The sequence below is a fragment of the Hemiscyllium ocellatum genome, assembly GCF_020745735.1.
Source record: "Hemiscyllium ocellatum isolate sHemOce1 chromosome 27 unlocalized genomic scaffold, sHemOce1.pat.X.cur. SUPER_27_unloc_9, whole genome shotgun sequence".
NCBI classification, from domain to species: domain Eukaryota; kingdom Metazoa; phylum Chordata; class Chondrichthyes; order Orectolobiformes; family Hemiscylliidae; genus Hemiscyllium; species Hemiscyllium ocellatum.
The window spans coordinates 536509-680687 of record NW_026867518.1 but is presented as its reverse complement, the minus strand read 5'-3'; the positions used below and the strand labels follow the sequence as shown (position 1 = coordinate 680687).

The window sequence follows — 144179 nt, the reverse complement described above, 5'->3', positions numbered from 1 at the left end:
TTCATGCATTGTCTGAGCTGAAACAGAGTCGTAGAGATGTACAGCACAGAAACAGACCCTGCGATCCAACTTGTCCATGCTGACTAGATATCCCAACCTATCTCGTCCAACCTTCCCACACCCAGCCCATATCCCTCCAAACCTTTGCTATTCATATATTCCATCCAGATCCCTTTCAAAGGTTGCAATTGTACTAGCCTCCACCTCTTCCTCTTGCAGAACATTCCATACACGTACCACCCTCTTTGTGAAAAGGTTGCCCCTTAGGTCTCTTTTATATCTTTCCCCTCTCACCCTAAACCTATGCCTTCTAGTTCTGCCCTCCGGTTCGGGTGGATTAGTCAGAGGGTGAATGTAGAGGAATGGGCGTGGACTCGTTGGGCCGAAATGCTTGCTTCCACCCTATGGGGATTTGTTGAAGGGAAGAGATTTTCCCAACTGTGCAGGGCAGCGCAGGTCCTGCGGCGGCCGTCTGGAGCGGGCGTAATGCGGGTCAGTCTGACACCGACCGCAGCAGGCGCAGTGAGGGCCAGCCGGATGCCGTCCGACCGCAGCAGGCGCAGTGAGGGCAGCCGGACGCCGGCCGTCTGGAGTAGGTGCAGTGAGGGTCAGCCGGATGCTGCCGTCTGGAGTAGGCACAGTGAGGGTCAGCCGGATGCTGCCGTCCCTCCGGAGCAGGTCCGTCGGATGCCGGCCATCTGGAGCAGGCGTAATGCGGGTCAGTCGCACGCCGGCGTCCGGAGCCGGTGCAGTGCGGGGCTGTGTGTTGGCCTAGGTCTGATCTTGTGAATCATTATTAATGTCACAACGTGGAAGTGGCCCTGTAAGTTTCAGAGTGAAATTCTTTCCGTCTGGGTAACTCTTTATCCTGGGGGCGAGAGAGAGAAGGGAGGGACCTTTGTTCACTTGAGCAACTGGAATGAATCCAGGGAGGGAGCAAACTCAGGTATGAATCTTAATTATCCGGGTGAGTGAAGATGGAAGTATAGGATGGGGTTGTTTTCCCTAGTGCGGCAGAGTCTGAGGGGTGACTCACTGAGTAGAATTGCTTGTTCGGAGTTTCTACTCCGACTGACAGTGATGACATTTATAATCTCTTTTTACAGAGTATTTGAAGATAGAAGTTTCAAATCAACAGATGAAGGACTTATGCCCAAAACATCAACTCTCCTGCTCCTCAGATGCTGCCTGACCTGATGTGCTTTTCCAGCACACTTCTCGACTCACTGTACAGCATCTGCAATCCTTGCTTTGACATCAATATCTGACAGTCACTCAATCCATCAGGACCTCAGCTATTTTCAACTTAAATTCTGTGAGAAGGAGCAAAGCTTTTTGGTTCCTGTTTCAGTACATTTTCAGCATCAGTGGGACTGGATGAGAGACCCGACTGTTGAACCGCACTGAGTGTGGAGCCTGGAAGAGTGATACGGCCAGGAACGAGGAATTCACGGCGGGGAGGAGCTATACACGTGTTTGTGTGCAGCTGAAGCTTTGGCCGTGGAGAATCCCGAGGAATCTCGCCCTGTGGAGAAACCGTGGAAGTGTGGCGACTGTGGAAAAGGCTTCCGTGTCCCGTCTGCCCTGGAGATTCATCAGCGCAGTCACACCAGGGAGAGGCCATTCTCCTGCACGGCCGCCACCCTGCTGAGGCACCAGCAGGTCCACACGGGGAGAGGCCATTCTCCCGCCCCGAGTGCGGGAAGGGCTTTACCCAGGCCTCCTCCATGCTGACCCACCAGCGGGTCCACACAGGAGAGAGGCCCTTCAACTGTCCCGAGTGTGGGAAGGGATTCAGTCAAGTGGGCACCATGCGGGAGCACCATCTGCTCCACACCGGGGAGAGGCCCTTCAGCTGCCCCGAGTGCTGGAAAGCTTTCAGTGATTCCTCTGCCCTGCTGAGGCATCAGCTAGTCCACACGGGGTAATGGCCTTTCAGTTGTCCCGAGTGTGGGAAGGCCTTCAGCGATTCCTCTAATCTTCAGACCCACCGGCGGGTTCACACGGCATCTGCAATTCTTTCAGATTTTTATTGAGAGAGAGTTGGAAATTGTTTCGAGAGACCTAAAGAGAGGGGGGAGAAACAGAACAGACATGAACTGTTGATCTCCGTTGTTACTCATAACGTAAAATCATTGTAGTGCGATCACTTCCCTCAAGCATGAAGAGAGGCCATTGGTGATACGTGAGTTTGTAGCGCAACGGTAGTACGTCTGACTCCAGATCAGAAGGTTGCATGTTCAAATCGTGTCAGGCTCACAAACAATCAGCTTCTTACCTTTCAAATCAAGGAAGGATTACATTCACTCCGCATATCTGTTGAGTCAAGTCTTCTTTGTGGAAACTTTCGATCACACGTGAAGCTTTGCTGTCAGTTTGATTTGTGAACACTGTGTCAGGGAGGTGGTGTGCCCAGTGTTTGGGTAAATGCTCAGCTCTCCCCAATGTGAGAATGAAAACACAAGCTGTTCATCACTCGATTTAAACACAAAGCCGCTTCCCTCTGCTGGTGACTGCGTGGTGTGAATAACATTATACCGATATTTTTACAACATAATCAAGAGATTACCAGTTTTGTGTTTCAATCTATCAGGGGGTTCCAGCTCCTCCTGTCATAGCAGAGTGACAGCGAGTTAATATATGTTATTTGTTAACTTCCATGGAGCAGTTTCTCATCGGCCCTTTCGTTTCTTGGTCCAGAAAGAGTTATTGCTGACTCATGAAGTTATCAAAGTTCTGGAGTTTACAGGACCACACCACATTCCTCTCTGCCTCCGCCAGGAATAACGATTGCTCCTGAGATACTCGCAGTTCCTGACATTCCTTGGTATCCCCAAATACAATCCATATGTCAGGAAATCACTGGTGCTGCCCTGACATCAGATAGTCACTGTTGGAACAGAGGAATTATGGGGAGAAAATGAAGAAATCCGAAGTGCAAAGAGACTTGGGAGTTCAAGTCCAGTGTTTTCTCAATGTAAACTTGCAGGTTGAGATGCACTTCCGCCTGCAACTGCCGAATGTGTGACACCAGCCCATTTACCTATTCCCTCCTCGCTATCTAAGGGGCCAAACTTACCTTCCAGGTGAAGTGGCACTTTACCTGCACTACCCACAACTCAGTGTACTGCATTTACTGCTCACAATATAGGCTCATCTCCATTGGGGAAAACGAAGCATAAACTGGGTGACTGCTTCGCAGAACATCTACGTTCTGCCTGCCAAAAAGACCCTGAGCTTCCAGTTGCCTGCCAATACCACACCCCATCCTATTCCCTGGCCAACATCTCTGTCTCAGGTTTGCTGTATTGTCCCAGCGAAGCTCAGCACCAGCAGAACGAAGAGCACCGAATATTCCACTTGGGGACCATACATCCCTCCTGTCCCAATATCGAATTCAATAATTCTAGGGCCTGAACGAGACTCTTTTCACTGTCCCGCGTCAGTAAAAGTCCCTGAGAACATCAGAGACACGTCGCAGCGCTGTCAGAGGAGGGGAAGCTGAAATGGAACCACATGGGCACATTTCACTTTCCCCAACTCACCGCCGCAACTCTTGGGAGAGGAAAGGGAACAAACACCAAAACGCAGTCTCCGTTTTGTGAATCTTCAGAAAATAAGAAACTTATTCATCCCTTCGGATTTTCTATCCTTGGCTGACAGGAATAGGTTTGTCACTCTTTTAGGAGAACATTGCAAGTGGATGCTTTGCAGAAAAGCACCACAATACAATCTGACAGTGACACCTGATTAATCAGACCTGGATGTTTTCGATCTTTGAATATGATGTGCTCCAGAACATTGTTGTTCACAGTTTATATTACTTTTCTTCCCAGTCCCCTGTATCACTTGCTGAAAATGTTTAATCTGCGTCTTGTAATCCTTTCACTGTCTGCTAATGAGAACAGCATTTCTTTGCTTTACCTAAATTACTTTGATCTTGCATACGTCAAGCCTCAAGCTAATTTTACGGGAAACCTCCTCCAGTTCAAAAGCCACCTGTTAATGATAGCTCTGTTTTCTGTCACGTAACCAATTTCAGATCGATGTTGTTATTGTCGCTTTTACTACTTCAGGTCCCGATTTCGCTCACAGGGCTAGAACAGAACAGTTATAAAATACATTTACCAATCTACGTTCATCCTATCGATTGTATTCACATCATCAACACTTCTCATCAAAATAACTCCAGAGACTTTCATCACAATTTTCTGTGAACATTTCTACTTTAGCTTTCCTGAAAGAACCCCAAATTTCTTTATGTGTTTTCTTATTTTCGGCCCTAATTATTAATCTCTCTTTACATGGAAATGGATCTTTCCCACCCGCTCTACCTCTCATCAATGTGTGCAGTTCAGTTCAGTTTTCCATTAGCCTCCGCTGTTCTGATCAAATCCAGCAGAACAGGAAGCATTGGGGTTATGGCGCAGACATGACAAGCCCAATACTCACCTTTCCTGTTGGACCCATTCCATGAGAAATATTAGACCACAACTTGGGGTCTCTGGTTGTGGCTGAAAAACGTTGCTGCCTTAGACATCCTTTGAGATTCCCCCGACCAGATTGGAATCCTGCTGAATTTGCTTACTTCGCTGGCGATTTTCAATGACTTCCTGTTGGCTGCATCATCGTTCAAACTTCACAAAACTCTTCTCAACAAAGCCATGTTTTCTCACATCAGGGAATTTATTGCCATGCAGGAAACTCGAGTTCTGAACAAAAAAACATAGCACACACAAAACGTCAGCTCCGTTTACCTTTCCACAGATGCTGGTCGACCCGTTTGCTTTCTGTAGTATTCGCTGTGTTTGTTCTACACAAATGCTGAATTCCATTAAAGAACTTCAAACCCTGTACTCTGGTAACTGACCCTGGTCAGTGGCAATAGGTTCTTCTGTCCATTCCCACCACTTCTTCTCCCATCATTGTCAACAGCCCCTGGATATCTCCAGTTAAACTTCTTCGCTGCAAAGAGAACATTCCCAAACTTGGGAATGTCTCCACAAAGTGGAAATGCCTCATCCATGAACACGATGCAAGTGTTACATGAGGGAAGAGATGTTGGCAAAAAGTTGTCAGTTAGCAGATGTTAAAATGTTCAGGAAATAAAACAGAAATCCCAGTCTCCAGCTTTGTGAATCTTGAGAAACTCTTTGCGAAGTGGAATTAGAGGAGAATGAAGGATGAACTGTCCGACTGAGCAGAGACAGTCCAGACATCGTCCCCTTGTTTAAGACACCGGGAGATTGACTCTATTATTCTCGGGACATGAACTGAACAGAAACATTGAAAAAATTCTCGTTCATGCACATCAGGAAAACAAACCCCTTCTTGGCTCCAGATCAATGCGAAAAGTCAGGAACAGGCAAAACACTGAAAGGCACAATGGGCGATGGCCCCGGTGTTGGAGGGCTAATTCCTCGTGACATGGATGTGCCTGCCGATGGTGGGATCAGATTGTCCACCCAACCCACCCCCCGCTCAACCCCCCCCCCCCCCCGTCTTCACAATGAAGGGCGTAGGATTTATTATACAAAAGTAGAGGGCAATGATAATTCTGGGCACGGGAGGCTGAATTATGAATGAAAACAGCCTCCTCTAAGAGATTGTGCAAGCGGCAGTAAGAAGACTTTCACCAGTACATAAATCAATGTAATGTTTTGAAACCAAATGCTCGCGATGCGATCTCTGTAACATTGGGGAGACTGGAGAGTCAAGTCACATCTCCGGGACTCACCTGCGCGCCTTTATTGGAAAAAAGCGCGGACCGGACCCGGAAGCTGGTGTAGCGCAAGCTAACCTGGGTAGGTTTTTTTTCCGATAAAGGCGCGCAGGAGAGTCCCAGAGATGTGACTTGACTCTCCAGTCTTCCCAATGTGATAGAGATCGCTTCGGGAGCAATGGATACAAAAATATTAAATTTAAACTGTTAAACAAACATAACCGCGTCTACAAACAGACACTGCCAAAAAGCCCTGACCTGCTCCGCTGAGTGAGTGAGGATTGTTCACTCTTTTGTAGCTGCAGAAGAAATCATCCCAACACATGCAAACAAATCTGCATCAGGATGCTATTTCAACGAGCTACTTCACATTGCAGTACCCAGGAGCAACAAAGATCAAGAAACAACTGTACAGCGCATTAAGACCCGTTGAAAAATGTTCCCCTGACCGGGAATCGAACCCAGGCCGCGGTGGTGAAAGCGCCAAATCCTAACCACTAGACCACCAGGGAGACGTAAATCCTCTCTTGTAGCTGTGCTGAAAATTGCCTCGCTGCCCGGGAATCGAACCCGGGCTGCGGCAGTAAGAAGACTTTATCCGATCTCGAGAACATTGGGGAGACTGGAGAGTCAAGTCACATCTCCGGGACTCACCTGCGCGCCTTTATTGGAAAAAAGCGCGAAGCGGACCCGGAAGCTGGTGTAGCGCAAGCTTACCTGGGTAGGTTTTTTTTCCGATAAAGGCGCGCAGGAGAGGATCCCGAGGGACTACAGTGATAGTGCCTCCCACCCGCCCTCCTCGTCTAACCTTATAATAAGACCCATTGTGGTAAGCAGGTCAGTGCTGCATTTTGCTTGTTCTATTCTTCAGACCTAGTTTTTCTTAAAGGTTACTTTTAGAGGGATGGCAGTGAAGACAGTGCAATGTTCCTCTTGCAACATGTTTGAGGGGAGGGATGCCATGGTCGTCCCTGATGATTACACTTGCCGTAAGTGCACCCATCTCCAGCTCCTCCAAGACCATGTTCGGGAACTGGAGCTGGAGTTGGATGAACTTCGAATCATTCGGGAGGCAGAGTGGTCATAGATCGGAGCTTTAGGGAAGTAGTAACTCCAAAGATTGCAGACAGATGGGTGACAGTGAGGGTCTTGGAGAAAGCAGCCAATGCAGAGACCTCCTGCGGTCGTTCCCCTCAAGAACAAGTATACCATTTTGGATACTTGTTGGTACGACGACTTACCGGGGTAAGCAGTGGGGTTCAGGGCTCTGGCACGGAGCCTGTTCCTGTTGCTCAGAAGGGAAGGTTGGAGAAGAGCAGAGCAAGAGTTATTGGGGACTCGATAGTTTGGGGCACAGATAGCCGGTTTCGTGGGGGCGAGAGAGACTCACTTTTGGTATGTTGCCTCCCAGGTGCAAGAGTAAGTGACGTTTCTGATCGTGTTTTCCGGTTCCTTAAGGGGGTGGGGGAGCAGCCCGAAGTCGTGGTCCACATTGGCAGCAACGACATAGGTAGGAAGAAGCATGAGAATGTTAGGCAGGCTTTCAGGGAGCTAGGTTGGAAGCGCAGTGTTCGAACAAACAGAGTTGTTGTCTCTGGTTTGTTACCCGTGCCACGTGATAGAGAGTCGAGGAATAGTGAGAGAGAACAGTTAAATGCGTGGCTACAGGGATGGTGCAGGAGGGAGGGATTCCAGTATCTGGATAACTGGGGTTCTTTCTGGGGAAGGTGGTATCTGTATAAACAGGATGGTCTCCACCTGAGCCTGAGGTGCACCACCATCCTTTGGGGGAGGTTTGCTAGTGCTCTTTGGGAGGGTTTAAACTAACTTTGCAGGGACATGTAGACTGCAGCTTTAGGGTGCAGGACCTTGAGTGTAGGGAGGTTAGGAACATGGCATCAATCTCGAAGGAGGTTGCCTCTAAACAGGCAGGTGGCTTGAAGTGTATATACGTCAATGTGAGAAGTATACGAAATAAGGAAGGTGAACTTGCAGTGTGGGTTGGTACCTAGGATTTCGATGTTGTGGCTATCACGGAGACATGGGTAGAACAGGGACAGGATTGGCTGTTGCAGGTTCCAGTGTTTAAATGTTTTAGTAGGGTCAGAGGTGGGGGTAAAAGAGGGTGTGTGTGGCATTGCTTGTAAAGGATAGTATTTCAGCGGTGGAAAGGACGATGAATGAAGACTCGCCATCTGAGGTAGTTTGGGCTGAGGTTAGAAATAGGAAAGGTGAGGAGTTTTCTACAGGCCGAATAGTCCTAGAGACGTAGAAGAAAGGATTGCCGGGGTGATTCAGGAGAAGAGTGTAAGTAATAGGGTGGTTGTTATGGGGGTCTTTAACTTTCCAGATATTGACTGGGAAAGCTATAGCTCTAGTACGTTAGATGACACAATATGTTGACAGGCCAACAAGAGGTGAGGCCGTACTAGATTTGGTTCTGGGTAACGAACCAGGCCAGGTGTTAGAGTTGGAGGTAGGTGAGCACTTTGGGGACAGTGACCACAATTGGGTGACTTTTACTCTGGTGATGAAGAGGGATAAGTGTGCACTGTCGGGCAAGATTTATAGCTGGGGGCTGGGAAATTATGATGCGGTGAGGCATGACTTAGGATGCGTGGCTTGGAAAACTAGGCTTCAAGGGAAGGGGACAATTGATATGTGGAGCTTGTTCAAGGAGCAACTATTGAGTGTCCTTGATAAGTATGTACCAGTGAGGCAGGGAGGAAAGGGTCATGTGAAGGAGCCATGGTTTAATAATGAATTGGAATCCCTTGTTAAAGTGAAGACGGCGGCCTATGTAAAGATGAGGCGTGAAATTCAATTGGGGCGATTGAGAGTTATAAGTTAGCCAGGGAGGATCTAAAGAGAGAGTTAAGAGCATCAAGGAGGGGACACGAAAAGTACTTGGTTGGTAGGATTAGGGAAAACCCAAAGGCTTTCTATAGGTATGTCAGGAATAAAAGAATGACTCGGGTAGGAATAGGTCCACTCAAGGATAGTAGTGGGAAGTTGCGCATGGAGGCCGAAGAGATTGGGGAGACACTGAATGAATACTTTTCATCAGTATTCACTCAGGAACAGGACATTGTTGCCGATATGAATATTGAAAATTGATGGCTTTGAAGTATGTAGGGAAGAGGTATTGGAATTTCTGGAAAGGGTGAAAATAGATAAGTCCCCTGGGCCTGATGGCATTAATCCTAGGATTCTCTGGGAAGCAAGGGAGGAGATTGCAGAGCCATTGGCCTTGATTTTTATGACCTCGTTGTCTACAGGAATAGTGCCAGAAGACTGGAGGATAGCAAATGTGGTTTCCTTGTTCAAGGAGCAGAGTAGGGATAACCCTAATAAGTATAGGCCGGTGAGTCTCACTTCTGTTGTGGGCAAAGTCTTAGAGAAAATTGTAAGGGATAGGATTTATGAACATCTGGATAGGAATAATGTGATCAAGGATACTCAGCATGGTTTTGTGAACTACGAAGAGCAGAAGAGAAAGATGTATATAGTGTATTTAAGGAGAACAGGTACCTAATAAACCCAGTCCGCTGATTTCTCAATGATGCTTCCAAGTTGACTTCAAAAATTCGGTTTGTCCTTCCCTTTTTTTCCTATTTTATTTTGTGAGTTTTAAAAACTTTCACAATCCTCTAACTTGAGTATAGGAGTTGGGAAGTTTCGTTGTGGCTGGACAGGACACTGGAATATTGTGGAATACATTTGGAATATTGTGTGCAATTCTGGTCTCACTCCTATCAGAAGGATATTGTGAAATTTGAAACGGTTCTGAAGCACCAATGAGTCCACAGTGAGGAGAGGCCCTTCTGCTGCCCTGAGTGCGGGAAGGCCTTTAGTGATTCCTCTGCCATGCGGACGCACTGGTTGATCCACACCTGGGACAACTGTTCTCAAGCCCTGAGTGCGAGATGGCCTTTAGCAGTTCTTCCCACCTGCTGAGACACCAGTGGGTCCACACCGAGGAGAGGCCGTTCTTCTGACCCGAGTGCATGAAGGGCTTTGCTCTTTCTTCTGACCTGCTGGCCCACTCGTGGGTCCACATGGGGGAGAGGTTGTTCAGTTGCTCTAAGTGCAGGAAGGCTTTCATCAAACCTCAGACCTGCATGTCTTTGGACAGGACCACCCAGAGAAAACCCACGCAGACACTGGCAGAATGTGCAAACTCCTCACAGACAGTCACTCAAGGCTGGAATCAAACCTGGATCTGTGGCACAGTGAGGCTGCGGTGTTAACCACTGAGCCACTACCTATTGCAACCCGAAGTAGGCAAGCAGGAGGTGGGGAGAATAAAGCAAGCCAGGCAGCACCAGGATGTGGAGTAGTCAGCATTTTGGGTATTAACGCTTCTTCAGGGCTGAAACGTTGACTTCTCTATGAGAAACGATTTACGAAATGTTGCTGGGGGTTGGAGAGTTTGAGCTACAGGGAGAGTCTGAATAGGCTGGGGCTGTTTTCAGTGAAGCATCGGAAGTATAGAAGTGACCTAATAGAGGTTACAAATTCATGAGAGGGATGGACAGGGTAAAAGACAAGGTATTTTCCCTGGGATGGAGGAGTCCAGAACTAGAGGGCATAGGTTTAGGGTGAGAGGCAAAATATATTAAAGGGTCAACTTCTTCATGCAGAGGGTGGTACATACATGAAATGAGCTGCCAGAGTATATGGGTCAGGTGCTGTCAAATGGGACTAGATTAATTTAGGATATCAGGTCAGCATGGAAAAGTTGGACTGAAGGCTTTGTTTCCATGTTGTATGTGTCTCTGACTCCTGGTCCCGATGTAAGTTTAAAAGAGAGTCCAAGTAACTTTGAATACTTCAATCTTGTTGAACTCACCTCCTCAAATATTTCAAATGACTCCCTGCGAGCGATACTGTTTAAACATGCTGAGTTGGACAAAATATCCTATCAAGTTCAACACAAACCCAGAGTTGAAGATGTCAGAAATCACACGATACCAAGGAGACCAAAACTGATCACAATATTCCAGGTGCAGCCTCATCAACGTTCTGTATAACTACACTATATCTTGCCAACATCTATACTCAATTCCCTAACTGATGAAGGTTAGTGTGATTAAACCTTTCTTCACTGCCTTGTGCAGCGATGTTATCAGAGATATAGGATCGACTTTAAACTGATCCACAATCCTGCGACTGGGAGCACTGAAGCAGAGTAGTGCAGTATGAGTGTGCTGGGCGCATAACCGAGGGGTCAAGACCATGTGATGCTATTGCTCAATGTCTCCATAAGCTGCTTTCCTTGGCAAAGGTGCTCTGTTCTGTATCTTGCCTTTGCATCTGCTTCCCAAAGCTTCTTCAGTAGAGCAGTGGCAGCTAGAGCCCAGGAGCTCAACAACCCCCCGGAGCTGGAGAAAACTCCGAGTTCCAAAAGGGGGGCTGGATTTGCTCAAGGCTTGTATCTATTAACTTATTTAAATGGTACCTACTGTATGGGGCTTTGGTTCACATTAAAACCGGAGGGTCATGTCAGAGTGTTTGTTTATATTTAGCAGTTGTAGTTCGTAAAATACATTCCCTGGAGGAGCACCTTCTTTGATGCTGCATTTCTTGCCTTCTGCCCTTCCCCCATTTATTATCTCCCATCTTGATTGTGTATTTTTTTGGTCAAATTTGATTTCATATTTAACAGGCTTGGTATTCACTGTGTGCTACTAATTTGTTTGTTCGAATATTGTCAGTCAAAATTAATGGTGTAATTTCATTTCTGATGTCAGAGTTTGACATTGAATGTGCAGGTGTGAATACCAGTAAGTTGTGAAAATAAATCAATAACTTGTGGTTTTACAGCTAAAAGAGCAGTTCACCGCTATCAATAGCATTGTCTCATTTCAAGGGGATGAGTTGAGCCTGACCAACAAACCATTTCAAACAGTCACCCAATTTTATTAATATTTTCGTTATCTTCATTAAAGATAATAACTCCAGCATGCTAAAATTTATACAATTTGTTTATAAAATTTATTTATATGTCCATTGCTCTGCCACATTGGGGAGACTGGATGCCAACTTGCAGAACATTTCAGGAAACTGCTCTCGGACTCCAAACCTAAACGACCCCACCGCCCTGTGGCTGAAGACTTTAACTTCCCCTCCCAATCCGTCAAGGGCATGCAAGTCCTGTGCCGCATCCCCCTCCAAGCTCTAGCTACCTGACGCTTGTAGGAAGAACACTTCATCTTTCGCCTTGGGATCCAGCAACTACATGGGATCAATATCGATTTCACCAGTTTCCATATTTCTCCTCACCCTCACTCCCACACCACGCGCCTTGTCCCAGATCCAACCTTCCAACTCGACATTGGTCTCTTGAGCTGTCCTACATTTTCATCTTGCTTCCCACCTATTCGCTCCACCCTCCTGTCTTACCTCTCACGATAAATCAGCACCTCCATCGACCTATTTCATTCACAGCTACCTCCCCTCCATCCCCATCCCCTTCCCAATTATCTCTCAGCCCCGTTGGACCAACCTTCATTCCTGATGAAGAACTTATGCTCTGAACCAAGACTGTGGTGAAGGAACATCCTTAATAAGAAAGAGCTCCCAATTCAGATTTATTCCCCATTTGTTCCCCCGTTCTTCGAGAATTAAGAAATGTCTTTTTCTTCCACTAGAAAGTGATCTTACACTTTGCGGAGTCTGAAGTGTTATACCACTCCACTTTGTTGCCCACCTTTTAAGAATCCTTTCAACATCTTTTTCAGACAATGGTGGCGGTGACCAAAAGCAATCATTTCACTCCTCTTCAATGCCCCATTTCTCCTCCTATGAACCACTTTTACAAGTTGTCTGAGTGTACTTGGTTTTCAAAATGTAATTTGGCCATTGAAGTAAACAGGGTTAGTCTTTATCGATCGCTAGCTTTGTTTGCACTAACTGAAATTATCCACCAATTTGCTGTTTTTTTGTTCCACCAAAGCTGGAAACAATGATCTATATTTATTTTGCACTCAGGTGTGAAAAATCATCCCAAGAATCGTCATATTATTATAGTTGATTGAAGGTATAACAGGAGGAATTGTGTGGCAGTTTCAGACTAAAATCTTGGCTGGAAAGAATGTAGATTGATGATGAAAGTCAAAAAGCAGAATCTCTGGCCACAATCTATCATTCTGGCTTGATTAAGTGGTGGCTCTTCAAAAGCCATCACCTCAACCACCAAGAGCAGGTAAGTGTGAACACAGCATTCCAACTGTGAAATATATCGCATTGCTTCTTTGTTATTGATCAAAAACCTGGAACTCGCTGCTGAACATTATTGCAGACCAAATCATAACGTGAAGCAATTTAAGTGGCAGGTCAGCGCCACATTTTCAAGGACAGTTTGGGAAGGGTTGTTGGCAGACCCAATGATATTCACATCTCATGAAATAATAAGCAAAGAGGCATGGATAGAGGATTGGCTAACCAATGATACAATTGGGATAAGGGGCATGTTCAGGATAGCAAATTGTAACCAGTAGTTTGCCACAGGGATCAGTGCTGGGGCCAAAATTATTTACAATATGTATTATTTACAATTATTTACTTGGATAAGTAAAGTGAATGCATTATTGTCAAGATTGCAGAAAAGATGGTTGATAGGAAGGCAGGTGGTGAGAAGACATGAAATATCTGCAGAGGTATATAGACAGGTTAAGCAAATGGCAAATGGAATAGAATTTGGGGAAAAGAGGTTGTGCACTTTGCCAGTAGGAACAGTGTTGAATGTTAAATGGAGAAAGCTGTTGAATTGAGGGATTTGGAAGCCCATACCCATGCATCGCTTCATCCAAGTTCAGTGAGTAATAGGGAAGGCAAATGGGAGGTTGACCTTTAAATAGAGTATAAAAGTCGGGAGGTTATAGTGAACCTCTATCAGGCAACAGTCAGGCCAAAACTGAACACTGGGTGGGTCCTTTACCCAAGGAAAGATATACTGACTTTGGTGGCAGTCCAGAGAAGTTTGACCAGGATGAAAAGAATATCATATGAAGAGAAGTGAATTGGTTGGGCCTATACTTATTAGAAGTGAGAAGATTTAGAGGTAACCTTATTTTCACATAAACGATTCTGAGGAGACTTGACAGGCTTGATGTGGAAAAGTTTACCTTTGTGGGTGAGTCTAGCACCAGAGGGAATAACCTGCAAATGAGAGATTGCATGTTGAAGACAGATAGGAATTTTTACTGGGGGCAGTAAATCTGTGGAACATGTTACTACAGAGGGTTGTTGAGCTTGGGTCGTTAAGTACATTCAAGGCTGTCAGTTTTTGTTTAACTAGTGAGGGAATTGAGGATTATGTGGAAATAGCAAGAAAGTGGAGTTGCTGTTTACCAGAGCTAACGTGATCTGAATAAATGGCAGAATTGATTCAATGAGCTGAATTGAATAGTTAATAATAAAGGGGCCAGTAAATCCTTCCTGAGATATGGAGCCCAAAATTGCGTTCAATACTCCAAATGCGGCTTGACCGGAGCCTTACAGAGCCTCAGAAGTACATCCCTGCCTTTATATTCAAGTCTGATCAAAATAAATGCCATCATTGCATTTGCCTCCCCAACTAGTGATTCAACCTTCAAGTTTACCTTGAGAGAATCCTGGAATAGAACTCCATCGTCTCTTTGCACATCTGATTTCTGAATTTTCTCCCCATAATCCTTCTGTTCCAGAGTAGCAGCAGAGATTTTCTGACAAACCGATTTTATTCAGGGATACCAAGGTATCTCTGGAATTTCCAATATCTCAGAAGGAATAGTTATTCCTGGACAATGCAGAGAGGAATATGGCGTGGTCCTGTAAACTCCAGAACTTTCCAAACGACCTGAGTCAGCAATAACTCTTTCTGGACCAAGAAACAAAAGGGCCACTGAGAAACTGCAAAATCATAAGCCCTCAGAAGCAGAAATTAGGCAATTCAGCCCATTGAGTCTGCTCCACCATATAATCATTCTTAAGTATCAAGGGTTACGGGGAGAATGGGGATGAGAAAGTTATCAGCCAGGATTGAATGGTGGAGCAGATTCAATGGGCTGAATGGCCTAATTTCTGCTAGTTAACTATCCCTGGGAAGAAGGATGTATAACAACAAGCTGTTTCCTGGGACAGATGAGATAAGTTTTTAATAAACTCGTGACAAAAGGACAAGTTAGTCTGTCTGTGGAAGGATGGCCTTGACACCAAGAGGTTAATTGCAGGACAGGCTGTTTCAAACAGACAGCTGAACCTCAAGGCTAAGAATGTATGCTACACACTGGAGGTCTCTAGCAATGTGGGGAGGTGGTGTTAGAATCTAAAGAAATATCACACCACAGATTTCAAAGTGAGGAATCTCCACCAGAATTTAAACCTAGAAAGATGCAGCAGCAGTACTTGGAAGAACAACACTGCAGTGAATCTCTGAACACTTCCAGAGACAGATATTGTCGGTGGAAAGTCAGTTAAATTCTGCCATCAATTGGGTGATCCCCAAGTTGGGAGTGAGGTTGAACTTGGTGACTTGATGGGGGTGGGGGGGTTATCTTTGGTTGCTACATACAATAAAGTGCAAATCATTGTTTCAGCAGTTGATTCTCTGCGCAGTTTCTGAGTCAGGAGCCAAATTAAGGCAATTCACCCACAGCCACAGTGAGGCTAGGATTAATATTGACTCCATTGCATTCAGCAGGACATCACAGCAGCATTCAAGATCTCAAACAGAAACACCCAGAGGAACATATTGCCCTACATTAGATAAAATTAGCCTGAAAAGTGGTGTAACCTGCTCTAGTGATAAAAATAAATCCCCAACACTTTAAAATCAATTATCAGCAATTTTGTTATCCAATCGTTACAGTTAAAAAATAAACACAACTATTAACAAACTGGGTATAGGCCAGGAGCAGACAGGTGGCTTTAGTTTAGTTGGGGATCATGGACTGGTTGGTCTGAAGGGTATGTTTCTGGCCTACATGACTCCATAGCACTGAATGAATGGAGATCCATCCCAAAGATGATAAAAATTTCGAGCACCACTTTACGCAAATATGTGGACCCCCCTCCTGAGGGTAGTATGGCACTGAGGTTTAGTCGTTCAGACAGTCAGCCAGCAAGTTCTCTCTGGGAGACTTGTCTCAAGAAAGGAAGCGGTTTCCTGTCACATCAGTTAGAATATCCTGTTTGGAGCAGGTCCGATATGTCCAACAAAATAGGTAGACAGGGCAGTGAAGAAGGCTTAAGCCTCACTGGCCTTCATCAGTCAGGGAATTGAGTATAGAAGTTGACAAGTTATGTTGCAGTTAATCAGGATATTGTTGAGGCCACACTTGGAGTATTGTGATTCGTTTTGATCACCTTGCGAAACAAAGATGTTATTAAACTTGAAAAGAGTGCAGAAGACATTTACAAGAAACCAGGACTCAAGGTCTGAGTAATAGGGAGAGGTTGGACAAGCTAAGACGTTTTTATTTCGAGCATAAGAGCATCGGGGGTGGGGGGGGGGGGAGGTGTTGGGGCCGGCTTATAGAGGTGAAGAGATCCTGAGAGGCATGGAGAGGGTGAATGCACTCAATCTTTTTTCCCAGGATTGGGTAATTTCGAATATCAACATGCATTGAGAATCCCCATGAATACACGCAGCCTGCGTGGGAGTGCTCAAGGGCTCTAATTGCAGAGAGAACTTTAATTCTTTCGCGAAATGTGGACTAGTGTTCTCGCTGTAGACGAGCCTATCATTGGATTGTTGAATCTGGCGGGTAACAACGACCCCTGCCCCGTGTAAACTCTATGGAAGCAAATTGATTTCCTCAAACTGAGTGGAGTGTCACCTGGATTGGGCAGAAGCCAATCGGTTGCCGAGTGCTGAAGAGGGGATTCCTTGCAGCGCCAGGGACCTGGGTTTGAACCCACCCTCGTGGTGACTGTGTGGATTTTGCCCTTTCCTACCCCTCCCTCACTCCCTGTCTACGTGTGTTTCCTCTGGGTGCTTCGTTTTCCTCGCATGTTCCAAAAATGTACAGGCTAGAATGGATTGGGCGTTCGAAATTCAGGGATAAGCTGTGGTGGTTATCGGGTGGGTCGGGGAGGGTATGTTCTTCCGAGCGTCAGTATGGACTTGGTGGGCCAAACGGCCTGTATCCACAGTGATTCCCCCAACGTGTCTCCAGCCTGGCTTCCAGCTCCATCTCTCTGTGCCGAAGGTCCTCCAGTGTGTGTTTTCCCTAGTTTCCAGCACCCAGAACGTCCCACCTTCTGCAAATCGAAAGACAAGTCCCACCCTGCCCTCTCCCATGTGTGTTGTGTAACTGCTTAATCACTTTTAGTGGCCCAGCAAAGGCTAATAGCCAATTTGGCAAACCAGGAGGATGGCTTCAACAGCGACCTTGGGTTCATGTCACATGACAGGTAACCCCACTTCACTGTTATGCTCTCTCTCTCTCTCTCACACACACACACACACACACACACACAAACACACACTTACACACTCACACGCTCGTGCAGAGCCTTTCCGGTAGACATGCTCTCTCTCAGACACACAATAATATGTCCCTACACTCACACCAATGCATACATCTTCGCACATGATTATACTCCATCTCAGACACACACTTTACCCAGCATGCACACGCACTTACACACACACTCTCTCTCTCATGCACACACTCACGCATTTGGAGTGAATTTGCATTTGCAGGATTATATATTTGGAAGTAGAACCAGTCTGACTCAAGATTGGGTTACAGACAGACTCTAACCTCACAGCTTTCATGCATTGTTTGACGTGAGGTGCTACCTCCTTTTATAAAACATTAAGTTTCCTGGAAAACGTGACTTAAAAGAAGTTCTGGAATGTACAGATTAATTAGCCGAAATCTGCAATCCATTTTGAAAGGTGAATGATTTAACAGAAATCTAGGTTTCTTCAATTCATCACTTATGTTGTATGACACTATAATCTTTTTGCACTATATTCTGTGCCTTGTGATCCTACTCCACAGCTACCTGATGAAGGAGCAGCACTTCGAAACCCAGTGCCTCCAAATAAACCTGTTGGACTATACCCTGGTGTTTGTGAGATTTTAAAACTTTATTTCCAGTGAATACAGCCCACACCTCTAACTGTTGCCAGTAAACTTTGCAATGCCAATGAAACAATGAACCTGTAGTCCTGAAAAATATACAATTTCTAACAAGATTAGCTACTCATTCACTGATCCTTCTGAGACATGACACTAGTGCTGGAGGCTGAAAGAAATGAGCAGCTTTAAAACAAAAACCTGTTGGACCTCGCAGAGTCTGAACCTGGCGGTATGTTCAGGTAACCTTTACTACGACCTTATTTTATTACAGCTTCAGAATTCCCCAGGAAAAAAGGTATACAATAAGTGCTTTTAAAAGAAAACACCTCCAGCTCAAAGTGCACCCAGCGCCCCGACCCCACTTTCTTTGTTGGTCAGCTGAAATGTCCGTTTGTTACTGGATCCCTGGTACAGCCAGGTAAAGCATGCAGCTGGGATGACTGAGTGGACCCTTTCCTGCAACGGCAGTTTCCTTCACTAAAAAGGGCCAGGAGTGAATCAGATGGTGTTTTTCTCCCCCACTGCGGCTCCTGGGAGTGGAAAGGAAACAATCACCAAAACCCAGTCTTAGCTTTGTGAATCTTCAGAAAATAAGCCAACGTTCATCCCTTCAGATTTTCTATCCTGAGCTTTGTCACTCTTTTGTAGGACATTACAAGTGGAAGTTTTGCAGAAGAGCACCACAATGCAATCTGATTAATCAGGACATGGATGTTTTCAGTCTTTGAATGTGTGTGTTGTACTCCAGAACTTTGGTGTTCACAGTTTATATTACTTATCTTCCCAGCCCCCTGTATCACTTGTCGAAAATGTTTAATTTGCGTTTTGTAATCCTTTCACTGTCTGCTAATGAGGAAAGTGTTTGCGTGTTTTCCCTAAGTTATGTTGATCTTGCATACCTCGAGCCTCAAGCTAATTTCACGAGAAACCTTCTCCAGTTCAAAAGCAAACTGTTAGTGATGGCTCTGTTTCGTGCCACGTATCCAATTTCAGATCGATGTTGTTAATGACCCTTTTATTCCTTCAGATCCACGTTTCGCTCACAGGGCTAGAACAGAACTGTCACCAAATACATTTACCAATCTACATTCATCCTAACGATTGTCCAGAGACAGTCCAGACAACGTCCTCTTGTTGTAGAGGCCGGGAGATTGACTCTGATGTTCTCGGGGTATGAACTGATCTGAGACATTGAAAGAATTGTCGTTCCTGCACATCAGGAATTCAAACCCCTTCTCTCCTCCGAGCCAATGAGAGAACTCGGGAACAGGCAAAACACTGAAAGGCTGGAAGGGCGACGGCCCCGGAGCACAAAGCTAGTTCCTCGTGACATGGATGTGTCTGCAGACTGTCCCCGGTGTCTCCACCATGAATGTCCCAGGCTTTATTATGTAAAAGTAAAACTGATAGACGACAATTGTAATTCTCGGCGGGGCCGGCTGAATTATGAACTCACTAACAGCCCCCCCTAAGCGATGATGCAGCCCACGCTCGCGCCTGCCTCTGTGGCGCAATTGGTTAGCGCGTTCGGCTGTTAACCGAAAGGTTGGTGGCTCGAGCCCACCCAGGGGCGGTGTGTTTGCTGCCCGTTCTTGGCTTTGAAACCGTCCGCTGTTAATGGGGTCAGGAAAATGTTCCCCAAACAGAAATCCTTTCCCCAAAGGGGTTTCTGGATTGAATTAATGTCTGACGTGAGGGAATGCAGATGCTGAGAAGCCGAGATAAAAAGAGAAACTCGACAGTCCCTGTCGGAGAAAACGGAATTCTGAAACGCTGTCTCTGATTCTCATTCCACCGATGTTGCCTGACCTTCTCAGTTCCTCCTGCAGTCTCGTGTTTTGTTTTTGACTGAAAGTTCATTTCATCTTTTGCGATGAAACACCTAGACTCGCCGTGTGCAGATATTTAACCCTTTCGAATCACTGTGAAATGATTGGATTCAAACAAACTCTGCGATAATTCACTCTTTCTCTGCTCCACAGGCAGACAGACCTGGGAAGTGAAGCTGTCAGTGTGGTTCTGTATTCGTGGGCGGAGTGGTTAATGCGATGGAATTGAAATCCATTGCGCTTTCCCCACGCAGGTGTGAACCCCGCCGACTACAAAATGAGAAATGTCGCCGAAAAGAAAGGGAGCTTGCTCCCCGGCTTCTTCTTTAAGATTCAAATCAGTGGAGGGGGAAAAATATTTCACTCACATTGGGAGTGGTGGGAAACTGTAACCCACTGCCTGTTCGAGTGGAACAAGCAGATACACGCAGAGCTTCTTTTGAGGCTATGAGCCAAGTGTTTGAAAATGAGACTAGAACAGTGAGGGGCTGGAAATCGTGATCGAAATGAAGCAGGCACCTGAGGACAAGGGTGTTTCCTTTGCCAGTGAAAGATACTGCTTCACAAAGTTGTGACTGTGGAAGGGAATCAGTGACGCTGATTATCTTTGGTTGTTGACCTTGTGACTGTTCCCATTGCTGTGCATGTCAGTGTTAACGTCAGAACTCTGCAGCATGGTGGCGTAAGATACGCAAAGGGCCGGGGCGCAATGGATGACGCATCTGAGTCCACCTAACTGTTTGAAATGCAGCTCACAGCTTCTTCACACACCCCAATTAATCTTTCTCATTGTCCTGAAGCCGGCAAACGGTTTGAATTCCCGATCTGCGGGAATGCGAATCTTCTCATTGTCTCGCGTCAATAAATATCTCTGAGAACATCGGAGTCAAGTCACAGCGTTGTCAGATGAGAGGAAGCTGAAATAACCCCACACGCTGCTGACGGGCACGTTTTACTTTTCCCAACCCACCGCCCCAACCACTGCGGCTCCTGGGAGTGGAAAGGAAACAATCACCAAAACCCAGTCTTGGCTTTGTGAGTCTTCAGAAAATAAGCAAACGTTCATCCCTTCGGATTTTCTATCCTGGGCTGACAGGGATGGGTTTTGTCACTCTTTTGTAGGACATTACAAGTGGAAGTTTTGCAGAAAAGTACCACAATGCAATCTGATTAATCAGGACCTGGATGTTTTCGGTCTTTGAATGTAAGTATTGTGCTCCAGAACATTGGTGTTCACAGTTTATAATACTTATCTTCCCAGTCCCCTGTATCACTTGGCGAAAATGTTTAATTTGCGTCTTGTAATCCTTTCACTGTCTGCTAAAGAGGCAAGTGTTTGCGTGTTTTACCTAAGTTATGTTGACCTTGCATACCTCGAGCCTCAAGCTAATTTCACGAGAAACCTTCTCCAGTTCAAAAGCAAACTGTTAGTGATGGCTCTGTTTCTTGTCACGTATCCAATTTCAGATCGATGTTGTTAATGACCCTTTTATTCCTTCAGATCCACGTTTCGCTCACAGGGCTAGAACAGAACTGTCACCAAATACATTTACCAATCTACATTCATCCTAACGATTGTCCAGAGACAGTCCAGACAACGTCCTCTTGTTGTAGAGGCCGGGAGATTGACTCTGATGTTCTCGGGGTATGAACTGATCTGAGACATTGAAAGAATTGTCGTTCCTGCACATCAGGAATTCAAACCCCTTCTCTCCTCCGAGCCAATGAGAGAACTCGGGAACAGGCAAAACACTGAAAGGCTGGAAGGGCGACGGCCCCGGAGCACAAAGCTAGGTCCTCGTGACATGGATGTGTCTGCAGACTGTCCCCGGTGTCTCCACAATGAATGTCCCAGGCTTTATTATGTAAAAGTAAAACTGATAGACGACAATTGTAATTCTCGGCGGGGCCGGCTGAATTATGAACTCACTAACAGCCTCCCCTAAGCGATGGTGCAGCCCACGCTCGCACCTGCCTCTGTGGCGCAATTGGTTAGCGCGTTCGGCTGTTAACCGAAAGGTTGGTGGTTCGAGCCCACCCAGGGGCGGTGTGTTTGCTGCCCGTTCTTGGCTTTGAAACCGTCCGCTTTTAATGGGGTCAGGAAAATGTTCCCCAAACAGAAATCCTTTCCCCAAAGGGGTTCCTGGATTGAATTAATGTCTGACGTGAGGGAATGCGGATGCTGAGAAGCCGAGACAAAAAGAGAAACTCGACAGTCCCTGTCGGAGAAAACGGAATTCTGAAACGCTGTCTCTGATTCTCATTCCACCGATGTTGCCTGACCTTCTCAGTTCCTCCTGCAGTCTCGTGTTTTGTTTTTGACTGAAAGTTCATTTCATCTTTTGCGATGAAACACCTAGACTCGCCGTGTGCAGATATTTAACCCTTTCGAATCACTGTGAAATGATTGGATTCAAACAAACTCTGCGATAATTCACTCTTTCTCTGCTCCACAGGCAGACAGACCTGGGAAGTGAAGCTGTCAGTGTGGTTCTGTATTCGTGGGCGGAGTGGTTAATGCGATGGACTTGAAATCCATTGCGCTTTCCCCACGCAGGTGTGAACCCCGCCGACTACAAAATGAGAAATGTCGCCGAAAAGAAAGGGAGCTTGCTCCCCGGCTTCTTCTTTAAGATTCAAGTCAGTGGAGGGGGGATAAATATTTCACTCACATTGGGAGTGGTGGGAATCTGCAACCCACTGCCTGTTCGGGTGGAACAAGCAGATATCCGCTGAGCTTCTTTTGAGGCTATGTGCCAAGTGTTTGGAAATGACACTAGAACAGTGAGGGGCTGGAAATCGTGATCGAAATGAAGCAGGCACCAGAGGAAAAGGGTGTTTCCTTTGTCAGTGAAAGGTACTGCTTCACAAAGTTGGGACTGTGGAAGGGAATCAGTGACGCTGATTATCTTTGGTTGTTGACCTTGTGACTGTTCCCATTGCTGCGCATGTCCGTGTTAACGTCAGAACTCTGCAGCATGGTGACGTTAGGTATGCACAGGGCCGGGGCGCTATGAATGACGCATCTGTCTCCACCTACCTGTTTGAAATGCAGCTCACAGCTTCTTCACACACCGCAATTAATCTTTCCCATTGTCCTGAAGCCGACATGCTGTTTGAATTCCCGATCTGCGGGAATGAGAATCTTCTCACTGTCTCGCGTCAATAATTATCTCGGAGAACATCGGAGTCAAGTCACAGCGTTGTCAGATGAGAGGTAGCTGAAATAGCCCCCACGCTGCTCACCAGCACATTTTACTTTCTCCAACCCTCTGCCCCAACTTTCATCACAATTTTCTGTGAACAGTTCTACATACGCTTTGCTGAATGAATCCCAAATTTCTTGAAGTGGCTCCTTATTTTCGGCCCTGATTATTCATCTCTCTACGCATGGAAATGGATCTTTCCCACCCGCTCTATCCCTTCATCAATGTGTGTAGTTCAATTCGATCTCCCATCAGCCTCCACTATCCTGATCAAATCCAGGGGAACAGGATACGTTGGGGCTATGGCGCGGACAGGACAAGCCCAGTACTCACCTATCCTGTGAGAACAATTCCATGAGAAATTTTTGAACACAACTTTGGGCGTGTAGTTGAGACCGACCATTTAAAATGCTGGCGTAGAGATCCTTTGGTGTTACATGCCGCCACCCCCGCTACACAAAGTTGGGACTGTGGAAGGGAAGCAGTGACGCTGGTTATCTTTGGTTGTTGACCTTGTGACTGTTCCCATTGCTGCACATGTCCGTGTTACCGTCAGAACTCTGCAGCATGGTGACGTTAGAAACGCACAGGGCCAGGGCGCAATGGATGACGCATCTGTCTCCACCTACTTGTTTGAAATGCAGCTCACAGCTTCTTCACACACCCCAATTAATCTTTCTCATTGTCCTGGAGCCGGCATACGGTTTGAATTCCCGATCTGCGGGAATGAGAATCTTTTCACTGTCTCGCGTCAATAAATGTTCCTCAGAATATCGGAGTCAAGTCACAGCGGAAGCTGAAATAGCCTCACACGCTGCTGACGGGCACATTTTACTTTCCCCAACTCAACGCCTCAACCACTGTGGCTCCTGGGAGTGGAAAGGAAACAATCACCAAAACCCAGTCTTAGCTTTGTGAATCTTCAGAAAATAAGCAAACCTTCATCCCTTCGGATTTTCTATCCTGGGCTGACAGGGTTGGGTTTTGTCACTCTTTTGTCGGATATTGCAAGTGGATGTTTTGCAGAAAAGCAGCACAATGCAATCTGATTAATCAGGATCTGGATGTTTTCGGTCTTTGAATGTAAGTGTTGTACTCCAGAACTTTGTTGTTCACAGTTTATAATACTTTTACTTCCCAGTCCCCTGTACCACTTGTCGAAAATGCTTAATTTGCGTCTTGCAATCCTTTCACTGTCTGCTAATGAGGATGGCGTTTCCGTGTTTTACCTAAATTATCTTGACCTTGCATACCTCAAGCCTCAAGTTAATTTCACGAGAAACCTTCTCCAGTTCAAAAGCCAACTGTTGATAATGGCTCTGTTTCTTGTCACGTATCCAATTTCAGATTGATATTGTTAATGTCCCTTTTATTCCTTCAGATCCAGGTTTCGCTCACAGGGCATCAACAGAACTGTCACCAAATACATTTACCAATCTTCCTTCATCCTTTCGATTGCATTAGCATCACGAACACTTCTCATCAAAATACCTCGAGAGACTTTCATCACCATTTTCTGTGAACAGTTCTACATTAGCTTTGCTGAATGAACCTCAAATTTCTTGAAGTGGCTCCTTATTTTCGGCCCTGATTATTCATCTCTCTACGCATGGAAATGGATCCTTCCCACCCGCTCTGTCCCTCATCAATGTGTGTAGTTCAATTCGATCTCCCATCAGCCTCCTCTGTCCTGATCAAATCCAGGGGAACAGGATACGTTGGGGCTATGGCGCGGACAGGACAAGTCCAGTACACACCTTTCCTGTTAGAGCAATTCCATGAGAAATTTTAGATCATAACTTTGGGCGTGTAGTTGTGGCCGAATACTTAAGGTGCTGGCGTAGAGATCCTTTGGGGCTCCCCCGCCCAGGGTGGGAACCTGCTGGCGATGCTTCCTTCGCTGGCGGTTTTAAATGACTTCCTGTTGTTTGCATTATCGCTCAAACTTCACAAAACCCGTCTCAACAAAGTCCCGTTTTCTCATGTCTGGGAATTGATTGCCATGTAGGAAACTCGAGTTCGGAACAAACAAGGTACCAGACTCAAAACGTCAGCTCTGTTTACCTTTCCACAGATGATGCACGACCTGTTGGCTTTCTGCAGTCTTCTCTGTGTTTATTAGGCACAAGTGCTGCTTTTCATTCAAGAACTTCAATTCCTGTCCTCTGGTAACTGACTCTGGTCAGTGGCAATTGGTTCTTCTGATCATTAATCTGCCCATTCCCACCGCATCTTCTCCCACCATTACCAACAGCCCCAGGAAATCTCCAGTTAACCTTCTTTGCTCCAAAGCAAACTTTCCCAACCTTGGGAATGTCTCCCCACAATGGAAATTCTTCATCCCTGGAAATGAAGTATGGCGGACACTTGGGAAGAGATTTTGGCAAAATATTGTCAGTTAGAAAATGGAAAAATGTTCATGAAACAAAACAGAAATCCCAGTCTCCAGCTTTGTGAACCTTTGGAAACTCTTTGGGAAGCGGATTTAGATGAGAATGAAAGATGAACCGTCCGACTGAGCAGAGACAGTCCAGACACCGTCCCCTTGTTGAAGAGGCTGGGAGATTGACTCTGATGTTCTCGGGACATGAACTGATCTGAGGCATTGAACGAATTGTCGTTCGTGCACATCAGGAATTCAAACCCCTTCTCGCCTCCGAGCCAATGAGGGAACTCGGGAACAGGCAAAACACTGAAAGGCTCGAAGGGCGACGGTCCCGGAGTAAGAAAGCTAGTTCATCGTGACATGGATGTGTCTGCAGAGGGTGGGATCAGACTGTCCCCGGTGTCTCCACAATGAATGTTCCATGCTTTATTCAGGAAAAGTAAAACTGATAGACGACAATTGTAATTCTAGTCGGGGCAGGCTGAATTATGAATTCACTAACAGCCTCCCCTAAGCGATTACGCAGCCCCTGCCAAAACCTGTCTCTGTGGCGCAATTGGTCAGCGCGTTCGGCTGTTAACCGAAAGGTTGTTGATTTGAACCCACCCAGGGACGCTTTTTCGGCTGCTCTTCCTTGGCTTCGAAGCTCTGTGCTTTTCATGGGGTCAGGAAAATGTTCCCCAAACGGAAACGTTCCCCACAAAGGGGTTTCTCAATTGAATTAATGTCTGACGTTAGGGACTGCGGATGCTGAGAACCCGAGACAAAAAAGAGAAACTCGGCAGGTTTGACAGCACCTGTCGGAGAAAACGGAATTCGGAAATAGTGTGTCTGATTCTCGTTCCAAAAATGTTGCCTGACCTTCTCCGTTCCTCCTCCAGTTTCTAGATTTGTTTTTAACTGAAAGTTCATTTCATATTTTGGGATGAAACAGCTAGACTCGTAGTGTGCAGATATTTACCCCTTTCGAATCACTGTGAAGTGAATGGATTCAAACAAACTCTGCGATGATTCACTCTTTCTCAGCTCCACAGGCAGACAGATCTGGGAAGTGAAGCTGCCAGTGTGGTTCTGTATTCGTGGGCGGAGTGGTTTATGCGATGAACTTGAAATCCATTGCGGTTTCCCCACGCAGGTGTGACCCCTGCCGACGACAAAATGAGAAATGTCGTCGAAAAGAAAGGGAGCTTGCTCCCCGGCTTCTTCTTTAAGATTCAAGTCAGTGGAGGGGGGCAAGATATTTCACTCACATTGGGACTGGTGGGAATCTACAACCCACTGCCTGTTCTGGTGGCGCAATGGGTCAGCACGTTTGTCTGTTAACGGACAGGGTGGTGGCTGGAGCCCTGGCCGGGGAGTTGTGTTCGCTGAGACTCTTTTGAGGCTTTGACGAAGTTCAATAAACAACTCTACAGCGCATTTAAGAAGAACGGATAGCCCGTAGACCTGCTGAAAACTGCTTCATTGACCAGGAATCGAACCTGGGCCGCAGTGGTGAAAGTGCCAAATCCTGACCACCAGAGAGACATAGATTCGTTCTTGTAGCTCTGCTGAAAATTGCCTCTCTGCCCGGGAATCGAACGCGGGCTGTGGCAGTAAGAAGACTTTCACCGGTACATCCATCAAACTAATTTTTTAGTATCCATTGCTCCCGATGCGATCTCTATAACATTGGGGAGACTGGAGAGTCAAGTCACATCTCCGGGACTCTCTTGCGCGCCTTTATCGGGAAGAAAACCTACACAGGTAAGCTTGAGCAAAGCTTCATGTGTGATCCTAAATTTCCACACAGAAAATTTGGCTCAACAGATATACTGAGTAGACGGAATCCTTTCTTAATTTGAAATGTAAGAAGCTGACGTCTCGTGAGCCTGACGTGATTTGAACACGCAACCGTTGGATCGGGAGTCAGACGCGCTCCGTGGCGCCACAAGCTCACGTGCCAGTGGTTTCCTCTATTCATACTTAAGGGAAGTGATCGCACTACAATGATTTTACGTTATGAGTAACAACGGAGATCAACAGTTCATGTCTGTTCTGTTTCTTCCCCATCTCTTTCTGTCTCTCAAAACAATTTCCAACTCTCAACAAAAATCTGAAAGAATTGCGGGTGCTGTATATCAGAAACAAAAAAACAGGAGTTGCATGTGACCCTTCCACAGAACTGATGGTGATTGGGAAAATGTCGGTTTATATGCAGGAGATATTGTGGGAAGAAGGCGGAGATCAGGACAGAGCCCAAAGCGAAGAACTGTTGGACAGAAAAAGGAGTTGATAACGATCTGCGTGGGAGGGTGAATAACTATTAATGGAGACTGTTCGTGGCTAAGGAGTGTGGAATGACAAACGATGTGATAACAAGGCTTTGGTGTGTATGGTAGGGACGAGGATACTATGGAGTTCAGGCCCTAGAATTATTGAATTCGATATTGGGACAGGAGGGATGTGTGGTCCCCAAGTGGAATATCCACTGCTCTTCCTTCTGCTGGTGCTGAGCTTCGCTGGGACAATACAGCAAACCTGAGACAGAGATGTTGGCCAGGGAATAGGGTGAGGTGTGGAATTGGCAGGCAACTGGAAGCTCAGGGTCTTTTTGCAGGCAGAACGTAGATGTTCTGTGAAGCAGTCACCCAGTTTATGCTTCGTTTTCCCCAATGGAGATGAGCCTGTACTGCGAGCAGCAAATGCAGTAGACTGGGTTATGGGTCGTGCAGGTAAATTGCTGCTTCACCTGGAAGGTAAGTTTGGCCCCTTAGATAGCGAGGAGGGAGCTGGTAAACGAGCTGGTGTCACACATTCGGCAGTTGCGGGCGAAAGTGCAACCTGCAACTTTACATTGAGAAAATCCTGGGCTTGAACTCCCAAGTCTTTTGCATTTCGGATTTCTGCATTTTCTCCCTCTAATCCTTCTGTTCCAACAGTGACTATCTGGTGTCAGGGCAGCACCAGTGATTTCCTGACATATGGATTGTACTTGGGGATACCAAGGAATGTCAGGAACTGCGAGTATCTCAGGAGCAATCGTTATTCCTGGGGGAGCCAGAGAGGAATGTGGTGTGGTCCTGTAAACTCCAGAACTTTGATAGCTTCATGAGTCAGCAATAATTCTTTCTGGACCAAGAAACTGCTCCATGGAAGTTAACAAATAACATACATTAACTCGCTGTCACTTTGCTATGACAGGAGGAGCTGGGACCTCCTGATAGATTGAAACATAAAACTGGTAATCTCTTGATTATGTTGTAAAAATATCGGTATAATGACACCGCGCTGTCACCAACTGAACTGAGCGGCTGTGTGTTTAAATCGCGTGATGTACAGCTTGTGTTTTCATTCTCACATTGTGGGGGAGCTGAGCATCCACCCAAACACTGGGCACACCACCTCCCTGACACAGTGTTCACAAATCAAACTGACAGCAAAGATTCACGCAAGTTTCCACAAAGAAGACTTCACTCATCAGACACGGAGTGAACATAATCCTTTCTTGATTTGAAATGTAAGAAGCTGATTTTTAGTGAGCCTGACGTGATTCGAACACGATCCTTCTGATCTGGAGTCAGACACGGTACCATTGCGCCACAAGCTCACGGGTGATGGGTGCCCTCTATTCATGCTTAAGGGAAGTGATCGCACGACAATGATTTTACGTTATGAGTAACAACGGAGATCAACAGTTCATGTCTGTTACGTTTCACCCACACTCTTTCTGTCTGTCGAAACAATTTCTAACTCTCTCTCAATAAAAATCTGAAAGAATAGCTTCATGAGTCAGCAATAACACTTTCTGGACCAAGAAACGAAAGGGCCAATGAGAAACTGCTCCATGGAAATTCACGAATAACATACATTAACCATCGCTGGGAAGGGGGAGGCAAAACAATGAGCTGTTTCTTTGGACAGATGAGACAATGGTCTTTAATAACTGTGTGACAAAAGGACAATTAATTCTGCTTGTAGAAGGAAGGCCTTGACGTAAAGGGGTTAATTGCAGGACACGCTGCTTCAAACAGGTGGAGAACCCTCAAGGATAACAAGGTAAGCTACAGACCAGAGGTCTCCAGAATCGTGGGGAGGTGGTGTCAGAATCTAAAAAAAAGTTGCACCACAAATTTGAAAGTGAGGGAACTCCAACAGAATTCAACTCCAGAATGATTTAGCAGCAGTACTTGGAAGAACAACACTGTATCAAACACCGGTAAACTTCCAGAGATGGGCACTGTTAAACAATGTTAAACTCCGCCATCACCTGGGTGATAGCCAAGATTGGGGGTTTGGGGGGGAGGGGGAGGTGTGGGTGGAGAGGCTGAACTTGCTTACTTGAGGGGTTTTGTTTTATGGTTGCTACCTACAATAAAGTGTAAAGCATTGTTTCAACAGTTGGTTGTCTGTGCAGTTTCTGCATCAGTATTCAAATTAAAGCTATTCACCCACAACCAGAGTGGGAGGCTGGGATTAATAATGACTCATTTGCATTTAGCAGGACGGCACATCAATACTGTTATAAAGTGAATGCTTAATCCCCTCCCCTCTCTGAGATCTCAAACCGAAACACCAAAAGAGGAGCGCGTTGCCCTATAATCTGTAAAATTAGTGTGAAAAGTGGTGTCAACTGCTCTAGTCTTACAAACAAAATTAAATCCCTGACACTTTAAAATGAACAAAAAGTAATTTACCAATCCAACTTGAATGGTGAACAACTGAATTAATCTATTAACAAACCGAATACATCCTTTCGAATACTGACCATTTTGGCATAAAACAGGATTCTTGTCATCTGCTGTTCCAATAAATACAAGACTCACTAATATAACAAAAAATAGAATTTAGTCTCTCTGATTACAGCCAGGTTACATGTCTTCCAGAATATTCTAAGCATCCTTCTATTGAATCTTTTGTCAGGAATGTCTCCTCCAATTCCTGCTCTTCTGCTTTTTTTTGTAAATGATGCTCTCTCATTCACAGATGACTGTCAGGGCTGATTTCTCTCTCTAGTGCTGAGGACTCTTAGATCTAGCAATGGGGAGTTAGCACTGGGGCTCTGTCCAACTGTCCCCTTCTTTTCTACCCTTGATGCTATATTGAGTTTTTACGATAGGATTGGTCCTCTGCTGTCAGATTTAAATTTAATAGGTTTTGGAAGCCAAAGGACCTGATTTAAATTAATTGGCTAAATTGAAAAGTCATTATCTCGGCCTGCTAACTGTACGACCTTTTCATAGAAATGTTTCAGCTTGTGTGTTCTCTGTTGTGATGATGTTACTCATTTAAGAAGATTATGTTGTTCTTAATTTTTTTTCGCATCGGGGTTGTAAAAGGCAGAGGGTCTGATTGGTTTGGGCTTAGGGACTTCACTAATGGCCAACAGATATTGGCAAAGGCAACAAAGGTTTGAGATTTTTCTTTCCTAAAACGCTTCTACCGCAAAACTGGCTGTAATGTCACCCCTCAGCCTCTGGCCCTTCAGGGAAAATAGCCCCAGTCTATTTTCTCTTGCAGCAGCTCAAACCCTCCAACCCTGGCAGTATCTTTGTAAGTCTTTTTAGAACCCTTTCATGTTTCACAACTTGTTACAAACACGTCGACTAATTCAGAGAAGCCTCTCAATTACAACTGTAAATGGAGAAAGTGTGTTTAATAATGAGTCATGAATAAAGGCTGCATTAATCTTTTACTGTGAAGTTTTACTCCTACATCTCAAAACAGAGCTCCTAGTCCCTTTCAAGAAGTGAGTTCAACAAGACTGAGCTATTCAAAGTTACTTGGACTCCATGTTAAAACTTACATCAGGACAGGTAGACATAAAGATGTACAACATGGAAACAGACCCTTCGGTCCAACTCATCGATGCTGACAAGACATCCTAAATTAATTTGGTCCCATTTGTCAGTATTTGGCCCATGTCCTTCTTAACCCTTCCTGTTCATGTCCGAAACCAGATGCCTTCTAATTGGTATAATTGTACCAGCCTCGACTTTCTCTGGCAACTCATCCCATACACGCACTACCCTCTGCATGAAAACATTGCCCCTTACGTCCCTTTTAAATCTCTCACCCAGCCAAATAGCCTCTCCCTGCAGCTCAAACCCTCCAACACCCGGCAACATCCTGGAAATTTGTTTCTGATAAAGAAGTCAATGTTTTGGGAAGAGCCCTTCTTCAGTCCTGAAGGAGAGGTAATACCGGAAATGCTAACTTCAACTCCTAATGCTACCTGGCTTGCTGCGTTCTCCCAGCCTCCTGCTTGCTTACTTTGGATTCCAGCAACCGCAATTTATTTGTTTCTAACAAATGGCGGCGCAGACTCAGTTGGCTGAATGGCCTAATGTCTGCTCCAGTGGTCTTACCTTTCTGCTGATCGTTTCAGTGGGAACGTGCAGTCCCAGACTCCGAGGAGTGTCGCCAACTAGAAACAAAGTTCATGGAATCACAGAATCCCTACAGAATGTAAACAGGCCCTTTGGCCCAACAAGGCAACACCAACCCTCCATAGAGTTACCCACCCAGACCCATTCTCTTAACCCTATTACTTTACATTTATTTGGAGAAAGTGAGGACTGCAGATGCTGGAGATCAGAGTCGAGAGTGGTGCTTAAAAAGTACAGCAGATCAGGCAGCATCCGAAGAGCAGGAGAATCAATGTTTCAGGAATCATTCCTGATGAAGGACTCATGCCCAAAACATCGATTCTCCTGCGCCTTAGATGCTGCCTGACCTACTGTGCTTTTCCAGCACCACACTCTTGACCAGTCTACATTTACCCCTGACGAGTGCACCACACTTACATATCCCTGAACACTGTGGACAATTTAGCTCGGCTAACTCACCCTAAATTGTACATCTTTGTATTGTGGGAGCAAACTGGAACACCCTAAGGAAACCCACGCAGTCAAGGCAGGACAACGTAAAAACTCCACACAGACAGTCACGCCAAGAGTAGTATCAAACCCGGTCCATGGCTCTATGAGGCAGCTGTGCAAACCACTGAGCGACCATGCCGCCCTGAAACACCGTGGGGTTGCAGTTGGGGTGCGAGGCAATGTGCAGTCCAGAAATTTTCATTTTTAAAAAGTCCACCAACTTTCCCACTGCATCCATTGTCAGACTGGGGCAGAAGGTTTAGTCCACAGTAGTGTCACTGGCGGAATCTGATTGTTGGGAGCACCGGTGCCCCCGCTGGTGTGTTCACAAGTTGCTGGAATATGTGAACCTCTTGCCACACTCAGGGCAGCTGAGTGGCCTCTCCTCTGTATGGACCCGCCGGTGGGTCAGCAGAGCACAACAATTGCTGAAGCCCTTCATGCAGTCAGGGCAATAGAACAGCCACTCTCCCGTGTGGACCCTCCGGTGGGTCAGTATGTTGGAGGAGTGGTTAAAGCGTTTCTCGCACTCTGGACAGGAGAACGGTCTCTCCCCCGTGTGGACCCGCTGGTGGGGCCACGAGGTTGTAGGAGACAGCAAAGCCCTTCCTGCACACTAAGCAGGAGAACGGCTTCTCCCCCGGGTGGACGGGCCAGTGGGTCAGCATTTGGGAGGGCTGGGTAAAGCCCTCCCCACACTCATGGCAGGCAAATGGCCTCTCCACAGTGTGGACCCGCTGGTGTGTCAGCAGGGAGGAGGAACTGCTGAAGCCCTTCCTGCATTCGGGGCAGGGGAAGGGCTTCTTGCCTGTTTAGACCCACTGGTGCCTCAGCAGGGCAGAGGAATCGCTAAAGACCTTCCCGCACTCGGGGCAACTGAATGGCCTACCCCCATGTGGACCCGCTGGTGCTTCAGTCGGTCTGAGGATTTGCTGAAGGCCTTCACACAATTAAAGCAGGGGAAGGGTCTCTCCCCAGTGTGGACACGCTGGTGTGCCAGCAAGTGGGAGGAGTGGGTGAAGCTGTTCCCGCACTGGGGGCAGGAGAATGGTCTCTCCCTGGTGTGACTGCGCTGATGAATTTTCAGGGGTCTCCTGCGCACCTGTATAGGAAAAACAAACCTACCCAGGTAAGTTTGCGCTACAGCAGCTTCCGGGTCCGCTCCGCGCTTTTTTAAAAAAAAACTTTTAAATTTAAATCGCTAAACAAACGTGACCGTGTCTAGAAACAGACACTGCAAAACAGCCCTTACCTGCTCCGCGGAGAGAGTGAGGATTGTTCACTCGTTTGTGGGTGTTGGGATGATTGCTTCTGCGGTTAAGTATTTGGTTTGCGTGTGTTGTTTTCCTGTCGACGCTAGTTTGAAGTTCCCCATTGACTGTTCGCTCTACTGTGACATCTAGGAATGGCACTTTGTTGTTGTTCTCCTCCTCTTCAAACCAGGAGGCCCCCTCAGGTCACAGTCTCACCACTTGGAACACCAATATACAGACTAGTCAAAGACCTCCACTGAAAACGAAAACACCAAGTCGAAGACTCACGCCACTCCAGTTACTCCATCCAAGAATTCTTGAACACCAAAGGCAACAAGATAGAAGAGGATGGAATAATACTGTCCTTTGACATACAGCCCTGTTCACATCCATTAACATCAACGTGACCAAAGAAAACTGAAGACACTACTTGAAGAACCAAAGACACAAACACCAAACAGCACCGAAATCATCAGCAAAGATAACACTGTCAAGCTCGTGGAGCTGTGCCTTACCTCCCACTTCCTATTCAGTAACAAGACGAACAAACAAATCAACGGAACCATGAAACCACCAATATCAGGATTCCTAACAGAAGCAATAATGCAGAGATAATGGAACAACTTAGAGGAAACCTACAACACCATCAACAATCTCCTTACTGGCATAAAATTCACAACAGAGGAGAACAACAACAAAGTGCCATTTCTAGATGTCACAGTAGAGCGAACAGTCAATGGTAAATTCAAAACAGCGTCTACAGGAAAACAACACATGCGAACCAAGTACTTAAGCTGCAGAAGCAATACCCCAACGCATACAAACAAACCTGCATCAGGATGTTATTTTAACGAGCTACTTCACACGGCAGCACCTAAGAACGACGAAGATCAATAAACAACTGTACAGCGCATTTGAGAATAATGGATGGCCCGTAAACCCACTGAAAACTGCTTCTCTGACCGGGAATCGAACCCGGGCCGCGGCGGTGAAAGCGGCGAATCTTAACCACTGGACGACCAGGGAGACATAGATCCTTACTTGTAGCTCTACTGAAAATGGCCTCGCTGCCCGGGAATCAAATCCAGGCTGCGAGAGTAAGAAGACTTTCACCGGTACATCCATCAATGTAATTTTTTTGTATCCATTGCTCCCGATGCGATCTCTATAACATTGGGGAGACTGGAGAGTCAAGTCACATCTCTAGGACTCTCCTGCGCGCCTTTATAGGAAAAACAACCTACCCAGGTAAGTTTGTGCTACAAAAGCTTCCTTGTCCGCTCCGCGCTTTTTCTAAAAAAAACCTATAATTTAAACCATTAAACAAACGTAACCGTGTCTACAAACAGACACTGCCAAACAGCCCTTACCTGCTCCGCGGAGAGAGTGAGGATTGTTCACTCGTTTGTGAGTGTTGGGATGATTGCTTCTGCGGTAAAGTATTTGGTTTGTGTGTGTTGTTTTTCTGTAGACGCTAGTTTGAAGTACCCCATTGACTGTTCGCTCTACTGTGACATCTAAGAATAGCACTTTGTTGCTGTTCTCCTCCTCTTCAAACCAGGAGTCCCCCTCAAGCCACAGTCTCACCACTTGGAACACCAATATGCAGACTAGTCAAAGACCTCCACTGAAAACGAAAACACCAAGTCGAAGATTCCCGCCACTCCAGTTACTCCATCCAAGAATTCTTGAACACCAAAGACACCAAGATAGAAGAGAATGGAATAATGCTGTCCTTTGACATACAGCCCTGTTCACATCCATTAACATCAACGTGACCCAAGAACCCACAAGACACTGCTTGAAGAACCAAAGACACAAACACCAAACAGCACCGAAATCATCAGCAAAGATAACACTGTCAAGCTCGTGGAGCTGTGCCTTACCTCCCACTTCCTATTCAGTAACAAGACTAACAAACAAATCAACGGAACACCCATGAAACCACCGATATCAGGATTCCTAACAGAAGCAATAATGCAGAGATAATGGAACAACTTAGAGGTAACCTACAACACCATTAAAATCTCCTTACTGGCATAAAATTCACAAAAGAGGAGAGCAACAACAAAGTGCTGTTGTTCTAGATGTCACAGTAGAGCGAACAGTCATTGGTAAATTCAAAACAGCGTCTTCAGGAAAACAACACGCGCGAACCAAGTACTTAAGCAGCAGAAGCAATCATCCCAACAAATCTGCATCAGGATGCTATTTCAACGAGCCATTTCACTCTGTCAAGGACATGCAGGTCCTGGGCCTCCTCCATCGCCGCTCCCTCCCCACCCGGTGCCTGGAGGAAGAACGCCTCATCTTCCACCTCGGATAACTTCAACCCCTGGACATCAATGTGGACTTCACCAGTTTCCTCATGTTCCCTCCCCCCACCTTACCTCAGGTCCAACCTTACAGCTAACCTGTCCTACCTGCCAATCTCCCTGACCACCTATCCGCTCCACCCTTCTCTGAACTCTCGCCTTCATCCCCTCCTCCATTCATCTATTGTACTCTTCGCTACCTTCGGCCCAGCACCCCCTCAATTTATCCCTCCACCCTGGAGACGTCCTGTCGCTGATGAAGTTCTATTGCCCGAAACGTCGATTTTCCTGCTCCTCGGAAGCTGTCTGAGCTGCTGTGCTTTTCCAGCACCACTCTGATCTAAACTCTGGTTTCCAGCACCTCCAGTCCTCACTTTTGCCTACACAATAAACCCAGTGTGCCGATTTCACATCAACAAACTGACACAACGTCTGCAGAAACCCTAGCCACATTACTTTACATTAAAGACATCTGGGAAATGATGTCCAGACAACTCAACCCTCTCAGCATCATGGTAGCCCACAAATCTACCAACACAATTAAACAGCTGCTAATGAACCTGAAATACCTGATAAAAACAACCCGCAAACGCATGTTATTCCCAAAATACCATCCAAGAAAATATATACATGAACTCTGCCGCACAGTTCTCTGTGGCAAGAAATGCTGGGATGAGATAATAAAGATTTTTTTTCAGCCAAAACGAATCGGCACTGACTGGACAGCCATTTACAATCAACGCTGTCAGCCCAGGATGGAAGATCCGCAGGGATGAGCAGTTTTCTTATTTCCTGAAGATTTACAAAGCTGAGACTGGGTTTTGGTGTTTGTTACCTTTCCATTCCCAGGAGCCGCAGTGGTTGGGGCGGTGAGTTGGGGAAAGTGAAATGTGCTCGTGAGCAGAGTGTGGGGCTATTTCAGCTTCCCCTCATCTGACAACGCTGTGACTTGACTGATGTTCTCAGGAACACTGACTGACGCGAGACAGTGAAAAGAGTCTTGCTCCTGCAGATCAGGAATTCAAACAGTATGCCGGCTTCAGGACAATGAGAAAGATTAATTGGGGTGTGTGAAGAAGCTGTGAGCCGCATTTCAAACAGTTAGGTGGAGACAGCTGCGTCAACCATTGCGCCCCCGGCCCTGTGCGTGCCGGACGCTGCCATGCTGCAGAATTCTGACGTTAACACGGACATGCGCAGCAGTGGGAACAGTCACAAGGTCAACAACCAAAGATAATCAGCGTCACTGATTCCCTTCCACAGTCCCAACTTTGTGAAACAGTATCTTTCACTGACAAATAAAACACTCTTGTCCTCAGGTGCCTGCTTCATTTCGATCTCGATTTCCAGCCCCTCACTGTTCAAGTCTCATTTCCAAACACTTGGCTCATCGCCTCAAAAGCAGCTCTGCGGGTATCTGCTTGTTCCAACCTGACAGGCAGTGGGTTGCAGATTCCCGACCAGTCCCAATGTGATTGAAATATTTCAACTCCTCCATTGATTTGTATCTTAAAAAACCGTGGAGCAATCTCCCTTTCCTTTTGACGACGTTTCTCAACTGGAGTCGGCAGGGTTCACACCTGCGTGGGGAAACCGCAATGGATTTCATGTCCATCGCATTAACCACTCGGCCCACCAATACAGAACCACACTGACAGCTTCATTTCCTAGGTCTCTCTGCCTGTGGAGCTGAGAAAGAGTGAATCATTGCAGAGTTTGTTTGAATCCAATCACTTCACAGGTTTCGGAAGTGTTAAATATCTGCACATGGCGAGTCTGGGTGTTTCATCCCGAAAGATGAAATGGACATTCAGTTAAAAACAACAACAGAAATTGCAGGAGCAACTCAGCAGGTCAGGCAGCATCCGTGGAAAGAGAATCAGAGACAACGTTTCAGAACTTGTTTTTCCTTCTCCAGGTACAGCCAAACCCGCTGAGTTTCTCCAGCAGTTTCTCTTTCTGTCTTGGATTCTCAGCATCCGTAGTCCTTTACGTTAGAAATTGAATCAGTTCAGAAACTCCTTTGTACTTCCTCAGTGGAGAAGATTTCCGTTTGGGAAACATTTTCCTGACACCATTAAAAACGCGAAATTCGCAGCGGTAGGAGCGAGAAACACACAACACCCTGTCCCTCGCTGGTCTGGAACCACCAGCCTTTAGATTAACAGCTGAACGCACTGATTTATTGAGCCACAGAGACAGGATTGGACGCCCCACCCCCGCAGTCTCTTTGAGGAAGCTACTGTTCAATTCATAATTCAGCCTGCCCCGCCCAGAATTACCATTGTCTTCTATCAGTTTTACTTTTCCATAATAAAGCCTTGGACATTCACTGTGGAGACACCGGGGATAGTCTGATCCCACCACCTGCAGGCACATCTATGTCACAAGGAACTAGCCCTCCTACACCGGGGCCATCGCCCTCCGAGCGTTTCAGTGTTTTGCCTCTTACCGAATTTTCTCATTGACCCCCAGCTGTGAAGGGGTTTGAATTCCTGATATGCTGAGAATTCTTTCAATGTCTCAGATCAGTTCATGTCCTGAGAATATCAGAGTCAATCTCCCGGCCTCTTAAACAAGTGGACGGTGTCTGGACTGTCTCTGCTCAGTCGGACAGTTCATCCTTCATTCTCCTCTAATTCCACTTCCCAAAGAGTTTTTAAAGCTTCACAAAGCTGGAGACTGGGATTTCTCTTTTACTTCCTGAAAATTATTCCACCTGCTAACTGACAATATTCTGCCAAAATCTCCTCCCTATTGTAACACTTGCATCATGTCCAGGGATGAGGAATTTCCATTTTGTTGAGACATTCCCAATTTGGGAATGTTCTCTTTGGAACAAAAAAGGTTAACTGGAGATTTCTAGGGGCTGTTGGCAATGATGGGAGAAGAAGTGGTGGGACTGGGCAGGTTAATGATCAGAAGAACCTATTACCACTGACCAGGATCAGTTACCAGAGGACAGGGTTTGAAGTTCTTTAATGGAAAGCAACATTTGTGTAGAACAAGCACAGCGAATACTGTAGAAAGCCAACGGGTCGAGCAGCATCTGTGGAAAGGTAAACAAAGCCGATGTTTTGAGTGTGCTACGGTTTTTGTTCAGAACTCAGTGATTTGCCTCTTCCCGAAGTTGGTCCAGGTCTGTGTCTCAATTGGCAAACACATGGCAAGTGCAGTGCTGCAATGTGGCTCAGGGCCAATGAGAAAAATTGGTAGGAGGCAAAGCACTGAAAGGCTCGGAGGGCAATGGCCCCGATGTAGGAGAACTAATTCCTCGTGACATGGATGTGCCTGCAGATGGTGGGATCAGACTGTCCACATGTCTCCACAATGAATGTCCAAGGCTTTATTATGGAAAAGAAAAACTGATAGAAGACAAAGGTAATTCTGGGCAGGGCAAGTTGAATTATGAATTGAATAGTAGCTTCCTCAAAGAGACTGCGGGGCCGGTGCTGGTACCTGTCTCGGTGGCGTAATTGGTCAGCGTGTTCGGCTATTAACTGAAAGGTTGGTGGTTCGCGGCCACCCAGGGACGGAGTGTTTGGATTTTTTAAAAACAAAATCAGTGAATTGTTTAAATGGTGATATATTGGAATGTGGAGAAAGTGAGGACAAGAGGTGAAAGTCGAAAAATGTGGCATTGGAAAAGCGCAATGGGTCAGGCAGCATCTGAGGAGCAGGACAGTGAGTTTTGGGCACAAGCCCTTCACCAGGAATGATGTAAGGATGTACAAAGGGGTCTCAGAGACCCTCCAGTCAATGCCAGTTGTCGGGCAGATGCAGCAGGCAATGAGCAAGGCAAGTGATATATTACGAAGAGGAATTGAGTTCAGAAGTGGGGTCATTGAACATATTCAAGGCTAAGTTCATCTGAGTTTTGAACATCAAAGAAGTGGATGGTTTTGAGGGGAGGTAAGAAAATGGTTCTAAGGCTAGTACAGGTCAGTCACAGAGTCAGACAGCACTGAACAGACCCTTCATCCATGCTGAGTATATCCTCAAACTAAACTCCATGCTGAGTATATCCTCAAACTAAACTCGTCCCACCTACCAGTGTTTGACCCATAAACCTTCGAACTTTTCATATTCATGTACTTATCCAAATGTCTTTTAAACGTTGTAAGTGTGCATGTATAAAATCATGAACGGCATGGATATGATAAATAGACAAAGTCTTTTCCCTGGGGTTGGGGAATCCAGAACGAGAGAGCATGGGTTTAGCGTTAGAGGGGAAAGATGCAAAAGAGATCTAAGGGGCATCTTTTTCACGCAGAGGATGGTGCGTTTTTTTGAATGAACTGCCAGGGGAAGTGGTGAAGTCTAGTACGATTGCAACATTTAAAAGGCATTTGGCTAGGTATATGAATAGAAAAGATTTGGAGGGATATGGGGCCGTGTGCTGTTAGGTGGGACAAGATTGGGTTGGGATAGTTGGTCGGCATGGACAAGTTGGACCAAACAGTTTGTTTCTGTGCTGTACATCTTTATGACTCTATGACTTTCTCTGGACATTCATTCTGCAGTCAGACCACTCTCTTAAAAAAAACCCTTGTCCTGTCTTTATAAAATCTTTCTCTACTCACCTCAAAATATTTGCTTCCCTGATCCTGAAACCCCCAGCTGAGGGAAAGGACACCTGTTGTTCACCTCATCCGTATCCCTCATGATTTTATAATCCTCGACAACGTCACCTCTCAATCTCCTATGTTCCAGTGAGAAGAGTTCCAGCCTATCCACCTTATATGGAGGTATATTCATATCCAGTTATGACGTGTTCAATGCTGGTGCAGGCTGGAAAGATCATGTGGTTTACTCCTGCTCCCAATTAATCCTGGCTGTTGCGTTTCTCAGCCCCATTCTCCCAATTTCTCCCCGCAACTCTCAACCTCTGATACTCATCCCAGTGTTAAACATACTCAGTGACCTGGCCTCCACAGTTTTCTGTGACAATTAATTCCATAGATTCACCACCCTCTGGCTAAAGAAATTTCTCCTAATCCCTATTCTCCCTTTATGCTGAGGCTATGCCCATGGGTATTAGTCTCTCCTCCCAATGAAAACGTCTTCCCAATGTCCACTCTGTCCAGGCTGTTCAATATTCTGTACGTTTCAGTTAGATCCCCCCTGAGTGTGGGCCTGTTAATCAGCATGAACCAGACCCTTCAGGATGAGGACAGCAGGGATTAGGTTCAACAAAGTGAGAATGGAGGGAGAGTGTGTAGGATGGAGATTTTCAGCTTTGAGGGAATAAGAGAGGAAAGAAAGTTTGACATAAATTGTAATTGATCAGATGAGCCGATGGGCCAAGAAGTGGCGGATGGAGTTTAATTTAGACAAATATGAGCTGTTGCATTTTGATGAGTCAAATCAGGGCAGGACCTATGTGGAGTGTTGCTGAACAAAGAAACCTTGCAAAGCAGGTTCATAGTTCCTTGAAAGTGTAGTTGCAAGTAGATAGGATAGCAAGGAAGGCGTTTGGTACGCTTTCCTTTATTGGTCAGAACACTGAGTGTAGGAGTTTGGAGGTAATGTTGTGGATGCACAGGACATTGGAAAGGCCACTTTTGGAATACCGCACTCAGTTCTGATTTCCTGCTGTCGGAAAGGTGTTATGAAAAGTGAAAGGGTTCGGAAAAGATTTAGAAGGTTGTTGCCATTGTTAGAGGGTTTGAGCTACAGGGAGAGGCTGAAAAGGCTGGGGCTGTATTCCCTGGAGCGTCTGTGACCATTCGAAGTTAATAAGGGGCATGTATATGGTGAATAACGGAGATCTTTTCCCCAGGATATGGGAGTCCTAAAGTAGAGAGTATAAGTTTGAGGTGAGGGGGGAAGACTTTAAATGGACCTGAGGGGCAGCATTTTCATGCAGAGGATGGTGTGTGCATGGAACAAGCTGCCAGAGGAAATGGTGGAGGCTGGTACAATTACAATATTTAAAGGCATCTGGATGAGTATATGAATAAGAAGGGTTTAGAGGGTTATGGGCCAAATGCTGGCAAATGGGACGAGATTAATTTTGGATATCTGGTTGGCACGGACGAGTTGGACGAAGGGTCTGTTTTCGTACTGCATGACTCTAATGATCTTTGGTGAAAGCAAAGATGTCGCTGTGAAGAGTGGACTTTCTGAAGCAGCTTTCAAAGATGTTTTGCCCTTACGAGGAGCATAAATCTTCATTTTTTTTTGTAAGATAGCAGCTGAGTGAGTGACATCCAGGACTTTGTTAGAAAGTGGGAATTCATTGCACTGTGGGGATGTAGTGTTTTAAGGTTTACCGGCAGTAAATGCAGTGTGCTGAGCGGGGAGCCTAGTGAAGGGTCAGGTCGGTTTTTGTTTAAACTGTTCATTTCTGTCAGGCTCCAACATTGTATTTCCAATGCTGTCAATCAGAAGGTGCAGTGAATCAGTAACTGGTATCGTTAGAAGCCTTACTATTTTCAGTACTGCAGGTATTGCATTGTTTCATCAGCATTGTAAAGGTCGCTGGCAGCAGTGGGAGGTGTGGGCTGTATTCACTAGAAATGATTAAGCATTTAGATAATACACATACAAGAGGGCAGGAGGGGAATTGTCTTTCGATTTGTGGAAGATGGGGAATTCTGGGTGCTGTGATCGGGGGCAAACATAGCTGCAGTATATCATTGAATCCCTACAGTGTGGAAGCAGGCCATTCAGGCCATCGAGTCCACACGGAGCCCTCCAAAAATACACCAACCAGACACACCTCCCAAACATTCCACCATCACCATCCCATCAGGTCTTTTCTGCTGGCGATTGAGACTAGGCTGCAAGATTAGGGGGGAGCAGAATTCGGACAGAAATGAGGAGGAGCTGGTTTTCCTAGAGGTCGGTGCATCTATGGAATTCTGTGCCCAAGGAAGCAGTAAAAGCAGCTTCATTAAGACACTGTTGCATGGGTTTTTGCGTGGTAAGGGAATTAAGTGTAGTTGGGATAATGCAAGTAGGAGGAGCTGAGGTGATTGATAGATCAGCCATGATTTTAATGAATGGCGGAGCAGGGTCGATGGGCCAAATGGCCTACTGCTTCTATTACTTTGAAACGATAACCCTGCGTTTCCCATGTCTAACCCACCTAACCTGCACAACCCTGGACATTGGGCAATTTAACATGGCCAATCCAAATCAAGGCCGGTGAGAAATGGAGTGATGTGGAAACTAAACATTAGAGAATGAGAGAAAGGGGCAAGGAGAATAAATGTACTAGCAATCAAAACTGGATTCTAACCATCACAAAAATAAAAACTAAAAGCTCAGTATGTGAATGTGTGCTGCATTGTAACAAAAGCGAATTAATTGACTGCATATGTTGAAGAGAATAATTCTGATCTGAGACTCCTTACAGAGGTATGGCTTCAGAATGATAAGGATTGGATCCGGAATATCGTGGGGATACGTGGCATTCAAGACGAGTGGGAAGCTCAGTAACGGTAGAGGATGGGCACTGCTAATCAAAACACTGATAACACGGTAGTCTGATGTCAGCTCGGATTTCAGGTCCTGATTTCTCTATCAGCTGATCTCCCTGTTCCCACAGAGCTGGATGTTGTCTGTTCTCAGCTCTGCTTGATTTCTGCTGAAGCTTTGACCCCCTTTTACACCTTCTGGGGCAATAAAATATTCTGAGCCTCCTGAAAATGACACCTTATCTATACCTCTCCTGATTTTAAAAAGTTAATAACTCTATAAAGTTATCTGTCAACTTGCTAGGCTCCGTTGGAAAAATGTCCCAGTTTCTTCTTAACTCAAACCCTCCATTCCCAGCAACATCCTGGTAAAGTAGGGAATAAGGAATTGTATCAAATCACATAAATGTACTGTCTGAAACAATCTGGCTGTGTTCTTGCCTGAGATATTGAGAGTCCCTGGTGTAAGTAATTACGAATGCAATTATTTTGGTCACAGAATTGGGCAATCATTTTGCAACAAAGTGATCTACTCTGATAAGGAGGTAATGGTCATTTCTAGGGTAAGTGAACAGTTTATAGATCAGGGAGATGAAGTTCCAAACAGTTGGGAAGGGCAAGAAATGACTGTGATAGATAAGACAAAGAACTGTGGATGATGGAAATCTGAAACAAAAACTGAGAACACTGGAAAAACTCAGCAGGACTGGAAGCATCTGTGGAGAGAAAGCAGAGTTAAAGTTTCGAGTCCAACAAATCCTCTTCAGGATTCTGAAATAGTTTGTGAGAACCCCTTAAGTCATCTGCCCAGCTTTAAGACCATAATATACAGGAGCAGGATGAGGCCATTTGGCCCATCGAGTCTGCTCCATCAGTCGATCACGGCTGATATGTTTCTCCATCCCATTCTGCTGCCGTCTCCTCATAACCCTTGACCCCTTCCTAATCAAGAACCTATCTCTGTATTAAATGCCCTCAATGACTTGGCATCCTCAACCCTTCTCCGAGTGGAAACATCATCTCCACATCCACACTATCCAGTCATAGAGTAGCACAGCGCTGCCTGACCCACTGTGATCTCCAGCATTGGTTGTTTTCAAGAAGCATTCCAGCATCTACAACAACGCGCTTCTAAATTTTTGTACTCAGTTGGTTAGCTCTCCCGAGATCCCGTGAGATTTATCCTTACTCAACAATCCACTGTGTGGTACAATTAACAAAGGTCCCAGTCCCCACCTCGTTCTGCCCACAGTAGTAGCACGATCGCTCAGTGATTAGCACTGCCTCATAGTACCAAGGACCCGTGTTCGATTCCAGGCTTGGGGCGACTGTCTTGTGGAGTCTGCGTGTTCTCCCCACCGTGTCTGCGTGGGTTTCCTCCGGGTGCTTTAGTTTACTCCCAAAATCTAAAAATGTTCTGGTGAATTGGCCGAACTAAACGGGCCCTCAGTGTGCATTAGTCAGGAGTAAATGTGGAATAATGGGATAGAGGAATGTGTCTGGATGGGTTACACTTTGGACAGGCAGTGTGGACTTGTTGGGCTGAATGGTGTATTTCCACATTGTAGGAATTCTACGTGGCATTCCCCCAACTCCAGAATCTCAGAGCTCTTGGCTTTTCCCATGGATAGTGTGGGGGGAGGGAAACAGTGTTTTACACGGGAGGAAGGTTCGGTGAGTGTGAAGCTACAACTAAACGTAGTGCATTACTTGAGCTGTTTCCCCGGTATACCAGAGGCTGCAGGTTGACCTTACAGACGTTTATCGAATCATGAGAGGCAAGCATAGGGTAAATAGACAAGGTCATTTCCCAGGGATGGGAGAAGTCCAGAACAGGAGGGTAATATGTTTGGTGTGAGGGAGGCAAATATAAGGAATGATCTGCCGGAGGAAGTGATGGGTGTAGTTCCAATTATAACATTTAAAAGGCAGTTGGATGGGTATATGAATAGGAAGAGTTCAGAGGGATATGGACCAAGTACTGGTAAATGAGACGAGATTAATTTAGGCTATCTGGTCGGCACAGATGAGTTAGACCGAAGGACCTGTTTTTGTGCTGTGTATCTCTATGACTCTGGCTTGCCTGTAATGTTTGCCATGCCTATATGTTCAGTTTCTCTCTGGTGTCGGTGCCAATGCCTTGATATCTCATTTCCCCCAGCTCCCCACTTCCACCTCCCCAGATGTTAACCATTTCGTGTCTGGTGGTTTCTCAAGAAGCTGCATTGAAGGTTCATCCTGAATTGACTTTTTTTTTGCTTCCCAAAAGCAGACTTACTCACTCCTAGATGTCGTGAAAGATGCTAGCTTTCAGGTAGATGTAGCCAAAATTCAAAGGTGTCTATCTTGATGTTTTCACTTTTCGGTCTCTGTAAGTTCCTGAATCAGTACCGTCAGGAGAATTAGTTTGAGCGGAGTGAGAATAGAGGGGTGAGAGAGGGTGGGATGGTGCTTTAAATTTTTTGGAAAAAGAAAAGAATCTTTTGCGGAAAGTAGAATTGCTTGTTTGGAATTTCTAACTTGGACTGACAGTGATGATTTGTGTAATCTCTTTTTACAGATTATTTGAAGATCTGAAGACAGAAGTTTCAAAATCAATAGCTGAAGGGCTTTGCCTGAAACATTGACTCTACTGCTCCTCATATGCTGCCTGATCTGCTGTGCTTTTCCAGCATTGCACTTTGATTCTGACTCTGACTCTCCAGTCCTCAATTTCACGTCAGTGTCTGACAGTCACTGAATCCATCGGCACTATAACAATTTTCGACTCTGATTCTGTGAGAAGGAACCAGGCTTTTTGGTTCCTGTTTCAGTCCGTTTTCAGCATCAGTGAGACTGGAAGAGAGACCCGACTGTTGCAGCACTCTGATTGAGGAGCCAGAAAACGTTATACAGACTGGGAAGAGGAATTCACGGCAGGGAGATGCTGTACTCGCGTTTGTATGCAGCTGAAACTTTGGTCATGGAGAAAGCCAAGGAATCCCGTCCCTTGGAGAAGCCATGGAAGTGTGGCGACTGTGGGAAAAGCTTCTGTTTCCCTTCTGACCTGGAGATTCATGGGCGCAGTCACACCAGGGAGAGGCCGATCTCCTGCCCTGAGTGCGGGACGGGCTTCAGCAATTCCTGCCACCTGCTGGGCCATCAGCGGGTCCACATTTGGGAGAGACCCTTCAGCTGCCCTGAGTGCGGGAAGGTCTTCAGCAATTCTTCCGTACTGCAGAGGCACCAGCGGGTCCACACGAGCAACAGGCGTTTCCCCTGCCCCGAGTGTTGAAAGAGCTTCAGCAATTCCTCCTGCCTGTTGAAGCACCAGGGGGTCCACATGGGAGAGAGGCCCATCAGATGTCCCAAGTGCTGCAAGATCTTCAGCAGTTCCTCCATTCTGCAGAGGCACCAGCGGGTCCACACAGGCGAGAGGCCATTCGCCTGCCCCGAAAGCAGGAAGGTATTCAGCTATTCTTCCGTCTTGCTGACCCACCGCCGTGTCCACATGTTGGAGAAAACCCTTCAGCTGCTCCAAGTGCGGAAAGGCCTTTAATGATACCTCTGCCCTGCTGAGGCACTAGCGGGTCCACACCGAGGATAGGCCATTCTCCTGTCTGAAGTGCGGGAAGGGTTTACCCAGGCATCCCACCTTCGGGTCCATACGGGGGGAGGCCCTTACTCTGCCCAGAGTTCGGGAAGACCTTCTGCAATTCCTCCCTCCTGCTGAGACACAGGCGGGGCCACACCGGAGAGAGGCCGTTCACCTACCCCAAGTGCAGGCGGAGGTTCTCATCATTCTGCACCTTGCAGAAGCACCAGCGGGCACCCCAGTGCTCCCAAGAATCTGATTCTGCTGGTGAAACTGCTGTGGGTCACTGCAAGGACTGAACCCCTGCCCAATCTGACAGTGCTTATAATGGGAGAGTTGGTCGGATTTTTTTAGTTTTATGCTGTCGTGCTCCCCCACCCCGCAACTTTGCTTCCAGTGGGCGTTGCTGCTCATTGAGACCAGGAGCTGTTCTCTCTAGTTTTTTTTTCTGTCCAGTTAAAGAATTATTGGCTCTGTCAGGGAACTAGCCCCAGTCTGTAAGAAATAGCTGAATGCTTCAGAGTGTCGATTCGCATTCAGCAGTGACTTTGAAATTAAATTTATGGTTATGTGCCTGTGAACAACTCATTGTCGAAGGATTGCCCAACGGCTTGGCAATCCAGTGTTGGAAACTGCTTGAATTGATAATTTTTAAAATTCTCTTCCTTAATTTATGCCTTAAGTTTCTGTCTATGAGATGGTGTGGGACTTGATCAAGGGGCTTAAATCATTGCTATTAACTGGATTATCATGTTTAATTTTGCCCTAGTAAATTTGTGGTATTCATAATTGTTTGTTTTTGTTTAAATTATAATTCTGGTGTGCAAGATCTGTTCATCAAGTGTGGTTCTCTTGATGAAACTGCTGTGGGTCACTCCCAGGACTGAGCCCCTGTGCATTCTGACAGTGTGTGTTGCAGTGGGAGAGTCAGTGATCTTTTTTGATTTATGCCCTTGCCTCGCCTTGCCCCGCCGCCAACTTTGCTTCCATTAGGCATTGCTGCTTGTTGAGTCCAGGCACTGTTCTCTCTTGATTCTACTGTCCAGTTAAAGAATTGTTGGCTCTTTCTGGGAATGAATCCCAGCCTGTAAGAAATGGCTAAATACTTTGGGGTGTCTATTCACATTCAGTAGCGGCCTTTAAATTAGATTTTCAGTTACGTATCTGTGAAAAACTCATAGTCCAAGGATTGCACGAAGGCTTGGCAATCCATTGTTGGAAACTGTTTCTTTGAATTGGTAAGTTTAAAAAAAATCTTTCTTAATTTGCCGCTTAAGTTTCTGTCTCTGAGATGGTGGGGGACTTGATCAAAGGATTTAAATCATTGCTACTAATTAGATTATCTTCTTTAAATTTGCCCTGGAAAAGTGCCGTGTTTAAATTATAATGTTGGGTTTTTGTTTAAATTATTATGTTGATGTGCAAGGTCTGTTCTTCATCAAGTCTGGTTAAGAACAGTTGAGAAATGGAGGGACGTTGCATGTTTTAATTTCACTCTGTTGTGAATCTGGTGACAGTGACATTCATTTGTATTAGGTTGCTTACCCTTAGTTGTAATGTCTTCCAACCCAACTATTCACTGTGGTAGGAAGTTCCACAGTCTCACCACACTCTGAGGTTTTTCATGAAATTCTTAGTACACAATTGTAAGGGAAAAAGTTGACGAGGGCGGAATATAGGGTGTTAACTGCAAAAGCCAGGAAGACATTCGACAAAGTAAAACCATGACAATGTAGGGACAAATAAGGAACTTTGGCAGAAATGAAGAGGTCACACGTCAGAGTTCAAGATAATGGTCGTGACAAAAAGAAAAAGTACTCTGAAGATATTGGATATTGTAATTAAGCAAGTTTCTAGATGCTGTGGTTGGTTGAATACGATAACGTAAGAGATGAAATAACCAAAACCACGAATGTAATTTGATGTCGGTAACCATAAAGCAAGTGTACACTATTGATTGATATAGGTCAATTGCGTGCAAGTAGGCCATTCAGCACATCGAGTCAACATTGACTGACCATCCCACCCCAGACCCAGTTCGTTACCCTATCCCTGTAACCCTGCATCTCCCATGGTCAATCTACCCTCACCTGCATATCCTTTGGACTGTGGGAGGAGGCCAGAGCACAAGAGGAAACCCACGCAGACACAAGGGGAGAATGTGCAAACTCCACACAGTCGGCCCGAGGGTGGGATCAAACCCAGGTCACTGATGCTGTGAGGCAGCAGTGCTCACCACCGTGCCACCACCACATGCTGCTCTCTAAAGAAGTGAATTTCAAAGACTCGGGAACACTTGAGAGAAAAACAAGACTCTCTTATCTGAAATGAGAGGCTAGTCTCTGGGTGGAAGTGAGTGGACATTACATTTACATTAAGTCCTCTCCAGATGTTGTACAGCTCCATAAGATCATCTGTTTCTTCTAAACTCAAACTGATACAAGCCCAGCCTGACATCCCCTTGTCCCCGATTATAAGTTGAGTAAATCAGCGACCCTCGACCTCACTGGCATGACACAGGATGCCCTCAATCTAAGTTGACCTTAACTGTCTAACCTCTTGACCCCCCACGCCACTATGTGCAACTCAGCCCTAAACGAGAGCAGGGGAACTGAACAGACAGTAGTGAGGTGGACATTGCATTCCCAGAGAATATTATTCACGTGAATAAGTTGTTCAGCACTCATTCGGATCATTGCGGGGACAATGTTTCCTGTCATTTAAATATCTTTGATCTCAATAACAGTCTAGTTTTGTTGTACATTGTGTGTGTTTTATCTGTGTTTCACGACATGATTTTCTGTTGCTGTCATTCCCATTACGGGGTGTGAATTCAGTTCCTGATAATATTCTCAGTTCTGAATTTTCCTTGAGGACTAGTGTAGAACGTACTCAGTGTCAGTCATAATGGAAGAAGCTCGACAGTTTATTTAACCCTTTGCTGTCATTGTCTTGGAACTATATGAATGGGGAAGTGTAGAGGAGGTTTTACTCTGTATCTAACCCAATGCTGTCTCTGTCTTGGCTGTGTTTGTTGGGGACAGTGTTGAAGTAGTTTCACTTTCAAATTAAGAGTAGAGGAAGTTTTATTCTGATTGTGATCCCATGCTGTCCTTGTCCTGGGAGTTTTAGATGGCGTCTATAATTGCAATGAATGCAGACTTGGCTGTGGGAGTGGAGGGTACTTCTACCTGAGCAGACCCATCTTTGAGATTTCTGTGCTGATCAAGACAATCTCAGACACCTTCATTCACTTTTCCAACCAACCACAGGGTGGTTAAGGATGGTATAAATGCAGGCATTGCCAGCGATGCCCACACCCCATGCATGAATAAATACTTTCTGTTTAAAAGTTACATTCACGTTCCAAACCCTCTAGTGTATGATTACTTACATGGAAAATTCCTGTATGGTTGGAATATCATTTTAAAACATAGGAATGTGTCAACCATGTAGAAATATAACAAGAACAACAAATTGAGAAGTTAACAAGTAATGAGCAGGACCAGAATGCTGAATCAGTCTGACCTCCATGACTGAGAGAGTTCTCCCAGATGTTGAAGTTACACCAGTGCCTTTTACTCTTGCAGCTTCCCAAACGTTTGTCCCTGATGTAAGATCTTTCAATGACCCGAAGAACTAACTGTTTTTATCTCCATAGCTGCTGCCAGACTTGCTGAGTAATTCCAGCCCTTCTGCTTTTTTCTTTTATGGAATTTGAGCTTCCCTACATCAGTGTAATGAAGAACTGCAGATTCTGGAGATCTGAAACACAAAAGTGCATAAATTGCTGGAGAAACTCAATAGGAATGGCAGCACATGTGGAGAGAGAAGCAGAGTTAGCATTTGAAGTGCTGTGACCCTTCCTCACAACAGTTCTGGACGCAGGCCAGGATATTGGCTCTGTTTCTTTCTCTCTCTCTCCACCGGCATTGCCAGACTGGCTGAGTTTCTCCAGCAATTTCTGTTCTGACACTTTCACAAGGTTGATATTTGTTATCCAACCCTAATTGCAAGGTATCTTGTTTGAGCCAATTCAGAGGGCAGTTTAAGAGTCAACCACATTGCTGTGGGACTGGAGTCACATGTAAGTCTGATCAGATAAGGATGGCAGTTTCCCTCCTGAAAGGACATTGTGAACATGGATTTTTATGACAATTAACGTCAGTGCCATCGATACCATACTGAGACTAACTTTGTGTTCCCCATTTATGATTTGAATTATTCACATCTCATCTCTTGCTGTGGTGGGATTGTGAACTCATGTTCCCTGGATTACTCATCCTGTGACATTATGTCTAAACTGTTGCTTCCCATCCTTTGCTATTTTGTGTCTGCTCTTTACGTCTTTGTCCTCTGATGTTTGGGAAATTGAACCTGTTTAAAAGATTGCTCGAAACCTGCCCCTTTGACCAAGTCTTTGGTCACCTGTCTTAATCTGTGTTCCGGTCTTGTGATTTTTAAAGGAATTCTCATTATGTTTACGTGAAGCACATTGAGATAGTTAACTGTACCACAAGTATTATTAGAATGCAGCTTCTATCCCTATCTTAATATCTGAAAATAGAGGGTCATATTGTAAAAGTAGAAGACAAAAATGAGGATGATTTCTTTTCTTTGTGAGGGTTGTGTGTCTTCCTCAAAAGTTAAATATGTCACATCGATACACAAGTCAAATTTACACAGTTGTGCTGGCACGCTTGTGGAGCTCTGAGTTGTCTTGTCCTGTTCTCTGTCGGTGTGTCCTGATCTCGTGTGAAACATCTTCGCTCAGATGGCAATGAACCGGTGAAGTGTAACACATGACTTGCTGGTTTGCCCCATTTCCTGCAGTAAAGAAACCAACGCCCGTGTAAGAAAAGACTCTCTGCAGGATTGCTGTGTCAAGACAAATTCTGAACACTAAGCAGGCTGCACAAAAATGCACTCATATCAATTTACCTGAGGGAAGAGTCTCCGGTGTCCATTTCTCTCTGTCCCGACAGCACAGTATCTTCCTATCTCTCTGTTAACAAGACCTTTGGAACACGTTCAAAGTTGCCCATTTCCTACGCATTAGTGTAACCGACTTCTCCTGCCTCACGAAATAGACAGAGAGAGAGAGCAGACGAGCGAGTGGGCTCCTTCTTCCACCAGACACAGCTTGCAAGTCGAAACAAAATGGTTCAATATCCACCAGTAGTCCTGCGAGCAGGGAGACAGATTGAGAAGCAGATGTTCTTGAAACTCTATGCTGCTTGTAATTCACGGAGTAATGTACAATGTATTTCGTACTCAGCAAGTCTCAGTTGCTTCAGGAGCTGGGCGCGCCCATGGTTCTTGGCTAGTTGGTCTCGGAGTATGATGCTAGCTTTGGGTTTTCTAGCATATACAGACGGTGGGAGGGGCCGGGTTCCAATCTCAGGTGAACCCTCATTTCTTAAATTGACATGAGCAAAAATGCTGGGTCAGTTTTCTCAAAAAGCTGCTTCGTTAAATCAGATCGGACTGCCTGAATTAGGGACGGCGCAGAGCTGCCATTGCAGTGAACACGGCGAAGGGAAACACTTGCTCAAAGTGAAAACAAGTATTGCAGATTTTTCGCCCGTGCAATCCGAGTCTCAATGAATCCTCCACCTGTATTACGCTCAACTCTGAGGGTGATACTTCAGGAAGCGGGGAAGTGAAGTGATTGCAGACGGCGCTGAACAGGTTGAAGTGAATGGTGCCGTCCTGAGGAATGTCAGCAACGAAGGGAGATTGGAAAGTTTGGGGCAGCTCTCTTTGGTGAACAGAAGGCTGAAAGCTGGTCTGATTGAAGTTTTCCACGTCATGAGGGTTTTAGACAGAGGAAATAATGCAGTGAAAATGCTCCCAGGCCTGAAAAGATCGAGAACGTTTTGGCAGAGATTTAAAGTCATCAGGAAAATAAGCAAAAGTGACATTAGGAAGACCGTTTTCGCACAGGGAGTGGGGTCAGTAAGTCGCTGTCTGACAGTGACAAAGAGGCAGATTCAATGGACACAAAAGGGAATTCGGTGGACATGTTCAATGTAACAACGTGCAGATTTACAGGGAGAAGGCGACAGAATGAGACACTTATTTACATATTGTGTTGAGCCAGCAGAGCTAAGGTGGGCTGCATGCCCTCAGTCTGCGCTGTCAGACATTTTGTGATTCTGAGTGAAATCGGAGTTAGACCAACAGAACGTGGAAAATTTGACAACGGGTATATTCTACCCAACAGGATACTCCATCACAGAAATGAAGGTGTTTTGACATCATTCTCGAAGGTACATGCCACTATGCAGATTCAAAACTGAGTATTCCTTTGAATCACTGAGTAATTTGTTACAGTTATTCAGTTGAGGTGAGCGGAGTTGCGCATTGGGAGCCACTCCAGTTGATAGGTCGAAGCCGTTTTCTCCTGTGTGATAGTCCCACCAGCACTCCAATTTGCTGTGCTTCCAGTCAGTAGATGCAGATTACTGTCCCATACTGATCCACGGGCCACGATGACCCAGCTGTGGTGACAAGCTTGTGAAGGTCTGAGTGCTCTTCTCCTGTTCTCTGTCGGCCTGCTATGATCCGAATCATCAAACCTCTCTTCTCCGAGATGGGAATAAACTGATGAAGGAGAAACACATCAGTTGCGGTGTGTTCCATGCGCAGGAAGCCCTGCTGTAATTCCCCACGCTGTCTCACACAGCAGCATCCTCTCGGTGAATTACGCTTGGCAAATAAAAACGATTGAACCAAATCAGTGTCCTCCATTGGATTTTACTGACACTGTTTATACAATTCAGGCTCACCGTTAATGTGGAGAGGGGCTGTCAGACTGTAGTTTCCGCTCCTTCTGTTGAATAAAGATAATTTTAACTGTGTCCAGTGAGAGGAAAGGATTTGCTGTTGGTGGGAAACATTTCTATCTGAACTCGTTGTCAATCTGCTATGACAGAAGAAGCTGGGACCTCCTGATAGTTTGAAACACGAAACTGGTAATCTCTAGATTATGTTGTAAAAATATCGGTATAATGTTTTTCACACCGCGCTGTCCCCAACTGAACGAAGCGGCTGTGTGTTTGAATCCCGTGATGAACAGTTTGTCTTATTATTTCTCACACTGGGGGGGAGCTGAGCATTTACCCAAACACTGGGCACACCACCTCCCTGATTCAGTGTTCACAAATCACACTGACAGCAAAGCTTTACTGTGATCGAAAGTTTCCGGAAAGAAGATTTGGCTCAACAGAAAAACGGAGCAAACATACTCCTTCCTTGGTTTGAAACAGAAATGGTCGACTTCAGTGAGCCTGACGAGATTTGAACATGCAACCTTCTGATCTGGAGTCAGACGCGGTACCGTTGCGCCACAAGCTCACGGATGGCTGGCAATCTCTATTCATGATTAAAGGAAATGATCGCACTTCAATGATTTTACATTTTGAGTAGCAACGGAGATCAACAGTTCATATCTGTTCTGTTTCTCCCCCATCTCTTTCTGTCTCTCGAAAATATTTCCAACTCTCTCTCAATAAAAATCTGAAAGAATTGCGGTTGCTGTATATCAGAAACAAAAAAAACAGGAGTTGCATGTGACCCTTCCACAGAACTGATGGGGATTGGGAAAATGTCGGTTTATATGCAGGAGATATTGTGGGAGGAAGGCGGAGATCAGGACAGAGCCCAAAGCAAAGGAAGAACTGTTGGACAGAAAAAGGAGTTGATAACGATCTGCGTGGGAGGGTGAATAACTGTTAATGGAGACTGTTCGTGGCTAAGTAGTGTGGAATGACAGACGATGTGGTAACAAGGCTTGGTGTGTATGGGAGGGACGAGGATACTATGGAGTTCAGGCCCTAGAATTATTGAATTCGATATTGGGACCGGAGGGATGTATGGTCCCCAAGTGGAATATCCGGTGCTCTTCGTTCTGCTGGTGCTGAGCTTCACTGGGACAATACAGCAAACCTGAGACAGAGATGTTGGTCAGGGAACAGGGTGGGGTGTAGAATTGGCAGGCAACTGGAAGCTCAGGGTCTTTTTTGTGGGCAGAGCGTAGAAGTTCTGTGCAGCAGTCACCCAGTTTATGCTTCGGTTCCCCAATATAGATGAGACCACATTGTGAACAGCAAATGCAGTAGACTGGTAGTGGGAAGTGCAGGTAAAGTACCACTTCACCTGGAAGGTAAGTTTGGGCGCTTGGATAGTGAGGAGGGAACAGGTAAATGGGCTGGCGTCACACATTCAGCAGTTGCAGAGGAAAGTGACGTTGGACTATTGGGGTAGGAATGGGGGTAGGGTTGATGGGAATGAATGAAGTGTGGACCCAAGGCATAACTCCTGCCCATTTACCTATCTGCCAAAAAGAGGAATATGTTAAGTGTGTACAAGGAAATTTTCTAATTCACAATGTGGATGTACCTACTGGAGAGGGTGCAAAACCTAAGGCCAGCAACCCCAATTCTATTAACATTAGAATCGTGATTGAAAATAATATATCAGATCTAAAAGTTGAAGTTCTAAATTGGAGGAAGATTCAGGTATTAAGCAAGATCTTACAAAAGCTGATTGGGGGCAGATGTTCGCAGGTTGCTGGAAAATGGAAAGCCTTCAGATATGAGATAACAAGAGTCCAGACAAGTATACTTCAGTTAGGGTGAAAGGAAAGGCTGGTATATGTAGGGAATGCTGGATGACTAGAAAGAATGAGATTTTGGTAAAGAAAAACAAGGAAGCATATGTCAGGTATAGACAGAGAGATCGAGTGAATCCTGAGAGTATGAAGGCAGTACAAGCATACTTGAGAGGGGAATCATGAGGGCAAATATGGGGCATGAGATAGCTTTGGCAAATAGAGTTAATGATAATCCAAAGGGTTTTTATAAATACCTTAAGGACAAAAGGATAAAAGGGAGATAATAGGGCACCTGAAAGATCAGCAAGGCGGCCTTTGTGTGGAGCTGCAGTAGATGGGGGGTGGGGGGGGGGAATACTGAACGGATATTGTGCATCAGTGTTTACTGTGGAGAAGGTCATGGAAGATATAGAATGTGAGAAAATAGATGCTGACATGTTGAAAAAATGTCCATATTACAGATGAGAAATTGCTGGATATCTTGAAATGCATAAAAGTGGATAAATCCCAAGGACCTGATCAGGAGTACCCTAGAACTCTGTGGGAAACTAGGGAAGTGATTGCTGGGCCTCTCACTGAAATATTTGTATCATCCATAGTCACAGGTGAGGTGTCGGAACGCTAGAGGGTGGCTACTGTGGTGCCAGTATTTAAGAAAGGTGGCAAGGAAAACCCAGGGAACTATAGACCGGTGAGCCTGACATCCGTGATGGGCAAATTGTTGGAGAGAATCCTGAGAGATAGGATTTACATGTATTTGGAAAGGCAAGAATTGACTAGGCATAGTCAGCATGGCTTTAAGCTTGGGAAATCATGTCTCACAAACATGATTGAGTTTTTTGAAGAAGTAACAAAGTGGATTGATAAGGGCAGAGCAATAGACGTGATCTATATGGACTTCAGGAAAGCGTTCATCAAGGGTCCTCATGGGAGACTGGTGAGCAAGGTTTAATCTCATGGAAGGTGAAAATGTGTTGCTGGAAAAGCGCAGCAGGTCAGGCAGGATCCAAGGAGCAGGAGAATCGACGTTTCAGGCATGAGCCCTTCTTCAGGAATTCATGGAATGCAGGGACAACTAGCCATTTGGATACAGAACTGGCTCGAAGGCAGAAGTCAGAGGGTGGTGATGGAGGGTTGCTTTTCAGACTGAAGGCCTGTGACCAATGGTGTGTCAGAAGGATTGATGCTGGGTCCCCTACTTTTTGTCATTTATATAATGATTTGTATGTAAACGGAGGAGGTATAGTTAGTAAGTTTATAGATGACACCAAAATTGGAGGTGTAGTGGACAGCAAAAAGCTTACCTCAGATTGCAACGGGACCTTGATCATGGGCCAATGGGCTGAGAAGTGGCTTTTGGAGGTTAATGTAGATAAATATGAGGTGCTGCATTTTGGAAAAACAAATCAGAGCAGGACTTTTACACTTAATGGTACGTTCCTTGGAAGTGTTGCTGAACAAAGAGACCTTGGAGTTCAGCTTGATAGTTCCTTAAACGTAGAAACGCAGGTAGATAGGATAGTAAAGAAGGCTTTTGGTGTGCTTTCCTTTGTTGGTCAGAGCATCGAGGATAGATGTTGGGAGCTCATGTTGCCACTGTACAGAACATTGGTCAGGCCACGTTTGGACTATTGCATGTAATTTTGGTCTGCTTCCTATTGGAAAGATGTTGTGAAACTAGAAAAGGTGCAGAAAAGATTTACAAGGATGTTGCCAGTGTTGGAGGGTTGAGCTATAGGGCGAGGTTGAATAGACTGTTTTCTCTGGAGCGTCAGAGGCTAAGGGGTGACCGTATAGAGGTTTATAAAACCATGAGGGATATGGATAGGGCAAATAGACAAGTTCTTTTACCTGGGATGGGGGAGTCCAGGACTAGAGGGCATAGGTTTAGGGAAGGGAGGGGAAAGATATAGAAGGGACATAAGGGGCAACCTTTTCACGCAGAGGGTGATGCATGTACGGCATGAGCTGCTGGAGAAAGTGATGGAGGCTGGTATAATTACAGCATTTAAAATGCATCTGGATGTGTATATGAATAGGATGTTTTTATGGGGATTTGGGCCAAGTGCTGGCAAATGGGACTAGATTAGGTTAGGATATCTGGGCTGCATGGACGAGTTGGACCGAAGGATCTGTTTTCGTGCTGTACATCTGTGTCACTCTGTGAGACTCCATGAGATTTTCTAGGAGAAATTGAGGACTGCAGATGCTGGCGGTCAGAGCTGAAAATGTGTTGCTGGAAAATCGCAGCAGGTCAGGCAGCATCCAAGGGATTCTCTGCCCAAGAGAGCAGTTGAGACAGCTTCATGAAGTATACTGAAGACACAGTTGGATGGGTTTTTGCATGGTAGGGGCATTAATGTTAGTCGGGATAGTGCAGGTTGGTGGAGCTGTGATCTTAATGAATGGCGAAGCAGGCTTGACCAAATGGTCTACTCCTGCTTCTGTTACTATGAATCTGTAACACTGCATTTCCCGCGGCAGAGTTTTCCCACGGCACGAAGGAGGTTTTCTGAAATAAATTTAAACCCCTTGCTTTGCTTGAACTCAAACTGCATTGACTTGGAGGAGAGTGGGATTTGCAAAGTGTCCTCCCCTCCACACGTGCCTCAACTGCAGGACAGCTGTCCGGCCCGCCTCCATTGTTGACGTCACAATGCGGATGCAGCCCTGTCAGTTTCAGAGTGAAACTTCCTCTCTCTGGGCAATATCTGGGAGCAAAGCAATGTCACACCCTTTCCATATACCATCCTCCAGCAGCGAGGGGGGAGGGGAGGTACGGGTGGGTGAAACACTGTTCACGTGTAGCAACTGGAGTGAATCCAGGGAAGGGGCAGACACTCCAAAGGTGCTCAAATACTTTCTATCTCTCTTTAAAGCTATTTTCCTTGTGTATTCCCTCAGTTTGGCACGTATACAGTTTGCACCCTCGAAAAGGATTGCTTCTTTCCTCATGTTCACAACTAAAAGGTTACATTCCCATGGAACTGAGCAGCATTTAAGGGATTGGCACATTGTTAAAAAAAAGGTAGAGAGTCGGAGGTATGTGGCTCGTTGGTCTAGGGGTATGATTCTCGCTTCGGGCTTTCTGGTGGGTGGACCTGCGAGAGATCCCGGGTTCAAATCCCGGACGAGCCCTTGTTTCTTACATTGCCTTGTGCGAAAACGGCCAATCAACTTCCTTAAAAAGCAGCTTCGTTAAACGAGATCCGACTTCCTGAATCAGGCATGGGGCAGAGCTACCATTACAATGAACGCGGCAAGGGCAACACTTATTCAAAGCGAAAACCAGTTTTACTTCACACAGAGGGTGGTGGGCGTTTGGAACGCGTTGCAAGCAGAGGTGGTAGAGGCAGGCACGGTAGATTCATTTAAGATGCGTCTGGATAAATGCATGAGTGGGTGGGGAGGAGAGGGATACAAATACTTAGGAATTGACCAACAGGTTTAGACAGTACATTTGGATCGGCTCAGGCTTGAAGGGCCTGTTCCTGGGCTGTAAATTTTCTTTGTTCTTTGTTCTATATGGTGTATATCTGATATTGTTGGCTGTTGTAAAAGTTTCTTTGTAATTATTATTCACCTTCTAATGTAGTAATGGAGTTACGTCCTTTTTTGTCATAATTTTTTATTTAACAGGTCAGCAGGAAGTCATTCAGCAATTTTACTGCCTTTCTTTTCTCCAGCAGTCTTAACATTTCATTTTCATATCCTTGATTCAGCTCCATTTCCAGCATCTTTGTAGGCAGTTTGTTCCATGTTATTGTCACTGAAATGAAGTTTTCCTCCATACACACCTAAGCCTATCTGTCTGCAAGATAGGCTGTGGCCTGGATAATATGTGATCAGCAGGCATCTGGCAATCTACAGGAATTGCCACCTTTGTTATGTTCATTTAACTGTACTGACAGTGATCACTTAATTTGTGATTTTTCTTTGCAGGAAGACGTGCAGAAAGAAATCTGAAAGCAAATGATACATCAACTTCTGACAGAGGCACTTGATTCATTGGGTCTTGAATATCAGCACCCATTCCAATCAAGAAGACATGTTTGCTTTTGTTTGCTTGAAAGATTTTGGATACTGGTGTGGCAGGAAGAATACTGAGACGCCGGAGTGAGGGAGATTCATTGCGCTGACTGTGAAAAGTGCTTCAAACCATTTACTCAGCTTAGGGGAATCAAAATCTCACCCCTCACTGTGGGAAAGACTATGTCCCCGTTCTGTTTGTAATTTCAAACCCAGAGCAACACAAGGAAAGCTCCCTCAATGGGGGAAGCCGTGGAAATGTGGGGACGGTGGGAAAGGATTCCCTTCCCCATCCCTGCTGGAAACCCACAGACTCATTCACACCGGGAGAGGCCATTCACCTGCTCAGTGTGCAGGAAGGGCTTCAGTCGGATCAGCCATCTGCAGACGCACGAGTGGGTCCACAAGGGAGAGAAGCCATTCACGTGCCCCATGTGCAGGAGAGGGGTCACTCAGACAGCTGCACTGCTGACACACCAGCGGGTCCACACCGGAGAGAGGCCATTCACCTGCTGTAAGTGCCGGAAAGGATTCACCTGCTCCTCCCACCTGCGGAGGCACCAGTGAGTTCACGCGCCATCGCAGGGGGATTGAAGGAGCGATGGCCGAGTGCCAAGTGCTTATGCACGAAACGCGATTCTCCTGCCCCTTGGATGCTGCCTGACCTGCTGAGCTTTTCCAACACCACGCTCTCGACTCTGATCTCCAGCATCTGCAGTTTTCACTTTCTCCTCGAGGGCAAGGTTGGACTTGTCTTTTATTCACTCATTCACTCCTTACAGCCTCTCCTTTGTTGTGGCCTAACTGCACATACATCAATGCAAGTTTCAGAAAGATTTTTGCAGCTTTTGTTTTGGAAAAAAATAACATTCTTCCCGACTTTAACGAAGTTTCTGAATATACGGTTTTAGTTATTCTCAATTTTAAACATCAACTATTTCCCACACGCCGTGTTTCCCAGGTAAAGTCATCACCATCCATTCTCTATCTCCCCTGAGAAAGACTTCATACCGCGATCAAAGAGGGTTGAGGCACGAGAAAGGACGATTGTGGGGTTGCAGGGGATGAGGGGGTCGCTGGTGATGGTGGAGAAAGGAGGGAAATGGACAGGGGAACAGAGTGGGGTTCAGAGCGTTGGGGGGAGAATAGAGGGTGCAGTGTGAGGAGAGAGAATGGGCAGGGGGCAGTGAATGGGGAGAAAATGGACAGGGGGGCAGAATGTGAAGAGAGAGACGGCACAAATGCCACCTTCTCCAGGCCTGGTGTCAATGTCCCACGAACTGGAACCCACTCCTCCTACATTTCTTAAAATATGCTTGGCTAAGGCAGTGGAACCATATCATCCCTCCAGGCCATTCACACCAACCTTCCCAACAGCATCCCACTTAGACTCACTCGGTTACGCTACAGCCCTGCAGTTCCCCATGGCTATTTCCTGATGAAGGGTTTTGCCCGAAACGTCAATTCTTCTGGTCCTCCGATGCTGCCTGACCTGCTGTGCTTTTCCAGCTCCACACTCTCGACTCTAATATCCAGCATCTGCAGTCCTCACTTTCGCTCAGTAAGGGGTGAATGTTCTATTCCTAGTCTTTTAGATCTTTTAAAATCTTTCCCCCATATCCTAAGCCTCTACCCTCTAGTTTTGGAATACCTCTACCCTGGGGAAAGGACAGAAACGTTGAACAGACAGACAAAATGCAAAAGAAATAAAATGTAGAGGCACAGGGGAAAAAAATCGGCCAAATAAAATAGCGTCGGCATTTGTCTCCCGTATTCGCATTTGGACGCTTAATATTTGTTATGATCGGGAGGTGCCTGTGTTGGACTAAGGTGTACGTGCTCAACGTTGGACTGCTGTGCTGTATCAGAGTTGAATATTGTGGCGCTGGAAAACCACAGTAGGTCAGGCAGCAACTGAGGAGGAGGAGGGTTGACGTTTCAGGCACGAGCCCTACATCAGGAGTGATGTGTGGATAGACAAAGGGGCCTCAGTGTCCTTCTACACCAGTCACTGCCAGTTGTCAGAAAGTGCAACAAGCAATGAACAAAGCAAGTGGTATATCAGCGAGAGGAATTGAGTTCAGAAGTGGGATGTCTTCCTACAGTTAGGTCGGTTATTGAATTTATTCAAGGCCGAGTTCATGTGACTTTGAAGAACGAAGAAGTTATGGGAGGAGGCAAGAAAATGGTTTTAAGACCAGTACAGAACAGTTACAGAGTCATACAGCACAGAAACAGACCATTCAGTCGAACACGTCCATGCTGATGGTGTTCTGAAACTAAACTGGTCCCACCTGCCAATGACTGGCCCATATCCCTCCGAACTTTCCCTATTCATGTACTTATCCAAATGCCTTTTAAACATTGTAACTGCACCTGCATCCAGCAACTCCTCTGGACATTGATTCCTCACACGATCTACTCTTTATCTTTTAGAAAAAAGGTGCCCCTCATGTCTTTTTAAAATATTTCTTTCTTCACCTTCAAAATTTGCTCCCTAATCTTGAAACACCCACACTAGGGAAAGAATACTTGCCGTTCACCTCATTTATACCTCTCATGATTTTATAATCCTCTCTAAGGTCACCTCTCAATCTCTGATGCTCCAGTGAAAAAAGTCTCAGCCTATCCATCTAGATGCAGGTATGTTTATATCCAGTTATGAACTGTTCAATGCTGGTGCCAGCTGGAAATATAAATGACCTATTGCTGCTTCCAATTCTCTCACTGTGTCCAGGACGGCAGGAGACCATACAACATAGGTGCAGAAATTAAGCCATTTAGTCCATCAGATCTGCTCCACCATTCAATCACGGCATATATGTTTCTCAACCCCATTTTGAAATATGGACTTTGGAAAGGCAGATCAGGGCAGGATCTACACATTTAATGGGGAGTGTTGTTGAATAAACATACCTTGGAATGCTGGTTCATATCGGAGTCGCAGGTAGACAGGATAGCAAAAAAGGTATTTGGTATATTTGCTTTTATAGGTCAGTGCATTTCTATATAGATGTTGGGAGGTCATGTTGCGATTGTAAAGGACATTGATTAGGCCACTTTTGGAATACTGCATTCGGTTCTGGTTTCGCTGCTACAGGAAAAGTGTTACAAACTTTTGCAAGGATTTGGAAAAGATTTACAAGGCTATTGCCAAAGTTGGAGGGTTTGATCTATCTGGAGAGGCTGAATCGGCTGGGTTGTTTTCTCTGGATCATTGGGGGCTGAGGGGTTACTTTATAGAAGCTCATAAGGAGCATGGATAGGGTGAATAGCCAAAATCTTTTCCCCAGAGTAGGGGTTTCCAAAACTAGAGGGCATAGGTCTGAGGTGAGAGGGGAAATATTTAAAAGGAACTTTACAGGCACCTTCCTTACGCAGAGGGTGTTGTGTGTATGGAAAGAGCAGCCAGAGGAAGTGGTGGAGGCTGGTATAATTAAAGTATTTTAAAAGGCATCTGGTAATAGGGAGAATTGAGAGAGATATGGGTTATGTGCTGACAAATGAGACTATGTTAATTTGGGATATCTGGTCAGCAGGGACAATTTGGACTGAAGGAAAGCAGAAGTGTCATTGTGAAGACTGGACTTTCAGAGCAGCTTTCAAGGATGTTTCATCCTTACTGGGAGCAGAAGCTACAATGAAATCTTTCATTTGTGAGACAGCAACTGAGTGAGTGAGGACATCCAGAATATTGGTGGAAAGTGGGAATTTGTTTTAATGTGGAGTAAGTGATTCTATGATTTACCGCAGTTGTGTTTGCCATGGACCGCAGCACCAGAAACTCCCACCTTCTGCAAATCGAAAGTCAAGTCCCACCCTGCCCTCTTGTACGTGTGTTATCTAACTGCTTAATCATTTCTAGTGAACACAGCCCACACCTCCCACTGCTGCCAGTAACCTTTACAATGCTGTTGAGACAATGCAATACCTGCAGTACTGAAAATCGTAAGGCTTCTAACGATACCAGTTACTGATTCACCGCTCCCACTGATGGACAGCATTGGAAATACAATGTTGGAGGCTGAAAGAAATGAGCAGTTTAAAACAAAAACTCACCTAACCCTTCACTAGGCTCCCTGCTCAGCACACTTTACTTCAATCACTTCAACAGCGTGGAAGCAGGCCATTCATCGCATCAAGTCCACACTGACCCATCCAACGAGCATGCCACCCAGACCCACGCTATCTAGTCGTTTCTGCCTGTGAGTGAGACTAGGTCACAAGATTAGGGAGTAGGTTTAAGACAGAGGAGAAGGAACTGCTTTTCCCGGAGAGTGGTGAATCTATGGAAGTCTCTGTCCAAGGAAGCAGTAGAAGCAGCCATATTCAAGACTTAGTTCGATGGGATTTTGTATAGTAGGTGAATTTAGGATAGTCAGGATAATGCAGGTAAGAGGAGCTGAGACGATGGATAGATGAGCCATGATCTTAATGAATGGTGGAGTAGCTCGATGGACCAAATGGCCTACTCCTGCTTCTATTACTGCGAATGTATAAACATGCATTTTTCATGGCCAATCCGAATCAAGGCAGGTGAGCAATGTAGTGATGTGGAAATTGAACATCAGAGAATGATAGAAAGGGACACGGAAAGTAAATGTCCCAGTCCAAAGATGTGCAGGTCAGGTCAAATGACCATGCTAAATTGTCCATAGTGTGAGGTTCATTAATCAGAAAGAAATGGGTCTGGGTGGGTTACTCTTCGGGGTGTCAGTGTGGACTTGTTGGGCCGAAAGGCCTGTTTCCACACTGTAGGGAATCTAATCTAATTAATCAAAACTGGATTCTACAGAACACAGAAATTGAAACTGAAGACCGTATGGCTGCAATGTGTGCTGCAATGTAACAAAACTGAACGAATTGACTGCACACATTGAAGAGAATAATTATGATCTGAGACTCCTTACAGGGACATGGCTTCAGGATGACAAGGATTTGATCTGAATATTGATGGGATACGTGACATTCAAGTTGAATAGGAAGCGAGGTGAAGATAGAGGTTTGGCACTGCTAATCAAAGCACTAATAACATGGTACTCTGGTGTCAGCTCGGCTTTCAGGTCCTGATTTCTCTGTCCTCTTCTCCCTGTTGCCACAGAGTAAGATGTTGTCTGTTCTTGGCTCAGCTGGCTTTCTAATGAAACTTTGAGCCCCTTTTACACCTTCCAGAGCAATAAAACATTCAGTCGATCAAGGCCCAATCCACAATATTCTCAGTCTGATAACCATCCAGACTGAGAGAGTAATCGGAGCAGGGAATAAAACAAGAAACATGAGACAAAATTAGACATAAATGCACATTTGGTGCTTAAAGTATGTTAATTAGATAGTAGAACAGAATTAGGGGTCTCCCAGGATTATTATCATCCCCTACTTGAGGAATTCTCTCTCCCTAAAAATATTTACATCAACAGAAATAAAACATTTGTTATCAAATAGACATAGAGATATACAGCACGGAAATAGACTTTTTGATCCAACACATCTATGCTGACAAGATGTCCTATATAAATCTAGTATCCCATTTGCCAGCATTTGGCCCATATCCCACCAAACCTTTCCTATTCACACACCCATCCAGATGCCTTTTAAAATGTTGTAATTGTACCAGCCTCCACCACTTCCTCTAGCCTATTTACCCTAAACATGCCCCTCAATTTTATAAATGTCCATAAGATCACCCCTCAGCCTCCGACACTCCAGGGACACTCCCCATCCTATTCAGGCTCTCCTTATACCACAAACCCTCCAACCCTGGCGACATCCTTATCAATCTTTTCTGCACACTTTCAAGTTTCACAACATCATTCCTATCCTGTCGTAGGGAGACCAGAATCGAATGCAATAATCCAAAAGTGGCCGAACCAATGTCCTGTACAGCTACAACATGACCTCCCAACTCCTATACCGAATGCATTCAATGGGCCAAATGGCTTATTTCTGCACCGCAGCGATTTAATGATTTGATTTTGTATCAGAGTCAATTTCAGTCACTATCTCTGGTTTATGGTGTGTCAGGGTGGGATCACTGGTACCAGAATTGCATGCAATACTCCAAACGTGGCCTAACCAATGTCTTCTACAGTCGCAACATGACCTCCCGACTCCTGCAGTCGTGCACTGACCAAGAAAGGCAGGCATATCAAACACCTTCTTCACTATCGTGACTATGTGCGACTCCCCTTTCAAGGAACTATGAACTTACCATCGAGCCATACAGCATGATCATGGACCTTTGGTCCAACCAGTCCATGCCAACCATAATCCCAAACTAAATCAGTCTCTCCTGCCTGCTGTTGGCCTGTATCCCTCCAAACCTTTCCTATTCATGTACCAAAATAAATGTATTTTTATTGCACCCGCATCCACCGCTTCCTGAGGAGGTTCATTCCACAGATCAACCACCCTCTCTGTAAAATTAGTATTTGAATGGCAAGGATGAAATGGTTCATTAAAATAAACAGCTTCTACCAAACCCCCTATAGCAGATATTTTAGGAAATCTGGAGTCTCTCAAATCGGTATTTCCATGGAGTGGAGGAGGGAGTAAAGTGTTGGATTCACAGAGGTGGGCGTCTTCTGAGAGTGTAAAGCTAAAATTGCTGGAACTCAAACCGCATTGAGGTGGAGGAGAGCGAAAAGAGTTTGCAAAGTGTCCTCCCCTCCTCAGCTGCAGGGCAGCGCAGGCGCAGTGCGTGCCCCCACCCCATTGCGGATGTCACAATGTGGAGGTAGCCCTGTCAATTTCAGAGTGAAACTCCCTCCATCTGGGTAACATCTGGGAGCAAAGCACTGTCTCCCCCTTTCCATTCCTCATGCTGGGAGGGGAAAGAGAGGCGGCGGGTGCGAGGGGAGGGGGTCGAGTGGAGACTGTTCACTTGTAGCAACTGCATGGAGGGAGCAGGCTCTCCAAGGGTACTCAGATGCTCTCTGTCCCTCTCAAAGGTATTTTCCTTGTGTATTCCCTCAGTTTGGCACGTATAGAGTTTGTACCCTGGAAAAGGTTTGCTTCTTACCTCATGTTCAGAATTATAAGGGTAGTTTCTCATGGAACAGAGCAGTATTTAAGGGATTGGCACATTTATTTCAAATGTAGATATATGTTGCTTCATATGGTGTATATCTGATATTGTTGGCTGCCATAAAAACTTTGTGGCTATGATTTTACACCTTCTCATGCAGTAATAGAGTTATGTTCTATATTTCTTGTCTTTTTTATTTACTAGGACAGCAGGAAATCATTCAGTAACTTCACGGGCTCTTTTCCCAAGCAGCCTTGACATTTCATTATCATATTCTTGATTCAGCTCCATTTCCAGCACCTTCGTCGACAGCTTGTTCCAGGTTATTGCGATCTAAATTAAGTTTTCCTCCATACACACTTAAGGCTATCTTGTTGCATGAGGGTTTTCTGTGTCCTGCATAATATATGGTCAGCACTCATCGAACAATCTACAGGAATTGTTATGTTCATTTAACAGTACTGACAGTGATCACTCAATTTGTGACTTTTTTTGCAGGAAGGCATGCAGAAAGAAATCTGAAAACAAATGATACATCTTCTGACAGAGGCACTTGAGTCAATGGGGCTTGAATATCAGCAGCCATTCAATTCAATAAGAAATGTTTGCTTTTGTCTGTGTGAGAGATTTTGAACACTGGTATGGCAGGAATAATACTGAGACACCCGAGTGAGGGAGATTCAGTACGCTGTCTGTGAAAAATGCGTCAAACAATTTACTCAGCTTGGGGGATCAAAATCTCACCCCTCACAGTGGGGAGAGACTATGTATCCATTCTGTTTTTAATTTCAAACCCAGCACGACACAAAGAATGCTCCCCTCATGGGGAAACCATGGAAATGTGGGGACTGTGGGAAAGGGTTCCCTTCCCCATTGGGGCTAGACACCCACGGATGTATTCTCACTGGGGAGACGCCATTCTCCTGCTCAGTATGAAGGAAGGGGTTCAGTTGGCTGTGCAGCCTGCAGACACACCAGCAGGTTCACCAGCAGAAATGACTGGATAGGGCACGGCTTCATCCCCACAGTGCAATGAATCCCCACTTTCCACCAAAATCCCAGATGTACTCACTCACTCAGTTGTTGTCTCACAAATGCAAGATTTCATTGTAACTTCTTCTGTTCCCAGTCAGGGAAAAACATCTTTGAAAGCTGCTCTGAAAGTCCAGTCTTCACAACCACACTTCTGCTTTCTCCAAAGACAATTTGTGTTTGTGTCATATAGCACGGAAACAGATCCTTTGGTCCAATTCGTCCAATCAGATATCCTAAAATAATCTAGTCTCATTTGTCTGCATGTAGCCCATATCCCTCTGAACCCTTCCTATTCATATCCCCATCCAGATGCTTTTTAAATGTTGTAATTGTACCAGCCACAATCACTCCCTCTGGCAGCTCATTCCATACATGCACCACTCTCTGCGTGAAGTTGCCCCTCAGATCCCTTTGAAATCATTCCCCTCTCACCTCAAACGTATGGCCTCGAGCTTTGGACTCCCTTATTCTGGGGAAAAGATCTTGGGTTTTCACCATATCCATGCCTCTTACAAAGATCTGTAAGGTCACCCCTCAGACTCTGATGCTTCAGGTGAGGATCTAAAATTTGAATTTAGGTTATTGTCAGACGCAACAAGTATATGTAGATTTTTACTAAACACAAAATGGCTTTTCAATTTAAAATAATACAACAAAATGGCTGAGAATAATGATTGAACTCTGAACTTGTCCTGCTGTTTTGCAGAATTAAGCTAAAATCCAAAGATAAGAGGACAATGGACTTTTCTTAAAATGAATACTGACACATTAATTGACCATTTGAACTAACCTTAAATTATCATGCCATGGTAGCAGTTCATGTAATTAAGATCCCTTTCCCAGGAAATATCATTGGATTAACCTGCTGTAAATCATGTTATCTTAATTACAAAAGACTAATCAAATGTAATAAGACTGTACTGTCTCTCATAAAAAAACACAAATAAATAATGTGTAATTTTCTAATGTAATCACACATCGCAATGGAACACAGAAGCTTTAATCATTGCGTTGCTGGACAGAACTGCGTCAAGATGCCTTATTAAACTGATAACCTTGCTTTGTACAGACTGCATTTCATTGATTCTTTTGAGCGATCTCAGACCAAAAGGCCCCTTGAGAGGTCAAGACCTTCACGATGGCTAACTCAGCCTTGCCAATTCACCATACCCGCACATCCCTGAACACTAATTTAGCACAGCCAATCCACACAAACCTGCACCTCCTTGGGCACTATGGTTACTTTAGATGGTCAATCCACCCTAAACTGGACAAAGTTAAAAATCACACAAACCCGGGTTATCGTTCAACAGGTTTATTTGGAAGGAACAGCATTTGGAGTGCTGCTCCTTCATCAGGTGGTTGTGTAGAATAAGGCACAGAATTTATAGAAAAACATTGCAGTGTCCTGCCACTGAAGTGATATATTGAACAAACCTGGATTGTTAAGCCTTTCAACTTTCAGAATGGGTTGCAGATATTTCTACTTTGCTCAAAAAGTGCACAAACTGCAGGCAATCAATCCGTGTAATATTTTATAAATCCCTTGTAAATACTTTGAATCAGACTGGTTCTAGTTCCAAGACTGGGATACTGACAGACTCGAATCTCACACTTTTAATGCATTGCCTGGGCTGAGATGTCACTTTTTTTAAAAAAAACCTAAAGTCATCTCGACAATGTGAATTAATAGTAGTTCTGGGATTCACAGATTAATGAACTGAAACCTGCAACTCATTCTAAAAGGTGAAAGACTTAACAGCAATCTTGGTTTGTTCAATATGTCATTTCAGTTGCATGACCCTGTGATCTTTTGCTATAAAATCTGTGTCTTATGATCCTGCTCCACAGTTACCCGATGAAGGAGCAGTGCTCCAAAAGCTCATACTTCCAAAAAAACCTGTTGGACTATAACCTGGTGTTGTGAGAGTTTTAACTTTATCCAGCCCAGTCCAACATTGGCTCCTCCACATAATTTCTTGCGAACACTGCCCACACCTCCTGATGCTGCCAGGAAACTTTACAACGCCGATGAAATGACACACTCTGCACTCCTGAAAAATTGACAATTTCTCATGATACTGGCTGCTCATTCATGACTCCATCTGATACGCGACTTTGGAAGCTTAGTGCAGGAGGCTGAAAGAAATGAGCAGCTTTAAAACAAAAACCCCCTTGGCGCTCAAAGCTTTCAATGAGAGTCTGAACCCAGCAGCAAGTTCAGGTAACCTTTATTGCAACCCAACTTTGTTACAGCTTCAGATCCCCTCAGCAAAAAGGCAGAGAAAAAGTAGCTTTTTAAACAGCTCAAAGTCAAAGCGCACACTCTTCCCCTCCCACCACTTTCTTTACTATTGGTCACCACTGAGTTGTCCCTTTGTAATTGGATCCTTGGTACAGCCTTAACCTGGAGGAAGTATTGCCTCACTCAGCAATTTCAACCCAGACCCTGTATAGCGCCATCTGCCGCAGTGGGATTCAAATCCGGGAGTCCCTGGAACTGGGTTGATGGTCCAGTCGATAATGGCACTCGGCCGTCGCTCCTTCAATCCCCCTGCGACGGTATGTGAACTCTCTGGTGCCTCCGGAGGTGGGAGGAGCGGGTGAAATCCTTTCTGCACAGGGGGCAACTGAACGGCCTCTCCCTCGTGTGGACCCGCCGGTGGGTCAGCAGGTTGGAGGCCTGGGTAAATCTCTTCCCACACTCGAGGCAGGAGAACGGCCTCTCCCCCGTGTGAATCTGCTGGTGGGTCAGCAGGTGGGAGGAATCGCTGAAGGCCTTCCCGCACTCAGGGCAGGGGAATGGTCTCTCCTTGGTGTGGACCCGCCGGTGCTTCAGCAGGGTGGAGGAATTACTGAAGGCCTTCCCACAGTCGGGGCAACTGAAGGGCCTCTCCCCTGTGTGGACCTGCTGGTGCCTCAGCAGGTGGTAGGAATCGCTGAAGGCCTTCCCGCACTCAGGGCAGCTGAAGGGCCTCTCCCTAGTGTGGACCTGCCGGTGCCTCAGCAGGTTGGAGGAAGTGTTGAAGGCCTTCCCACACTCGGGGCAGCTGAAGGGCCTCTCCCCCGTGTGGACCCGCCGGTGGGTCAGTAGGTCGGAGCAATTGCTGAAGGCCTTCTCGCACTCGGGGCAGGGGAATGGCCTCTCCCCGGTGTGAGCCCGCTGGTGCCTCATCAGGGCGGAGGTGTGGGCAAAGCCCTTCCCGCACTCTGGGCAGGAGAATGGTCTCTCCCTTGTGTGGATGCGCCGATGAATCTGCATGGCAGACGGGAAACAGAAGCCATTCCCACCATCACTGCACTTCCACTGTTTCTCCACGGGGCAGGATTCCTCGGGTTTCTCCATGGTCGAAGCTTCAGCTGCACAGAATACCTTTCCAGTCCCTCCCGGCCATCAATTCCTGCTGCTACACGCCCCACACTCGATGTGCTGCATCAGTAGGGTCTCTCATCCAGGAACCAAAACGCTTTGCACCTTCTCACAGACTCACGGTTAAAAATTGTTTCCGGTCCCGCTGGATTGAGTGACTGTCAGACATTGACGTCAAAGTGAGGACTGCAGACGCTGGAGGGTCAGTGTCAAAATGTGTGGTACTGGAAAAGCGCAGGTCAGGCAGCATCCGAAGAGCAGGAGAGTCAACGTTTTGGGCATCAGGACTTCATGCGTCGATTTTGAATCTTCTATCTTCAAATACACTGTTAAAAAGAGATTACAAAGGTCATCACTGTCAGTGCAGGGTAGAAATTCTGTACAAGCAATTCTACTTTCTATGGAATATTCTTGTCTTTTGTTATTCCACAAAATTGAAAGCACCATCCCACTTTCACTCCCCTTCTTTCTCACTCTGATCTAATTCCCCTGAAGTTGCTGATTCAGGGTCTTACAGGGGCAGATGAGCAAAAACAGAAAGACTGACATCTCTCTGAATTTTGGATACCTCCACCTGAAAGTTAATATCTTTCACAACACTGGGATACTGCTGAGAGTGAGCAGGTCTGATTTTAGGAAGCAAAAAAAAAGTATCAATTCAGGGTGAACCTGCAATGACAAAATAGTTAACGACCCGAGAAGGTGGGAGCAAAATGAGATGTCAAGGCATTAACACTAATACACTTCAGTCAAACTCTGCTGCTTCCCAGTCAGGGCAAAACATGCTCTGAAAGTCCAGCCTTCACAACCACACTTCTGCTTTCACTGAAGACAATTAGAGTCACACAGCACAGAAACAGACTCTTTGGCCCAACCTGCCCAGATTTCCTAAATTAATCTAGTCACATTTGCCATCACTTGGCCCCTATATGGGCTGGGTGCTGGCAGCTGGGACTAAATTGGGTTGGCTATCTTGTCAGCAAGGACGAGTTGGATCGCAGGGTCTGTTTCCATGCTGTACATCTCTATGACTCCAGTCGCATTTGCCACCACTTGGCCCCTCTCCATCTGAACCCTTTGTAATCATCCGCCCATCCAGATGCCTTTTAACTGTAGGAATTGTACCAGCCCCCACCACTTCCTCTGGCAGCTCATTCCATGAACACATCACCCTCTTCATGAAAACGTTGCCCCTTTTACATTTCCCCCACTGCCCTCACCCTGAACCTATGACCCTCCAGTTCAGGACTCCCCATCCCAAGGGAAAGACCTTGTCTATTTATCCTATCCATGCTCATGATTTTATAAAAGTCTATAATGTCACCTCTCAGGCTCTGGAGCAATGGGGAAAACAACCCCTGCCCATCCTTCTGTCCCACCTCACCCGGGTAATTAAGACAAATACCTGAGTTTGCAGCATCTGCTCCCTCCCCGGATTCACTCCAATTGCCACAAGTGAATAGATTTCCCCCCTCTCCCCCTCCCAGGATGAAGAGTTGCCCAAAGAGAGGGAGTTTCACTCAAACTGACAGGGCCACTTCCACGTTGTGACGCCATCAATAGGTCGAGGGTGGGGGTGGGGGGACGAAACAAAAGGGGCGGGGCAAGGTGCACAGTTTGCAGGAATCCCTTCCCTTCACGGAATCCCCACAGCATGGAAGCAGGCCACTCGGCCCAACAAATCCAAACCAATCCTCGAAGGGGAACCCACCCACACCATTCCCCTAGACCTGTTGCTCTACTCCCTGACTATCACACCTAACCTGCACATCCCTGGGCACTATGGATAATTTAGCAACCTAACTTGGACAAAGTTAAAAATCACAACACCACATTATAGTCCATCAGGTTTATTTGGAAACTCTAGCTTTTGGAGCGCTGTTCCTTCATCAGTTGGTTGTGGAGAATAAGATAAGACACAGAATTTATAGAAAAACATGACAGTGACCTGCCACTGAAATAATACATTGAACAAACCTGGATTGTTAAGTCTTTCATCTTTTCAAATGGGTTGCAGGTATCATTAATATGCAAATCCCAGTCTTCCTGGAAGGCACCTTCTCCATAAAACTTAAATTTTGATAAAGTGACATTTCTGTTCAGCTCTGCAAATGTAATTCTGCAAATATACATTCACTCCTGTGGACTTGTGTGGGCGCGCGCATGAGAGGGGAATGTCTATTTCCATCCTGCTTATCTCTGTCTATTTGAGAACAGATGTCTTACTTCTGTTGGTGTAAATATTGTTGTAAATCATAGCTGGGTTCTCAGTTAGATGTAAGAGAGAGAGATTTCCTCAAGTAGGACAGTCCCAGAATCCTGGGAGACCCCCATTTCTCCTTTACGTCCGAATGAACAAACATTAAACACGAGCACCTATTTGCTTCAAATTTGGTTTCATTTTTCTTGTGTGATTCCCTGCTATGATTACACTGTGTGTCTGGATGGTTGACAGGCTGGGAGATTGTGGATTGGGACTTGATTGGCTGAATGCTTTATTGTTCCAGAAGGTGAAAAAAAGAGGGTCAAAGCTTCAGCAGAAATCCAGCAAAGCTGAGAACAGACCGACATCTTACGCTGTGGGAACAGGGAGATCAACACAGGACCGAGAAATCAGGACCTGAAATCTGAGCTGACACCAAACTACCCTGTGATCAGCGCTTTCATTAGCAGCACCAACCCTCTACCTTTACCTCGCTTCCCATTTGACCGAACCCTCGATATTCAGGATCCAATCCTGGTCATCCTGAAGCCATGTCTCTGTTAGGAGTCTCGGATCATAATTATTCTCTTCAATGCGTGCAATCAATTAATTCATTTTTGGTGACAATACAGATAGATACTGTTTCTGGTTTCAATTTTTGTGATCTTCGGAGTCCAGTTTTGATTGCTGGAATATTTACTCTCCTTGTCCTTTTCTATTGTTCTTTGAAATTCATTTCCCACATCAATACACTGCTCACTGGCCTTGATTTGGATTGTTCATGCTAAATTGCCTATAATGTCGAGGTTAGGTGGCATAGCCGTGGGAAATGCAGGGCTGTAGTTTCATATCCAGCCCGCTCCGCCATTCATTAAAATCATGGCTGATCTATCCATTGTCTCAGATCCTCCCCTCCCTGCATTGTCCCAGCTACCCTTAATTCCCCTACCATTGCAAAAACCCATCCAACTATGTCTTGAACATACTTAACGAAGCTGCCTCTACTGCTTCCTTGGACAGAGAATTCCACAGATTCACTAAACTCCAGCAAAAACGGTTCCTCCTCATCTCTGTCCTAAATCTACTCCTAATCTTGAGATCTGTTTCATTCACCAGCAAAAATGACTGGGTAGGGTAGAGCTTCATCCCCACAGTGCAATGAATTGCCACTTTCCACCAAAATCTCGGATGCTGTCAGTTGCTGTCTCACAAATGCAAGTTTTCATTGTAACGTTTTCTGCTCCAATTAAGGGCCAAACATCTTTGAAAGCTGCTCTGAAACTCTAGCCTTCACAATCACACTTCTGCTTTCACCAAAGAAGATTTGAGTCATACAACACGGAAACAGACTCTTTGGTCCAACTTGTTCGGCCAAACAGATATCCTAAATTAATCTAGTCCAATTTACCTGCATGTGGCCCATATCCCTCTAAACCATATCCCTCTATTCATGTACCCATCCAGATGCCTTTAAAAATTCCCACTCACCTCAAACATATGCCTTCTAGTTTTGGACTCTCCTACATTGGGGAAAAGACCTTGGATATTCACCCTATCCTTACCCCTTATGAACGTCTATAAGGTCACCCCTCAGCCTTCAATGCTGTCGGGAAAATATCCCCAGCCATTTGAGCCTCTCCCTGCCACTCAAACCCTCCAACTCTGACAGCAGCCTTGTAACTCTTTTCCGACACCTTTCAAAGTTTCGCAACATTTTCCCTGTAAAAGGGTGACCAGAAATGAATGCAGTCTTCCAAACGTGGACTAATCAATGTCCTACACAGCCACATTACCTCCCAACTCCTATACTCAATGCACTGACCAATAAAGGAGAGCATACCAATTGCCTCCTTCACTATTCTGTCTACAGGTGACTCCACTTTCAAGGAACTATGAACCTGCACTCCAAGGTCTCTTTGTTCTGCAACATCCCCTTAACTGTGTCAGTCCTGCCTGGATTGCTTGACCAAAATGCAAACCACATTTCTCTCCATCTACCACACTTTGGCCAATCAGCCCATCTGATCAGTTCTAATTTATAGTGAACTCTCTTTCCTTGCTTATTCTTTAGAAATTGAAAATCTCTATCCCACACACACTCCCTCCATTCTCAGTTTGCTGAACCTAATCCCTGCTGTAACTCATCCTGAAGGATGTCGTTGACACTGGTTAATAGGCCCACAAGCAGGAGGGTTCTAACTGAAACGTTATGAATACTGAACAGCCTGGAAAGAGTGGAAGTTGGGAAAAAATTTCCATTGACTGGAGAAACTAGAACTAGTGGGCACAGCCTTAGAGTAAAGGGAAGACCTTTCAGAATGGAGGCAAGGAGAAACTTCTGGCATTTTGGAAATAGAACCAGTCTGACTCAAGATTGGGATACACACAGGCTCTGAGCTCACTCTTTCATTGAATTGTCTGAGCTAAGATGTCACATTTTGTTATAAAGCCTTATGTTTTGTTGAAGGTGCCTTACAGGAAGTTCTGAGATTTAGATTAATGATACCTGTAACCCATTCTAAAAGATGAAAGACTCAACAATCCAGGTTTGTCAAGATATCATTTCAGTGGCAGGACTCCATAATGTTTTTCCATAATTTCTGTGCCTGATGACCTTATTCTCCACAACATCTGATGAAGGAGCAGCGCTCCAAATAAACCTGAACTCTAACCCGGTGTTGTATACTTTTTAAACTTAGTCCAGGTGAGGGTGCATTGACCATGTTAAATTACTCATAGTACCCGGGGAAGTGCAGAGTGGATTGGCTGCGCTAAATTACCCATACTGCCCGATTGGGTGTATTAGTTGGGGGTAAATGCCAAGCAATCGGGATAGGGGAACGGGTGTCTGAGAGTTACCCTTTGGTGAGTCAGTGTGGACCCGTTGGGCAGAGTGACCTGCTTCCACAATGTGAGGATTCTCTGAAGGGAAGGGATTTTTGCAAACTCTGCAAGGCAGTGCGGGCCATCCGGCCGGCCATGTGCAGCAGGTGCAGTGTGGGGGCCCGCCTTCAGCTTGGCCCTGCCCCTTCCCCAGCATATTACCCAGACACATCGCCCCAACCTCTTGCTCCATTGTTGATGTCACTGTGTGGAAATGGTCTTCTGAGTTTCAGAGTGAAACCTCCTCCCTCTGGGCAACTCTTTATCCTGGGAGGGAGAGAGAGGGAAGGTGGGGGTTGGGGGAACCTTATCAAGCAGAGGATGGTGCGTGTATGGAATAAGCTGCCAGAGGACGTGGAGGAGGCTGGTACAATTACAACATTTAAAAGGCATCTCGAAGGGGATATGAATAGGAAAGGTTTAAGAGGGACATGTGTCAATTTCTGGCAAATGGGTCACTAGGTTAATTTAGGATATCTGGTTGGCATGGACTGAAGGGTTTGTTTCCATGCTGTACAACGCTATTACTCTATTTCTGCATCGTCAGAACCAATATCACAAGACTTCCAGCCTGTCCTGTGCTGTGGCCTAAGTGCACATACTTCAGTGCAAGTTTCAGAAAGATTCCAGCAGCTCTTAAAAAATTGACCTTGCTTTCAGACTTTAATGATGTTTCTGAGTGTATAATTTTACCTGTTCTCAATTTTAAATATAACCTATTTGTGGCCCCTCCTGTCTTCCAGGTCAACTTGTCAGCATCCATTCTCTCTCTCTTCATCAGCTTGATACACAGCGATCAAAGAGGGCTGGGGGAGGGCGCACAGCAGGGAAAGATAATGGACAGGGTGGGCTGAGGGAGGGGGACAAGAGAGAGAAAATGGACAAGGGTGCAGAGGGTGGCATGACAGAGAGAATGGAGGTGGTGTTGGGGGGAAGAGATGGAATGGACACAATGCTGTGGTTCATGGAGGGCAGTGGACTGGGGGCACAGTGGGTGGCAGGCGAGAATGCACAGGTCGCCGTGGGTGGTGGTGGTACATTTCATTTCAATGCAGAACATTTCTAACAATAGTTGTGAATTCTGTCTGGGCCCCAATGTCATGTCAGACTTGACATTTTTTGTTAGAAAAGCTCTTCATTTAAATTACATTCTTGAGAATGCTATTTAAAACACGTTCTGGGATTAACAAACCAAAGAGCAGAAATCCATTCTAAAAGATTTAAATCTAGAATTGTTTAATGTATTACATCTGTGACACTGGACTCCTTTGGATATAAATTATGATCATGATCCTATTCTCCACAACCACCTGATGAAGGAGCAGAGCTCTGAAAGCTAGTACTTTCAAATAAACCTGTTGGACTATAACGTTATATTGTATGATTTTTAAGTTTACCCACCCGAGTCCAACACCGGCTCCTCCACATTATTTCTACTGAACACAGCACACACCTCCCGGTGCTACCAGTAAACTTTACAATGCCAATGAAACGACAAACTCTGCACTCCTGAAAAAATTACATCTGATACACAACATTGGAAACTTAGTGCAGGAGGCAGAAAGAAATTAACAGCTTCAAAATAAAAAGCTTTGTGGTTCAAAGTTTTCAATGAGAGTCTGAGCCCAGCAGTAAGTACAGTTAACCTTTATTGCGATCCAACTTTGTTGCAGCTTCAGATCCTCTCAGCAAAAAGGCAGAGAAAATGTCGCTGCTTCTTAAATAGCTCAAGATCAAGATCAAACACCCCTTCTCCACCTCCTCCCCACCCACCGAGTACCCGGGGGCTGGAAGGATCGGCAGGGGTGATAAGTCAAAAGAACTACAATTCCTCTATTACAGTCCGACTATTCTAGGGAATAAGACTAAAGAGGCTCTGGAACAGAACAAACTGGGATTATCAAAGCTGCGTCTTTACTCTATGCAGAATCGGTATGCTTTAGACTATACACTCGCCCAGGAAGGTGAGGTCTGCACCACTGTCCAAGATAAATGCATTATGGGCATTCCTGATTGCACTGGCAATATTACTAAGATACATGAGACCCAGGTGCTCCTTGAAAGTACCAGTTGGGGAAAATAGGGATCGGGGTTTTGGTACAATTGGCTTATCAATTTAGCTACGTATGTCAGAATAATTTTCTTCTGTTTGTTGGTATTGGTCGGTATTTATTTGCTAGGCTTATGAGGACCCTTAGTGATATAGATTTGCCCCAGAAGATGCTCTGTTTGCAATGCCATGGCTCACCCACTTATTGATGGCAATGATAAATATGACCAGATGTTGAAGGCTGGTCCACCTTGAAGGGCATTTAGAGTCATAGAGACGTATAGCATGGAAAGCGACCCTTCGGTCCAACCCGTCCATGCTGACCAGATATCCCAACCCAATCTAGTCCCACCTGCCAGCAGCTGGCCCATATCCCTCCAAACTCTTCCTATTCACATACCCATCCAAATGCCTCTTAAATGTTGCAATTGCACCAGCCTTCACCACATCCTCTGGCAGTTCATTCCATATACGTACTACCCTCTGCGTGAAAAAAGCTGTCCCTTAGGTTTATTTTATATCTTTCCCCTCTCACCCTAAACCTCTGCCCTCTAATTCTGGACTCCCCAGGGAAAAGACTTTGCCTATTTATCCTATCCATGCCCTTCATAATTTTGTAAACCTCTATAAGGTCACCCCTCAGCCTCCGACGCTCCAGGGAAAACAGCCTCAGTCTGTTCAGCCTCTCCCTGTAGCTCAGATCCTCCAACCCTGGCAACATCCTTGTCAATCTTTTCTGAACCCTTTCAAGTTTCACAATATTCTTCTGATAGGAAGGAGACCAGAATTGCATGCAATATTCCAACAGTGGCCTAACCAATGTCCTGTACAGCCGCAACATGCCCTCCCAACTCCTGTACTCAATACTCTGACCAATAAAGGAAAACATCCAAACTATCCTATCTACCCGCGACTCCACTTTCAAGGAGCTATGAACCTGCACTCCAAGGTCTCTTTGTTCAGCAACACTCCCTAGGACCTTATCATTAAGTGTATAAGCCCTGCTAAGATTTGCTTCCCCAAAATGCAGCACCTCGCATTTATCTGAATTAACCTCCATCTGCCACTTCTCAGCCTATTGGCCCATCTGGTCAAGATCCTGTTGTAATCTGAGGTAACCCTCTTCGCTGTTCACTACATCTCCAATTTTGGTGTCATCTGTAAACTTACTAAGTGTACCTCTTATGCTCGCATCCAAATCATTTATGTAAATGACAAAAAGTAGAGGGCCCAGCACAAATCCTTGTGGCACTCCACTGGTCACAAGCCTCCAGTCTGAAAAACAACCCTCCACCACCACCCTCTGTCTTCTACCTTTGAGCCAGTTCTGTATCCAACTGGCTAGTTCTCCCTGTATTCCATGAGAGCTAACCTTGCTAAACAGTTTCCCATGTCGAACACCTTGCTGAAGTCCATCTCGATCACATCTACTGCTCTGTCCTCAATTTTCTTTGTTACTTCTTCAAAATACTAAATCAAGTTTGTGAGACATGATTTCCCAAGCACAAAGCCATGTTGACTATCCCGAATCGGTCCTTGACTTTCCAAATACATGTACATCCTGTCCCTCAGGATTCCCTCCAACAACTTGCCCACCACCGAGCTCAGGCTCACAGGTCTATAGTTCCCTGGTTTGTTCTTACTACCATTCTTAAACAGTGGCACCATGTTTGCCAACCTCCACTCTTCCAGCACCTCACCTGTGACTATCGATGATACAATTATCTCAGCAAGAGGCCCAGCAATCACTTCTCTACCTTCCCAAAGAGTTCTCGGGTACACCTGATCAGATCCTGAGGATTTATCCACCTTTCACCATTTCAAGACATACAGCATTTCCTCCTCTGTAATCTGGACATTTTTCCAAGATGTCATCATCTATTTCCCTAGTCTATATCTTTTTTATCCTTTTCCACAGTAAATACTGATCCAAAATATTCATTTAGTATCCCCCCATTTTCTGTGGCTCCACACAAAGGCCGCCTTGCTGATCTTTGAGGAGCCCTATTTTCTCTCTAGTTACCCTTTTGTCCTTAATATATTTGTAAAACCCCTTAGGATTCTCTTTAATTCTATTTGCCAAAGCGCTCTCATGTCCCCGTTTTGCCCTCCTGATTTCCCTCTTAAGTATACTCCTACTTTATTTATACTTTTCTAAGGATTCACTCGATCTATCCTGTCTGTACCTGACATATGCTTCCTTCTTTTTCTTAACCAAACCCTCAATTTCTTTAGTCATCTAGCATTCCCTATAGTTACCAGCTTTCCCTTTCACCCTGACAGGAATATACTTGCTCTGGATTCTTGTTATCTCATTTCTGAAGGCTTCCCATTATCCAGCTGTCCCTTTACCTGTGAACATCTGCCTCCGATCAGCTTTTGAAAGTTGTTGCCTAATACCGTCAAAATTGGCCTTTCTCCAATTTAGAACTTCAACTTTTAGATCTGGTCTATTCTTTTCCATCACTATTTTAAAACGAATAGAATTATGGTCACTGGCCCCAAAATGCTCCCCCACTGACACCTCAGTCATCTGCCCTGTCTTATTTCCCAAGAGTAGGTCAAGTTTTCCACCTTCTCTAGTAGGTACATCCACATACTGAATCAGAAAATTGTCTTGTACACACTCTCCTCTCCATCTAAACCTGTAACGCTATGGCAGTCCCAGTTGATGTTTGGAAAGTTAAAATCCCCTACCAAAACCACCCCATCATTCTTACAGATAGCTGAGATCTCCTTACAAGTTTGTTTCTCAATTTCCCTCTGACTATTGAGGGGGGTCTATAATGCAATCATCCCTTTCTTATTTCTCAGTTCTACCCAAATAACTTCCCTGGATACATTTCCAAGAATACCCTCCCTTAGCACAGCTGTAATGCTATCTCTTATGAAAAATGCCACTCCCCCTCCTCTTTTGCCTCCCTTTCTATCCTTCCTATAGCATTTGTATCCTGGAACATTAAGCTGCCAGTCCTGCCCATCCCTGAGCGATGATTCCGTAATTGATATGATATCCCAGTCCCATGTTCCTAACCATGCCCTGAGTTCATCTGCCTTCCCTGTTAGGCCCCTTGCATTGCTATGTTCCCCTGAGAATCCATCACCCCCTACATTTTTCAAAACAGCATACCTGTTTGGAGTCTTTTGTGGATATACCCATTTCAAACAAGTATGCGGTTTTGGAAAATGTAGAGGGTGATGGATTCTCAGGGGAACGTAGCACAACGTAGAACGTAGAGGATTCTGTAGTCCGAGGTACATACAGATGTTTCTGTGGCCAGCAGAGAAAAAGCAGACTGGTGTGTTGTTTCCCTGGTGCCAGGATCAAGGATGTCTCAGAGAGGGTGCAGAATGTTCTCACGGGGGAGGGGGGCCAGCAGGAGGTCATTGTCCACATTGGAACCAACGACATTGAAGGGAAAAGGTTGAGACTCTGAAGGGAGATTACAGAGAGTTAGGTAGAAATTTAAAAAGGAGGTAATATCTGGATTACTCCCAATGCTACAAGCTAGTGAGGGCAGGAATAGGAGGATAGAGCAGATGAATGCATGGCTGAGGAGCTGGTGTATGGGAGAAAGATTCACATTTTTGGATCATTGGAATCTCTTTTGGGGTAGAAGTGACCAGCACAAGGAGGACAGATTGCACCTAAGTTGAAAGGAGACTAATATGCTGGCAGGGAAATTTGCTAGAACTGCTTGGAGGATTTAAACTGCTTGAGGGGGGGGGGGTGGGACTCAGGGAGATAGCGAGGAAAAAGAGATCGATCTGAGACGGGTACAGTCGAGAACAGAAATGAGTCACACAGTCAGGGCAGGCAGGGACAAGGTAGGACTAATAAGTTAAACTGCATTTATTTCAATGCCAGGGGCCTAACAAGAAAGGCAGATGAACTCAGGGCATGGTTAGGAACATGGGACTGGGATATCATAGCAATTACAGAAACATGGTTCAGGGATGGGCAGGACTGGCAGCTTAATGTTCCAGGATACAAATGCTACAGGAGGGATAGAAAGGGAGGCAAAAGAGGAGGGGCGAGTGGCATTTTTGATAAGGGATAGCATTACAGCTGTGCTAAGGGAGGATATTCCTGGAAATACATCCAGGGAAGTTTTTTGGGTGGAACTGAGAAATAAGAAAGGGATGATCACCTAATTGGAATTGTATTATAGATTTGTTTGGATTAGCCTTCCCTTTCCATGATCACGGTGCGATCAAAGGGAGGAATGAGGGTGTGGGCATCTGGGAGGTAGGACAAAATGGCTGAAACAGCTGCACAAAACGGCTTCTGCTTGGCTAATTCAGTTGGAACTGAGTCAGGCAGATACTCATGACTCAGAACAAATATGAAACCATAGACTGACGTAAATCCGGTGAAAAAAAATTGCAACTGCAAAAGCAACAATGTGAACCTAACCATTAATTGCAGAAGTAACAGCTTAGCCCTAATCACCAGACAAGACAAATACAATTCCAAGAACGGGTTGCTTACAAGAAATTATGATAGACTCAGTCAAAAGTGGACAAGGACTTTGTGGGATCTGATTGGTTGTTAATATGTGATCATGTTGCATGTCTGACTATAAACAATGTACACAAGCTCTATGCAAAATCTGTAAAAGTCAGCGGATTCTTTTGGCGGTCTAGGAGTTCTCATCCTTCTGGGCTGATCAGAGTCTACCGACCCGGCCGTATCAAAGACAATTGCTTGTGTGATTGACAAAGAGTCATTTCCAGGTGTGCTTATTGACAGGATGTGGGGAGCAAAATGAGACATCATGGTGTGGAAAATAAGAAATGTAGTTTGCTGCAGACGATATAGAAAGGTAGTTGTTGAAAGTGCTAGTTGAGTGTAATTTCTGTAGATGGGGGAGGGGTGGGACGTTATACAAACGGTCATGGAATTCTTGTAGTATGTAGTATACTTAAGGCTAAGACTTTAATGAATATATGGGGTCTTTTAAAGAAGTAGTTCAAAAAAATATAGTTTTAAGCTAGGAAATAACTATGGGGCGTTGTAGCTGACCACAAAATAAGGGTATTTTTACAATAAAACTTATAGTAACAAGACAAAGAATGCAGTCATCCAAGGGCAGCCTGGTACAGAGATAAGGAAAGCAAAAAACAAGTGAAGTAATTGTCTTAAGGTTAGTCCCAAATAAGGGAATGAAATGAACTAAATGATTATGATAGGGTAAGAATAGGGAAAGGGATGTGAGCATGCAACACACACAAAGTGTATAAAAATGATTGCATAACTGGTATCTTTGCACTCTTTGCCAGGCTAGCAGGGTGTCTGGACTTGCAAGTTTGCAATAAATTGTCCTTGTTTCCATGGCTTTGTCTCCGGCTGATTTATAAGTGAGCTTTGTTTCTAACAATGGCATTTACACTAACAGCAGAGAGAAACTGAGCATACAGACATGACAAACATTAGTGGCAAGCCAGAATCACAGATGTACAGTATAGAAACAGTCCCTTCAGTCCAACTTGTTCATGGCGACCAGATATCCTAAATCAATCTAGTCCCATTTGCCAGCACATGGCCCATGTCTCTCTATCCCTTCCTATTCATATACCCATCCAGATGCCTTTCAAATGCTGTATTTGTACCAGCCATCACCACTTCCTCCGGCAGCTCATTCCTTGCACGCACCACCTGCTGAATATATGAGTTGCCCCTTTTAAATCTCACCCTCACTCTGAAGCTATGACCTATCCAGGGAAAAGATCTTGTCTATTTACCCTATCCATGTCCCTCCTAATTTTGTAAAAGTTTGTAGGGTCACCCCTCAGCTTCTGGCGCTCGAGAGAAAACAGCCCCAGCCTGTTCAACTCAAACCCTGACAACATCCTTGTCAATCGTTTCTGAACGCTTTCAAGTTTCACAACATCCTTCCTCTAGCAGAGAGACCAGAACTGCACACAACATTCCAAAAGTGGCCTAACCAATATCTGGTGCAGCTACAACATAACTTGCCAATTCTTATAATTAGAGGATTGGGAAAGTTTTCAAAACCCACAAAAAAGAATGGAGGGACAAACTAATCTTTTGAGGGTCAGCTTGGACATCAGGGCGGGGGGATGGGAATGAGGGAAGGAAACTGAATGCGCTGGAGCCAAGGCGTAGGAAGAACAGGGAATACAAAACCGGCTTGAAGCTGCAATGAGGAATATTGCATGTGCTGTACTTGTACCTGTTGCAGTTACTGGTGGGAATCAGGTGCATTTTAAACATAAAAACAAAAAAGCTATCTACCCCTCCGCCATCCCAACGTCGATTCTTCAGTTCCTCTTCACCTGGGTAACTAAGACACATACCTCAGTTTGCGGAGTCTGCTCCCTCCCTGGATTCACTCCAGTTGCTACCAGTGAACAGTTTCCCCTCCTCCCATCTCTGTTTCCCTCCCAGGATGAAGAGTTGCCCAAAGGTAGGGAGGTTCACTTTGACATGGCGACTTCCGCGTTGTGACGTCACTAAAGGAACATGGGGCGAGGCGAGACCATCAGCGGACCACCGCACTGCGCATGCGCTGCCCTGCAGGTTGTGGAGGACAACTCTTTCCCTAAACCCCTCACTTCAGAGAATTCCCAGAGTGCGGAAACAGGCCCCTCGGCCTCACCGCCCCGACCCTCCCAAGGGTGACTCACCCACACCCACTCCCCGATCCCCACTGCTCGACATTTAACCCTGAGTCATGCACATTACGCCTAATTTAGCATAGCTAATCCACCCGAACCTGCACATCCCTGGGCACGATGGAGAATTTAGCATGGCCAATCCACTTTATCCTGGATAAACGTTAAAATTACACAACTCCAGCTTGTGGTCCAACAGGCTTCTTTGGAAGCAGTAACTTTTGGAGTGTCATAGGGATGTACAGCATGGAAACAGACCCTTCGGTCCAACCTGTCCATGCCGACCAGATATCCCAACCCAATCTAGTCCCACCTGCCAGCACCCAGCCCATATCCCTGCAAACCTTTCCTATTCATATACCCATCCAAATGCCTCTTAAATGTTGCAATTGTATCAACCTCCACCACATCCTCTGGCAGCTCATTCCATACATGTACTGTCCTCTGCGTGAAAAAGTTGCCCCTTACGTCTCTTTTATATCTTTCCCCCCTCACCCTAAACTTATGTCCTCTAGTTCTGGACTCACCGACCCTAGGGAAAAGACTTGGTCTATTTTTGGAAGCAGTAACGTTTGGAGTGATTTGGGTTCAATTCTGTTTCGGGCAACTGCCTGTGTGGCATTTGCACATTCTCCCAGTGTCTGAGCGGGTTTACTCCCACAATCCAAAGATGTGCAGGTTAGGTGAATTTGCCATACTTAATTGCCCTGTCGTGTTAGGTGCATTCGTCAGGGGTGAGTGTAGGGGAATGGGTCTGGGTCGGTTGCTCTTCGGAGCGTCAGTGTGGACTTTTTAGGTTGAAGGGCCGTTTCCACACCGGAGGGAATAATTATTTATATAAAATGCCCCCGATCCATTAGAGTGCCCAACATTAGTTTTAATTGGGTAGTAGAAATCTGAAGTATAATTGTTCGCTTCAGGACATTCAGACTTGAATGAATTTGGCACCGGACACATTGGGAAAGCATTAAAGACTCCGTTGTATTTCACCGGGTGTGGACTCATGCAGAGACACGAACAACTTACTTTGAAAACAGTGTTTGAGTTGCAAATGGGACGGCTGACAGATATTGAGAGTTTGCACACTTGGTTAAGCAGCTATGTGTCATAGCCAGGACTTAGGAGGCTCATCTCCCTAATTTGGACTGTTCTGGAAAGTGTGTGCTTCGTTAGCCTTGAAAGGAAGGAATAAACAAAAGCTGACAAACTGAGATATGAAGAAAGTTGCAAAATGTTACAGAGATACACACACAGGCAGAAGTTTGCAGAAAAGTTAACACTACATAATCTGGTTTCAACGCACATTACCCTGGGTATGGTACTGATATCGCAAGGGCCTCAAAGGGTACTCCCTCAATACACAAACCAAAATGTGGGTGACCCTTGCTGAACTGGTTTGTGTTCATTTTTTGCTGCTGCCTATTGCCTAGTCCCTCCTACCTACCTTTTATCTTAGCTTGCTTGGCACACCCTCCTCATTCCTGAAGAAGGGCTTCTGCCTGAAACGTCAATTCTCCTTCTCCTCTGATGCTGCCTGACCTGCTGCGCTTTTCCAGCAACACATTTTTAGGCTGCTGCCTACTTCAGTTGATGATGTACATTATTGTTAACACTCACAAACCTGGTAGCACCCAGATTTTCAGAAAGCAGCTAGGAAAAGATCTGAAGCCTGTTTAATTTGTAAACAAACAAGATGCATACTCTAAGAGGGATGCCCTGGGTTTGTTAACCACCTCCTGGCCTGGTTGGCCTTTTTTACTTGGCTACAAATTGCTCATATAGTATCACCTCCCATACATTGTCATGAATATTGTCTAATAAGAGTAGATTTATTTAGTAGATGAATCAAAACCATCTCAATGACTGAAACAGCTGACACTGGATTGTTGGACAAGTGGGAAATATTTGCATCGGTTAACCAAAACACTTCAAAGCTTACAGTCATGGGTATGTCAAGTCGAAGAGTTAGGACCGGGGCATTTTGGACCCTGCTTCCTCGGTCAGAGAATTCCACAGATACACGACTCTCTGGGAAAAGCAGCAGCCCTCACTTCCTCCTCCTCATCTCTGTCCTAAATCTACTCCCCCAAAGCTTGGGGCCTAGTCTCAGCCACCAGCAGAAATGATGGGATAGGGTAGGGCTTCACCCTCAAAGTGCAATGGATTCCCACTTTCTCCCAAATTCCCAGATGTACTCAGTTAGTTGCTTGCTGTCTCGCAAATGAAAGATTTCCTTGTATCTTCTTCCGGTCCCAGTCAGGGCAAAACATCTTTGAAGGCTGCTCTGAAAGCCCGGTCTTCAAAACCACACTTCTGCTTTCACTGAAGACAGTTAGAGTCATACACCACAGAAACAGATCCTTCCACCCAACTCGTCTATGCCAACTATATATCCGAAATCAATCTATTCCAGTTGCCAGCATGTGGCCCATATTCCTCAAAACCCTTCCTCTTCATGTACCCATCCAGATGCTTCTTAAATATTGTAATTGTACGAGCCTCCACCACTTCTTGTCAGCTCGTTCCATATATGCAAAACCCTCTGAGAAAAAGTGGTCCCTCAGGTCCCTTTTAAATCTTTGCCCCCTCAGCCCAAATCACTACCTTCTTGTTTTGGACTCCCCTACCCGGAGGAAAAGACCTTGGCTTTTCACCCCTATCCATGCCCCTTATAAACTTCTATGATGTCACCCCTCAGCCTCCAACACTAAGGGAAAACAGCCTCAGCCTATTCAACCTCTCTCTCGCTCAAACTCTCCAACTCTGACACCAGCCTTATAAACCTTTTCCAAACCCTTTCAAGTTTCACAATATCCTTCCATAGGATGGAGATCAGAATTACACACAATATTCCTCAAGTGGCCTAACCAATGTCCTGTGAAGCCGCAATATGACCTCCCAACTCCTTCACTCAATGCTCTGACCAATAGAGAAAAGCATACCAAACATCATCGTCACTATCTTGTCTACCTGCGACTCCACTTACAAGGAACTATGAACATGCAATCCAAGGTCTCTTTCTTCTGCAACACTCCCCGTGTCTAAGTCCTGTCCGCTTGCTTGACCAAAATGCAACACATCACATTTCTGTAAGTTCAACTCCATCTGCCCCTCCTTAGCCTATCAGCCCATCCAATCAATTCTAATTTAAAGTGAACTCTCTTTCCTCTCTTATTCCTTAGAAGCTGAAGATCTCCATCCCACACACACTCCCTCCATTTTCAATTTGCTGAACCTAATCCCTGCTGTACCTCATCCTGAAGGGTCTGGTTCATGCTGATCAACAGGTCCACACTCAGGGGAGATCTAATTGAAACATACAGAATACTGAACAGCCTGGACAGAGTGGATGTTGGGAAGATGTTTCCATTGATAGGAGAAACTAAGACCCGAGGGCACAGCTTTAGAGCAATGGGAAGACTTTTTAGAATGGAGATAAGGAGAAACTTCTTCAGTCAGAATGGCGAATCTATGGAATTCATTGGCATAGAAGTCTACAGAGGCCAGGTCACTGAGGATATTTAGACTGAGATAGCTAAGTTCTTGAGTATTGAGGGGAATCGAGGGTGACAGGGAGAAAGCAGCAGAATGGCGCTGAGAAACTGATCAGCCACAATTGAATGGTATGAGCAGACCTGATGGGCTGAATAGCCGACTTTCTGCTCCTATGTCTTATAGTCTCTTGCTGTCCAGGACACAGAATTGGGAGCAGGAGTCAGCCATTTGGTCTTTTAAGCCTGCACCAGCATTGAACAGATCACAAATGGATATGGATCTCCCTACATCGAGATGCAGAGGCTGGAACTTTTTTCACTGGAGCATCGGAGGTTAAGAGATGACCTTACAGAGGTTTAAAAAAGTCATGAGGGGTATAGGTGAGGTGAATGGCAGGTGTCATTTCAAGATTAGGGAGCAAACTTTTAAAGTGAGAGTAGAACTAGTCTAAAGACATGAGGAGCACTTTCTTTTTTAAAAAAGAGTGGTTGGGGAGATCCAAGATGGCGGCGACTCAGCAAGTCTGAGTCTACAGAGCCCTTCCCAAAACCTGGGTAAAGTGGGTTTCCTGTCCCCACACTTGCCAAACCACCCAAAAAATTTCTTTAATCTTAATTAGCTGCTGAATATTATATTTAAATAGTCTAATACTGAGTGGATAATGAGTAAATCAAAGGGACCCCGCAGCTCTCAGAAAACAAAGACCCCTCCCCCACCCTCCTCTCCTCTGGCTGCAGCTGATGTAAAAACAGGCCTTATAGAGATGATTGCTAGACTGGAATCGACACTCGTCAATTTCATCGCAGAATCCAGACAGAGATGGAATGCATTCGAAGAAAAGCTGCAGAAACAGAATCAAACCATGGAAGAGCTGCAGGGCCGAGTGGAGGGGGTGGAACTAAAGGCCACGACCTCCGAGGCTGCAGCTCAAACAGCTGCAGAACAGGTGAGAGCTCTGGAGCAGAGAGTCAGGGCCTTTGAAATTTACATCGATGATATTGACAACAGAAATCGGAGAAAGAATATTCGGCTGCTGGGCCTTCAAGAGCAAGAAGGGAAAGAACAGTTAGTAGCATTTCTGGAGCGATGGCTGCCGCAGATTTTAAACCTGGGGGCTGAAACTGACCGGGTAAGGGTGGAGTGGGCCTACCGGGTCGCAGTACGCGGATCTGGCCCAAACCAGCGCCCACGCCCGGTCCTGTTCCGGCTGCAGAGTTATAGGGAGAGGCAGATACTCCTGGATGCCTCCAGAAAGCTTGGAAAGGATCCTAAAGCTATGATTCATGAAGGATCCAAGATTATGTTATTTCAGGACTTCTCCCCGGCTTTGGCACGAAGAAGGAAGGCGTTTGATGAGGTGAAGAAATGTTTAAGGGACTTAGATATTCAATACACCTTACGCTACCCAGCGACGTTATGCTTTACCCACGAAGGATCCGAGTATAATTTTAGATCATCGGAAGAGGCCAAGAAACTTTTAGACTCGGTTAAATAAATCGTAAGAGACAATTTATGTTGGCTTGCCTCTCCCACACTCCGTGGGGAGAAATGGTTACTTTATTCTACTTTACTTTTGCCTCTGGGAGCGGGGTTGTCTTCCTTGCTATGTTATTATACTTAACTGTAATCTGTTGGAGTTGTAATTTTATAGTTATGTGTGTTTGTACGTGGCATTGATGCTATTAGATATACTCAGGTATGGGTGGGGTGGGGTGGGGGTGCGGTAGCTCGGTATTATATCTAAATCCTATTAAGGAGCGCCCGGGTCGAGGGTGGGACACTGTTTGGGAGAGGATATGGTGGAACGTTGGAAAGGTAGTAAGGCCCCCTGAGAACAAGGGGGAAGATCTCCATTCAAACATGTTTAATTTTTTTTGTTTGTTCTTATTGTTTGGAAATAGCTTCCTTTTAATCATACTGTTATGAGTGTATTAGAGAACATTTTCTCTTATTTGAAGGATGTAAGCGACTCAACTATACACTCTGGATGATTGTGGATTAGTTGAATTTTGATGATTATATATTTAAGATCTATTTTTATATTAATGTTTGTGCTTGAAAATTCTGCTTATTTTTGTAAATTTGTCAAAATGTTAAATTCCCAATAAAAATATCTATATAAAAAAGAGTGGTTGGTGTGTGGAATGAATAGTTACAATGTCTAAAATACATTTTGATCAGTATGTGAATAGGAAAGGTTCGGAGGGATATGAGCCAAACACAGGCAGGTGGGGTTAGTTTAATTTGTGAATATAGTCAGCATGGATTAGTTAGCCTGAAGGGTGTGTTTCTATGCTGTATGACTATCACTGTTCTGTACTAGCCTTAAAACTATTTTCTTGCCTTCCCCAATAACCATCCACTTCTCAGTTGTTCAAAAATGATATGAATTCAGCCTTGAATATATTTCATGATCCCCACCATTAACCTAAATTCCTATTGCTAATATATCACTTGCCTTGCTGATAGCTTGCTGCACCTGTCTGACAACTGGCAGTGACTGGTGTAGGAGGACACTGAGACCCCTTTGCATATTCACACATCTTTCCTGATGAAGGGCTCGTATCTGAAATGTCAACTTTCCTACTCCTTGGATGCTGTCTGACCTGCTGTGCTTTTCCAGTGCCACATATTTTGACTCTGATCTCCAGCATTTTCAGTCCTCACTTTCTCCACTTCCCAATATATCACCATTTAAACAATACACCTCATTTGTGATGTTTTTTTCCACAGCAAAGGCTATAACTTCACACTGCGGTACTGTACATGTCAGGTGTTTGAGGCACAGACTTGGACCAGCTTTACCAGAGTCTGGCCTCTTTCTGGATTCACTCCCTTTCTTTTCAGTTGCTGCAAGTCAACAATTGGATCCCAGCATGAAAATAAAAGAAATAGAAAAGGGAGTGAGAGAAGAGAGTGCTGTTGGACAGAGGAAGGAAATTACAGTCTTGGATGAATCTCAATCTTCATTCAGAGAGAGAGGGAGGAGCGGCAGCAGCTTCAGAAGCTCATGGGTCAAGATTAGAGTGGTGCTGGAAAAGCACAGGTCAGGCAGCATCCGAGGAGCAGGAAAATCGACGTCTCAGATTCAGACAATAGGGCTGTTCTGAATGGTAGGAAGACCAGGCTTCTCCTTCCGGTGTTCCAGTGCTCCTCATTGGTCCGACAAATGAAATTCATGCACCATTTTTACAGACAGACAGAAGCATGTGCAGTTTTTTTGCAGACACTGGTGAACATGCGCAGTGCTTGCTGACACCGAGGAGCACGCACAGTAGGCTCTGTAGATATACTGGTGTAACTGACACATTCAACTGGCCAAATGCCAAAAGGAGGAAAAAAGGATAGAGCCACAATTTTGTTTCACCTTCCCACCCCATGGCTCGACATAACCGCACATGCCCCTCACTATTCTCCTTACCCTCACCCCTCATGATTTTTCAAATCTCAATAAGGTCATCCCTCAACCTCCTCCATTCCAGTGAAAAAGTCCCAGCCTCTCCCTATAACTAAAACCCTCCTGTCCTGGCAACGTCCAAGTAAATCTTTACCGAACCCTCTCCAATAGCATTCTTCCTATTACAGGGTGACCAGAACTGTACTCAGTACTCCAAAAATATGGCCTCACCAACATCCTGTACAACCACAACATAGAACAAAGAAAATTTACAATCCAGAAACAGGCCCTTCAGCCCTTCAAACCTAAGCCGATCCAAATCCCCTGTCTAAACCTATCACGCAATTCCTGAATCTGTATCCCGCTGCTCTCCACCTACTCGTGCATCTAGACAGATGCACCTTTTCTTTTTATAGATTTTTTTATTGAAAATTTAACGTTTTTACAAGTTGAAAATAAAAAAACAAGTACAAACACTAATATACAATTAAATCTTAAATAAAATAGCCAAAACCTGTCAAACAAAAAGAGATAGAGAAAAAAAAAAAAAAAACAAAACTCAACTAAACTACTAACCTAACCTATAACTAACCAGAGTGTATGATCAAATATCTTACATTATTCAAAAGAAAAAAGGAAAACATAGTAATTAAGTAGTGAAGTACACGCTCATAATGAGTTAACATAAGTCGCAATAAAACCATAATCATGCGGGATTCCTCTCCCAAGGGGCCCCAGACCAGCCAGAACTGTTACCTCAACTAGATGAAAGCCCTTCAAAGAATGGCCGAAATATCTGTATTGATGGAATTTAAAAAGGGCTGCCATATTTTATAGAATAATTCAATGTTTTGGTGCACCATATTTGTAAGGAAGTCAAGGGGAATACATTCCATGATTAATCTGTGCCAATTCGGAAGTCCTAGAGGGCCCTCTGCCACCCAGTTTACTAAGATATTTTTCCTTGCATAGAAGGAGAGAATGGAAAATAATTTCCTCCTGTGCACAGCCAGAGAAGGTCAGCTCAAGAAGCCCAGAAGAGGAGATACTGGATCTACTGTAATTTCCGTTCAAGATTTCTGTCAGGGCGTTTACTACTATGGTCCAGTATTTGCAGATCTTATGGCATGTCCATAAACGGTGTGGAAGAACGCCCACCTGCTTTACATTTGGGATACATGGGAGATGCTCCTGCCCTAAATTTTGCCAATCCTTCCGGTGCCACATGGCCCCTCTGAAGTATCTTTAACTGAATGGCCGGGGTTCTGTTGCAAATGGAGATTTTTTTTGGCATTTTCCCAGATGTCATTCCACATTTCTGTAGAAATTTCCAGCCCCAAATCCTGATCCCATGTTCTAAGCAGACAGTCCATATCTTCCGACACTTCATCACGTAATAAATGATAGAGTTCTGACCGAGAGTACACCCATTGGCCACAACACTCTACGTTCTCTATCTGATTTATAGAGAACATCTAATAACGTAGTCGTCTTCTGTATGTAGTCTAGAATGCAAAAGTATCGAAAGAGGTCTCCATTAGGTAATCCAAATTTCTGATGCAGCTGTTCAAAAGACATCAGGACCCCCTTCTCAGGCAGATCCCCTAAACAGGAGATCCCCCTGGATCTGGATGTGGCATCTGTAAGCCCCGGTTGAAAACCCCATGCCCCCACTATAGGAGTATAGGGGGATGTTTTATGTGAATTACCCTCGTTTTGCTGCATTATATTCCAAGCTTTAATTGTATTTAGTACTGTAGGGTTTCTACAGTGGTCCGTAATGATTTTCATCTGATCTAAAAATAAGAGGTTAATAATAGGGCACTGTACTTGAGAAGCCTCGATGTCCATCCAGATTGATTGCGGTTCAGATGTGACCCAATCGGCTATGTAGCTTAACAAGGAACTTAACTGATACATCCTAAAGTATGGAAAATCCAGCCCTTCCCTCTTGCCTGTGAAAGCTGTAGCTTCCTCAGCTTAATGAGGGGCCGTCTAGGATTCCAGATGAAAGAACCCAGCCAACCATACAATCTGCGCAGTGCCGGCCTTGGCAGCACCACCGGAAGCATTCTCATAGGGTATAAGAGATGAGGCAAGACATTCATTTTAATTAGGGCTATTCTACCTAGCCAGGAAATTGGAAGGTCGTCCCAACATTGAAGGCCCTGTCTTACCCTTTCCAATAGATGCACAAAATTGATACTGGAGTGATAAAAATGCCTAAGTATAAGAAACTCTCCAGAGACCACCGAAAGGGGAAGTGGGATCCATCCAATAAGTGGGACATACTAGTGAGGCATGGCCTCCGATTTTGAAAAATTAATTTTGTAGCCTGAAAATGCACTAAATGTATTAATAACTTGGATTAAGTGAGGCACGGACATCAGAGGATTACCAAGAAAAAGGAGATCATCATCTGCATATAGGGTAATTTTATGTTTTCCTGTACCAACCCTCGAGGCCTTTATATTAGAGTCAGCCTGTATCGCTTTCGCCAGTGGCTCAATTATTAGCGTGAATAGCAAAGGTGAGAGAGGACATCCCTGACAGCAGCCCCTACCCATAATGAAGCTATCTGAGCCTAATTCATTGGTGATCACAACTGCTTTGGGATCATTATAGTGTTGAGATCCATTTGGCAAATACGTTTCCAACACCAAACCTTTCCAATGTATAGAACAGGTATGACCATTCAACCCTGTCGAATGCCTTCTCCGCGTCCAGTGAGACTACTATTCTAATATTACCAGATGATCTACGGCCCTTAATAAACCCAGTCTGCTCCTCTTTTATGATATATGGCAGCACCCTCTCTAACCTCAATGCTAATGTTTGAGAGAGAACTTTAAAATCTACAGTTAGCGAGATGCACAATCTTCTGGATCCATTCCTTTTTTGAGAATAAGGGAGATATTCACTCTTTCAGTGAAGGCGGGAGGCAGCCCTGACTATTTGTGTAGTTACATGCGTCCATAAGTGGGCCAGCTAATACTTCTGTGAACTCTTTGTAAAATTCAACCTGAAAGCCCTCTGGGTCAGGTGCCTTACCACTCTGAAATTGCCTGATTGCATCAAGTATTTCCTGGGTTGTTAGGGGAGCATTCAGGACCAATACCTATTCCGGGGTTAAGTCCAGAAAGGCCAGGCTTTTAAAAAAGGACTGCATCCTCCTGGCTCTATCTTCATAATGCTGCGATCAGAATAAAACTTTCTGAAGATTGTGTTGATTCTTTTAGGATCATGAGTCAGAGAACCACCATTTTCCCTGATAGCCGTGATAGCTTGAAGGGCCCTTTTCTTCCTTGCGAGAAATGCTAAGCATCTACCAGGTTTAATCGCCAAATTCATATAATCTTTGTTTTGCAAATATTTCCCGTTTGGGTGAGCATGGTATTCAGAGCTGTCCCAAGGGCCGTAATCCTTTGTAATTTGGCAACAAAAGGTCGGTCAGCGTATGCTGTTTCAGCTGCTTTTAAGCGAGCCTCAAGTAGACGCTGTTGTTCTCCCTTTCCAATGTATGAAATGGTCAGACCTCGCGCATAAGCTTCAATAGTCTCCCACGTCATTGACGGATTACTAGCCATACCTGAATTGATTTCCAAGAAAGCTTTAAATTCAAGAAAAATATTTTGCAAATTTACTATCCTTCATTAAGAAGGAATCCATATGCCAATGTCAGGGGGATGCCTCACTGTTCGTAGCCTTGATTTCCACGTACACAGCAGCGTGATCAGAAATTATCATATCACCTATTTTACAGGATGATATGGAATTTAAAGTAGTCAAGGGGGCAAAAAACATGTCAATTCTAGTGTGACATTTATGTGGATTAGAGTAAAAAGAGAAATCTCTGCCTTGTGGGTGGAGGGACTTCCACACATCTACTAATCCTAATTCTTGATTCAAATCTGCCAATTGTCTATATCGGGGGGATCCACCCGCAGTACTCTTGGGAATCCTGTCTATTTCTGGCTCCATAATGCAATTAAAGTCTCCCCCTATAATTGTATGACGAACACAGAGAGCCATCAGTATGGAGAAGGCTTCCGTTATAAATTTGAAATGATGCGCCGGGAGACAATACTGGTTTAAAATCCCATATTCCTCTCCATTTATAAGGGTTTCAATTAGTATATATCGTCCAGATTCATCTTTTATCTGACTTTGGATTTTGAAAGGAAGATTCTTCCAAATAAGAATGACTACTCCCCTACATTTTGAGCTGAAGGAAGAAAAGAAGGCCTGATCAAATCCACTCTGTTGTAATTTCAAATGTCCTCTGTCCAATAAATGGGTCTCCTGTAGAAGAGCTATATCAACCCTTTCTTTTTTGAGGTTTGATAATATTTTCTTCCTTTTGATTGGAGAATTACTCCCCTTGACATTCCAGGTGCACCATTTAAATCGAATGGCTCACCATAATCGTCCAGGCAAGTCCGAGACCCCCCGGAGGAGAAACACCATCCAAAACACCCCAAGAATGGTCCATAGAAAATTCACAAAAATAGAGATTCTTTATTACACTCACACTAATATAATAAAAAAACTATTTCAAAATAAAAAAAAACACTTAAATGGAGATTTTCCCCCTCATTTCCAGGGGAATCACTTCCTTTCTGAAAACCCATCATATCCTCTCCCGACCAGTGCCCCACCTTCGACCCAGGCACCCCATAATAAAGCGAAGAAAATTCAAGTGTACGACCAAGCTAAAGTTAACAGTGAGTACCCTACCCTCCTCTCTCTCTCTCCCTCCCTCCCTCCCCACCCACCCACCCCAATACCTAGATGTATTTGGTGATGTTAATACCAGGTATAAACATATAAAACTATAAAATTACCGTCTCAGCAGATAATAATTAATTATGGTAATACAAAATGACAGGGGGAAATAATCCAGCTTTAAAAGAGAAAAAAATAAGACAAAGCAGAGACCCCACCTCACCTAAATCTACTAGACCACCCGGCCTATATATACTTACAAAAAAAAAGGGGAAAATCGCTGAGTGGAGAACAAATAAGCCACACACCCCTACTCCCTGGAGATAATATTAAGCAATAAAGTTATAAAAGAAAAAAAAGGGTGAACCGGAGAAGGGGGAGGGCAGAACAACATCATTCACCACACTAGCTAACTCTTACAATTTATCTAAGAGAGTCCAAAACTTCCTTGGCCTTCTCCAGTGATCCAAAGTTATACACTGACCCTTCACGGCTAAAACGTAGCGCCGCTGGTTAGCGCAGGGAGTACTGAATGTTTAAATCCCTTAAACGCCCTCCTCTTCTGAAGCAGAGCTGGGGAAAAGTCCTGAAACAGCATAATCTTGGGTCCTTTGTAAATCAAGGCTTGGGGATCTTTCCCAAGATTTCTGGAAGCTTCCAGGAGCATCTGCTTCTCCTTAAAGCATTGCAGTCGGAACTGGACCGGTGGGGGCGCTGGCCCAAGCCAGGCTTGTGTATTGCAACCCGGTCGGCCCATTCTACCTTGACCTGGCCTGATCCAGCCTCCAGATTCTATAACTGCGGAAGCCACTGCTCCAGAAACATTGTAAGCTGGCCTTCCTCTTCCCGTTCGGGAAGGTCCAGCAAACAAATATTTTTACGTTGACATGATCTTCCAAGGCCCGGACTTGCTGTTCGAGAGTCCGGACCCGACCCACAGCTGATTCTGCAGCAGCCTCGGAGGTCGCGGCCTTTGGCTCCGCCTCTCAAACTCGACGTTCGATTCTTTTAATATCTCAGTCGTGCTTCTGCAGCGCGACCGAGAGCGACTCCCACCTGTTCCTGGACTCTTCTATGAAGGGGTCTTAGACTTAGACTTACAGTGTGGAAACAGGCCCTTCGGCCCAACAAGTCCACACCGACCCGCCGAAGCGCAACCCACCCATACCCCTACATTTACCCCTTACCTAACACTACGGGCAATTTAGCTTGGCCAATTCACCTGACCCGCACATCTTTGGACTGTGGGAGGAAACCGGAGCACCCGGAGGAAACCCACGCAGACACAGGGACAACGTGCAAACTCCACACAGTCAGTCGCCTGAGTCGGGAATTGAACCCGGGTCTACAGGCGCTGTGAGGCAGCAGTGCTAACCACTGTGCCACCGTGCCGCCCACCGTGTGCCACCGTGCCGCCCACCGTGTGCCACCGTGCCGCCCACCGTGTGCCACCGTGCCGCCCACCTTCTCGATCTTCTCTTCAAACTTAGAAATCACTGCAACAAGGCTCGCCACCATAGTTAAGTCCCCTGAGGCAGCTGCAGACGCCTCTGCTGCAGCTGGGGAGCGGTTCCTATGTACTGCGAGCATTGTTTCCTTTAGCCATTTTAATGGGGTATGAAACTGCTCAAGTTTGGTGCAAAATAACTAGCTGTATTTAAATAAAAGCTATTTAAATGATTTGGCAGGTGTGGTGGCGGCAGGCAGCCCACTTTGCCTGAGGCTTGGGCAGAGCACTACAGACTCAGACTTGCTGGGTCGCTGCCATCTTGGATATTCCCCCCCCCCCACCACACTCCCCAAGATGCACCTTAAATGAATCTACCGTCCAGGTCTCTACTTCTGCTGGCAATGCATTCCAGACATCTATCACCCTCTGAGTAAAATACTTTCTGTGTGCATCTCCAACATGATGTCCCAACCCCTGTACTCAGCAGGTGAACAATGAATTCTGGATTAGTGGTGCTGGAGGAGCACAGCAGTTCAGGCAGCATCTGAGGAGCTGAGTAAAATCAACGTTTCGGACAAAAGCCCTTCATCAGGAATAAAGGCAGAGAGCCTGAAGCGTGGAGAAATTAGCTTGAGGAGGGTGGAGATGGGGAGAAAGTAGCATAGAGTATAATAGGTGAGTGGGGGAGGGGATGAAAGTGATAGGTCGGGACGGTGGGGGGAGACGGTGGAGTGGATAGGTGGAAAAGAAGATAGGCGGAAAAGAAGATAGGCAGGTAGGACAAGCCATGGGGACAGTGATGAGATGGAAGTTTGGAACTAAGGTGAGGTGGCAGAAGGGGAAATGAGGAAACTGTTGAAGCTCACATTAATGCCCTGGGGTTGAAGTGTCCCGAGGCAGAAGATGAGGCGTTCTTCGTCCAGGCATCTGGTGGTGAGGGAGCGGCGGCGAAGGAGGCCCAGGACCTCCATGTCCTCGGTAGAGTGGGAGGGGGAGTTGAAATGTTGGGCCACGGGCGGTGTGGTTGGTTGGTGCGGGTGTCCCAGAAATGTTCCCTAAAGTGCTGTGCTAGGAGGCATCCAGTCTCCCCAATGTAGAGGAGACTGCATTGAGAGCAACGGATACAATAAATAATATTGGTGGATGTGCAGGTAAAACTTTGATGGATGTGGAAGGCTCCTTTAGGGCCTTGGATGGAGGTGAGGGAGGAGGTGTGGGCGCAGGCTTTGCAGTTCCTGCGGTGGCAGGGGAAGGTGCCAGGATGGGAGGGTGGGTTGTAAGGGGGGGTCGTGGACCTGACCAGGTAGTCACGGAGGGAACAGTCTTTGCGGAAGGTGGGGAGGGAAATATATCCCTGGTGGTGGGGTCTTTTTGGAGGTGGCAGAAATGTCAGCGGATGATTTGGTTTATGTGAAGGTTGGTAGGGTGGAAGGTGAGCACCAGGGGCGTTCTGTCCTTATTACGGTTGGAGGGGTGGGATCTGAGGGCAGAGGTACGAGACGTGGACGAGATGCGTTGGAGGACATCTTTAACCACATGGGAAGGGAAATTGCATTCTCTGAAGGAGGAGGCCATCTGGTGTGTTCTGTGGTGGAACTGGTCCTCCTGGGAGCAGATGCGGCGGAGGAATTGGGAATATGGGATGGCATTTTTGCAAGAGGTAGGTTTTACTTATGTGAACAATGAAGGCAACACGACCTAGGCGCTAACATTACCTGTACAAGTCTTGCCCTCCTTTATTTTAGTAAAATGCAACCCCTCACTTGTATCCATACCCCTCTCATACACACGCTCTCTCTCAGACATACACATACACCATCCTCTCAACACACTCACCCTCTCGCAGGCTCATTCTCCATCACAATCACACGTTATCAAGCATGTACACATGCAAATACACACTCACTGATGCACAATCTTATACACAAAGTCACACACACGTTTTCTTGATGAAAAGCTTTTCCCCAAAACGTTGATTTTCCTGCTCCTGGAATGCTGCCTGACTTGCTGCAACACCACACTCTCGATCCTAAACTTATTACCCTCTAGTTCTGTGCTCCCCCATCCAAAGGAAAATACTATGTCTATTTACCCTATCCATGTCCCTCATGACAATATAAAAAAGTGTATAAGGTCACTCCTCAGACTCTGGCACGCTATGGGAAACAGTCCCAGCTTGTCCTTATGTCCCTCCTCACCTGGGTAACCAAAGTACATACCTGAGGTCGCAAAGTCTGCTCCCTCCCTGGATTCACTCCAGTTGCTACAAGTGAGCCTGCTCCGCAATCATTAAGACCATGGCTGATCTATCCATCGTCTCATCTCCTCCTCCCTGCACCATCACAAGGAACCCCTTAATTCCACTGCCAGGCAAAAACCCACCTAACTGGGTCTTGAATGTACTTAATGAAGCTACCTCTATTGCTTCCTTTGGCCAGAGTATTCCATAGATTTTGATGAAGGCCTTTCGTCCAAAATATCGATCTTCCTGCTCCTCGGATGATGCCTGACTTGCTGTGCTTTTCCAGCACCACTAATCTAGACTATTCCATAGATTCACGACCCTCTGGGAAAAGCAATTAAGCTACTCCCTCTAACCTGGAGGCCTAGTCTCTCTTACCAGCAGAAATTACCGGACAGGGTAGGGCTTCATCCCCACAGTGAAATGACACTGGGAAGATGATGTTTCCATTGGTAGGAGAGACTAGGACCAGAGGGCACAGCTTTAAGAATAAAGGGAAGACCTTTAGGAACAGAAATAAGTGATGCTGCCTTTTCTGCTGATAGCGAGGAGCATGGATAATGTGTTGGTGACACCAGCAGGCAGGTGCACTGTTGTTCACACCAAGGAGCAGACACAATATGCTCTGCGGCGATGCTGGTGTTATTGACAGATGTTAAGAATTCAAATGCCGAGAGGAGAAATAAAGGGTAGAGCCACAGTTCTTTTTCCCCATGTGGCCCAACATTTTATAGCTTTTGCATTTTGTCTGGCTACTCACTGTTTTTTGAAAATGTCTTTTCGTCAGTGTAGGGGTGAGGTTCACAACTAGAGGGCATAGGTTTAGGGTGAGAGCAGAAAGACATTAAAGGTACCCATGGGGCAACTTTTCCATGCAGAGGGTGGTGCATGTATGAAATGAACTGCCAGAGGAAATAATGGAAGCCAGTATAATTGCAGCATTTAAAACACATCTGAATGGGTACATGAATAGGAAGGGATGAGTGGGATATGAGCTAAGTGTTGGCAAATGGGACTAGATTAATTTAGGATATCTGGTTGGCTTGGACCAAATGGGTCTGTTTCCGTGCTGTACATCTCTATGACTCTAAGTAAAAAGTATATTTTTCCAAATAACAAACCAAATCCATGTTAACAAGGCTGAGTGCAACATATGCTTTACTAACCATTTTCAACAGGTCCTGCCCCTTGAATGACTGAGGAACATATACATGCTGGTGCATAGTATCCTTCACTAGTATTTACACACTACCCTCAGCAATTGTACAAGTAACAGCAAAGGGTAAACAGCACAAGGATTAAAAAAGTGAGGGGTAAACAGCACAAGCGCCAGTAAAAGCAGATGGAAAGTGAGTGTAAAATGTGACTATAACAGGACAGGCCCCACATTCCTTCCCCTCCGTCCCCCCCACAACCTGCCTCACCTTTCACCTCCCGGGCCCAGTACCTTCCAGGTGGCCCCATAGTTGACACAGGGGCCGCCCCACGACCAGTAGAACTCCACCACCCAGGCGGCCGACCAGTTCCCAAACAGGCCCTTAACCCCATCCGCCTCCAGAATGGTCACCGGCTCCTGCCTGCTGTACAGCCGGCCGGTGTGGCCGTGACACAGCAGCTGCGCCAGGAAGGCGGCGGTGACCAGTGACGGGGGTCTGCCCCGGGCCGCACGGCGCCATTTTCCTAACGGCCGCCGCTTCCCCGCTCGAGCGACTTCTCCTCCCAACTGCCTTCACCCCCGCGTGACGTCTGCACGAGGGGATGGGCGGGGCCGGGGAGCCTCACCGTCACCAAGCAACAGCCACCTCGCGCTACAACTGCTCATTCACAAAAACAAACTCTCCTGTCTCGCTCTGCAGCTGCAGGGGGGGGACACTGCCACGTTTCGAGGAGCCCTGTCTACATTGGGAAAGCTCACGGCTCCATTTAAATAGATATTCCGACATCTAACGGAACGGCCTCATATCTAAAGGGGCAATCTGCATTTTAAAGGGACATGGACATTTTAACGGGTATATCTGCAAATAAAGAGATTTAAACAGACGAGATTACATTTCAAAGGGATGTGGCACATTCAAAGGGATATCTTAATATGTAAAGTGACGCAGTTATATCTAAATGAATCTACATTTCGAAGAGACGTTGCCCTGTTTATAAGCAGAGACAATAGTTGTGAATTCTATCTGTGTCTCAATGTTGAGTCAAACTGACAATTTTCTTAGAAAAGCTCTGCACTTAAATTACATTCTTCAGGAGGTAATTTACAGATTAGAGTGTAGGTTAGGGAGGATTGGCCGTGCTAAGTTACCCATAGTGACCAGGGATGTACAGGTTAGGGTGGATTGGCCATGGGAAATACGGAGTAAGGGTTGGGTATGGGTGGGATACTGTTCAGAGGGCCAGAGTGAAATAGATGGGCTGAATGGCCTGCTTCCACATTGTCGGAATTCGAGACACTCCCCACAAAGAGGCATTTTATCTGCATCTATCCTGTCAAGTCCCTTTCAGAATTTGACTGGTTTCAATAGAGGTATACAGCACAGAAACAGACACTTCGGTCCAATTCGTCCATGCCCACCAGGATTCCAAACTAAACCAGTCCCACTTGCCTGCATTTGGCCCATTTCCCTCTAAACCTTTCTATTCATCTACCGATCCAAATGCTGTTTCAATGTTGTAACTGTACCTGCATCTACCACAATATTGTAACTGTACCTGCAACTACCACATCCTCAGTAAGTTAATTCCACATGCAAATCACCCTTTTTCAAAATGTTGCCCCTCCGGTTTCTTTTAAATCTCTCTCTTCACGTTTAAAAAAAAAATGACCCCCGAGTTTTGAACACCCCGCCGCGAAGCAAGAGCCATTTGCTATTCACCTTACCTCCATTCATGATTTTATCAATCTCAATCAGGTCACCACCTCCCCAACCTCCTGTGCTCCAGTGAATAAAGTCCCAGCCTCTCCTTATAACTCAAACCCTCCAGTCCTCATTAGATCCTGGTAAATCTTTATTAAACCCTCACTAATAGTATTCTTCCTATTACAGGGCCACCGGAACTGTACTCAGTACTCTGAAAGTGGCCTCACCAACATCCTGTACAACCTCAACATGATGTCCCAACCCCTATATTCAATGGTGTGAACAATGAAGGCAATGCTGCGAGATGCTGTCTGAAAACCATCCTGTCTAGCAGTGATGCAACTTCCAAAGAACGAGGTGCCTGAACCCCCACGCCCCTCAACCATGTCTGTCTGTTCTACAACACGACTCATGGCCCAACCATTATCTGTACAACCCTTTGCATTTATTAAGCGTCTCTCTCACACACATACTCTATCTCAGACAGACACACACCCCTCAACACTCTCTCACATTCGCAGCCTCATACTCCATCACACTCTCACTTCCCCAAGCATGCACACACACGCTTCTGCGCACTCTCACACACAAACTCACATGCACACACACTCACTTTCTCATGCACACAGTACTCTTTGGGGTGAAATTGTATTGGCTGAATTATATTTGCAGATACATTCAATTTTGTTCAAAAAGCACACAATCCGCAGGCAGTCAATGCATGTAATATTCTACAAATTCCGACTTTGGAAACAGAACCGGTCTGATTCAAGATTGTAATACTGACAGACTCAAATCTCACACCTTTAATGCATTGTCTGAGCGGAGATATCTTTTTTTATAAAACCTTATGTCATCTGAAGAACATTGTTACATATTAATGAACCAAAGCCCGCACCCATTCTAAGAGATGAAGACTATCTGAGTTTGTTCGATTTATTCTATCTGGATCTTTTGATATAAGTTCTGTGTCCTATGATGCTGTTCCATGAGGCTTATGTGTTGACGAGGCAAGATGGTACAGATCAGCGAGGAAGGATTTAAAAAGAATGTGGACTCGTTGGGCCGAGTGGCCTGCTCCCACACTGTGGGGATTCTCTGAAGGGAATGGATATGAGCAAACGGTGCAGGACAACGCAGGCGCAGTGCGTGTGCCCGGCTTGGCCACGCCCACCCGCTCCTTCCGTGACGTCAAAACGCGGAAGTGACAATGAATGAAAATCCCTCCGTCTGGGCAAATCCTGGGGCGGGAAAATCTGTTCACTTGTAGCAACGGGAGTGAATCCAGGGAGGGAGCAGACTCTGTCAACTCAGATATAGGACTTAATTACCAGGTGAGGAGGACAGAGATTGGGAGGAGTAGATATCTTTCCTGTTTTCCTTTTCAAAATGCACCCGATTTCCACAAGTAAATGCAACAGCACATGCAGCTTCAAGCCGGCTGTGCATCCTTTGTTCTTCCTCTGCCTTGGCTCCAGCACTTTTGACTTCCTTTGCCTTCTCCACTCCCCCCCGGTGTTGATACCTCAATGTTTCCCCGGTTGTCGTTTGTGGGTTTTGAAAACTTTCCCAATCGTCTGAGTACAGGATTTGGGAGATTACGTTGTAGCTGTCCAGGACATTGATTAGGCCACATTTGGAATATTGTGTGCAGTACTGGTCTCTCTGCTGTAGGAAGGATGTCATGGATGTTGTGAAACTTGAAATGGTTCAGAAAAGATTGGCAAGAATGTTGTCAGGGTTTGAGCTGAACAGGATGGAGCTGTTTTCCCTTGAGTACCAGAGGCTGAGGGGTGACCCTACAGATTACTGTAAAATCATGAGTGGCATGGATAGGATAAATAGACAAGGCATTTCCCTGGAATGGGGGAGTCCAGAACTAGAGGGTAATAGGTTTAGGCTTGGGGGAGATTTAAAAGGGCCCTAAGGAGCTACTCTTATATTCAGAGGGTGGTGGATGTAAGGAATGAGCTGCCAGAGGAAGTGGTGGAGGCTGGTACAATTACAGCATTTAAAAGGCATCTCGCTGGGTATATGAATAGAAAGGGTTTAGAGGGATATGGGCCATGTGCTGTCAAATGGGACTAGATTGATTTAGGATATCTGATCGGCATAGATGAGTTGGACCGAAGGGACGATTTCTTTGCTGTACATCTGGTAGACAATGGTCCTCAAAATTCTGTTCCCATTAGGCTCTCCCTTAGCTCTATTGCACATGATAGCCAACCCAATTTAGTCCCAGCTGCCAGCACCCGGCCCATATAGGGGCCAAGTGATGGCAAACGTGACTAGATTAATTTAGGATATCTGGTCAACTCTGACAGATTGAGCTAAAGGGTCTGATTCTGTGCTGTGTGACTCTAATTGTCTTCAGTGAAAGTAGAAGTGTGGTTGTGAAGGCTGGACTTTCAGAGCATATTTTGCCCTGACTGGAAGCAGCTGAAAATGTGTTGCTGGAAAAGTGCAGGAGGTCAGGCAGCATCCAAGGAGCAGGAGAATCGACGTTTCAGGCGTGAGCCCTGAAGCCCTCCCTTTCTCCTGACTGGGAGCAGAAGAGTTTGACTGAAGTGTCTTGGTGTTAATGCCTTGATGTCTCATTTTGCTCCCACCTTCCTGGGGTCGTTAACCATTTTGTGTCTGGTCCTTCATCAAGAAGCTGCATTGCAGGTTCACCCTGAATTGACTTTTTTTTTGTTTCCCAAAGTCAGACCTGCTCACTCTCAGCAGGATCCCAGTGTTGTGAAAGATAGTAACTTTCAGGTGGAGGCATCAAAAATTCAGAGAGATGTCAGTCTTGATGTTTTTGCTTTTTCTGTCCCTGTAAGATCCTGAATCAGCACCTTCAGGGGAATTAGTTAGAGTGGAGTGAGAACAGAGGGGAAGGGATAGTGGGATGGTGCTTTCAATTTTGTGGAACAGCAAAAGAATATTCTAGAGAAAGTAGAATTGCTTGTTCTGAATTTCTACCCAGCACTGATAGTGATGACTTTTGTAATCTCTTTTTGCAGAGTATTTGAAAATCTGAAGACTGAAGTTTCAAAATCAGCAGATGAAGGGCTTATGTCTAAAACGTTGACTCTCCTGCTCCTCGGATGCTGCCTGACCTGCTGTGGTTTTGCAGTGCCACATTTTTTGACCGATTCTCCAGCGTCTGCAGTCCTCACTTTGATGTCAATGTCTGACAGTCACTCAATCCATCGAGACCTCAACAATTTTTGACTGTGTGATTTCTGTGAGAGGGATCAACGCTTTTTGGTTCCTGTTTTGAGGACGTTTTCAGCATCAGGTGGGACTGGACGAGAGACCCCACTGTTTTAGCGCAGTGTGTGTGGAGCCTGAAACAGTTATACGGCCTGGGAAGGGGATTTCATGGCAGGGAGGGGCTCTACACGTGTCTGTGAGCAGCTGAAGCTGTGGCCATGGAGAAACCTGAGGAATCCCACCCTGTGGATAAACCGTGGAAGTGTGGTGACTGCGGAAAAGGCTTCCGTGTCCCGTCTGCCCTGGAGACTCATCGGCGCAGTCACACCGGGGAGAGGCCATTCCCCTGCTCCGACTGCGGGAAGGCCTTCAGACATTCCTCCCACTTGCTGGCCCACCAGCGGGGCCACACGGGGGAAAGGCCCTTCAGCTGCCCCGAGTGTGGAAAGGCCTTTACCAACACCTTCTCCCTGATGAGGCACCAGCGGATCCGCACCGGGGAAAAGCCCTTCAGCTGCCCCGAGTGCGGGAAGGCCTTCAGGTATTCCTCCAACCTGCAGAGCCACCGGCACGTCCACACCGGGGAGAGGCCCTTCAGCTGCCACGAGTGCGGGTAGGCCTTTACCGACATGTCCTCCCTGATGAGGTACCAGCGGGTCCATACCGGGGAGAGGCCCTTTACCTGCCCCAATTGCGGGAAGGCCTTTACCGACGTGTCCTCCCTAATGAGGCACCACCGGATCCACACCGGGGAGAGGCCCTTTACCTGCTCTCAGAGCGGGAAGGCCTTCAGCTATTCCTCCCACTGCTGGCCCACCAGTGGATCCACACGGGGGAGAGGCCCTTCAGCTGCCCCGAGTGTGGGAAGGCCTTTCACGATTCCTCCATCCTGCTGAGGCACCAGCGGATCCACACCGGGGAGAGGCTGTTCATCTGCTCTCAGTGAGGGAAGGGCTTCACCTACTCCTCCCAACTGCGGAGGCACCAGCAAGTTCACGTGCCATCGCAGGGGGTTTCACTCTCTCCCTTGTTAGGGAAGGGAACCGCCATTGTGGGAGAGGATTCACTCAGTCGTTCCAGCTGCATCCTTTACCCGGTCTGGGCTATACGTGACTCCAGACCCACAGCAGTCTGGTTGACTCTACAGTGTCCCTTCCTGGCAAATGAGTGGGGAGAAACTTACTTGGAGACAGTGTATGGGTTGAAATTGCTGACTGAGGCAATACTTCCTCCGGGTTATGGCTGTACCAAGGATCCAATTACAAAGGGACAACTTGGTGCTGGCCAATAGTAAAGACAGTGGGGGGGGGGGGGGCACAGGGAAGGTGTGGTGTGTGCACTTTCACCTTGAGCTGTTCAAAAAGAGGCAGATCTGAAGCTGTAACAAAGTTGGGTCGCAATAAATGTTACCTGAACTTACCACTGGGCTCAGACTCCCATTGAAAGCTTTGAGCTCCAAGAGGTTTTTGTTTTAAAGCTGCTCATTTCTTTCAGCCTCCTGCACTAAGTTTAGAACATAGAAAAATCCAGCGCAGAACAGGCCCTCGATGTTGCGCTGACCTGTGAACTATTCTCAGCTCATTCCCTGACACTATCCCAAAATCATCCATGCACTTATGTAAGGATTGTTTAAATCTCCCTAATGTGGCTGAGTTGACTACCTTAGCAGGTAGGGCATTCCATGCCCTTACCACTCTCTGGGTAAAGAACTTGCCTCTGACATCTGTCTTAAAGCTATCACCCCTCAATTTGTAGTCATGCCCTCTCGTACAAGCTAACGTCAGCATCCTAGGAAAAAGTCTTTCTCTGTCTACCCTATCTAATCCTCTGATCATTTTTTATGTCTCTATCAAATCCCCCCTTAGCCTTCTTCGTTCCAATAAGAACAGATCCAAGTGTCTCAGCCTTTCCTCGTAAGACCCTCCCTCCAGACCAGGCAACAACCTGGTAAATCTCCACTGCACTTTTTCCAATGCTTCCCACATCCTTCCTGAAATATGGGGACCAGAACTATACACAATATTCCAAGGGTGGCTGCACCAGTGTTTTGTATAGTTGCAGCATGATATTGCGGTTCCGGAACTCAATCCCTCTACGAATGAAACCTAACACACTGTATGTGTTCTTAACAGCACTATCCACCTGGGTGGCAACTTTCAGGGATCTATGCATGTGGATTCCACGATCACTGCCTTCCTGTTATTCTTCCCAAAATGAATCACCTCACATATAGCTGCATTGAACTCCATTTGCCACCTCAGCCCAATTCTGCAATTCATCCAAGTCCCCGTGCAACCTGTAACATTCTTCCAAACTGTCCAGTACTCCACCTACTTTAGTGTTGTCTGCAAATTTACTAATCCATCCACCTATCCCTGCGTCTAAGTCATTTATAACAATGACAAACTGCAGTAGTCCCAAAACAGATCCTTGTGGCACACCACTAGTAAACGGACTCCAGGCTGAATATTTTCCATAAACCACCACTCGCTGCCTTCTTTCAGAAATCCAGTTTGTAATCTAAACTGCTAAATCACCCTCAATCCCATGCCTCTGCATTTTCTCCAACAGCCTGCCATGTAGACCTAATCAAAGGCTTTACTGAGGTCCATGTACACCACGTCAACTGCCCTACCCTCATCTACATGCTTGGTCACCTTCTCAAAAATCTCAGGGGTTTGTGAGACATGACCTGCCATTGATGAAACCATGTTGACTATCTGAAATCAAATTGTTGCTTGCTAGATGATTATAAATCCTATCTCTAATATTCCTTTCCAAAAGCTTTCCTTCAACCGAAGTAAGGCTCACTGGTCTATACTTACCTGGGTCATCTCTGCTGCCCTTCTTGAACAAGGGCACAACATTTGCAATCCTCCACTCTGGTACTAAACCCGTAGACAATGACGACTCAAATACCAAAGCCAAAGGCTCTGCTATCTCCTCCCTCGCTTCCCAGAGAATCCTCGGATAAATCCCATCCGGCCCAGAGCACTTGTCTACTTTCACTCCTTCTAGAATTGTGTGCAACTAACCTCGATCCTTTTGAGTCTAATATCTTGTACCTCATTCTTTTCCTCTCCAATATTCTCCTTTTCCTGAGTGAAGACCGATGAGAGATATTCATTAACACCTCTCCAAGCTCCACAGGGCCCACATTCACTTTCCCACTTCTGTCTTTGATTGACCCTATTCCTACCCTAATCATCCTTTTATTCCTCAGATACCTAGAGCAAGCTTTAGGGTTCTCCTTTATTCTATGTGTTAAAGACTGCTCATGTCCACTCTTTGCTCTTAACACTCTCTTTAAATCCCTCCTCAGTGATCTGGAACTCTCCATCGTCTCATCTGAACCATCTTGCCTCATCAACACATCAGCCTCCTTCTTCTTTGTAACAAGAGATGCAATTTCTGTTGTAAACCACGGTTCCCTTACCTTATCACTTCCTCCCTGCCTGACAGGGACATACTGATCAAGGACACGCAATATCTGTTCCTTAAACCAGCTCCACATTTCAATTGTCCCCCTTCCCTGCACTTTGCTACCTTATTCTATGCATCCTAAGTCTTGCCTAATTGCATTATAATTGCCCCTGCCCCATCGATAACTCTTGACCTTTGGCATGGTCGTATCCCTTTACATCGCTAAATGAAACCTAACTGAATTATTGTCACTCTCTCCAAAGTGCTCACCTACCACTAAATCAAACACCTGGCCTGGTTCATTACCAAGCACAAGATCCAGTGTGACCTCGCCTCTTGTCGGCCCTTAGACATACTGTGTCAGAAAACCCTCCTGCACACACTGGACAAAAACTGATCCGTATGACGTACTAGAGTGAAAGCATTTCCAGTCAATGTTTGGGAAGTTAAAGTCCCCCAAAATGACCACCCTGTTCCTTTCACTCCTACCCAGAATACTTTTGCTAATCCTCTCTTCCACCTCCCTGGAACTCTACGGAGGCCTATTTAAAAAAAAACTCCAAGCAGTGTGACCTCTCCTCTCCTGTTTCTAACCTCAGCCCACATTACCTCAGTAGATGAGTCCTCATCAAAAGTTCTGTCAGCCACCGTTATACTATCCTTGACTAACAAGGCCATGCCTCTCCCTCTTTTGTCACCTTGCCTGTTTTTAATGAAAGATCAAAACCCTGGTATCTGCAACATCCATTCCTCACCCTGCTCTATCCGTGTCTCCGAAATGGCCACAACATCCAAGTCCCAGGTACTTAGCCGTGCTGCAAGCTCACCTACCTTATTGCAGATACTCTGGCGTTGAAGTAGACACACTTCAAACCACTTTGCTGTCTGCCAGCACATTCCTGTGACCCTGAAATCCTGTCCCTGTCCTCCCTACTCTCATCCTCCTGGGCACTGCAGCTACACCCCCGGTTCCCATCCCCCCTGCTGAGCTAGTTTAAACCCACCCGAATAGCACCAGCAAATTTTCCCACCCAGGATATTAGTACCCCTCTGGTTTAAGTGAAGACAGTCCTGTTTGTACAAGACCCACCCTCCCCAGAATGAGCCCCAATTATCCAAAAGTCTGAAACCCTTCCTCCTGCACCATCCTTGCAGCCACGGGTTCAGCTGATATCTCTCCCTATTCCTTGACTCGCTATCACGTGGCACGGTTAACAAACCAGAGATAACCAATCTGTTTGTTTTAGCCCTCAACTTCCACCCTACCTCCCTGAAATCCTGCCTTACATCCCTATCCCGCTTTCTACCCTATGTCGTTGGTACCTACATGGACCATGACTTGGGGCTGGACACCCTCTCCCTTCAGGAACCCAAAGAAATGATCTGAGACATCATGCACCCTGCCACCTGGGAGGCAACACACCAACCGTGAGTCTTGTTCGTTCCCAACAAACCCTCTATCTGACCCTCTAACTATCAAGTCCCCAATGACTAACACTTTCCTCCTTTCCCTCCTTCCCTTCTGGTGCAACAGGGACAGGCTCTGTGCCAGCGACCTCAGTCCCAGTGCATACCCCCGGTAGGTCGTTTTCCCCCCTCAACAGTACCCACTGACTTATACAGCAGGAAGGAAATAAAAATAAATCGTCCCTCCTCTCCAAGGAACTTCTGCTCTCTGACTTCAAATTTAAAATCTCAAATCAGTGACTCCCCGCTCCTGGGTTGCTGCTGCTGAAAAATAGAAAATGTCACCTTTTTTTGTGGTTAGCACTGCTGCCTCACAGCGCCAGAGCCCCGGGTTCAATTCATTCCCCCACATCTGCGTGGGTATCCTCCCACAGTCCAAAGACGTGCGGGTTAGGGTGATTGGCCACGATAAATTGCCCCGTAATGTTAGGTGACAGGGAATGGGGCTGGGTGTTTTGCTCTTCGGCGGGTCGGTGTGGACCTGTTGGGCCGAAGGGCCTGTTTCCACACTGTGGGGAATCTGCTCTAAAGTTCTGGAATTTATATATTGATGAACTGAAACCTGCAACCCATTCTAAAAGATGAAGGACTCAGTAGCAGTCCAGGTTTGTTCGAAATATTGCATCGGTTGCATGACACTGTGATCTTTTGCTATTAATTCTGTGTCTTATGATCCTGCAGCACAGCTCCCCGCAGAAGGAGCAGCGCTGCAGAAGCTAGTGCTTCCAAATACACCTGGGTGGGCGGGGTTTACGGAGAGGCGGGTTTTAGCGGGAGGGCGTGCTCATTGGCGGGGCATGTCTCGTGAGAGGGTCGCGAGTTAGTAGGCGGGGCGAGGCTCAGCGGTAGAGCGGCGCGTCGATCCTGGAGGCGACGGCTTTGTGGGCGGTTGCGCGTGGGGGAAGAGGGCGTGGTTTAGACATCGCGCGTGGAACGCGGCGAAGGGGCGGGGATTGGTGCGAGGGGGAAAGAGGTTTGGTTCCAAGAGGCGGGACTTTGTCTCGAAGGGGCGGGGTTTACGTCCACTGTTCGGAAGGGCGGGGTTTACGAGCAGCCTTCCGAAGGGGTGGGGTTTACGTGTTTCATTGGCGCCGGAGGGGGCGTGGCCATCCCGAAGACGGAAGTGTGTCCGCGGCCTATTGCCTCCGCTGGAGTCTCGGCTGCAGCAAGTAAGGTAAAGCTTTATCAATATTTCCTTTTACAGAGTTTGTATTCAATAACCAGTAATGGCTACTCAATATCATCATAAGGTCCCAAAATGCCATTCATTTCAATCCATTGCAGATAAACACTAAGAGTTAATTTTCTACGGGATTCAACAGCCTCAGCACTAAAATGGTCTCACAAGGGAACGGCTGTGAATGTTATTACTTGGTGTCCTGTTCACACAGATTCACCGATGCTGAGACAAACCTTCTTAATTGCCTTACAGTATCCTGTTATCACTTGGTGAGCCCAGGTGTCCCTATCTTTAAGTTCTCTCCTCTTTCTGAGCCTTCCTGCCTGTTTATTTTCTAGTGCAGTAAATGTATTCAATAATTCAGCATTACATTATAGTCTGAATGTTTAATGACAAGTTTTAAGGCTGGAGACTTTATCACCCAGATGCCCACACCCTCATTCCTGCATTTGATTGCACCGCGATCACTGAAAGAGAAGGCTAGTCCAAATGAATGCCCTTCAAGGTGGTCCAGCCATCAACATCCTGTAGAGCGGCACCACCATCTTCGCAGCTCATCTGGTCATATTTATCATCACCATCGACATGTGTGGGTGAGCCATCGGAACGCAAAAGGAGCATCTTCTGGGACAAATCTATATCACTAAGGGACCTCATAAGTTTAACAATTAAACACCTAACAAGAGCAATACTGACAAACAGAGGAAAAGTATTCTACCATACATGGCTAAATTGATAAGCCAATTGTACCATGAGCCCAATCTGCAGTTTCCCCAACTGGTCTCTTCAGTCATTCTGTCAAGGAATACCTAGATCTCTTCTTGTATCTTAGTAATATTGCCAGTGAGATCAGGAATGCCCATAGTGCATTTATCTTGGACAATGGTGCAGACCTCACCCTCCCGGGCGAGTATATAGTCTAAGGCATACCGATTCTGCATAGAGTAAAGACACAGGTCTGATAATCCCACTTTACTCTGTTCCAGAGCCTCTTTAGTCTTATTTTCTCGAATGGTCAGGCCACAAAAGAGGGAATTGCGGTTCTTTTGACTTGTCACCCCTGCCGAACCTTCCAACCTCAAGGTATTCTGGATTCTGCATCCTATTGGGTGTCCTGTATTGTCACCCAGTCTGTTCCAGATCCATGTGCCACATAAGGCCTGCTGTACCCCAGCTAGTGTTACACCAGCTGTTTGTATACACAGACCGGAGCTATTGGAAAGTGATATTTCTCTTCACAGGGTCGGCAGTAGCAAGTCTGACGAATAGAATGGAATCGGGGACTGGGGACAGGGCAAGTAAGTCATCTCCCGATAGAGAGGAGTAACATACTACTGCCTCTGGGGTGAAGAGCGTTCTGTGGGCCTGTATAAATCAGTTGTTTGTGGATTGTGGAGTTTCCCCTATCAGGCTTCTCTTTTCTCGAGTCGGCCCGTCCTGCAAAAAGGGATGGTATTCCTGGGCGCCCTTAAAATATTTACCATAATAACGGGGTTGATCATTTTTATCCTCACTAGGCTTGTGTCTGCAGGTAAAATTTTAAAAAATGGTAACAACATGGTAACTGCCACTGATTTCTACTGTCCAGATGGACCATCTGGTCTTTCTGATGTAAGAGTCCATTGCAATAATCAATCTTCATCACGTCCCACACGTCAAAGGCGTCTGTTCCGGTGCACTGGACGACATCTCCTCAGCATGGGTGGTGGATAATCTCTGATCATTCCTGGTCGCATCCATACTTAGTGGCTTTCCCCATCAGGATGTTGTACATGATCAGAAAGATGAAGTGATAGGCGATCCCCCACATGTCCCTCCTCTTAGTTCAAGTATCTGTAATAAGGTTAACATTAGAACAACAGCAAAATTCAAAAACCCAAATAGACATGGTCCACTCCTTTTGTTGGGATTCCAGTATTCTCTCCTCCTCTTTCCCCAATTTTGATTGGTGCGAGCAATCAAATTACAATGGTGCAGTTGGACCCAAGCCGAGAGCCCAGCGACTTTGACTGTCGTAGGGGTGGGAAGTAAAACCTGGAAGGGGCCATCCCAACGAGGTTGGAGACCTTTGCCAGTCCAGGTCTTGACGAGCACCAATGAACCAGGCTCTACCCGTGACAAGGCTGAAAGGGAGGGAACATCGCTGTTGGCCGCACGCTCCTGGGATTGAAAGGCACACGTGACACTAATTAGAGCAAGAATATTACCAACCATTGCTTCGGTCATGTAGTGGATGTGGACTGAGTAGGGAGCCGAATCATTCCAAGGAGTATGGACGGGGTGACCAGAGAGACTCTCTCCTGGAGACAGTCGTGTCCTGCCCGCAGACATGGATCGCATCTGAAATAAGGCCACAGGGATTAGCATAACCAGGAAAGGCCAGACTCAGCCTGCAATCTCCTTCCTGACCTCTCTGCCCCCACCCCACTCCAGCCTATCACCCTCACCTTGACCTCCTTCCACCTATCACATCTCCATCGCCCTCCCCCAAGTCCCTCCTCCCTACCTTTATCTTAGCCTGCCTGGCACACTCTCCTCATTCCTGATGAAGGGCTCTGGCCCGAAACGTCGAATTTCTTGTTCCTTGGATGCTGCCTAACCTGCTGTGCTTTAACCAGCTACACATTTTCAGCTCTGATCTCCAGCATCTGCAGACCTCACTTTTTACTCAGCCATTAATTTGGCAAGTTTCGTCTTGACTCTGGTTAAAACATTCACCGCCTGAGGATGATAAGCACCATGCAGTTGCCGACAAATACAAAGCTGGGAACAGAGTTTTCTGTTAATATTACCTACAAAGTGTGGTCCATTGTCCGAGCTAATGCACGCAGGTATACTGAAGCGGGGAATTATTTCCTTCAACAAAATCTTCACCACAGTCTCAGCAGTAGCGTTAGGAGGAGGGTAGGCTTCAGTCCACTTCGAAAAGACATCAACAATAAGCAAAACATATTTATAGCAACTCAACTCATTTCTACAACTCAATGAAGTCCAGTTGAAGTGTCTCCAAGGGACCCTCCAGCAAGGGAGTTCTCGTAGAGATACTTGAACTAAGAGGTGGGGGATCGCCTACCCACAGACCTGTTTGATCACGTACAACATCCTGATCAGGAAAGCCACTGACTGACTATCGATGTGATCTGGAACGATCTGAGATTATTCTGATGTCATCTGGTGCACCAGACCAGACGCTTTCAACGTGGAGTCGCTGTGGAGTGGGTGTTATCAGTGGTGGGTGCTGGTACGATGACAAGTTAAAAGGCTCCTGGATGGGCATCTGAATATGAAGAGTTCAGATGGGTCAGGGCCAAGTGAATGCAAATGCGACTGGAGTCATAGAGATGTACAGCACAGAAACAGACCCTTCGGTCCGACTCGTCCTTGCTGACAAGATAGCCAACCCAATTTAGTCCCAGCTGCCAGCACCCGGCCCATATAGGGGCCAAGTGATGGCAAACGTGACTAGATTAATTTAGGATATCTGGGCAGGTTGGGCCAAAGGGTCTGTTTCCGTGCTGTGTGACACTAACTGTCTTCAGTGAAAGCAGAAGTGTGGTTGTGAAGGCTGGACTTTCAGGGCATGTTTTGCCCTGACTGGGAGCAGAAGAGTTTGACTGAAGTGTATCGGTGTTAATGCCTTGATGTCTCATTTTGCTCCCACCTTCCTGGGGTCGTTAACCATTTTGTGTCTGATCCTTCCTCAAGAAGCTGCATTGCAGGTTCACCCTGAATTGACACTTTTTTTTTGCTTCCCAAAATCAGACCTGCTCACTCTCCGCAGGATCCCAGTGTTGTGAAAGATATTAACTTTCAGGTGGAGGTATCCAAAATTCAGAGAGATGTCAGTCTTGACATTTTTGCTTTTCTGCCCCTGTAAGATCCTGAATCAGCACTTTCAGGGGAATTAGTTAGAGCAGAGTGAGAACAGAGGGGAAGGGAGAGTGGGATAGTGCTTTCAATTTTGTGGAACAGCAAAAGAATATTCCACAGAAAGTAGAGTTGCTTGTTCTGAATTTCTACCCTGCACTGATAGTGATGACTTTTGTAATCTCTTTTTGCAGAGTATTTGAAAATCTGAAGACTGAAGCTTCAAAATCAATGGATGAAGGACTTATGTCTGAAACATTGACTCTCCTGCTCCTCGGATGCTGCCTGACCTGCTGTTTTGCCAGCGCCACATTTTTTGACTGACTCTCCAGCGTCTGCAGTCCTCACTTTGATGTCAATGTCTGACAGTCACTCAATCCATCGGGACAAAACAATTTTTGACTGTGATTTCTGTGAGAGGGATCAACACCTTTTGGTTCCTGTTTGAGGACGTTTTCAGCATCAGTGGGACTGGACGAGAGACCCCACTGTTAGAGCTCACTGTGTGTGGAGCCTGAAACAGTTATACGGCCTGGAAAGGGGATTTCACGGCAGGGAGGGGCTCTACACATGTTTGTGTGCAGCTGAAGCTGTGGCCATGGAGAAACCTGAGGAATCCCGCCCTGTGGAGAAACGATGGAAGTGTGGGGACTGTGGGAAAGGCTTCCGTTCCCCGTCTGCCCTGGAGACTCATCGGCGCAGTCACACCGGGGAGAGGCCATTCCCCTGCTCCGACTGCGGGAAGGCCTTCAGAGATTACTCCCATCTGCTGGCCCACCAGCGGGGCCACACGGGGGAGAGGCCCTTCAGCTGCCCCGAGTGCGGGAAGGCCTTCATATTTTTCTCTGTCCTGTTGGTCCACCGGCGGGTCCACACGGGAGACAGGCCGTTCAGCTGCCCTGAGTGTGGGAAGGCCTTCAGCAATTCCTACAACCTGCAGAGCCACCGGCGTGTCCACACGGGGGAGAGGCCCTTCAGCTGCCCCGAGTGCAAGAAGGCCTTTACCGACCTCTCCGCCCTGGGGAGACACCAGCGTGTCCACACAGGGGAGAGGCCCTTCAGCTGCTCCGAGTGTGGGAAGGCCTTTACCCACGTCTCTGCCCTGCGGAGCCACCAGCGTGTCCACACCGGGAAGAGGCCCTTTAGCTGCCCCGAATGTGGGAAGACCTTTACTGACATCTCCTCCCTGATGAGGCACCAACGGATCCACACGGGGGAGAGGCCCTTCAGCTGCCCCGAGTGCGGGAAGGCCTTCAGCTATTCCTCCTCCCTGCTGACCCATCAGCGGGTCCACACCGGGGAGAGACCGTACACCTGCCCTCAGTGCGGGAAGGGCTTCACCAGCTCCTCCAACCTCCAGACCCACCAGCGGATCCACACGGGGGAGAGGCCCTTCAGCTGCCCTGAGTGTGGGAAGGCCTTTCGCGATTCCTCCACCCTGCTGACCCACCAGCGGATCCACACGGGGGAGAGGCCCTTCAGCTGCCCTGAATGCGGGAAGGGCTTCAACTGCTCCCCCCACCTGCGGAGCCACCAGCGGATCCACACAGGGGAGAGGCCCTTCAGCTGCCCTGAGTGTGGGAAGGCCTTTACCCACGTCTCTGCCTTGCGGAGCCACCAGCGGGTCCACACCGGGGAGAGGCCCTTCACCTGCCCTGAGTGCGGGAAGGCCTTCAGCTATTCCTCCACCCTGCTGATCCACCAGCGGATCCACACAGGGGAGAGACCGTACACCTGCTCTCAGTGCGGGAAGGCCTTCAGCAGTTCCTCCACACTGCTGATCCACCAGCGTGTCCACACCAGGGAGAGACCGTACACCTGCTCTCAGTGCGGGAAGGCCTTCAGCACATCCTCCCACCTGCGGAGCCACCAGCGGATCCACACCGGGGAGAGGCCGTACACCTGCTCTCAGTGCGGGAAGGGCTTCACCTATTCATCCAACCTGCGGAGCCACCAGCGAGTTCACGTGCCATCGCAGGGGGATTGAAGGAGTGACGGCCGAGTGCCATTATCGATTGGACAATCAACCCGGTTCCGGGGACTCCCGGGTTTGAATCCCGCCACGACAGATGGCAGAATTGGTATTCAGTCAGAAATGTGGAGTTCGGAATCTAACGATGAGACTGTTTCAGGGAGGGGGTGGTGCAGGGGAGAAAGCCCCCATCTGATTCACTCTCTCCCTCGTTAGGGAAGGGAACCGCCATTGTGGGAGAGGATACGCTCAGTCGTTCCTGCTGCATCCTTTACCCGGTCTGGCCTACACGTGACTCCAGACCCACAGCAGTCTGGTTGACTCTACACTGCCCTCCCTCCACTGGCAAAGGAGCGGGGAGAAACTTACTTGGAGACAGAGTATGGGTTGAAATTGCTGAGTGAGGCAATACTTCCTCCAGGTTACGGCTGTACTAAGGATCCAGTTACAAAGGGACAACTTAGTGCTGACCAATAGTAAAGACAGTGAGGTGGGGGGGGGGGTGAGGAAACAGGGGAGGTGTGGTGTGTGCACTTTCACCTTGAGCTGTTCAAAAAGCAACTACTTTTTCTCTGCCTTTTTGCTGGGGGGATCTGAAGCTGTAACAAAGTTGGGTTGCAATAAAGGTTACCTGAACTTACCACCGGGCTCAGACTCTCATTGAAAGCTTTGAGCTCCAAGAGGTTTTTGTTTTAAAGCTGCTCATTTCTTTCAGCCTCCTGCACTAAGTTTAGAACATAGAACAATCCAGCTCAGAACAGGCCTTTCGGCCCTCGATGTTGTGCCAACCTGTGAACTATTCTCAGCTCGTTCCCCTACACTATCCCAAAATCATCCATGCGCTTATCTAAGGATTGTTTAAATCTCTCTAATGTGGCTGAGTTGACTACCTTAGCAGGTAGGGCATTCCACTCCCTTACCACTCTCTGTGTAAAGAACTTGCCTCTGACATCTGTCTTAAAGCTATCACCCCTCAGTTTGTAGTTATGCCCTCTCTTGAATAAGGGGACAACATTTGCAATCCTCCAGTCCTCAGATACTAAATCCGTTGACAATGACGACTCAAATATCAAAGCCAAAGGCTCTGCTATCTCCTCCCTAGCTTCCCAGAGAATCCTCGGATAAATCCCATCCAGCCCAGGGGACTTGTCTACTTTCACTCCTTCTCGAATCGATAACACCTGTGTGTAACTAACCTTGATACTTTTGAGTCTAATATCTCGTACCTCATTCTTTTCCTGAGTGAACACTGATGAGAAATGTTCATTTAGCACCTCTCCGATCTCTACAGTGTCCACACTCAACTTCCCACTTCTGTCTTTGACTGGCCCTATTCCTGCCCTAATCATCCTTTTATTCCTCACATGCCAATGGGAAGCTTTAGGGTTCTCCTTTATTCGATTTGCTAAAGACTGCTCGTGTCCTCTCTTTGCTCTTCTTAACTCTCTCTTTCAATCCTTCCTCGGTGATCTGAAATTCTCTATCATCTCATCTGTACCATCTTGCCTCATCAACACATAAGCCTCATGGAACAGCATCATAAAACACAGAACTTATATCAAAAGATCAGTGTCATGCAATTAATAGAATATATTGAACAAACTGAGATAGTCTTCATCTCTTAGAATGCGTGCGGGCTTTGGTTCATTAATATGTAACAATGTTCTTGAGATGACATAAGGTTTTATAAAAAAAGACATCTCCGCTCAGACAATGCATTAAAGGTGTGAGATTTGAACCTGTCAGTATTCCAATCTTGAATCAGACTGGTTCTGTTTCCAAAGTCGGAATTTGTAAAATATTAGATGCATTGACTGCCTGCAGATTGTGTGCTTTTTGAACAAAATTGAATGTATCTGCAAATATAATTCTGCCAATACAATTTCACCCCAAAGAGTGTGTGTGTGTGTGTGCATGAGAGAGTGAGAGTGTGTGCATGTGAGTTTGTGTGTGAGTGTGCACAGAAGTGTGCGTGTGCATGCTTGGGAAAGGGAAGTGTGATGGAGTATGAGGCTGCGAGTGTGAGAGAGTGTTGAGGGGTGTGTGTGTGTGTGTCTGTCTGAGAGATAGAGTATGTGTGTGAGAGAGAGCCTTAATCAAAGCAAGGGGTTGCATTTTTGTTAAAACAAGGACTTGTACAGATAATGATCGGGCCATGAATCGTATTAGAGAACAGACAGACATGGGGGAGGTGGGGGGTCGTGGTTTTCAGATAATGATCGGGCCATGAGTTGTGTTAGAGAACAGACAGACATGGGGGAGATGGGGGGTCGTGGTGTTCAGGTACATAGTTCTGTGGAAGTTGCATCACTGCTCGACAGGGTGGTTAAGGCAGCATTTCGCAACATTCCCTTCATTGTTCACACCATTGAGTATAGGGATTGGGACATCATGTTGAGGTTGTACAGGATGTTGGTGAGGTCACTTTCAGAGTACTGAGTACAGTTCTGGTGGCCCTGTAATAGGAGAATACTATTAGAGAGGGTTTAATAAAGATTTACCAGGATGTTGTAAGGATTGGAGGGTTTGAGTTATAAGGAGACTTTATTCACTGGAGCACAGGAAGTTGGGGGGTGACCTCATTGAGATTGATAAATTCATGAGGAGTGGAGGTAAGTGAATAGAAAATGGCTCTTGTTTAGCGTAGGGGAACTCAAAACTCGGGGGACTTTTTTTTAATATGAGGAGAGAGATTTAAAAGGAACCGGAGGGGCAACATTTTGAAAGAGGGTGATTTGCATGTGGAATGAACTTGCTGAGGATGTGGTAGATGCAGATACAATTACAACATTGAAACAGCATTTAGATGGGTACATGAATAGAAAGGTGTAGAGGGATATGGGCCAAATGCAGGCAAGTGGGACTAGATTAGTTTGCAATCCTGGTCGGCATGGACGAATTGGACCGAAGTGTCTGTTTCTGTGCTGTATACCTCTATTGAAACCAGTAGAATTCTGAAAGGGGCTTGACAGGATAGATGCAGATAAAATGCTCCTTTGTGGGGAGGGTCACAGAATCCTGACAATGTGGAAGCAGGCCATTCAGCCCATCTATTTCACTCTGGCCTCTGAACAGTATCCCACCTATATCCAACCCCTGACTCCGTATTTTCCATGGCCAATCCACCCTAACCTGTACATCCCTGGTCACTATGGGTAACTTAGCACGGCCAATTCTCCCTAACCTACACTCTAATCTATAAATTACCTTCTCAAGAATGTAATTTAAGTGCAGAGCTTTTCTAAGAAAAATGTCAGTCTGACTCAACATTGGGACACAGACAGAATTCACACCGATTGTCTCTACTTATAAATAGGGCAACGTCTCTTCGAAATGTAGATTCATTTAGATATAACTGCGTCACTTTACATATTAAGACATCCCTTTGAATGTGCCACATCCCTTTGAAATGTAATCTCGTCCATTTACATCTCTGTATTTGCGGAAATACCTGTTAAAATGTCCACGTCCCTTTAAAATGCAGATTGCCCCCTTTAGATATGAGGCCGTTCCGTTAGATGTCGGAATATCTGTTTAAATGGAGCCGTGAGCTTTCCCAATGTAGACAGGGCTCCTCGAAACGTGGCAGTGTCCCCCCTGCACCTGCAGAGCGAGACAGGAGAGTTTGTTTTTGTGAATGAGCAGTTGTAGCGCGAGGTGGCTGTTGCTTGGTGACGGTGAGGCTCCCCCGGCCCCGCCCATCCCCCGTGCAGACGTCACGCGGGGGTGAAGGCGGTTGGGAGGAGAAGTCGCTCGAGCGGGGAAGCGGCGGCCGTTAGGAAAATGGCGCCGTGCGGCCCGGGGCAGACCCCCGTCACTGGTCACCGCCGCCTTCCTGGTGCAGCTGCTGTGTCACGGCCACACCGGCCGGCTGTACAGCAGGCAGGAGCCGGTGACCATTCTGGAGGCGGATGGGGTTAAGGGCCTGCTTGGGAACTGGTCGGCCGCCTGGGTGGTGGAGTTCTACTGGTCGTGGGGCGGCCCCTGTGTTAACTATGGGGCCACCTGGAAGGTACTGGGCCCGGGAGGTGAAAGGTGAGGCAGGTTGTGGGGGGGACGGAGGGGAAGGAATGTGGGGCCTGTCCTGTCATAGTCACATTTTACACTCACTTTCCATCTGCTTTTACTGGCGCTTGTGCTGTTTACCCCTCACTGTTACTTGTGCAATTGCTGAGGGTAGTGTGTAAATACTAGTGAAGGATACTATGCACCAGCATGTATATGTTCCTCAGTCATTGAAGGGGCAGGACCTGTTGAGAACGGTTAGTAAAGCAGGTTGTGCACTAAGTCTTGTTAACATGGATATGTTCATTGGAAAAGTTGACTTTTTATTATTTAGAGTCGTAGAGATTTTCAGCACGGAAACAGATCCCCTCAGTCCAACCTGTCCACGCCAACCAGATATCCTACATTAATCTAGTCCCCATTGCCAGCACTATATCCCTCTACACCATTCCTATTCATATACCCATCCAGATACTTTTTAAAGGCTGTAATTATACCGGCCTCCACCACTTCCTCTGGCAGCTCATTCCATACACACACCACCCTCTGCATGGAAACATTGCCCTTCAGGTATCTTTTATATCTTTGTGGCCTCACCCTAAACCTATGTCCTCTAGTTGTGAAGGTCACCCCAACACTGAGGAAAAGTCTTAAAAATATTGATTGCTTTTGCATTTGTTTGGCTGCTCAAATATCGAGCCACATGGGGGAAAAAATATCGCTCTGCCATTTTTGATCTCCAATAGACATTTGGAAACTGAAAATCTGTCAATAACACCAGCATTGCTACAGAGCATATTGTGTACACTCCTCGGTGTCAACAAGCAGGGCACATGTTTGCCAGTGTCACCAAAACATTGGGCGTGTTCCTCGCTGTCAGCAGAAAAGGGGCGAAACCTACTTTTGATGGACAAAAAGGCTCACTGGAGGACCAGAAGGAGACTTGTCCTCCTGCCATTCGGAGCTCCCCTATTGGTGAATGCGGAAGTTGGGCCATGAGGTTCTGAAGTTCCTGCCCCTCCCCTCTCTCAATGAAGATTGAGCTTCACTCAGACTGCAGCTTCCTTCCTCTGTCCAACATCTGTGAGTACAGCACTCTCTTTTCTCACCCCCTTTTCCATTAACGTTTCATTCTGGGGTTCAATTGTTGACTTGGTGCAACTGAAAGGAATGGGAGTGAATCCAGTGAGGGGACAGACTCTGGAAAAAATAGTCCAAGCCTTTGTCTCAATTGACAAAATAGACAGGCAGGAGACTGGAAGAATGCAGCAAGCCAGGCAGTATCAGTAGGTGGAAGAGTTGAGGTATCTGGTGGAACCCTTGTTCAGGATTGGGGGTGGGTATAGGGAGAGCTGTGGAACAAGGGTGTGCTGGGGGCAGGGTGATGAAGCGAGGATAGGTGGAGATAGGTAGAAGGTACAATAGACAATAGGTGCAGGAGTCAGCTCTTCTGCCCTTTGAGCCAGCACCACCATTCATTATGATCGTGGCTGATCATCCTCAATCAGTATCCTGTTCCTGCATTATCCCCACAACCTGGTTGGTGAATGGGAGGAAGGAATCCAGTTGGAAGGGAAGAGTGGAAAGGGCTGGGAAGTGAGTTGGGGGATGGGATGGGAGATTATTTGAAATTGGAGAACTCAGTGTCGAGTCCTCCGGGCTGTGGACTGCTCAGACAAGATGAGGTTTTGTTCCTCCAATTTGTCAGAAGGGGAGTGGGAAGGGGCATCAAAATGGGTGGAGACTGGGAAGTCCGCAAAGCCTCTACGGACCCGGCTGTGATGCTCGGCAAACCATTCCCCAAGTTTACGGTTGGTCTTCCTGACGTAGAGAAGACCATAACTGGCAAAGCACAGTGGGTCGAGCAGTAGGACAGTCGTAGTTTGAGGCACAAGCTCTTCATCAGGAATGATGCGAGGATGTTCAGAGGGGCATCAGCGTCCTTCTGTGCCAGTTGTCAGACAGGTGCAGCAGGCAATGAGCAAGGCAAGTGGCATATTAGCAAGAGGAATTAAGTTCAGAAGTGGGAATGTCTTCCAGCAGTTAGGAGGTCATAGAATATATTCAAGGCTGAGTTCACGTGATTTTTATGTGGATGCTTGTGGGGGAAGGCAAAGAAATGGTTGTAAGACCAGTATCCAGTTTTAAGACAGTTCCAGAGTCAGACAGCACAGAAACAGACCCTTCAGTACAACTAGTCAATGCTGACTATGTTCTCAAACTAAACCAGTCCCACCTGGCAGTGTTTTGGCCCATATCCCTCCAAACCTTTCCTATTCATGACGTTACTGTACCTGCATCCACCACATCCTCTAGACATTTAGTCCTCACGTGAACTACTGTGTAAAAAAAAATTGTGCCCTTCAAATCTTTTTAAAATCCTTCTCCTGTCACCGTCAAAATTTGCTCCCTAATCTTGAAACCCCAACCCTAGGGGAAGGACACCCTTTGTTCACCTCATCTCTCCCCTCATGATTTTATAAACGTTGATAAGGTCACATCTCCACTTCCAATGCTCCAGTGAAAAAGTCCCAGCCCATCCACCTAGATGAAGGTAGAATCCTGTCCCTTAGGATTCCCTCCAACAACGTGCCCACCACTGATGTCAGGCACACTGATCTATAGTTCCCTGGCTTGTCCTTACCACCCTTCTTAAACAGTGGCACCACGTTAGCCAACCTCCAGTCTTCTGGCACCTCACCTGACATGCACAGTATGCTCTATGGAGATGCTGTTTTTGATGGATTTAAAATGTCCAAATGCCACAATTTCTCCCCCACTCACTTGACATAACCGTGCAGGTTCCTCGCTATTTGATGTTCATGTTACTTAGAACCCTCATGATCATATCAATCTCAATGAGGTCACCCCTCAACCTCCTGTGCTCCAGTGAAGACAGTCTCAGCTTCTCCTTATAACTCAAACTCTCCAGTCCTGGCAACATCCTGGTAAATCTTTACTGAACTCTCTGTAATAGTATTCTTCCTATTACAGGGCCACCAGAAGCCTTCTCAGTACTTTACAAGTGACTTCACCAACATCCTGTACACCTTCAACATGATGTCCCAACTCCTTTATTCAATGGTGTGAACAATTAAGGTAAGTGTGCTGAATGTTTAACATCAATCTACATTTGTCAATATATCATATCAGTTGCATGACACTGTGACCTTTTGCTCTTAACTCTGCGTCTTATGATCCTGCTCCGCAGCTACCCGATGAAGGAGCAGCACACCGAAAGCTAGTGCTTCCAAATAAATCTGTTGGACTATAACCCACTGTTGTGATTTTTCAACCTTGTCCCACCTAGTCCAACAGCAGCACCTCCACCTCCTTTCTAATGAACACAGCCCATACCTCCCAGTGCTGCCAGTAAACTGCCGATGAAATGATGCAGTGCCTGCACTCCTGAAAAGTTTATAATTTCTAACGAAACCAGCTACTCATTCACTGCTCCACCTGATACACGACTTTGGAAACTTAGTGCAGGAGGCTGCAAGAAATGAGCAGCTTTAAAACAAAAACCGCTTGGAGCTTTCAATGAGAGCCTGAGCCCAGCAGTACGTTCTGGTTACCTTTATTGTGGCCCAACATTGTTACAGCTTCAGGTGCCCCCAGCAAAAGGGCAGAGAAAGAGTAGCTGTTTTTTAGACAGCTCAACAACAGGGGGAGGAGCAAGGGGCAGGGCAAGGCCAACAGCAGGCCCCCGCACTACGGCTGCATTGCCTTGCACAGTTTACAAAAATCCCTTCCCCTTCAGAGACTCCCCACAGTGTGGAAGCTGGCCGCTCGACCCAAAGACTACACACCGATCCTCCAAAGGGTAACCCACCACACAATTCCCCAACCCCTATTGCTCAACATTTACCCCTGACTAATGCACCTAACCTGCACATCCCTGGGCACTATGGGTATTTCAGTACTGTCAATCCACCTGAACCTGGACAACTCGTATATGCTGACCAGATATCCCAACCCAATCTAGTCCCACCTGCCAGCACAGGGCCCATATCCCCCCAGTTGCCTTTTAAATGTTGCAATTGTATCAGCCTCCACCACTTCCTCTGGCAGCTCATTCCATACACGTACCACCCTCTAAATGAGAAGGTTGCCCCTTAGATCTCTTTCATATCTTTCCTCTCTCACCCGAAAACCTATGCCCTGTAGTTCTGGACTCTCCCATCCCATAGAAAAGACTTTGTCTATCTATCCTATCCATGCCCCTCATGATTTTATAAACCTCTATTAGGTCACCCCTCAGCCTCTGACGCTCCAGGGAAAATAGCCGCAGCCTGTTCTGTCTCTCCCTATAGCTCAAATCCTCCAGTCTTGGCGACATCCTTGTAAATCTTTTTAGATTAGATTAGATTACTTAGTGTGGAAACAGGCCCTTCGGCCCAACAAGTCCACACCGACCTGCCAACGCATATATCACCCAGACCCATACTCCGGGAGTTTGCAAGGACTGCCACAAACACTACATAGGACAAACAGGAAGAAAGTTAGCCACCTGGATACACGAACACCAGCTAGCCACAAAAAGACACGACCTTCTATCCCTCGTAGCCCAACATACGGATGAAAAAAAAAACACCACTTCGACTGGGACATCTATCCTGGGACAGGCTAAGCAACGACATGCCAGAGAATTCCTAGAGGCCTGGCACTCCAATCACAACACCATAAACAAACACATAGATCTAGATACCATCTATCAACCCCTCAGAAAATGAACAGGAAATGACATCACCACAAACCCCAGGAACCCTATCCAGGCCAAACATATAAATCGAAAGCAGGAGACAACAGCGTCGCTTCATTTGGAGGTCGCCACTGATGACGTTCCCGAGCCAGGTAATGAAACGTCTGGATATCAAACCTACAGCTCAGCGAGCAAACCTACACCCTAATCCTCAACCTGAGCTACAAACCTTGCAAAGTAGAATGTATTTGCAAACATCATGCTGCAAATACAAACCCACCCCCATGGATGATCTATCTCGTGTGTGCATGAGATAGAGAAACAGTCTATTTCCGTGCTGTTTATCTCTATTTGATAACCGTTGCTTTATTTCTGTTGGTGTAAATGTTGTTGTAATTCATAGCTGGATCCTCATAGGTGTAAGGGTGACAGAATTCCTCAAGTAGGGCACTGGAAGATTCCTGGGAGACCCCTATTTCTGGTTTACTTCCTCATGAACAAACATTAAGCACGTGTACCTATTTATTTACGATTTTGTTTTATTTTTCTTGTTTGATTCCCTGCTATGACTACACCTTGTATTAGGATAGTTGACAGGCTGGGAGATTGTGGCTTGGGTCTTGATTGAATATTTTATCGTTCCAGAAGTTATAAAAGGCGGGGTCAAAGCTTTAGCAGAAATCCAGCAGAGCTGAGAACAGACCGACATCTTAGTCTGTGGGAACAGGGAGATCAACAGAGGATAGAGAAATCAGGTCCTGAAACCAGACCACCCTGTGATCAGTGCTTTGATTAGAGGCATCCTTCTACATCAGTCAATGCCAGTTGTCAGACAGGTGCAGCAAGGCAAGTGGTATATTAGCAGGCTGAACTGAGATTAGAAATGGGGATGTCTTCCTGCAGTTAGGGAGTCATTGAATTTATTCAAGGCTGAGTTCATCTGATTTTTGAACAACAAAGTGTGGATTTTTATGTTGTGTGGATGAGGTGTGTTTTTTTTGTGGTTTATGTTTTGGATACAGGAAGAGTAGACATTTTTAAAGTGGAAGGCAAGAAAATGGTTTTAAGACCACGACAGAACAGTTATGGTCAGACAGCACAGAAACAGACCCTTCAGTCCAACTATTCCATGCTGACTATGTTCTCAAACTAAACTAGTGCCACTTGCCAGTGTTTGGCCCATATACCTCCACACCTTCCCTATTCATGTACTTATCCACATATCTTTTAAACGTTGCATCTGAACATGTATCCACCACTTCCTCTTTACATTCACTCAATACATGAAACACTCTGTTATAAACAAACTTTTCCCAATTCTGTCCATTCCATGGATTCATTCTCTTTCCTTTCAGTTGCTGCAAGTCATAAATTGAAGCCCAGAATGAAATAAATGGAAAAGGAGTTGTGAAGAGAGTACCCTACTCACAGATGGTTGACACAGTAAGGAGGGTGGAGTCTGGAGCAAACCCGAAATGTCGATTTTCCTGCTCCTCGGACGCTGCCTGACCTGCAGTACTTTGCCAGCACCACTCTAATCTTGACCCTGATCTCCAGCATCTGCAGTTCTAACTTTCTCCTGTAAGAAATCAGCAGTTTTAAACCAAAAACCTGTTGCAGTTTAAAGCTCTCATTGAGAGTTTGAGCTCAGTGTGAAGTTCAGGTAATCTTTATTGTGACCCAACTTTGTTACAGCTTCAGAATCTCCCAGCAGAAAGGTGTAGAAAAAGTAGCAATTTTTTAAAAACAGCTCAAGGTCAAAGTGCAACTCCTCACTTTCTTCATTATTGGTCACCACCGAGTTGTCCCTTTGTAATTGGATCCTTGGTGTAGCCTTAACCTGGAGGAAGTACTGCCTCACTCAGCAATTTCAACCTGTATCCAAGTAAGTTGGATGAGCAGCATAGAGTCAACCAGACTATTGTGGGTCTGGAGTCACGTGTAGGCCAGAGCGGGTAAAGGATGCAGCTGGGACGACTGCTCTAATAACTGCTCAAGTCTTCCCTAAAAAAGAACTGAGTGAATCAGAAGGGGGTTTTTTTTCCACCCCCACCCCACCGACAATAGTTTCACCGTTAGATTCTGAACTCCAGATTTCTGACCAAATTCCAATTCCGCCATCTGTTGTGGGAATCGAACTCGGGAGCCACTGGAACTGGGTTGATAGTCCAGTTGGTAAAGGCACTCGGCCGTCTTTCTTTCAATCCTCCTGCAATGCCACGTGATCCCGCTGGTTGGTCAGCAAGGAGGCAGCCTGGGTAACGGCCTTCCCGCACTCGGGGCAGCTTAAGGGCCTCTCCCCCATGTGGATCCACTGGTGGGTCTGGAGGTTGGAGGAATCGCTGAAGTCCTTCCTGCAGTCAGGGCAGGGGAACGGCCTCTCCCCAGTGTGACTGCGCCAATGAGTCTCCAGGGCAGACGGGAAACAAGCCTTTCGAACAGTCACCACACTTCCGTGGTTTCTCTACGGGGCGGGATTCCTCGGGTTTCTCCATGGCCGAAGCTTCAGCCGCACAAACGCATGTGGAGCTTCTCTCCACCGTGAATTCCTCTTTCCAAACCGTATAGCTGTTACACGCTCCTCACTCAGTGCACTGCAATGGTAGGGTCTCTCATCCAGTCCCACTGATGCTGAAAACATACCCAAACAGGAACCAAACAGCTTTGCTCCTCACGGAATCATAGTTGCAAACTGTTGCGGTCCCGATGGATTGGATTGAATGACTGTCAGACATGGACGTCAAAGTAAGGACTGCAGACGCTGGAGAGTCAGAGTCAGAAAGTGCGGCGCTGGAAAAGCACAGCAGGTCAGGCAGCATCCGAGGAGCAGGAGAGTCAACGTTTTGGGCATTAGGCCTTCATCTGTTGATTTTGAAACTTCCATCTTCAGATCCTGAAATGTAAAAAGAGATTACAAAAGTCATCACTGTCAGTGCAGGGTAGAAATTCTGAACAAGCAATTCTACTTTCTGCGGAAAGTTCTTTTCTTTTGTTATTTCACAAAATTGAAAGCACCATCCCACTCTCTCTCCCCACCTCTGTTCTCACTCTGATCTAACTAATTCCCCTGAAGGTGCTGATTCAGGATCTTCCAGGGGCAGAAAAGCAAAAACGTCAAGACTGACATCTCTCTGAATTTTGGATAACTCCACCTGAAAGTTAATATCTTTCACAACATTGGGATACTGCTGAGAGGGGTGGAGGTCTGATTTTGGGAAGCAAAAAAAAAAATGAGTTTGTGCCAATCCCTTCCCTTCAGAGAATCCCCAGAGTGTGAAAGCAGGCCACTCAGCCCCACAAATCCATACCGACCCCCTAAAGGGTAACAGACCCACACCTATTCCCCTACCCCTATTGCTCAACTTTTACTCCCTGATTAATGCACCTAACCTGCACATCTCTGGGCATGGTCAATCCATCCTAACCTGGACAAAGTTAAAAATCACACCACCAGGTGAGTGTTCAACAGGTTTATTTGGAATGACTCGCTTTCAGAGCGCTGATCCTTCAGGTGGTTGTGGAGAATAAGATCTTAAGACATAACTTATAGAAAAACATTATCGCGTTCTGCCACCGAAATGATATGTTGAACAAACCTGGACTGTCAAGTCTTTTATCTTTTAGACTGGATTGCAGCTATCATTCACATGTAAATCCCAGACCTTCTTGCAAGGCACCTTATCAAGATAACTCGAGGTTTTATAGCAAAATGTGACATCTCAGTTCACATAATGCATTAAAGGTGTGAGGTCAGAGTCTGTCTGTGTCCCAGTCTTGAGTCAGACTGGTTCTATTTCCAAAGTGGAATTTACAAAATATTACATGGATTGACTGCTTACTGATTGTGTATTTTTTGAGCAAAATACACAATGTATCTGCAAATATCATTCTGCAAATACAAATAGAGCCTTATTTCTGGTTTACTTCCTAATGAATAAACATTAAACGCGAGCACCTATTTATTTCTAATGTTGTTTCATTTTTCTTGTTTGATTCCCTTCTGTGACTACACTGTGCCTGGATGGTTCACAGGCTGGGAGATTGTGCATTGGGACTTGATTGACTGAATGTTTTATTGTCCCAGAAGGTGTAAAGATAGTTGTTGGGGGGGGTGTCAAAGCTTCAACAGAAATCCAGCAGAGCTGAGAACAGACTGACATCCATATGCCTTTTAAATGTTGTAATTGTGCCAGTCTCCACCACTTCCTCTGGCAGTTCGTGCCATACATGCACCACCCTCTATGTGAAAAGATTGCCCCTCAGACCCCTGTTAAATCATTCTGCTCTCACCTCAAACATATGTCTTCTAGTTTTCTTGGACTCCCCTACCCTGGGGAAAAGACCTTAGGTTTCCTCCCCTATCCATGCCCATTACAAAGGTCTATAAGTTTACCCCTCAGCCTCTGATGCTCCATGGAAAATATCCCTGGCCTATTCAGCCTCTCCCTATAGCTCAAATCTTTTCTGACCCCTTTCAAAGTTTCATAACATCTTTCCTACAGTAGGGAGACCAGAACTGAACGCAGTATTCCAAAATTGGCTTAACCAACATCCTGGACAGCCACAACATGACCTCCCAACTCATCTACTCGATGCTCTGACCAATAAAGGCCATCCTACCAAATGCCTCATTCATTATCCTGTCTACCTGAGACTCCACTTTCAAGGAACTATGGAACCTGCACTCCAAGGTCTCTTTGTTCTGCAACACTCCCCTTAACTCTGTCAGTCCTGCCTGAATTGCTTGACCAAAATGCAACAACTCGAATTTCTCAAAATTTAATTCCATCTACCACACTTTGGCCCATCCGATCAATTCTAATTTATAGCAAACCCTCTTTTCTCTCTCATTCCCAAGCTGAAAATCTCCAATCCACACACTCTCCCTCCATTCTCATTTTGCTGACCCCAATCCCTGGTGTACCTCATCCTGAATGGTCTGGTTCATGCTGATTAAAAGACCCACACTCGGGGGGGGGGGGGGGGAAGGGGGTTCTAATTGAAACATACATAATCCTGAACAGCCCAGACAGAGTGGATGTTGCTAAGATGTTTCCATTGGTAGGACAGACTCAGACCAGAGGGCAGCGCTTCAAGTAAAGGGAAGTCCTTTTAGAAAGGAGAAACTTCTTCAGCCAGAGAGCAGTGAATCTGTGGAATCTATTTCCATAGAAGGCTGTGGAGGCCAGGTCACTGGGAATATTTAAAACTGAGACAGATAGGTTCTTGAGTATCAAGGGTTAAAGGAGAATGGGGTTGAGAAACCTAGCAGCCACGATTGAATGGGGTGATTAGACCTGATGGACTGAATGGCCTAATTTCTGCTCCTCTGACTTAGGGCCTCTTGCTGTCCTGGACACAGAGTGAGAGAGTTGGGAGCAAGACTAGGCCATTCGGTCTTTCGAGTCAGCACCAGCATTGAACAATTCATAACTGGATATGAATATACCTACAGCTGGGTGGATAGGCTGGGACTTTTTTCACTGGAACACATGAGGTTGAGATGTGACCTTAAAAGGAGGTTCATAAAATCATGGAGGGTAGATGAGGTGAACCGCAGGTGTCCTTTCCCTAGGATGGGGGTTTCAAGATTAGGGAGCAAATGAGGAAGGTGAGTGAAGAAAGATTTTCAAAAGACTGGAGTAGCGCCTTTTTTTTGAGAGTAGTTTGTGTGTGGAATCAATGTCCAGACACGGTGGTGGATGTAGGTACAGTAACAAGGTTTAAAAGACATTTGGATAAGTACGTGAATAGGAAAGGTTCAGAGGGATATGGGCCAAATACACACAGGTGGGACTAGTTTAGTTTGTGAACACAGTCAGCACGGTTTAGTTGGACTGAAGGGTCTGTTTCTGTGTTGTCTGACTCGAACTGTTCTAAAGTGGGCTTAAAACCATTTTCTTGCCTTCCGCAATAAACATCCACTTCTTTCTTGTTCAAAAATCAGATTAACTCAACCTTGAATTTATTCAAATGACCCCCTAACTGCAGGATGACATTCCCATCTCTGAACTCAATTCCTCTTGCTAACACACCACTTGCCTTGCTCATTGCCTGCTGCACCTGTCTGACAACTGGCATAGAAGGACACTGATGCCCCTCTGAACATCCACGTATCATTCCTGATGAAGGGCTTGTGCCCGAAACTTCGACTGTCCTACTGCTCGGATGCACCTTGAATGAATCTACCGTCCCTACCTCTGCTGGCAATGCGTTCCAGGCACCTATCACCCTCTGAGTAACGTACTTTCTGTGTGCATCTCCAACATGATGTCCCAACTCCTGTACTCAGCATGTGAACCATGAAGGCTAGTGTGTTGAACACCTTCTTCACCCCCCTCTACCAGTGATGTAACTTTCAAGAACAATGAACCTGAACACCTCCATGTCTCTGTTCTACAACATGACCCAGGGCCCTACCATTACCTGTTCAAGTCTTGCCCTCCTTTATTTTAGCAAATGCAACCCCTCACTTATATCCATATCCCTCTCATACACACACGCTCTCTCTCAGACATACACACACACCACCCCCTCAAAACTCTCACCCTCTCGCAGACTCATACTCCATCACAATCACACTTTATCAAGCAGGCACACATGCAAAAACATACTCACAGCGCACAAACACACACACTTCCCTGAAGGGAGTTTCCCTGAAACGTCAATTTTCCTGCTCCTCGGATGCTGCCTGACTTGTTGCTGCACCACACGCTCGATCCTAAACTTATTACCCTCTACTTCTGGACTGCCCCATCCAAAGGAAAATACCATGTTTATTTACCCTATCCATGCCCCTCATGATGATATAAAAGTGTATAAGGTCACTCCTCAGACTCTGGCAAGCTACGGAAAAAAGTCCCAACCTGAACTTCTGTCTCTCCTCACCCGGGTAACCAAGACACATACCTGAGGTCCCAAAGTCTGCTCCCTCGCTGGATTCACTCCAGTTGCTGCAAGTGAGCCTGCTCCGTCATTCATTAAGATCATGGCTGATCTATCCATCGTTTCATCTTCTCCTCCCTGCACTGTCACAAGGAACCCCTTAATTCCCCAACCAGGCCAAATCCCACCCAACTGTATCTTGAATATACTTAATGAAGCTGCCTCTATTGCTTCCTTAGCCAGAGTATTCCCTAGATTTTGATGAAGGGCTTTTGCCCGAAACATCGATTTTCCTGCTCTCTGGATGCTGCCTGACCTGCTGTGCTTTTCCAGCACCACTCTAATCTAGACTATTCCATAGATTCACGACCCTCTGGGAAAAGCAGTTCCTCCTCATCTCTGTCTGAAAGCTACTCCCTCTAACCTTGAGGCCTCGTCTCACCCACCAGAAATTACTGGACAGGCTAGGGCTTCATCCCCACAGTGCAATGACATTGGGAAGATGTTTTCATTGGTAGGAGAGACTAGGACCAGAGGACACAGCTTTAAGAATAAAGGGAAGACCTTTAGGAACAGAGATAAGCGATGTCTCCTTTTCTGCCAACAGTGAGGAGCATGGACAATGTACTGGTGACACCAGCGAGCAGGTGCGCTGTTGTTCACACCGAGGAGCAGACACAATGTGCTCTGTGGCGATGCTGGTGTTATTGACAGATGTTAAATGTTCAAATGCCAAGAGGAGAAATAAAGGGTAGAGCCACAGTTCTTTTTCCCCATGTGGCTCAACATTTTATCGCTTTTGTCTGGCTGCTCAACATTTTTTTAAATGTCTTTTCCCCAGAATAGGGGTGAGGTTCACAACTAGACGGCATAGGTTTAGGGTGAGAGCAGAAAGATATTAAAGGTACCTAAGGGGCAACTTTTCCATGCAGAGGATGGTGCACGTATGGAATGAGCTGTGAGAGGAAGTAGTGGAGGCCGATATAATTACAGCATTTAAAAGGCATCTGGATGGGTATATGAACCAAGTGGTGACAAATGGGACTAGATTAATTTAGGATATCTGGTTGGCATGGACAGGTTGGACCAAATGGGTGTGTTCATGTGCTGTACATCTTTATGATTCTAAATAATAAAAAAGTATATTTTTACAAATACCAAACTATCTCCAAGTTAACAAGGCTTAGTGCACCACATACTTTACTAACCATTCTCAACAGGTCCTGCCCCTTCAATAACTGAGGAACATATACATGCTGGTGCATAGTATCCTTCACTAGTATTTACACACTACCCTCAACAATTGTACAAGTAACAGTGAGGGGTAAACAGCACAAGGATTAAAACACAGTGAGGGGTAAACAGCACAAGCGCCAGTAAAAGCAGATGGAAAGTGAGTGTAAAATGTGACTATGACAGGACAGGCCCCACATTCCTTCCCCTCCGTCCCCCCCACAACCTGCCTCACCTTTCACCTCCCGGGCCCAGTACCTTCCAGGTGGCCCCATAGTTGACACAGGGGCCGCCCCACGACCAGTAGAACTCCACCACCCAGGCGGCCGACCAGTTCCCAAGCAGGCCCTTAACCCCATCCGCCTCCAGAATGGTCACCGGCTCCTGCCTGCTGTACAGCCGGCCGGTGTGACCGTGACACAGCAGCTGCGCCAGGAAGGCGGCGGTGACCAGTGACGGGGGTCTGCCCCGGGCCGCACGGCGCCATTTTCCTAACGGCCGCCGCTTCCCCGCTCGAGCGACTTCTCCTCCCAACCGCCTTCACCCCGCGTGACGTCTGCACGGGGGAATGGGCGGGGCCGGGGGAGCCTCACCGTCACCAAGCAACAGCCACCTCGCGCTACAACTGCTCATTCACAAAAACAAACTCTCCTGTCTCGCTCTGCAGCTGCAGGGGGGACACTGCCACGTTTCGAGGAGCCCTGTCTACATTGGGAAAGCTCACGGCTCCATTTAAACAGATATTCCGACATCTAACGGAACGGCCTCATAATCTAAAGGGGGTAATGTGCATGGACATTAAAGTAACATGGACATTTTAACGGGGTATTTTTGCAAATAAAGAGATGCAAATGGACGAGATTACATTTCAAAGGGATGTGGCACATTCAAAGGGATATCTTCATATGTAAAGTGACGCAGTTATACCTAAATGAATCTACATTTCGAAGAGACGTTGCCCTGTTTATAAGCAGAGACAATAGGTGTGAATTCTGTCTGTGTCCCAATGTTGAGTCTGACTGACATTTTTCTTAGAAAAGCTCTGCACTTAAATTACATTCTTGAGAAGGTAATTTATAGATTAGAGTGTAGGTTAGGGAGAATTGGCCGTGCTAAGTTACCCATAGTGACCAGGGATGTACAGGTTAGAGTGGCTTGGCCATGGGAAATATGGAGTAAGGGGTTGGGTATGGGTGGGATACTGTTCAGAGGGCCAGAGTGAAATAGATGGGCTGAATGGCCTGCTTCCACATTGTCGGAATTCGATGACCCTCCCCACAAAGGAGCATTTCATCTGCATCTATCCTGTCAAGCCCCTTTCAGAATTCTATTAGTTTCAATAGAGGTATACAGCACAGAAACAGACACTTCGGTCCAATTCGTCCATGTCGACCAGGATTCCAAACTAAACATAGAACATAGAAGGATACAGTGCAGTACAGGCCCTTCGGCCCTCGATGTTGCGCCGACCGAATCCTCCCTAACCTGTACTAGCCCAATAACTTCCAAATGCCTATCCAATGCCCGCTTAAATGACCATAAAGGAGAGTTCACCACTGATACGGGCAGGGCATTCCATGAACTCACAACCCGATACAAACCAGTCCCACTTGCCTGCATTTGGCCCATATCCCTCTAAACCTTTCTATTCATGTACCCATCCAAATGCTGTTTCAATGTTGTAACTGTACCTGCATCGACCACATCCTCAGCAAGTTCATTCCACATGCAAATCACCCTCTTTCAAAATGTTGCCCCTCCGCTTCCTTTTAAATCTCTCTCCTGACATTTAAAAAAATGCCCCCTAGTTTTGAGTTCCCCTACGCTAAGCAAGAGCCATTTGCTATTCACCTTACCTCCACTCCTCATGAATTTATTAATCTCAATGAGGTCACCTCCCCCCCCCCAACCTCCTGTGCTCCAATGAATAAAGTCCCAGCCTCTCCTTATAACTCAAACCCTCCAGTCCTTACAACATCCTGGTAAATCTTTATTAAACCCTCACTAATATTATTCTTCCTAATACAGGGCCACCGGAACTGTACTCAGTACTCTGAAAGTGGCCTCACCAACATCCTGTACAACCTCAACATGATGTCCCAACTCCTATACTCAATGGTGTGAACAATGAAGGCAATGTTGCGAAATGCCGCCTTAACCACCCTGTCGAGCAATGATGCAACTTCCAAAGAACTATGTACCTGAACAGCCCCCACCTCTGCTCCCCCACCCCCCATGTCTGTCTGTTCTCTAACACGACCCATGGCCCAACTGTACAAGTCCTTGTTTTAGCAAAAATGCAACCCCTTGCTTTGATTAAGCCTCTCCCTCACACACATACTCTACCTCTCAGACAGACACAGACACACACCCCTCAACACTCTCTCACACTCGCAGCCTCATACTCCATCACACTCTCACTTTCCAAGCATACACACACACACTTCTGTGCACACACACACAAACTCACATGCACACTCTTTCATGCACACACACACACTACTTTATGGGGTGAAATTGTATTGGCAAAATTATATTTGCAGATACATTCAATTTTATTCAAAAAGCACACAAACTGCAGGCAGTCAATGCATATAATATTTTACAAATTCCGACTTTGGAAACAGAACAAGTCTGATTCAAGGTTGGAATACTGACAGACTCAAATCTCACACCTTCATTGCATTGTCTGAGCAGAGATGTCTGTTTTTTATAAAAGCTTAAGTCATCTCAAAAACACTGTTACATATTAATGAACCAAAGTCCGCACCCATTCTAAGAGATGAAGACTATCTCAGTTTGTTCAATATATTCGATCAGTTGCATGACACTGATCTTTTGATACAAGTTCTGTGTCTTATGATGCTGTTCCATGAGGCTTATGTGTTGATGAGGCAAGATGGTACAGATGAGGCGATAAGAGAATTACAGATCACCGAGGAAGGATTGAAAGAGAGAGTTAAGAAGAGCAAAGAGAGGACACGAGCAGTCTTTATCAAATAGAATAAAGGAGAACCCTAAAGCTTTCTATAGGTCTGTGAGGAATAAAAGGATTAGATTAGATTAGATTACTTACAGTGTGGAAACAGGCCCTTCGGCCCAACAAGTCCACACCGACCCGCCGAAGCGCAACCCACCCATACCCCTACATTTACCCCTTAGCTAACACTACGAGCAATTTAGCATGGCCAATTCACCTGACCCGCACATCTTTGGACTGTGGGAGGAAACCGGAGCACCCGGAGGAAACCCACGCAGACACGGGGAGAACGTGCAAACTCCACAGTCAGTCGCCTGAGTCGGGAATTGAACCCGGGTCTCTGGTGCTGTGAGGCAGCAGTGCTAACCACTGTGCCACCGTGCTGCCCAGATGATTAGGGTAGGAATAGGGCCAGTCAAAGACAGAAGTGGGAAGTTGAGTGTGGACACTGTAGAGATCGGAGAGGTGCTAAATGAACATTTCTCATTGGTGTTCACTCAGGAAAAGAATGAGATATGAGACATTAGACTCGAAAGGATTGAGGTTAGTTACGCACAGGTGTTATCAATTTGAGAAGGAGTGAAAGTAGACAAGTCCCCTGGGCTGGATGGGATTTATCCGAGGATTCTCTGGGAAGTGAGGGAGGAGATAGCAGAGCCTTTGGCTTTGATATTTGAGTCATCATTATCGACGGGTTTAGTACCTGAGAACTGGAGGATTGCAAATGTTGTGCCCTTGTTCAAGAGAGGGCATAACTACAAATTGAGGGGTGATAGCTTTCAGACAGATGTCAGAGGCAAGTTCTTTACACGGAGAGTGGTAAGGGAGTGGAATGCCCTACCTGCTAAGGTAGTCAACTCAGCCACATTAGGGAGATTTAAACAATCCTTAGATAAGCGCATGGATGATTTTGGGATAGTGTAGGGGAACGAGCTGAGAATAGTTCACAGGTCGGCGTAACATCGAGGGCCGAAAGGCCTGTTCTGCGCTGGATTGTTCTATGTTCTAAACTTACTGCAGGAGGCTGAAAGAAATAAGCAGCTTTAAAACAAAAACCTCTTGGAGCTCAAAGCTTCCAATGAGAGTCTGAGCCCGGTGGTAAGTTCAGGTATCCTTTATTGCAACCCAACTTTGTTACAGCTTTGGATCCCCCCAGCAAAAAGGCAGAGAAAAAGAAGTTGCTTTTTGAGCTCAAGGTGAAAGTGCACACACCACACCTCCCCTGTTTCCCCCGTCCCCCCACTGTCTTTAATATTGGCCAGCACCAAGTTGTCCCTTTGTAACTGGATCCTTGGTACCGCCGTAACCCGGAGGAAGTATTGCCTCACTCAGCAATTTCAACGCATACTCTGTCTCCAAGTAAGTTTCTCCCCTGGAACGACTGAGTGAATCCTTTCCCACAATGGCGGTTCCCTTCCCTAACAAGGGAGAGACGGAATCAGGGGCTTTCTCCCCTGCACCACCCCCTCCCTGAAACGGTCTCATTGTTAAATTTCGAACTCCACATTTCTGACTGAATACCAATTCTGCCATCTGTCGTGGCGGGATTCAAACCCGGGAGTCCCCGGAAATGGGTTGGTAGTCCAATCGATAATGGCACTCAGCCTTCACTCCTTCAATCCCCCTGCGATGGCACGTGAACTCGCTGGTGCTTCCGCAGCTGGGAGGAGTAGGTGAAGCCCTTCCCGCACTGAGAGCAGGTGAACGGCCTCTCCCCGGTGTGGATCCATTGATGCCTCAGCAGGGTGGAGGATGTGCTGAAGCCCTTTCCGCACTTGGGGCAGCTGAAGGGCCTCTCTCCCGTGTGGATCCGCTGATGGGTCAGCAGATGGGAGGAATACCTGAAGGCCTTCCCGCACTCGGGGCAGCTGAAGGGCCTCTCTCCCGTGTGGACCCGCCGGTGGGTCAGCAGATGGGAGGAATACCTAAAGTCCTTCCCGCACTGAGAGCAGGTGAAGGGCCTCTCCCCCTTGTGGACCTGCTGGTGGGTCAGCAGGTGGGAGGAGCAGTTGAAGCTCTTCCTGCATTGAGAGCAGCTGAACTGCCTCTCCCCCATGTGGATACGCTGGTGCCTCAGCAGGGTGGAGGCCTGTGTAAAGGCCTTCCCACAATCAGGGCAGCTGAAGGGCCTCTCCCCGTGTGGACCCGCTGGTGCCTCAGCAGGGCGGAGGAGCAGGTGAAGCCCTTCCCGCACTGAGAGCAGGTGAATGGCCTCTCCCCCGTGTGGATCTGCTGGTGGGTCAACAGGGTGGAGGAATTCCTGAAGGCCTTCCCACACTCAGGGCAGCTGAAGGGCCTCTCCCCGGTGTGGACCCGCTGGTGGGTCAGCAGGTGGGAGGAATCACTGAAGGCCTTCCCACACTGAGAGCAGGTGAACGGCCTCTCCCCCATGTGGACCCGCTGGTGCCTCCGCAGGGAGGAGGAATCGCTAAAAGCCCTCCCACACTCAGGGCAGCTTAAGGGCCTTTCCCCTGTGTGGACCCGTCGGTGGGTCAGCAGGTGGGAGGAATTGCTGAAGGCCTTCCCACACTCTGGGCAGCTGAAGGGTCTCTCCCCCGTGTGGACATGCTGGTGGCTCCGCAGGGCGGAGGAGCAGGTGAAGCCTTTCCCGCACTGAGAGCAGGTGAATGGTCTCTCCCCCATTTGGACCCGCTGGTGGGCCAACAGGGTGGAGAAATTGCTGAAGGCCTTCCCACACTCGGGGCAGCTGAATGGTCTCTCCCCTGTGTGGACTCGCTGGTGCCTCAGCAGGTGGGAGGAATACCTGAAGCCCTTCCCGCACTGAGAGCAGGTGAAGGGCGTCTCCCCCATGTGGACCTGCTGGTGGGTCAGCAGATGGGAGGAGCAGGTGAAACCCTTCCCGCACTGAGAGCAAGTAAACGGCCTCTCCCCCGTGTGGACCCGTTGGTGGGTCAGTAGGGTGGAGGAATGTCTGAAGCCCTTCCCACACTCAGGGCAGCTGAAGGGCCTTTCCCCCGTGTGGACACGCTGGTGCCTCAGCAGGGAGGAAGCCTGGGTAAAGGCCTTCCCGCACTCGGGGCAGCTGAAGGGCCTCTTCCCCCATGTGGACCCGCTGGTGGGTCAGCAGATGGGAGGATGTGCTGAAGGCCTTCCCGCACTCTGGGCAGCTGAAGGGCCTTTCCCCCGTGTGGTTCTGCTGGTGGGCCAACAGGTGGGAGGAATGTTTGAAGGCCTTCCCGCAGACAGGACAGGAGAATGGCCTCTCCCCGGTGTGACTGCGCCGATGAATCTCCAGGGCAGACGGGACACGGAAGCCTTTCCCACAGTCACCACGTTTCCACGGTTCCTCCACAGGGCGGGAATCCTCAGGTTTCTCCATGGCTACAGCTTCAGCTGCATACAAACATGTGTAGAGCCCCTCCCTGCCGTGAAATCACCTTTCCAGGCCGTATAACTGTTTCAGGCTCCACACACAGTGCGCTGCAAAAGTGGGGTCTCTCGTCCAGTCCCACTGATGCTGAAAATGTCCTCAAACAGATACCAAAAAGCGTTGATCCCTCTCACAGAAATCACAATCAAAAATCGTTACTGTCCCGATGGATTGAGTGACTGTCAGATATTGACATCAAAGTGAGGACTGCAGACACTGGAGAGTCAGTCGAAAAATGTGGCACTGGCAAAGCACAGCAGGTCAGGCAGCATCCGAGGAGCAGGAGAGTCAATGTTTCGGGCATAAGCCCTTCATCCATTGATTTTGAAACTTCAGTCTTCAGATTTTCAAATACTCTGCAAAAAGAGATTACAAAAGTCATCACTATCAGTGCAGGGTAGAAATTCAGAACAAGCAACTCTATTTTCTGTGGAATATTCTTTTGTTGTTCCACAAAATTGAAAGCACCATCCCTCTCTCTCTCCCTCTGTTCTCACTCCGCTCTAACTAATTCCCCTGAAGGTGCTGATTCAGGATCTTACAGGGGCAGAAAAAGCAAAAAGATCAAAACTGACAACTCTCTGAATTTTGGATACCTCCACCTGAAAGTTAGTATCTTCCACAACACTGGGATCCTGCTGAGAGTGAGCAGGTCTGATTCTGAGAAGCAAAAAAAAGTGTGTCAATTCAGGGTAAACCTGCAATGTAGCTTCTTGAGGAAGGACCAGACACAAAATGGTTAACGACCCCAGGAAGGTGGGAGCAAAATGAAACAACAAGGCATTAACACCAACACACTTCAGTCAAACTCTTCTGCTACCAGTCAGGGCAAAACATGCTCTGAAAGTCCAGCCTTCACAACCACACTTCTGCTTTCACTGAAGACAATTAGAGTCACACAGCACGAAAACAGACCCTTTGTCTCAACCTGCCCAGATATCATTTATGCCACTCATCCACAGATTCTATCAACAAACACATTGACCTGGACCCAATATACCGGCCACTGCAGCAGACAGCTGGAACTGACAACCGGAAGCAGCAGAGACAAACCACTATAAATGCCGGAGGAAACATCACAGAAGCGATGTGGAGGCTCCCAAGCACTGAGGATGTCACCTAGACAGGGGACGAAACGTTTGCAACACAAATTCCCAGCTCGGCGAACAGAACCACAACAAGATACAAGAAGGAGATCCAGGTATTCCTTGACAGAATTACTGAAGGGACCGGTTGGGGAAACTGCAGTTGGGCTCATGGTCCAATTGGCTGATCAATTTAGCTATGTATGGTAGAATACTTTTCTTCTGTTTGTCGGTATTGCTCTTGCTAGGTGTTTAATTGCTAAGATTATGAGGTCCCTTAGTGATATAGATTTGCCCCAGAAGATGTTCCTTTTGCAATCCGATGGCTCACCCACATGTGTTGATGGCGATGATAAATATGACCAGATTAGCTGCGAAGATGGTGGTGCCGCTCTACAGGATGTTGATGGCTGGACCACCTTGAAGGGCATTTGTTTGGACTAGCCTTCTCTTTAAGTGATCACGATGCAATCAAAGGGAGGAATGAGGGTGTGGGTATCTGGGTGATAAAGTCTATAGCCTTAAAACTTGTCATTAAACATTCAGACTAAAATGTAATGCTCAATTGTTGAATACATTTACTGCACCAGAAAATAAACAGGCAGGAAGGCTCAGAAAGAGGAGAGAACTTAAAGATAGGGACACCAGGATGCTGTAAGGTAATTAAGAAGGTTTGCCTCAGCATCGGTGAATCTGTGTGAACAGGACACCAAGTAATAACATTCACAGCCGTTCCCTTGTGAGACCATTTTAGTGCTGAGGCTGTTGAATCCCATTGAAAATTAACCCTTAGTGCTTATCTGCAATGGATTGAAATGAATTGCATTTTGGGACGTTATGATGATATTGAGTAGCCATTACTGGTTATTAAATACCAACTCTGTAAAAGGAAATATTGATAAAGCTTTACCTTACTTGCTGAGGAAACAGGCCGCGGGCACACTTCCGGTTTCGGGGATGGCCACGCCCCCTCCGCCGCGACACATAAACCCCGCCCCTTCCTAACGCGGCACGTAAGCCCCGCCCCTTCCAAACGCTGCACGTAAGCCCCGCCCCTTCGGGACAAAGTCCCGCCTCATGGAAACAAACCTTTTTCTCCCTCCGAGCACCAAACCCCGCCACTTCGCCGCGATCCCCCCGCGAGTCAAAACCACGCCCCCTTCCCCCTCGCGCAACCGCCCACAAAGTCACGCACCTTCAGGCTACACGCACCGCACTGCCCGCTGAGCCTCGCCCCGCCAACTAGCGCGCGACCCTCTCACGAGACACGCCCCGCCCTCCCGCTAAAAACCGACCCAGGCTAAACCCCGCCCCTCCTGGTAAACCCCGCCTCCCCAGGTGTATTTGGAAGCACTAGCTCCTGCAGCGCTGCTCCTTCTGCCGGGAGCTGTGCTGCAAGATCATAAGACACAGAATTAATTGCAAATTGCAATATTGTGAACAAACCTGGACCGCTGCTGAGTCTTTTAGAATGGTTGCGGGTTTCAGTTCATCAATATATCAATTCCAGAACTTTAGATCAGATTCCCTACAGTGTGGAAACAGGCCCTTCGGCCCAACACGTCCACACCGACCCGCCGAAGAGCAAAACACCCAGCCCCATTCCCTGTCACCTAACACTACGGGGTAACTTAGCGTGGCCAATTCTCCCTAACCTGCAGGTCTTTGGACTGTGGGTGGAAACATACACGGACGTGGGAGGGGAATTGAACCCGGATCTCTGGCGCTGTGAGGCAGCAGTGCTAACCACAAAAAAAGGTGACATTTTCTGTTTTTCAGCGGCAGCAGCAGCAGCAACCCAGGAGCGGGGAGTCACTGATTTGAGGTTTTAAATTTGTAGTCGGAGAGCAGAGGTTCCTGGGAGAGGAGGGACGACTTATTTTTATTTCCTTCCTGCTGTATAAATCAGTGTGTACTGTTGAGGGGGGAAAACGACCTACCAGGGGTATGCACTGGGGCCCAGGGCTCTGGCACAGAGCCTGTCCCTGTTGCACCAGAAGGGAAGGAGGGAAAGGAGGAGAATGTTAGTCATTGGGGACTTGATAGTTAGAGGGTCAGGTAGAGGGTTTGTTGGGAACGAACACGACTCGCGGTTGGTGTGTTGCCTCCCAGGTGTCAGGGT

General features: G+C 46.3%; 2 protein-coding genes, 1 long non-coding RNA gene, 4 other non-coding genes and 1 pseudogene across 9 annotated transcripts; 6 read left to right on the top strand and 2 right to left on the bottom strand.

The window, feature by feature from the left end:
- Positions 1–19298: 19298 nt before the first annotated feature.
- On the top strand, positions 19299–19372 carry trnan-guu (transfer RNA asparagine (anticodon GUU)). Its single transcript has one exon. It is a non-coding gene; the product is annotated as a tRNA-Asn (tRNA).
- A 2229-nt stretch (positions 19373–21601) lies between these two features.
- On the top strand, positions 21602–21675 carry trnan-guu (transfer RNA asparagine (anticodon GUU)). The gene has a single exon. It is a non-coding gene; the product is annotated as a tRNA-Asn (tRNA).
- A 4086-nt stretch (positions 21676–25761) lies between these two features.
- trnan-guu (transfer RNA asparagine (anticodon GUU)) lies at positions 25762–25835 on the top strand. Its single transcript has one exon. It is a non-coding gene; the product is annotated as a tRNA-Asn (tRNA).
- Positions 25836–58311: 32476 nt separating this feature from the next.
- Positions 58312–58401, top strand: trnap-cgg (transfer RNA proline (anticodon CGG)). The gene is given in 2 exon segments: positions 58312–58347; positions 58366–58401. It is a non-coding gene; the product is annotated as a tRNA-Pro (tRNA).
- Positions 58402–69540: 11139 nt separating this feature from the next.
- On the bottom strand, positions 69541–143029 carry LOC132808678 (zinc finger protein 850-like; annotated as a pseudogene).
- LOC132808682 (zinc finger protein 229-like) lies at positions 106358–118281 on the top strand. Of its 3 annotated transcripts, none has more exons than XM_060822197.1 (2): positions 106358–106480; positions 115999–118281. In XM_060822197.1, exon 2 carries the CDS (start codon positions 116403–116405, stop codon positions 117789–117791), a length of 1389 nt encoding a protein of 462 aa, XP_060678180.1. In that variant the 5' UTR covers positions 106358–106480; positions 115999–116402; the 3' UTR covers positions 117792–118281. The 3 variants fall into 3 exon arrangements, with proteins under 3 accessions (XP_060678180.1, XP_060678179.1, XP_060678181.1); XM_060822196.1 differs by lacking the exon at positions 106358–106480 and adding an exon at positions 111863–111931; XM_060822198.1 differs by lacking the exon at positions 106358–106480 and adding an exon at positions 113197–113235.
- On the top strand, positions 106473–106826 carry LOC132808683 (oocyte zinc finger protein XlCOF15-like). The gene has a single exon (XM_060822199.1). The coding sequence runs from the start codon at positions 106497–106499 to the stop codon at positions 106761–106763; it is 267 nt and encodes an 88-aa protein (XP_060678182.1). The 5' UTR covers positions 106473–106496; the 3' UTR covers positions 106764–106826.
- LOC132808685 (uncharacterized) lies at positions 112367–121316 on the bottom strand. The gene is made up of 3 exons (XR_009642136.1): positions 121228–121316; positions 114149–114277; positions 112367–113770 (listed from the first exon to the last, which is right to left on the bottom strand). It is a non-coding gene; the product is annotated as an uncharacterized LOC132808685 (long non-coding RNA).
- Positions 143030–144179: the final 1150 nt, after the last annotated feature.

Bases quoted from the DNA above. Each gene is read 5' to 3' on its own strand.
- LOC132808682 (XM_060822197.1), top strand. From the start codon at position 116,403: ATGGAGAAACCTGAGGAATCCCGCCCTGTGGAGAAACGATGGAAGTGT.
- LOC132808683 (XM_060822199.1), top strand. From the start codon at position 106,497: ATGTCCTCCCTGATGAGGTACCAGCGGGTCCATACCGGGGAGAGGCCC.